The 144,179-nt window shown below is 38.5% G+C and overlaps 1 protein-coding gene across 2 annotated transcripts; it reads left to right on the forward strand.

The window, feature by feature from the left end:
• Positions 1 to 664: 664 nt before the first annotated feature.
• GPRIN3 (GPRIN family member 3) lies at positions 665 to 61,193 on the forward strand. Of its 2 annotated transcripts, none has more exons than XM_042984191.1 (2): positions 665 to 746; positions 55,674 to 61,193. In XM_042984191.1, the coding sequence occupies exon 2, from the start codon at positions 55,788 to 55,790 to the stop codon at positions 58,113 to 58,115; it is 2,328 nt and encodes a 775-aa protein (XP_042840125.1). In that variant the 5' UTR covers positions 665 to 746; positions 55,674 to 55,787; the 3' UTR covers positions 58,116 to 61,193. The 2 variants fall into 2 exon arrangements, with proteins under 2 accessions (XP_042840125.1, XP_042840126.1); XM_042984192.1 differs by lacking the exon at positions 665 to 746 and adding an exon at positions 50,080 to 50,238.
• The last annotated feature ends 82,986 nt before the right edge of the window (positions 61,194 to 144,179 follow it).

Below are 144,179 nucleotides of genomic sequence, written 5' to 3' on the forward strand. Positions count from 1 at the left end.
TGTTCTCAGATTTTCGCTGCACGTGGCTTTATTAGAAACCGTCTGCTAGAGTCTAGACACATACATGGAGTCTGGTGACCTGTGGGAAGGAGCAACGGCCAGAATTCCTGCCGAGTCGCTCTGGGCCCTAGTCCTCTACCTTAGTCTCCTTAACTTTCCACCTGCCGCTGGTCACCTTGCAGCAGAACGCTGACCCTCCAGCCGCTGCCCCGCTACCCCCCACCCCCCTGCCGCGCTGCAAGTAGCCGCTGCAAACCCTTCCCGGGGGACCTGGAAGGCTGGGCTGGGGTGCGGCGGGGGCGGAGCTCGGCGCCCTGCTGCCGCCGCCACCGCCGCCGCTGCCTGCGAAGCTGCAGCCCCTTCCCCGGATGCTCCGGCCCGGCGGCGCTGCCCTCCGTGGACAGGTGGGCGCATCCCGGGCCTGACGGAGGAGCAGTCGGGCACGTGAACTCCCACCTCCAATTTGGCTCCGTGCCGGGCGGCGGCGGCTGCAGCCCCGCGGTGGGGGCGGCCCCCGCGGTCTCCGCCCGGCTCCTGCGCGCCGCCTCTGCTCTTTGCATAGTAATTTCAGTTCCTGCGAGCACCCAGCTAGCTCCCGGAACGGGGCGAAAAAGGACCGCCGCTCCGGAGCCCGCCGGAGCTATCCGTGTGGCGCCGAGAGCCGCCGCTTGGGATATGCGACGGGAAACCCCCGCCACAGCGCAGGCAGCGGCCCCGCGGCGCCGGGGAGAGCCCAGCGAGAGCAGGTAGGCGACCGGCGGCCGCGGGAGGAGACGCCCCCCTGCGCCACCTCTGCCCGGCGTCCAGCCCGGGAGACCGGAGCTTTGTGGTGTGCTCGGTACCGCCGGGGGTATGGATTCGGTCCCACATTTTGCCCGCTGATCGTTTGCCTGTTGCTCTTGTCCCCATCCCGTCCTGCGCTCCAGGAGGGGCCGTCTTTCTCGCAGGTGATGAATTTCTCTGCAAGGTCATTGCTCCCTTAGGCTCTGGCTTTGAAGGTAAATGGGAGACGAAGCCTGTTTGTTCTTGTTCTTGGGCTGGGAGGCGTGGGGATTATAATCCATCAGGTCTGCACACTGTGAATATCCAAATAGGGGTGTGTGTGTGTGTGTGTGTGTGTGTGTGTGTGTGTGTGTGTGTTTGGCAATACTATACTTGTATTTTTCTCATTTTCCCATGTCTATTTTCTTTAGAGTCAAAACGCTGTAGTTTTCATATATTTCATATGTGTGTGTATATACATGTATGTGTGCGTTTATCCACATACACACTTGCATATATAGTTTATCTTGAGACAGGTGGAGAGAGAAGGAGGGGAAGCAGAGGTTGATAAAGGGAAATCATTGTAGAGACCTGTTCAGCATGTAGAGGTGAACTTTGGAACCACATTAAGTCAGGGTAGAGACTAGAGGCTATAAAGGGTTCTGTAGAGATGGATCTTAGGAAAAAATCTGAAGAACACTGCCAGCCGATATACACACAACAGATTTTCACGCTATCCAGGCAGATCTAAAAGATAGATGCAAAATTTCAGACACAACAGTGGACTATAAAAGAGGGGGTGCAGGGGAAGAGGGGTTCTTGGACACTGGGAAGTGAATTTTGGGTGGTGGGAAGGCAGCAAACAGCCGTCGGGTTTGAAGGGCCTCCTGGAGAAGCAGTGGGAGAAATCTCTGCTTGGAGTGTAGGCAGTTCAAGGTTAAGATGATGTGAATGTCCAGAAAGCAGCAGAGGCGGTGGGGAAAAGGCAAGGGTTGGAGGAGGAGGGGAGAAAGCAGCTCAGAGTCACCGAGAAGCAAGCACCTTTTATTAAGGGGATCTTCCTGTTAAAGCAAACCTGGATATGCTCCATGGCAATATTTTTCACAACACATTTGTGAAAGAACCATCAGTCCGTGTCTTCATTTTATTTTTGCGGGGAATCTGGGTCATGATAGGACTGAAAGAAACTGAAGTGTTTACAACCCCAGCAAGATTTGGGGAGAGAGTTGATTAAGGCTTAGTCTCATGAAATATTTACACATCTCTCGCGTGGGCTTTTGTTTGCTCTTGTTGGTGCTGCTGCATATTTTACTTTGATAATGCTTTGAGTGTACTTCTCTTGAATGTGCTTATTTTCCAGTTATAAACTATTCTTTCTTTTCCATTGTGTTCACCATTGGCCTGCCCTGAGCCTGGGAATAAAGACACATGAGTCACAGCATAAAGAAGAAAATCTGCTCTGTTGCTATCTGCGAATGACAGGAGTTTGTATTAGAGAATGTTCTTTAAATAGAATCACCAAGAGCACTTTTTAAGTTTTTATGTGTTGGGTGGGGGGCGAGGAAATGGGTTGTTGATTCATAAACAGGAAAAAAGAGTAGTAATCGCCATTGCAAGTCTAGATGTTATATCACTGGGATTTATTTTGGAAACAGAGCAGAGGAACTCACGCTGAGCCACGTACAGTGTGTTGTGGTGTGGTGAGGCTTCACCTAATCATTAACTAGACTTTTATGAAAATGATGAGAAAAAAAAAAAAAAAAAAAAAAGCATGGCTTCATATGGGAAGTGGAGGCCTGAAACATGACCTGAATCGGATCAGTCTCAACTGGAGGTCGGGGTGAGGTCCAACAAGCCATTTTGAAATTTGGGTATTTTTTAATTGCCTCAATACACTTGCCTTAATTATTTGTCCCTGCAACATTTTCTTGACTGTGCCTCAGATATACTTATGGGATATAGGTCTCCTTCACTGTATGAATTCCCAGTCAAAAAACCTACAACTTATGGGGGAGCATTAAAATGTCCGTCATGGAATCCAAAATCATAAAAGATTGGGAGTCAGGACACACAGTTCCAGCCCCAGCTCACGCGTGAGTTCTTTCAGTGCTAGCAATTTCTGCCCTCTGTGCACTCATTCATTGATTCATTCATGCAATCAACGGTTGTTTATCTAGAACTCACCATGGTCCTCGTCTGTGGAATAGAAGACTGAGCGAGACACAGCCTCTGCTGGCAGAACTGGGCAGGGAGTGAGTACCACCTGGTTCAGTGCTTGACAGGGCCTGTAGACCATGCTGCGGAAGTCAGGTTGTGGAGGTAGAGAGGACGAGGACTGTGTGCAGAGACCTGAAGAACAAGAGGAACTAGTTTGGTAAAGAGGAGAGAGAGGAGCAGTCCTGGTACAGGGGCCAAAACATGAAGAGGCCCAGGAATAACAGGTAGCTCTGGGTGGGTGAAAAACTGAGAGAAGATGGAGACGGAAAGATGAGTGTGAAAGGAAGCAGACCCGCCCTCACACTGAAGTCCGGCAGGGCCACTAACTCATCTGGTCATGACCGTAAACCGTTTGACCTGGGTAAGTTAGGTACATGCATATCCAGGGAGGCTCTATGTTGTTCACATCACCCAATGTTATACCCTTCAAATATCTAGAAACGCTATTCACTAATTTTTTTTAACGTTTATTTATTATTGAGAGACAGAGCGTGAGCGGGGGAGGAGCGGAGAGAGAGAGGGAGACACAGAATCTGAAGCAGGTTCCAGGCTCCAAGGTGTCAGCACAGAGCCCGACGCAGGGCTCGAACTCACAAACCTCGAGATCATGACCTGAGCCGAAGTGAGACGCTTAACCGACTGAACCCCCCTATTCGCTAATTTGTAAGAACCTGATTAAAAAGGAGACGTACCCTTGAAAAAGTCATAATCCTCTATGTCTCAATTTCTTCATCCATGAAATGTCTACCCCCTACTTTGCCTATTGTGAGAATAAAAGGGAATGAGAGAACGGAGATTGGAGTTTTATAGGAGGCAGGAGATCTTATTTTTATGACAACAGTGCTCAGGGCAAAAAGATGGAAAGTACTGTATATGCCAGGGATTAATTGTCCCCAATGACCCAAAAGGCAAAAGTATGATGGTTTGAAAAAGTGGATGAAAAAAAAAAAAATAATTCCGAAACATGTACTAAAGAGAGCCAAAAGGTCTCACACAATTTTTAAATTATGTCTTAAGTGAGGGAAATGTATATAGCAACCCCATGGTAATCAGTAAGTGCCCTTCTAGAACTGGTCACAACCCATTGTGAAGTCAGTTTACTGGGTCTGATGGCATTTTTATTTTCAAAAAATGAAGTAGAGTAAAACAGAATAGAAGGGTAAGTATAGTTCATGGAACTTTTTGATTAAATATATGTTTATATGTATATATACACATCCGACTATGATGTAGATTGTATATCTTATTATGCATCATGTTCCAAAAAGTCCAAAAGCCAGTGCTTTAAGTGACACAAAGAAGAGATGCTTCCCGTTTGTCAGACCCCAAGAGTCAACAGGAAATCTGATACACAAGCATTTACACAATATTCTGAAAGGCAGAACTGCCTTGAGAAAGGCAAGACATTATGACTTACCATTAATTCATGACACTAAAGTCAGATGAGAAAGAGATCCTTGGGGACTGCATTAATCTAGAAAGGCTTCAAGGAGAAGGTGGAATGTGAGCTAGTTTATGAAAGGTGAATGGATCTGGGTGGGCAGTGCAGAAGGAGTGGTGATATAGAAGGAAGAAGTAAAGAATGAGGCAGGGTAGTGTAAGCTTTATTTAAGAAACATTTAGAAAAGAAAATGAGTATCGAGGTGGGGGGAGAGAATCACAGCAGGATTTCTGTTTAGACTAAAATATTAGCCGAGAGTTGTTATTTTGAATATAAGATTTCTTTTCCTAATACTACTCCATTAAGAAAATCTAGTCAGCATGGCCATAACATCATAAATCTGTCATTTCCTGCCTTTAAAAAACTCTCATTTGCAATAATTTACTGGCTAGGCCTTGTTTCAGTTGAATTCAATGAAGTATTGAAATTACGCGATATACCACATTGTAGCATGAGCATTTCGTTTCCCAGAACACAAGTACCATCATTGGCACAGAGGGGCAAGGGTGATCAAGTGACTGTCACAAATCCAGCAAACCTTTCTATTCTCTCCTACAAGTCTCCTTTCCTGTGTGCCTCGTAGGTATAAACCCCCGTGTTAGAAACCAACAGCTTCTTGAAGATGAATCAGACCACTTGGTACTCATAACCCCAAAAGAAAGGGCAGAACCTGCCAGATTTTATTTTTCAGTTGCTCTATGACTTGTTCAGCATTTTAGTAAAATGTTTAAGTACGTTTGCATGCATTTTGAGAAATTAACATCAGTGTGTTTTGCTGCAACCCGAGCTATTAGGAGATAAAATCAGAGGAGAATGTCTTCATTTGTGTTTTTTAAAATGTTTGGTGGGCTTCTTTCAGCTCTTGCTACCTTTCCTATGGAATAGAACAACATTATGATATTAATACCCTTTTGAAAACAGTTATACCTTCAACCAGAAGAACAGTGCCAGTTAAAACAGAGACTCGGGTACCCAAATTAGTTGATTTGGAGTTCAGTCAAATATGGAGATTCACTTTTCTATAAAGATGTCCTGAACTCCTTTTTCATCTTCCTTCATCAGAATCTTTAGATTAGTGATAAGCTAGCTTTGTTGCATAAGAGTCAAGTCCGGAATAACAAAAACATTTAGAGGCTGCATTTGAATTGAAAAGACTTTATTGAATTTCATGGGGGAAAATGTATATGAGCTTACAATTTAGATTACTTACTGTCTTGAATGCCAGTGAGAAAAATTTTCACAGCTTTTTATTTGGGCTTATTGGAGTTGCCAGCACAATAACAGCTTTCTGATTTTTCATGTCTATAATTAGATCGTCGGTTTTATTTTAAAGCTGGCAGAATAATTGGGGGCCTGAATTATTATTACCAGGTAATAATAACGGACCCTTAGCTGGAAGGCTAAATGCTGTGACCTATTGAATCTGAATCCGAATCTAAATGTAGGGCTTGGAAATCTATATTTTATGATGGTCCTAAAATGATTCCAATAGCCAGGCTTGAACACCACTGTTCAGTCTTGCCCTTACTTACAGGGGAGAAAAAAGATAACAGGTGAGCCCCAGATGAGTGAATAATGTGTCCTCATGATTGTTAAAGCTGGGGCTAAAACCTGGACCTCTTCTTTCTAATTCTCTACCGATTTTCTGCTGAGGGGGGAAGGAATAGGGTCTGAAGAGAGGATATGAATGGCTCCAGAGTGGTGGGGGGAAGGGAATCTAATTATTCCTGCAGCCCTTCTTCCGAAATTGAGAGTCAATGCTGTGAGCCTTTCTAAGTGACAACGCAGTGATCTCTGTCCCAGAGGTCTGATGTGGCAGAAAAATTGTGGGCATCAGCTGTGCAATCTGAGGCAGGGAGCCTTCTTGGACTTACTTACACACCAGATTCCACTTAAACATGTTAATTCTTGGGTCTTAAACCCGGTGGATACCGAAGCCAACCCTACTGCTTTAGTCAGTAGTCACAGCTTGTGACACTTGCAGAACCAAGCAAACCTTGAAAAAACTCAAGGCTAGAGAGTAACAGTTCACAGTCACAGGCACCTCCAGGGACCTCAGCACTCTTGCTAATTCAGTAACAGACAGCTGGACAGAGAGCTCCAGTGCTCCTTAAAAGATCACATTTCCATCTACTAATTTTCTGGAGAAAAGGAGTTGCAGAGGATCCTTTTTTAAGCCTGAATTGCAAATTGTCCAGCAAAGTGGAAGATCTAGTTCAAGGGGAGTAATCAAGATGTTTTATGGGGATAGACTCTTGATTGTTTTTTCAGCATATTGATTTCTAAATAGTCTAAAATTAAAACAATCATATTGTGTCTATGGGAGACTCTTCTCTTTTTTATAATGTACAACTTTGGGTAAATTAAATGCTTGAGGGAGCTAAACATTTGTGTTCACTATATTTTCTGAGTAATCAGAGCATCTTTTTTTGTTTCAATTCTTGTTGACAATTTTTTTTCTAAAATGTTATAGTCTGTGCCTATGTGTCTGCCTTAATAAGTACACTATAGCAGATATCATCGGGATTCAGAATTTTGCATCAGCTCCAGATTTTTATCCCAAATCATGTCTGTGTAGGACAGGACTGCTGAATATAATATAGACATTTTTAATCATCTTTCTTCTTTTTTAGTCTGATATGAATTTGCTTTCTCCTGATACACTTCTCAAAAATTGTTGTTCAAGGGGCACCTGGGTGGCTCAGTCAATTAAGCGTCCAACTTCGGCTTAGGTCATGATCTCACAGTTCATGAGTTCAAGCCCCACAATCAGGTTCTCTGCTGTTAGCACAGAACCTGCTTCAGATCCTCTGTTCCCCTCTCTCTCCACCCCTACCCCGCTCTCTCTCTCAAAAATAAACATTATTTTTTTTTAATTGTTCAAAATGCAAGATATAATTGATTCATCATGGAGTCCACTTTGTTGGACTTTGGTCATTGCCTTTGCCATTACATCATTTTGGAATGCTCAATCCTTCATCCTAAATTAGCTTCTCAATCCCCTCAAAACATGGTTTAGAGATCAATTATTTCAGTAAACCCTCCGTGATTCTTATGCCCTGTCTCTAACTACTTTCTTATACAGAGCATGAATTTTTAATTTACACTTGGTAATATTTTTTTTCTAAGCACGGCTTTCTTTGAATACTACAAATTATTTCTCCTTGAAAAATACAGGTAAAAATGAAGCAACTAGAATTTTAATGCTAATGAGGATTTTAATCAGTGCGAAGGTTAATAAATGGATATGCATTTTCCCTTGCATCCTTGAATGAGTAGAAATTGCTTCTGACAAATGAGTGTGGAGGTTTGGTCTTGTTTTCATGTTGAACATGTTCCGAAAGCAGTCACCGAACAGAAATCTGTCAATGTCAGGGTTAGGGGCTGAGCTCTCATTAAGTGAAAATGCCTATGCAATCTCCTTTCACATGGGGATGATTTTGTGTCTACACGTATAGATACTCAGAGCAGAAGAATCCTTTGCCATGAGCATCTGAGAGACCCGATACATTTCACTTAACGTGGCCAGACCTCAGGTTTGAAGATGTATATACCAGGTCAGAAATTAAAAACTGGCACAGTTTGTGGGCCCAGCAGGAAGATCATGTTTTATTTGACTCGCAGGTATTTATTTTTCATTAAGGCAATATTTAAAACTTAAGAGATATATTATAAAAAATGAGACACTGATACATACTCTCTGGGTAGAAGCTAAGTAACAGTATGTGCTACATCTTTATTTCGTTATAGTCTCCACTACTCCCTACTGTCTCTCTGACACTGAGGCTTCATAGAAGCCACTTGTGCTCAACAACTTCAGTTAATAGGGATTGAGTTTGTGATGTTTTCTAAGTATCCCTGGGCCCTCCAGTGCTGTGACTGTACTCATGAAACTGATGTGACTCTACAAAGTAGAGAGATCATTGTGGTCAATGTCGTTGACTCCCGTAAACTATCACGAGAGTCTAAAAAGTTTCCATCATCAAAACATGCAGATGCTGCAAAAGGTTAATGAATACAAACTGGGTTGACGTGGTCTGTTAGTAAGAGAAGAGTGAATTTTTCAGTTTGCTTATTTTTTACCGTACCACTTTTGGCAGCAAGCAAACAAAATCAACCCCCCGTAGAACAGTTCATTTCTTCTTTAACCAATAACTACAATTTTACATCAGATTGCTTTATGTGTGTTTAAATACACCATATCTTTATGTTACATACGACTCTTTAGGTATATGCCAAACTTGCCTAGCCTCCTGAAAGCCCAAAGCATATCTCAGTCTTTCAGGTAATGGTGAGGCCTATTTCGTGGGCTTGGCAATTGAGAACCAACTGTCAGAAGTAGTATCAACTCTTATCCCAGTTTGTGTCTGTGTCTGTACAGCTGAGAAATGTGCATCTAACAATGGCAGTTGGCTGTGCTTTTAACTCATCCCTGAGATCACTACACAGTGTGGCCACTGGATTGTGTGGAACTCGTCTGTTACTAGGGCTGACAATGCGCTGACTGTGTCATAGTTGATCGTTCACATTAGAAGTAAAGGCATATGCCCTTCTGAGACAATAGGATGAAAACCTCAGGCAGATCTCGAAAATAGAGAAAGCTCTTAATTAATAGCTCTCTGAAATCACTTTCTTTCTCAACTACCGCTGCCACTTTCCTTCCTCGTGCACACTTTGCTGCGTACCACCCCCACACTGTGCCTCCCACCTCGCTTCTAAAAACATCCTCACATCAAATTATTAATCCCAAAGTGTCGGTGCTTCACCATCTTCACTCTAAGAAGACGGGGCTGAGAATAGTATCGGTGGAAGCCAACAGAGGACACGGGGCTACATTGACTCTGTGCTTTCTTTGGACAGAGTGCATTTCCATGTGGAATGATGTCCGTGTCTTCATAACACCTAAAATGTATTGATAACATGTAAGAGACCATAGGTGTTAAAATTCTTTAGGGGTCAAGGTAATTTTTTTCTTAGTGATTTGAAATAACATAAACTTAGTTACACTAAAACTTTCATGCTCTTATGAAGAACTGTTCTATTTCCCTGGTGGTTATTTGGATGTCCAAAATTGTAATGATGGGTTTTTAAAGATCATCCCTCACTACTTTTGAGTAGTGAGTCTAACTCTCAGAGAGGGATGATAAAAGTTAATAATGTGAGCTTGATGGATTGGGGATATGTCAGCTACTTCTGCTTTGCAAATGAAATAAAAGCATTCCTCAAACTGGAAATAGGATTTTATTTAGGAGATGAAGTATAGAATGTGAAAGGGGACCGGCTGAAGCTCTGATTTGAGGAAGATAGATGCTTGGATCATTTAATAAATTTGTATCGAGTACTTGATATATATGTTAGGCCCTGTGCTATGTGCTAGGGATTCAAAAATGAATAAAACATAATCTGAACTCTCAAATAATTCCCAGACTCCTGGCCTACATAAACATATTAATAAATATGCTCAGCAGCATTAGAGTGGGTTCTTTTCCTGGTGAGGTTCCTTGGGAATTCCCCTACAGCCTAACAACCAGGCTTCTTTCTCTGTCCCAAACAGACCTCTCTCTTCCTTCCTCTAGGCCCTAGCAATTCACTTAATTTCCGTTCCCCTTCAGAGCTTCGCCACCTGCTCACCACACCTGGGGTCCTTTCTTCCAGCCAGGCCAGCTCGAAAACTGGAGGAAGCCTTTCCCACACTACACTTCCTTAATGTCGTCAAAAATGAAATGGTAGACATGTGTATTTTCAACTTCATCTTGTTAAAAACAACTAAGAAACAGAGGGGAGCAAATGTGACCAAGATAGGGAAGGTGTAAGATTAAGAAATCTTCCAGGTTTCTGTGGACAGCTAGTCTATATACTGTAGGAAATTTCCTCCCCGTGAAAATACCAGAACCTCAATGTAACTTCATCGCCCCTCATTTTTTTCTATTCAAGAAAACATCTACAAATGCAAGTGAGATAAATGAGAGTAACATTATTATAAAAATTACTTTATCATCGAGATCAACATAACTGACATTACAGAAAACTGCTCTAAATTAGTCTTTTAATAAATCATTTGCTGTCATTGGTACTTTACCATTGCTTATAAATGGTTTGTAATATGCTAGTGTATTTTAAGACAAGTGAAAGGCTGCCATTTGGGATTATTAGACTCGCGAGGATCACCTTCACCCTTGGAAGATGATCTTGAATCAGAGCATTATTGGGTAATATACCCATTTCGGAGTACTGAAAACACTTGGGGTTTTCATAGTTCTTGGGTGAAATACCCCCTGCCTTCATGCTATCCTTTTTTCCTAACATGGTGCTTATCACTCTTTCCTGGTCTTCCTCTTCAGGGTTAAGACCCTAGAGTTTAAGTGATAAATCACATCTCTGGATTGCCTGGTGAGTGATTCCATTTTTGTGTATTCACTCCTGCTGAGAAGAGAACTTTCTTGCTTTGCTGCCCAGAAGGTAGCAGCACAGGGAAAATAAGAGAAGAGGCAGTACCTAGATTTCAGAACTAAGGATGGTAAGTGAGAAAGAATGAAAAACCAACCAAACACGTAGGGAAGAGGAATTTAGTTGAGGTAAATGAGGATCAAGAGCCTAAGGGAACCACTCAGGGCACTTTTGCTATCTTGGTTCTAGGGCATAAGAGAACCCTAGTACATTTCTCTTCATCCATTTGCTTTCCACTGTAAGGAAATGGGTGATGAGTAGACTACAAATCTGTCCAGTTAATGAACTCAGATTCTTTCAAAACTTCATTCTTTAGCCTTTTCTGCTAGTGACATCCTGCTAAACCCATTTCTCATTTAAACAAATCTATGAGATTTGTACTTTTACTTCCCCCATTTTAGAGATGAGGAAACAGATTAAAAACTTGCCAAAGGTCCCTCAGATAGTATCTGACTCAACTGTGTGTAGATTCAGAGTTGTCTAACTTCAAAGGTCACAAGCTTCACTTCACTACTATACCACACTGTAATGTATTAACATTATTATTATTACCACTGGGTCAAAAGCAGAGGAATAGGTTGGATTTTATAGCCTGATTTCTCCTATCTCAAATTTCATTTTGTGTTGCTGAAAAACCAAACTGAAAGCTTATAAATCAGAGATAAGACTTTTTTTTTAAGCAAACCGAGTGAGTTCAAGGACAAACAAACATTTTAGGTTAAAACTTTATAAATCATTGTATAGGCGGTTAAACTGAAAAATAAAAATGTTTATCAAAATATCCAGGTGACACATATGTTCAGCAAACAACATTTCTTTGTTTCTCAAGAGAAAAACAAATACCTATCAGATAGTCACGTGCATACACACGTGCGCACACACACACATATAAGGAGAAAAACAAAGCATGTGTCTGTGTTTAGCCCTACCTGTGGACTTTGGACTTAGACACTATTTATAGAACTAGTGTTTCCGTGATTGATGTTTTAATCATAGATACTCATTTACTTACGAAAGTTGAGCAATTCCTCATTTTAGCTGGCAGCTAAGTGTTCTAGTTCAAATTAAAGGCTGAAAAAAAGACAGTCTATGTACAGAAGGCTCATTTGAGACAAGCTCCTTCTTAAAACCATATTCCTAATAAATTAATGATAGTTGACAGGTAGATGAATATATATTATCTCTATCCATTTTAAAGATGAAAATCCACTAATTGTTTTTAAAGCCATGACTTCTGCCTTAATTTATTTTTTTGTTCCTTAATAAGCAATTGATTTTTTTCTAGTTAAAAAAAAATAGGCAGAAGTCACCTGCAGGCATTGATCTTATTACTGGACTCTTGTCATCAATCTGGAATGTGTTTACCACAAACAACACTTCATGTTGTTTCAGAATCCAAATGCTTTGTTCCAGGGGATGGCATGGCAAAGTGCACTAGTTTTCAAAATGCAGAAGATTTTGATCAGTGACCTGTAAGATGATCTTAGATGGTATACAGATTTACTTTTTATTTTAATAGTTATGAATTTGTTTTATTTCAGAAATGTATTGGGGCGCCTAGGTGGCTCAGTCAGTTAAGCGTCTGACTTTGGCTCAGGTCATGATCTTGCAGCTTGTGGGTTTGAGCCCCGCATCGGGCTCTGTGCTGACAGCATGGAGCCTGGAGCCTGCTTCAGATTCTGTGTTTCCCTCTCTCTCTGTACCCCTCCTCATTCACAGTCTGTCTCTCTCTCTCTCTCAAAAATAAATAGACATTAAAAAAAATTTGAAATATACTAAGAATAAATTTAAAGTATATTTTAAAAATATAGCCTATAATGTATTTAGCATATGGTATATTTTTAAATTTATTTTAAAATAAATTTATATTTAATATTTTTTAAATATACCATATACTAAATACACCATATGCTGCTATATGTAAAATACATTACTAGCACATCAAAACTGTTACTTTGCAGAGAGAGCATTTCTTAAGACTAGGTTAATATTTTCAGCTAGTGCACCAATTAAAGTCAATTGAATAAAAAGCATTAAGTAAAAAATAGTTTAGATAAGAAGCACCATAAGGCAAAAATCATGAAAGTGACACACACATGTCACAATCTGTGAAAATGGTACTTGAAGTCATGTCATTACCCAAGGCACCTCAGGTTCTTTCTAGAAATGAACAGTTTGGTCCAGAAATTCCTAAGAACAATTCTAGTTTTAATGTCCAGGTTTTTAAAATGGTCTTTCATTTTTTTCTTCTCTCTTGGGCCTCTTTTTTTTTCTGGATTTGGAGTCTCTTCAGCCTTTTCTGGAACTTGGAGATGCCCTTCTTATCTCCCTCCTCTCCATTGCCACCAATAATTTATGCATTCAGTTGTTCACACATGTATTCATGGAACAAACATACTGTGGAGAATTTCCATAGTAGGTTTTGTTGTAGACACACAAGAAAGCTACAGGTCTGTACTCTCTGACTTCTGTGTAAATGAATCTACATGTCTGTGGTTCCCATTAAAATGAAAGTCATTGAAAGCCCTGGACTTCTGCCATATTTTTTTCTTTGTATTTCCTAAATGATTAAGAGATCTTCGTTAGAAAGTCCCTTCATTGATAAAACACATTGTCAGGGCTCATATTACAAATTTAAAACATGTGTTATCCAAATCCTAAATAGGATTATACATGAGAGTGGACAAAAGGGGTTTGTACATTTCATAGTTAGAAAGGTCCAATTCTTGAGCTATTTTGAATACAAAGGGAAAAATTAGTATGGTCACAATTTTTTTAAAAGTTTATTTTTGAGAAAGAGAGAGAGAGACAGAGAGAGTGTGAACAGGGGAGAGGCAGAGATAGAGGGAGACACAGAATCCAATGCAGGCTACAGGCTCTGAGCTGTCAGCCCAGAGACCAACACAGGGCTTGAACTCCCAAACCTTGAGATCATGACCTGAGCTGATCATGACACTTAACTAACTAAGCCACCCAGGAGCCCCAGTACTGATTTTTGAGTACAGGCTAATGCATCTTTGGTCAGTTAGAAATTTTTGCAAATTTCAGTGAAATGCAAAATTTTAGCACTTATCAGGTTTTTTTTAAAATCAGTTACTTCAAGGGAGGAGTTGAGTTTCAGCGGCATTTATTGTTTTTCTATATAGTTTACCCCCTGGCAAGTGGTTAAGGTATAACTATTATTATGCCTGCTTTTCTCTGGAATTTGTCCTTGAGAAACATTGTGAAAATGTTGTAAAGCACCCGGATGTGGTGAGTATAAATTGTCACCACTATCTATGTAATGTCAATAGAGCTGTTTTATGCTTGCCAACAATTCATAAGATTTTTCTATACTGATGAAAAGGATATAGCTGTGGTTTCCTGCTGGAGTTTCTATATAATAGTGAGACAAGCATCAGAGGATGCAGTTGGTTGTGGTCGCTTGCTCACACACTGCTGCTCTTTTCTTTTTTGTAAAAAAACAGGAAGCTGAAATTTGCTCTTTACGTAGTTCAGCCAGTGTTTAATAAGGTCTTATCTATGTGCTAATATGTAAGGATGTAAAGATGAAAAGAGGCTTCTCCACCTTTAAAGACCATAAAATCTTACTATTAAGAAATATTAAAGAGTTTGAAACTCTTGGAACAGTATTTATCTGCTCTCAATACACATACAGTGTGATAAAAATGGATTACTTGAAATCGTTTCCAAATTTGTAGTTTATGTTTTACTATGAGTAGATCCAACTTTCCAAGTGTCACATTAAAACGTATTTTGAAGAAACAACTAGTTGGCTCAGGTGGGGTTTTTTTTGTTGGTGGTGGTGGTGTTGTTTTGAGAGACCATGCATGAGAACCGGGAGGAGGGGCGGAAGGGGAAAGAGAGAGAGAGAGAGAGAGAGAGAGAGAGAGAGAGAGTCTTAAACAGGCTCCAGGCTCAGTGCACAGCCAACGTGGGGCTCCATCCCACGAACCTGGGATCATGATCTGAGCTGAAATCAAGAGTCATACCCTCAACCAACTAAACCACCCAGGCGCCCCATCATAATTTTTTTTCTAATGTTTATTTATTTTTGAGACAATGCGAGAGACAGAGTGCAACCAGTGGAGGGGCAGACAGAGGGAGACACAGAATCTGAAGCGGGCTCCAGGCTCCGAGCTGTCAGCCCAGAGCCCGACGCGGGGCTCAAACTCACGAACCGTGAGATCATGAGATCATGACCCAAGCCGAAGTCAGACGCTTAACCGCTTAACCGACTGAGCCACTCAGATGCCTCTATCATAATTTTTTTTTTTAAGTCAGGCACAAAAAGACCATTTGTAACCAAGTGCATATTCTGAATAGAAACAATTTATGGAAGCGATATCAGTTAGGAAAGCAGTAACGGTACGGTGGATGTAGAATAATGGATTTATCATAAGTGTTAGACCTTACATAATCATGGGAGCTTATAAAAAGTTCTATGGGAAGCAGTTGTTCTGCATCTGATATTGGGCCTGCGGTGATGGTAGGCTAACAGAGCCAGCAGTGGGAAAGAAAAGCTGGATGTGAAGTGAAACAGGGACAATCTGGAACCCGCAAGACAAACTGGAACACAGAAAGACAAAACAGAATCCCCACTGGACTCCTGTCTCCTCCAACCACAGCCACCTGGGAAAACCGTGAAAGGGGCTCACCCTTCTCACTGCAGAGCTGTTGACAGACCTTGGGCAGAGGCTGAGAGAGAGGGTCTGGTGGGAGGTGCGGACCTGCGGCCTGGCTGCTGCCTGAGGTCACTGAGGTGAGCCAGGAGATCAGCACCCAGCCGCCCAGCCGCTGTTGCACCACAGGGCTCTTCCAAGCCGAATAATGCTAATGCCCCACTTCTGCCACCAAATATCACAGAGATTTCCCTTGTGGCCAACTATACTGAAGAAGTATTTAGCGAAGGGAATTCCGGGAATGGATTTCCATCTGAGCTAAGCTTCGTACAAAACCACCCCGGAAACTAGCCAATAGAAAGAGAAATGTCTAAGGTTAGAAAGCCCCTTGTTTTTGAGTTCTGCAAGAATGCTTTCCATTAAAGGGCTCAGAGTCCAGTCTACGCATAGATTATACTTAAGACATTTTCTTCTATAGACTTATACAAATTTTCTTCTCTATGTACAACTGTAAGTTGTTGGTTTACTTCCATTCAAAAACTAAAGTTGCAGAAAGAGTGATATATAAAAACAGGTTCCAAGATTCATGTCGTTTACGCCACTGAGTTCATCTCTTCAAAATATAAATCATCTTGCATTACAAAAGTTAATGAGATTAACTCTGCTCGTGGCTGGATGATGCAAGGTGAACATCTTTCTGCCACAATAGATTCCAAACTCCATGTTTAGATTTCTGTAGGTGCTACGGAAAGTTAATATGATACAAAGTTACAGAAAAACAGAAGCTGGTTAGAAAGAAGCTGCTTTCCCAATGTTTTGTATTTATTTTGTTTTGAGACTCTTGCACGCAAGGATGTATGCACTGGTGCCATATGAAGTGGTGAGCTTTCTAACGGTGCAACTATTCAACCAGATGTTATAGTCAGGATTCTGGCAATGACTGGGAGGTTGGCCTGTGGCACTTCAAAGACACATTCACTTTTGAAATTGAGTCTTTATCAGTGACTCTCAACCTCTTTTTTTTGCCCCAACTCACTTGATAAATGATGATTACAGTTTCCCCCTGTAATTCCAATTTTTCCTCTCACCTAAAAAGCACATTGAAGTGCAAGTAAGTGACAAAAACAAAAGCAAAACAAAAACCCATTTTTAAAAAAATGGGCAGAGGGTCTGAAAAGACATTTTTCCAAAGAAGAGATACAGATGACTGACAGGTGCTAGTCGTGACTAATCATTAGGGAAATACAAACCACAATGAGATGACCTCACACCTGTTAGAATGGCTATTATCAAAAAAGGCAAGCAATAACAAACATTGGTAAGGATGTAGAGAAAAGGAAACCCTTGTGCAGCATTGGTGAGAATGTAAACTGGTGCAGTCCCTGTGGAAAACACTATGGAGCTTCCTCAAAACTTTAAATTAAAAATAGAAATGCCATATGACCCAGCAGTTCCACTTCTGAGTATTTATCTGAAGGAAATGAAAACACTTGAAAAGATATTTGCACTGCCATGGTCACTACAGCGTTATTCACAATAGTCAAGGTAAGAAACTTAAGTGTCATTAATGGATGAATGGATAAAGCAAATGTGATTACACACACACACACACACACACACACATAAACTTGTAGTTATGAAATAAATTGGCTCCAGGGGTATAATGTACAGCATGGTGACTATAGTGAATAACACTGTGTTGAATATTTGAAAGTTGGTGAGAGAGTAAGTATCTTAAAAGTTCTCATCACAAGAAAGAAATTGTAACAGTATGGTGATGGACGTTAACTAGACACTGTTGTGATCATTTTCACATTATATACAAAATATTGAATCATTATGTTGTACATCTGAAATGATTATAATGATATATGTCAATTATAGCTCATTTTTTTTAAAAAAAAATGCAAGTGATATAATTTGTAAAATAAATAGGTCATAATCTCTTACTAAAGTACTAGTAAGAAAAATCTCGTTTTTCATGTTGGCACAAGAAATCTGTTACTCAAATATTTCACCACCCTAACCATATTTTCTAATTTGCCCTTTGATAAAGCAGGAAAACTGAAATCCATAATCTAGACAAATATCCCCCAAAACAAATGAAAGTTTTGGGGGATATACAGTATCTGTGAGAAGGGAGGAAAGTGCACAATTTTATTAAAATTCCTATGGCATAAAACAATTGATAAAATTGGGCAAACGATATTATGTTTTGGATACATTAGTTGTGTCATTATGTGTTGATCAAATCTGATCATATAGGAGCATTTATTTAAGTAGCATGTGTTATTTCCTGTTGTTGCAAATCCCCACACTTGAGGTGGGTTGGCAGCACATTATATATACGAAAATGGCTAAGACTTGTTCCTTACCCACAAAGGAATCCTTAATCTAGTGGGAGGGATAATACAAAGATCCAAGTGAAGGGGGAGGAGGACATATTGAGTGTGGCCTTAGTGTGGAAGTGGAAATATTATGGTTCTAAAAGATGAAATCTTAAAATCCTATCTCACGCTATATAGATCTGGAAGGGCAAAGAAAAAAAAAGAAAAAAACAAGTCTTGAGAAAACCAAGCGTTGGTAAGGATGTGAAGCAACTAGACCTCTGACTCATTCTGTGGAAAGCATTTTGGCAGTTTCTTATAAAATTGAACATTCACTTACCATGTGACCTGCCGATTTCACTCCCATTTACCTAAGCGATACGAAAACCTATGGTAACCCAAGAACATATTTTGTAGTTGCTTTATTCACAATCGCCAAAACCAGAACATAACCAAAATGTCCCTCAGGGAGTGAATAAATAAACAGTGGCACACTTTTGCAATGGAATACCACTCTTCCATAAAAAGGAACAAACTATTAATAACACACAACAACACAGATGAATTGCAAGTATGTGACGCTAATTAAAGAAACCAGACCGAAACAACTATGTACTTTTATATTTATAGGACATCCTGGAAAAGGCAAAACTACAGGAGTGGAGAACAGATGAGTGGTTAAGAGTGGAGGAGGGTTTGACTACAAAGGAATAGTCAAGGGGTATGTCTCTAGAGGGATGATGGGACTGTTCTATATCTTGATTGTGGCGGCGGTCATACAACCATGCATTTGTAAAATTCCTAGAACTGTACCCCAAAAGAGTAAATATAACTGTACATGATTATTTTTAATTTTCACGAAACAAATGCAGCCTAGAATCATGGTCCAGAGTTTAGCAGCCTTCTGGTTCTGGAGTCGGAAAAACAGACCATATGGGGAAGATGCTAATCCTATTTCCTGCTTATTGACACAGAAAAATGTGCAGACTGAACAGATCTGCGCTCTGATGACCAGAAATCTTGCGTTAGTTTTGGTCTCAAAACTCTCTTTAAATGGATAAAGGCAAGTATCATGGGGCCCTGGATATCAGCTGACAATTCTGTTGACCAAAATAATGTTATGTTAACCATCTGGTGGGGGGGTGTGAGAGGAGTGTGAGCTTACTGTCCTCTCCTGACTGTGTGTGAATGGAGTGTGCTGCTCTCCCTGCCCAATCTCGTAGTCACAGACTCTGAGAGACATTGTTTATTCCAATATCATTTATTGAGGTCTTCTATGTGGAGCTCTGTACTATGTGCTATGAGGGCTAAATATTGAGCTACTTAGAGTCTCCATCAAAAATAAAGCTTACAACCTAGGGTGAGAGATAAGACTCAATAACTATAATTCAATCAGATTATGATAAATCCTGCAATAGGTTTTCTCCCTGTGCTATGGCTGTTGGGAGGAGAAGTCATCACTTTCTGCCACGGGTATCAGGAAAGACATTTTGCAAAGAGTGTGGCATCTGTCCTGAAATTTAAGAACCCAGTAGATCCTAATGTCCCTGAGAAATGGATCCTTTCTATCTTATTCACCAGCTTCCTCCCATGTCTAGCACAGACCCTGATACACTGTTGTTGATACATCAATGTTTTGGAATTAATGAATGAAAGAAAGAAAAGACAGCATTTTCAAAGGCAGGGAGCCCATTCCAAGAGGCCATAGCCTGAGAGAGGAATGCAGGCAAATGCTTCAAGCATGTTTGAGACACTGAGAGTAGTTCCATTTGGCTGGAGAATAGAGGGGGTTGTGGGAAGCAGTATTCCAAAATTATGTGGAAATCAAACCGAAGGATGTCTATGGTGCCAGGTTAAGTAATGAGAACATTTTTCAGTAGAGGAAGGCACTGAAGGATTTTGAGCTGAGCATGAGGTGATCAGATCTGTGTTTTAAAATGAGGTCATTTGTCAGTGATTATGAGACAGTGACTATTAGTGCTTATATAAGCTGTGTTGGAACCAAGTAGAGAGACCGTGCCTGGGGCACCTGGACCAGCTCAAGCAGGGCCTGGAGACATAGTTGTTGCAATATTCCCCCCTTGGAAAAAACAGGAGTCAGAAACCCTGGGATCAAGTCCTAACTCCGCTTCGAAACTGTGGGACAAATCACATAAGTCTCTGTGTATTTTTAAAAGTTGTAGAAGGTGAGAGGTATGTTATTTGAGTCCCAGTTATTGGAAGGAAAGTTGCAAATATTTCTAGCCAGAGATGTGACAAGAATTGGGACTGCATAAACATAGGGGGTGAGGGAGTCGGAGCTGTCCAAATGACTCCAGGATTTTAAGCCAGACCTGACCGGGAGAACACTGGTGCCATTAAAAGAAATAGAGATGTCGGAAGGAGAAGTTCATTTTGACACAATGATGCCGAATCCCGGGTTGGGCGTTGTTTGGGATACCGGCCATGACATGCACATCAGATATCTGGCCTGCAGGTATTAAAGTGGAGGAGGATGGGAACACAGGGAGAGGCTGATGCCAGGACTTACAGCTACTAGATCAGCACCATTAGATATCCCAAGTGTGAAAGAGATTTCCAAGGACAGGAAAGAAGAGGACAGAGGAGGAAAATTCCTGATCAACTCAGATTTAGGGGTCAGAAAAGGAATAAGTTTGATCAAAGACTACAAAAACACTGTCCAAAAGTAGAAAGGAAAGTCTCAGAGTGTCAGGCAGAGGGGATCAGTGGTGAAAACAAAGCTGGAGTTCAAAGGGGATGAGGAATAAAATTGAGTTTCCTCATTTTAAAATTGAGAAAATGATACCTTCCTTGCTGGTGTGTTGTGGAGAGTAAATAAGAGATAATACTTAATCTAATATCTTAGGCTTAAAAACTGGAGCTATTATTAGCATTGTTATTGGAAATTAATTCTCATTTTCAATATCTTCTAGAATTTTTTAAAATGTAACCCAAACCTTGTGGGTTTTGTATGTGTGTGATGCTGCCTTTCTAAAAGATAAATCATAGGCTCAATTTGCTGCATAATAATATCTCCTGACCTTTAAAGGGTAAAACGTAGCTCCATCCCAGTTTTAGAAGAGCTCCACACTGTTCTGACAAGAGCACATTGTTTTTCAGTAACTCTCATTAGGGAGCCCTGCATGGAAACACAAAATTCTCCTCTCCAGGCCAATGTTGAATAATACCAGGTTACACAGAGTAAGAAGAACTTGCTCATCTGCTTCCTTCTGCCCTAATGTGGAATATATCATTTTTTATGAAATTAATGCTAACTTTCAGTCTTAAGGGTGGCACTGAAAACTTAATTGACGCAGAAAATCATTAAGGATGGGGGGAAAGAGCACTGCTCTGATATACACACTTTTACATCATTTTAGGAATAAGTAGTGCCCAAGACAACATTATACAATTATCAAACGTATTTGTATTGTGATTATTTTTTAATTTTTTATCTAAAAGGCTGAGAATTTATGCTTTGATTCATATAAGAACCAGTTTGCTTTTTTTTTTTAAGTTTATTTATTTATTTTGGCAGAGACAGAGAGAGCAGCAGGGAGGGACAGAGAGACAGGGAGAGAGAGAGTCCCAGGCAGGCTCTGCACTGTCAGCGCAGAGCCCAGTGCAGGGCTTGAACTCAGGAATTGTGAGATCATGACCTGAGCTGAAACCAAGAGTTGGATGCTTAACTGACTGAGCCACCCAGATGCCCCAGAACCAGTTGGTTTTTTAAAGGGGGGGAAAAAAACACCTCCCTTCCAGGATCATACCTTGTGTCTCACCTCAAATCAACCACCTTGAAAATGTATTCAGTTGGGGCGCCTGGGTGGGTCAGACGGTTAAGCATCTGACTTTGGCTCAGGTTGTGATCTCCTGGTCCATGGGTTCCAGCCCCGCGTCGGGCTCTGTGCTGACAGCTCAGAGCCTGGAGCCTGTTTCAGATTCTGTGTCTCCCTCTCTCTGACCCTAAGGGTTCATGCTCTGTCTCTCTCTGTCTCAAAAATAAATAAACGTTAAAAAAAAAAAAAGAAAAGAAAAAGAAAATGTATTCAGTTAAGGACACACAGTGAAAAAGCAGAAAAGGCTCTGGGACCACCGCAGTTACTCTGGGGAAACCCATCCAAGGCACGGAGCAGGGTTCTGTGACCATTAAAGACCCGTGTGGCTCTGAAATTCGATGGCCCTTTATTCTGCATGCTCAAATCATTAATCAAAAGTGTGGGATCTCCCAAGGAAATTGATAAAACTGTTTTCTTGTCATCAGTTGATATATTTGCTGGCCCAACACTGAAACCAGAGCAAACTTTCTTCCATGTTTGCAGCAATTACCAATATTATCATGAAATATGCCTACCACATCTTTCTTACCTTCAGGCTTCAATATGATTTTCCTACAATTCAAAAAAGTTCAAAACACAAACATTTCTTTTTTCTCTTTCATTTTACATTTTAGCTGATGGAATCATTCATTTTTCACTCATTTCAAGGCATAGAACTTGGAAATAATTTCTGAAATAAAATTCAATTTCTTAACCTGGCATTGAAGTCTATTCGTAATAGACTTGGGCCTAGAGCCATATCTCCCAGCAAGTATCTCAGTCCGAACCCCATCTACACCCCTTCCCAGCCCTCCTCCTTCATACATTCTTAAGCTCCAGGTACAATGGACCATGACGGACAATAGTAAGTCTATGAGTTGCTGTCTGTGAATCTTTGCCTGGGCTCTCCTCCTCTGCCCCAAACGCTCAGCTTTTAAAACCCAACTCAAATTTTACTCCAAACTGGGAAACAGTACGTGGTCCAATATGATCAATTAGGATGTAGTGACCACAGTAGCCTAACTTCTAATGATATAATAAACTCCAAACATCCATGGCTTAAGGAAATAAAAGTGTATGTGTATAGTTTTAAAAAATCTTTACCACCTCCAAAAATTATTTTAAGTTCACCCTAGTGGTAATTGAACGTTTGCTCTCCTGCATTCCCACAGCACTTTTCCTCTACATGATTCGTACAAGTTGTTTTTAGGGGGATATCTTCTCTAAAATGTTCAATTTTGAAGCACATCAGCCAGCTTTTATAAATTTTTACGTATCTTTGCATAGCCCCACAAAGCTTAGCGCAATGCCCAATACATGGCAATCCTCAGTACATGTTTATTGAATTCAGTTCAATTTTCCATTGAATTCAGTATTGAATTCTTTAAGAATTTGAGGCTGGAGTAGTAGATTTTAGAAATAATTTGCTTTGGGACCCCTGGGTGGCTCAGTCAGGTAAGCGTCCAGCCCTTGATTTCGGCTCAGGTTATGATCTCACAATTCTGTGGGTTTGAGCCCGGCATCAAACTCTCTGATGATAGCACAGAGCCTGCTTGGGACTCTCTCTCCCTCCTCTCTCTCTCTCTGTCTCTCTCTCTGTCTCTCTGTCTCTCTCCCTTCCCCTTCCCCACTCATTTGCATGTGCAGTCTCTCTCTCAAAATAAACTTAAAAAAAAATAATTTGCTCTGTAAGTATTCATGTGCTACTGCCTTCCAAATCCTTGTAAAGTTAAAAATTGTTTAAGTGTCTTTATTGTATTTAAGGTATTTATGTTATGTCATATCATGAGAGAAAGCACATAGTTTTCCCGTGAGTGCTTAGTGACTTTTCTTCTTTGAGATTTTTGTTTTCTAATCATCCTGAAAGTCAAGAAGCTTCTAAAAGTAATGACAAAAAAAAATACATGAAAAATAAGAAATTAATGTATAAGAAGCGATGTACATAGAGGGTGGAGATAAATTGAAATTGGAATCACATTTTTTAAAAGTTATTTATTTTGGGCGCCTGGTAGCTCATTGGTTAAGCGTCCGACTTTGGCTCAGGTCGTGATCTCACACTTCATGAGTTCAAGCTCAGAGCCTGAAGCCCGCTTGGGATTCTGTCTCCCTCTCTCTTTGCCCCTCCCCCACTTACGCTCTGTCTCTCTCTGTCTCTCAAAAACAAATAAATGTTAAAAAAAAATTTTTTTTAAGTTATTTATTTTATGAGAGAAAAAGCACCACTGGGGGAGGGGCAGAGAGAGAGGGAGAAAGAGAATCCCAAGCAGGCTCTGCGTTGTCAGCACATACCCTGACACAGGGCTCAATGCCACAAACCGTGAGATCATGACCTAAGGCAAAAGCAAAAGTCGGATGCTAACCCAATGGAGCCAGCCAGGCACTCCTGAATTGGAGTCACATTTTAAAAACACAAAGACGAAAGACGAGAAAACTATAACATTTTTAAAGTAAGCTTTCTGAATATGAATGTGGATTCTCAGATGAAAACAAGGTATATCCGATGTGATTAAAACAGAATATAATAAAGCAACACTGAAAGGTAAATTTGGCTGAAAGGGAAATATCACAGTTGTTCTGAAGCAGGCCCCGGACAGAGGATAAGAAATAAAGTTGAGTACAAGATTTGGGGGATTATTATTATTATTCAGTGGTTATACTGAGCATCACCCACCTGACATTATCATCTGTACAACTTTAACAATATCAGCAAAAACCATACTTTTGTTGAGGCAAGTTGGCTTCTGAAGTGAACACTTTTATATTTTGCAAATTAGTGCTTCACCTAACTTCTACTTCCTCCTAAAACATTCAGAGAATATGACAACTTCTCAAGCCTTGTGTTCCCTTAATATTTATGTCTATATGCATAAGGAAAACATTCCTTCTATCTAAGAAGAAATAAGTGTAGTCGACCAACCTCTAGAAAAAGGGAAATGTCTAAAAGTTAAGGGGAGAATTATGGTCTGAAAAAGAAAAAGGGAGAGAGGGAGAATATGAGCAACTGATGAAGTCAAGCAGAAAATGATGAATTTAACTGAAAAACTAGTGTATTCCTTCTTTTTCCATTGGAAATAAATTAAGCGGTTGGGACAGCAGAGTTACGGATTTAGGTAGAGTGGATATTCTAACAAGCTTCTTGTCCATAATGGTCCCCGCCCAAACACCCAGTCCTCTGTTGTTCTTCTTGGATGCACTGATTTCCTTCACCTGTCTCTTCCCCATCAGCATCAATTTTGGTTTGCATACAGGTGAATCTTGAGTAGCTTGTTTTAGGAATGTCTATAGAGAAAGGAGATAGTTACATTTAAGAAAAATAGAAAGAAGTGAATTGTATGACAGAGTAGAGAATTGAGATTTTCACAGTGCAGCCCGAGGTTTCCAACACATTTTTTCTTTCAGAATTAAAATTTCAAGTTATGGACCTTTGATTATTCCATAGCTATGACGTGGATGGGATGAGAAGAGGGGTATAGCAGGGGCAGTAGACTTGCAAGGTGGAGCTGGTGGTAAGTTTGTATTAGTAAGAAAAGCCAAGTTTTCTACTACCACTATCACCAATGCTACCGCTGCCTGCTAGCCAACACTGGGTGCCAAGCTTTCTTCTGAGTGCCTACAGCAACCCTATGAAGTAGATGCTGTTTTCATCTCTGTGTTGCAAGTGTTACATGCCGTAGGCACTGAGGAGTTAAGTAATTTCCCCAAGGCCACGCAGCTGGTAAGTGGCAAGCCAGGTGTGAATCCAAACCATCTGATCCTAGAAGCACACTTTAACCACCTGTCAATATATAGCCTGTCACACAGAGAAATGTTTCCAGAAGGTAAGGGACATAGGAATTCTGCACTGCTGATCATTCTCTGATGTATTGTTTTCAGTCTCCTCCCTCTGTTTGTGCTGTTTCCCTTGCCTTGGGTGGCCTCCTTTCCTCCACCCTTTCCTTCTCATGTATTACTCTACATCCTTCAGATCTCAGCTCAGGGGTCATTTTGCTCAGCAAAGCTTTCCAGAACTCTCCTCGAGGTGGTCTGGGTCCCTTCCCTCACTGACTTATGTTGGGTACTGTGTAAATACCTCTATTGTTACACTGATCACAGCATCCTGTTACCTTCCTGCCTCATCTTGAAGCCTTGGATATTCCCTCTGTCTCATCCTTTACATTCAGTCAGTCACAGTGCACAGGTGATTTGATCTCTTCAGTATTTCTAGATTCATCCCTTCCTGTCTATTGCTATGATCACTGCCCCGGTTCTCACAGTACCTCCTGCAGTAGCCTTCCCATAGGTCCTTCTTTCTCAGGCTTCCACACACCTGCCCCATCAAGCCCTCAGTGACTGCCCATGACCTGGGGAAAAGACATACTCGGCCCAGCACAGCCTCACTCGGTTGCTGCCCTTAGCCCCATCGCTTGACAGATGGCTGCTTTATGCTGTCAGCCTTGCATCTGGAGCTTTAGCGGTGCTCACTTATTGTTCCAACCCCACCCCACCCTCAACCACTCCTCCCAACAGGCTGTCTCTTGCTTCTGCACAGCTGCTCACACGTTGTTGTTCATGTGCACCTGAAATGCTCTGTCCTTCTCACTGGCAAACTCCTGCTGGATTTTCAAGGCCGCTTTGCTGTCGCTTACACTCAGAGGCCTTGGGTGGCTCCTCTGTCAGATGCACTAACACTGAGCTTTCATGACACCTGTACCTCCCTCTTTCAAGAGGCTCACTAACTTGTTTCCAATCAGTCCTTTAGGTTTCTGCCTCCCTGACTGGATAAGAACTTCCTGGGGCGGAGGGGCGGCGCGTCTGGTTGACTCAGTCGGTTAAGCGTCCAACTCTTGCTTTGGGCTCAGGTCATGATCTCCTGGTGTGTGAGTTTGAGCCCAGCATGAGGCTCTGTGCTGCCAATATAGAGCCTGCTTGGGATTCTCTCTCTCTCTCTCTCTCTCTCTCTCTCTCTCTCTCTCTCTCTCTCTCTGTTTCTCTCTCAAAATTAAACCTAAAAAAAGAACTTCCTGAAGGGGAAGACTGGTATATTGACCATTATAGCCTCAGTGCCTGGAACATACCAACTACTCAATGTTTAATGAGTGAATTAAGGAGTTAGTTATATAGATAATATTATCTCCACGTTTGGGGCCTGATGCCTTACTATTTCTCCTCCCTCCTCACTCTTCATTAAACTCGGAGCTGTTCCCAAAGCCCATCTTGTGTGTCCCACGATCTGTGTGATTATTTACCTTGTTTCTGATGAATTTTCCTTCTCAGCACTGCAGCAGATCACAGCTTCCCCAGGAAGCCTTCCCTGACTACACAAGATGGAATGAGTCAGCCTCCTCTTACGTTACTGTTGAAATTTCTGGCACTGAAATTGCCTTTGTCTTCAGCAGACACCAGCCTCTGAAGGCAGGGATTGAGTCTTGCTCATCTTTGTGGCTCTCTTGTACCTACCACAGGCCCAGCACCTGTCTGTGTTAAACAATTTGACATAGCCACAAAGTGTAACATGTTTGTTTCATGGTGCTTCAGGCCTTTTGCTTAGCGGCATAACAGTTGAGTGAATGAGAAAAATAATCATTGTAAAGGCCCTGTTTTAATCTCATCTCATAGCCTTCAATTAGGCAAGATCTTCTGCAGTCAAAATACTAAAGCCCTTGGCAACTTTTGTTAATTTTAATAACAGGTGGTCTTCTGAGGCCTGAGTGGATGTGGCTACTATTGTTACCACTTTTAGAAACAATGGCCTACGTTACCATCTGAGGGGAATATAATTGTATGTATGGCAAACAATTAATGAATTCTTAAAAGGAAACAAGTTCATTTTTTTTATAGCTTAATTAGGCAGATTTCCACATGTTGGTGAGATCTTTAACATAAACACTGAGACTGTTTTATAATTCCCATAATAATGAAGAGGGTACAGCCCACTAAGCCACTTCAGGCCATGAAGAGGTTATTTTTAGTGAATAAAGTGCCAACACTTCTGACAAGTGAGTTTCAGGCTAACATCCTACACACTTTGGATTGATCCTTCCCTAATGAGCTCCTACAAACCTGTGGAAGTTTACCCAATAAAGAATGAACGCCACCAGAGCAAGTGAGAGATCACAGCTGCCCAGTGGTCAGGCATAATGTAAACTTCCCTGACTTCCATTTATTTTATTGTTTGTGAAGGATATTTCTATTACTTAGATACTCATATGATACATTTTTCATTATGAGCTGGTAGTCAGAACTTCTAGTAAAAAAATGCAAAGCAAACAATTCATAATTTGGGACAGCGTGCACACAATTCTCATCAGCACTAGTGAATAAAATTAACCTCAGTAATCCAAACAGCTCTTCTTTTATTTTAAAGTAATTTCATTGTCAGCACATCGCACATTGTTGGCCTAATGTGAGATCTTATTTTTCCCATTTACTTATCTCCTCTCTACCTGATGGTTTGTGATATTCCGTTTGAAAGAAATAAAATCACACGTCTTTTGAGGCATGCTAACATTCACTGAATGTTAACTGCACATGCAGGATCCTGACACTGTCAGGTGGGCACCCTCTCAACAGTCTTAGAGCTTATCACCCGACAAAGAAAACACAAAGAACAGAAATCTACTGATGACAGCATAGCACTGCATTTTAATAAGAGATACATACAGATACAATAGGAAAACAGAAGAAGGGCATCCAAGGCTGGAGGGTGGGGAAGCACCAGGAAGGCTTGCCAGAGAGACGCTAAGCTGAATTCAGGTTAGCAAGGGAAAAGAGTAGGAAGGGTATATTAGTTTCCAAGAGCCACCATTATAAAATACCATAAACTGTGTGGCTTACAAAACAGGAAGTCTGAAACCAACATGTCAGCAGGGTTGGTTTTTTCCAGTGGCTCTGGGGAAGAAACTTCCACATCCTTCTCCTTGCTTCTGATGGTTTTCAGCAATCCTCAGTATTCCTTGTTTTTAGATGTGCCACTCTAATCTCTGCTTGTGTCTTCACAGGACCTTCTCCCCTGTGTGTGTATGTCTATGTCCAAATTTCCTTCTTATGACACCAGTATATTGGACTTAGGGCCCACCCTAACCCAGTATGACCTCACTTTCACATGATTATATCTACAATGACCCTATTTATAGGTTAGATCACATTCACAGGTTCCAGGTGGACCTAAATTTTAGGAGACAGTATTCACCCCAGTATAGAGGGCATTCAAGAAACACAAAGCACTATGGATGAAGGTGAAGAGACTTGACATGTTTGGGTAACCACAGATCCTTCTTAATGGCTGGATTGAAACACTCTGGGGATCCTACCAAGCTATGTGTCTGAAGAGGTAACAGGAGTCTCATCACAAGGAACCTGTGTGCTAAGCTCAGGAATTTGAATTTTCTCATGAAGCATGTGGCTGTCATTGAAGGATTTTAATTCTGGAAGCTACATGATCATATTTGCATTTTAGAAAAATCTCTGTGGCAGCAGTGTGGAAAACTGAAGAAGATACAGATTGGAAGCAGAGAGATTATATAGGAAGTCCTTGAAATAATTCTGGCAAGAAATGGTAAGTGCCTACATTATACCAGTGGTAGGGAAACTAGAGAAGAGGTGGTAGACAGAGAAGATATTAAAAAAGAATTGTCTATAAGACAAATCTCACTGGTTAGTGAGATGTGAGAAAGGAGAAGAGAGAAGCAAGAGTGGTTTTGAAGTATCTGGCTCAAGTGAGAAATGGAGGTAACACTGGCTGAGATAATTAAGAGGGAGGAATGTATTTAGAGGTAAGAGTGGATGAGTTTTGGTCCATATCTAATGAGAGGCATCAATAACACTTCTAAGAGGAGAGCTGCTCTTTTGGAGACTGGTACAGTTCTGGCTGGGGATGCATTTGAGATTGATGAATATATAAGTAATTGGTTCCCCAGGTTGAATGTATAAAGTGAGGAGAGCAGAACTTCTAGAAATGCCAACATTTAGGAAAGGAACTGAGGAAAAAAGAGCCAAAGAGTGATATTAAGAAGGACTTTTGTAGAGAAAAGAGGAAAACCAAGTGAGCATATCACAGATAAGAGAGCTTCTAGAAGGACAGAGTGCTCAGAATGCAAAATGCTGCATGCGGAGAAGTCAAGATAAGAAGGGAGGGCGGTTATTTGTTTTGGCAAAATCCAGTCATTGGTGACTTTAGCAAGGGCAGTGTTAGTAGAATGCAGGAATGACAGAGGAAAGTAGATGATAGTAGATTGGGGAGTAACTGTGCAGAAAGGGAGATGTAGGGACTGTAGACTGTCTTTTTAAGAAGTTAGACTATGAGGGAAGCACAGCTGTGTAAGAATTAGATAGGAATCAATAGCTATATGGGGTCAGGGAAGAGTGTTTCAATGATGATAGATATTTGAGCATGCTGTGATCCAACTCAAGTGGGAAAACATGGACTCTCCAGAGAGGGCTTGGAGTGGGGTTAGTAGCAGGAAAGGGGTACAGATATCTCTTCCAACTAAAGTTGTCTACTGAGTACATGTTCTTAAAGCAGTTGAGAGATCTCTCACACAAATGTCACTGTGAACATTTTGTTAATATGAATAAAAATATTTCCTTCATGCTCCATATAGTGGGCATTGTTTTGCTGCCCACTCCTTCCAAATTCCCTTCCTTTTATAACAACACTTCCATTTCCTCTTAGGGAATTGATTTTTTCCCTTTGCATGCAGCCTTAGTAGAACTTCAGTTAAGGTGCCCTGCCCTCTCCTATGTAAGGACTAATTGGGCCTGTCTCCCAGGACTTTGAATCTGGAGACTTTAACTGAGACAGGTGTTTGAGGGGTGATTAGAGTTCATTTATCCCTGATTAGGGATACCCTGGTTTCTAACCTCTTCTGAACCTGCCTCTGTAGCCTTCCCTTTCATTTTATGACTTCCCCATAATATTAGATATGCTGTAGTGTCTAAGACTCTGGAGCCACAGAGCTTGGATTCAAATCCAGGTTTAGCAACATCCTAACTGTGTGATCTGGGACAACTTACTTAATTTCTCTGTGCCTCAGTTTCTACGTCTGTAAAGTGCCTACATATAGGGTTTCCCAGGAATTAATTAGCCCAATGCTTAGCACAGTGCCTAATCAGAGTAAATGCTATAGGTGTTTGTTATTATTACTCCAACAGAGTCCTCTTCTCTATAAATTATCCTAGATCATTTGTTGCTATGTGCCACCCAGGAATCCTAATGGATACCTCCTTTATTCCAAATGAGTACCATTTTATTATACCGAACTTGAAAATGTAGATATAATGAATCATTTCATAGGGATTGGCCATTTACAATAATTTGAAGAGAGAAGGAGAATTTGAATATATTATAGTTGTGGCAAATGGACGAAAGTTCTCATTTAAGAATTAAATAAGGAACATTAACAAGAGACATTAAAGGCATATTTGTACAGAATTTTGGAGAACTAAAATATGGGAGAGTTTTTAAAAATTATTTTGAAACGTGATTGTTCTGCAATGGCTCCTGATAGAAATGAGGTGGCTATAATGGTTCCTGTCTTTCTAAGTTCTTAATACAGTGGAAAATGCAATAACCTGGGAATCAGGTTTAGAGGCTCATGTCACTTATGTCATCTAGAAGTTAATTTTTTTCATGGAGGCTCAATTTTCTCACTCTGAAATTACTCACTGCTACCTGACACTGAATTACATAGCAATATTGCAGCAATAGGTAACTGATAAGGTGGGCTATAAAGCTGTAGGATTAGTTATGATCACCCAGGGGGGAAGGAGGTACTGAAAAAGGCAGGGAATAAATCTGCTCAACTCTGGCATTCTGAGCTGAGGACAAAAAGCTACCCAAGATGGGCAAGGCAGAAAGACAGAAGAAAACAAATAGATTGTGGGTCATGGAAGCTAAGAAAGGCATGTATTTCAAAAAGGAAACCAGGCATGTGTTGAATATGGCTAAGAAGTCAACTAAGATAAAAGCAGAAAGAAAGTCTTTTGGATTCATCCACATCAAGGTTACCAATGATCGCAGCATGACACTGGGTGGAATCCAGTGATGAAGGCTGGGCCTTATGAGTCAAATAATGGGCATCAGGTGACAAGATAATATATCCTAGGGCCTCAGACACCCAAGGGCAGATGATGGAAGAAGGTATTTGGAATGACTCAGATGTCCATGTCAGGTGGCCCCAGAGTCGGTGGACAGGACAGACATGACAATCTCCTTCTTGCAGACAAGTAATCTGAAGGTCAGTATTGTTGACTAACTCCACAAGGTTTCATGATAAAGGGAGCAAAGCTAAGCTGTAGATCTGATGAGAGGAGTAAGAATGGGCAGGCAGCCATATGGAGTGACATCTGGCTCAGCACAAGCAAAGCACAGTGGTTCTGAAGCAAGAAAGAGCCAGTACCAATTCCTCCAGGGTCCCCCGAGGCCCCAATACTCCCATTAAATTTAATGGCTCTAGGAGAAATATTCTTTGTTTGAGCTGAGGGTCCATCCCAAGATGTGTGAGAAGCTCATGTATTAGAATGAATTGTTGAACAGAAAAAAAAAAGACATTAAAAATTGTTATAATGGAAAATTTTTATATTTAGGTCCATCCAAACAAGCTTATTGGACACATAGCCTTATGAGCTGTCATTTCATAAACATATTCTCCCTTCCATGGGAATATTAATTTTGAGTTCCATTTAGAGCTTCAGGAGCCCGTCTTCTGGATTTTCAGTAGACAGAGCGCTGCCCAGCCAACATGCCCAATTTACAAATGAGGGTAGGAGAAATGATACTTCTGCCTTTGAACTCCCATCATGGGAATAATAGAGAAGAAGCTGGGAACACTGCACGATGTCAATATGCCTGACAATAATAATCTGTAACTTTTTCCTCGTTTCTTTACACTTTGCAGTGCACTCACATTATCTTTTAATACATTTATATTTCTTTGCTTTTATTTTTAAAGGCTTTGGGGTGGGTGAAGGGAGGATATACTACATGTATAGCAGATTAGTGTGATTTCTGTAAAGGAACATAAGACAGATGTCTAGCCTTTTTTTTTTTTTTTAATTTAAATCCAAGTTAGTTAACATATAGTGTAGTAACGGTTTCAGGAATAGAATTTAGTGATTCATCACTACATATCACACCCAGTGCTCATCCCAGCAAGTGCCCTCCTTAATGCCCAGCACCCCACCCACCTCCCCTCCAGGAACCCTCAGTTTGTTCTTTGTATTTCAGAGTCTCTTATGGTTTACCTCCCTCTTTGTTTTTATCTTATTTTTCCTTCCCTTCCCCTATGTTCATCTGTTGTGTTTCTTAAATTCCACATATGAATAAAGCCCTATAATATTTGTCTTTCTCTGACTGACATCTCGCTTAGCATAATACACTCTAATTCCATCCATGTTGTTGAAAATGGCAAGATTTCATTCTTTTTGGTCTTCAAGTAATATTCTATTGTGTGTATGTATATATATATATATATATATATACACACACACACACACACACGTGTATATATATATGTGTGTGTATATATATATACACGTATATATATGTGTGTGTGTGTATATATATATATATCTATATATATATATATCTTCTTTATCCATTCATCAGTCTATGGACATTTGGGTTCTTTCTATAATTTGGCTATAGATGTCTATCTTTTTAAAAGAAATTAACTGCCATTTACATTAGCACCCCAAATAAGTGAAATAACTTAGTGAAATACTTAAGTGAAATCTAACAAAATATGTAGAAGATCTATATGTTGAAAACTAAAAAATTGATAAGCAAAATCCAAGAACTAAATAAAAGGAGAGATAGTCCGTATTCATGGATAGGAAGACTTAACATCGTCAAGATGTCAGTTCTCAATCTGATCTATAGATACAATGTAATCCCAATCAAAATCTCACCAAGTTATTGTGTGGATATTGACAAACTGATTCTAAAGTTTATATGGAGAGGTAAAAGACCTAGAATAACCAACACAGTATTGAGGGAGAACAAATTTGGAGGACTAACTCTACCCAAATTCAAGACTTACCACAGTAATCAAGATAGTCTGATATTGGTGACTGAATAGACAGATCAATGAAAAATTGTTATGTTGTCAGAGTCTAGAAATAAGCCCACATAATTATAGTCAGCTGATCTTTGACAAAAGAACAAAGGAAATACAGTAGAGCAAAGATAGTCTTTTCAACAAATGATGCTGGAACAGCTGGACATCCATGTGCAAAGGAAGGAAAAGGAGAAAAGAAAATAAATTATACACAGACCTTTCACCCTTTACAAAAATTAACTTAAAATAGGGCATAGACCTAAATGTTAAATGCAAAGCTACAAAATTCCTAGAAGAAAACCTAGGCGACGTTGGGTATAACAATGACATTTTAGATACAACACCAAAGGCATCATCTATGAAAAAATTGATAAGCTGAACCTCATTAAAATTAAAAACTTCTGCTATGCAAAACACAATGTCAAAGGAACTAGAAGACAAGCTACAGACTGGCAAAATATATTTAGAAAGATGCATTTGATAAAATACTGTTGTTCAAAATATACAAAGAATTCTTAAAAACTCAACAATAAGGAAACAAACAACCAGATTAAAAAAAAAAAAAAAAATTGGCCAAATAGCTGAACAGACACTTCACCAAAGATATACAGAGAGCAAAAAAGCTATGAGAAGATGCTCCCCATTGTATGTCATCAGGAAAATGCAAATTAAAACAAAAATGAGATACCACCATATACTAATTAGAATGGCTAAAATCTAAAACAATGACAACACTATATGCTGACAAGGATATGGAGCAATGAGACCTTATTCATTGTTGGTAACGCAAAATGGTACAGCCACTTTGAAAGACAATTTGGCATATTTTTACCATACAATCTAGCAGTTGCACTGCTTGGTATTTCCCCAAAGGAGTTGAAAATTTGTATCCACACGAAAACCTGCACATGGATGTTTATAGAAATTTTATTCATGATTACCAAAACTTGGAAGAAACCAAAACGCCTTTCAACAGGTAGATGGATAAATAAACCCTGGTATATCTAGACAATAGAGTGTTATTCAGTGCTAAGAAGAAATGAAATCGCATGAAAGTCAGATGAATTTTAAATGCATACTACTAAGTGAAAGAAGCCAATTTGAAGAGGACACCTACTGTGTGATTTTGACCATCTGACATTTTGGGAAAAACAAAATAATGGAAAAAGTAAAAAGATCAGTTGTTTTCTAGGAGTTGGTGGGGCAGAGGAGAGGTAAAGAGGGAGATGAAGAGATGGAGCACAGATCTTTAGGGCAGTGAAAATACCCTGTATTTTGATATTTGTATTATGATACCATAATGATGGATATATGTCTTTATACATTTGTCCAAACCCATAGAATGTACAACACCAAGAATGAACCCTTATGTAAACTATTGTCATTGAGTAATTTCGATGCGTCAACTTAGGTTCATCAGCTGTAACAAATGTACCACTCTGGTGGGTAATGTTAATAGTGGGGGAGGCTGTGGGGCACCTGGGTGGCTCAGTCAGTTAGGCATCCAACTTCAGCTCAGGTCATGATCTCCCTGTCTGTGAGTTCAGGCCCCACGTCAGGCTCTGTGCTGACAGATCAGAGCCTGGAGCCTGCTTGAGATTCTGTGTTTCCCTCTCTCTCTGCCCTTTCCTTGCTCACGCTCTGTCTCTCTCTGTCTTTGAAAAACAAATAAGCCTTAAAATTTTTTTTTTTTAAATAGTGGGGGAGGCTGTGCATGTGTGGGGCAGAGGTATATGGGAAATCTCCAAACCTTCCCCTCATTTTGCTGAGGGTTGAATTAGTCATATTTCTCAACTAAGTTTATGAGTACTGCTCTAAAAGGACCCTATATGTTTAGTTAATTAAATAATAATTAATTTCTCCTTATCCGTCTACTCACTTCTATCCCTCTTCTGATGGGCCACCATAGCTAGTGCAATACTAATTAATGAAGGGGATCTATAATTAAGAAAGATTGCATTAAAATATGAATTAGAATACAATTAGCAAAAGCTACAATAATAGAAATAAAATAAATACTCCAAAGGGTTCTAAAGATCAGAGTATAGACAATTCATAGAATAAATAAGAGTAAAAGTTGTATAAAATACAATTATACAGAACTTTCCCTTGAAATTGTCTGCCTGGCCTAGGTTAACTGTAGACATTATTCTGGAGAATAATGGACTCTACATAAAACTGGCCCACTGTTAAGATCAGTTAGGCAGATCGGGGTTTTGTTTTTCTTTCTTCTTTATGAAATGTATCGGCAAATATTAACCAGTCTGATTAGGATCCCATATTGCATTAGAGTGACGATGTTACAGTTCGTCATTACTGGTGACGTGGACAAGGAGGCAAACAAAGGTCTATTTCATTAAGGAAGGAATAAATAACAACCAAGGAAGGGTTTGCACATGTTTTCTGCAGCTCTTTGCAGAGCTGGTAGGAAATGAGTAGAGAGGAAGGAGGGCTACATTTTGCTCCTCCTCCAAAAGTGGAGGCAATTATTATCATGTTAGCTGGGGCAGAAAACTGCCAGAGCAAATCTGCTCCAACTGTCACAGAATCTGTTCTGAAGAAGGAAGAGGAAAGTTGTCCCTTAGTCTCTTATCTCTCTTTTGCTTCCTTTTTTCTACTGATTCCAAGATACTCAAGTACAACCAAAGGTCAAAGAATGTGTTAATTCCATCTAGCATTAAGTGGCTGCTGGCTGTAAGCAGGATGTTATTATTTTATTGATTATACTACCTTTAATAGTACAACGTAGACATCACTGGTAAAAATTTAAAATTAGATAGCCAGCTTCTGTTCTAATTTCAAATCAGAGGGCCAACCCTATCTTGTATTCAAGCTCTCTTCTTAGACAAAGGCACTGTTTCACTCTTAGATGAGTTGCCCCTATAGCCCCAAGTATGAGTGCTCACCACACAGTGCACATGCATGTACGGGCACCCATGCACACACATACGCACAGTTTGCCTGGTCTCTTACTGAAATGTGGCAGTCACCAGGACATGGTGCTTGCCAGAGAGCTACAGCTCCTATAGCCACATCTATAACTCCCATGCTGTCCATAACCTTCTGGAGATTTAAAGCTCAATGTGTAGTGATTGTTGGATTAATGTTAAAATTGAGATTATCCATTAACTTGAATTTAAGACTCGGGAACAAATTTACTAAATTTGTAGATGAAATAAACTGAGTAAAATTGCCATGTAATGGATTTACCAAATCTTTTTTAAACTGAGAAAAATAAATGACCTACCAAAAAGATGTGATTCCCTCCCTCTTTCTTGTTTTCAGCATTTCTAAAGCTCTACATGTTAGATTCTGTGCTAGGTACCAGAGGCCCAAGTTAACCACCTGGTTATCTTTTCTATGGATCTGAGTTAATCTCCCTGTTTTTCAGTCTGTTCCTCACTATGGGTACCAATTTGGTAGGTTTTAGTTAGCATTTTTAAATGTAATGGAATTGAACAGAAAATATCAAAAGATAAGTATTGTTTTTAGTAACATTTTATTTTAGTAGACTAAACAGTTGGATATGAATGGGTTGTGATATGAATGGATATGTCCTGAATTGTGATGTAATTTTTTATACACCGGAATGTGTCTGAAAAGCTTGAAATCCACTGGTATAGCTGATATATTTACAGGAAAAAAAAAAAAGTGATACACTAAATATTCCATTGAAGCAAAATTCCCACTAACCACACTTATTTTAAAATAATTACGAACATGCTATCAGAAAAGTACCAAACAAAATCAGACAAAATGGAAGTTTGAGTTGAATACCCCAAAAATAATTGCGAATGTGAAAAGAGAATTTCATTCTTATAAATCTTAAAATAGTAAGTGCTATCATTGTCATGACCACCATAACAGCTCATATCATGAACACCATATACATAAGATGTCTGTGGTATGGTACAGTATGACCCATCTCAGTACCCAACACCAGCAATTGCCATTTTGTGACTTTACTGCCTTCTCTTTTCCACCCACTTCCTGCAATCTTCCATTAAAAACAACTTTTGTAACCTTCGCACCAACATTCAGGCCCAGGCTCCAGGTCGTTTTTTTCTCCATCATCCTCCCTAACCGGTTACAGTCCCACTCCCTTACCCTTTTTTATGGTGAATAAATTGACCACCTCCCTTTCTTCACTTTTTTAATACTCTTTAATGTTACTATCTGTTCTGTTTTGGTAATTTTAATATGATAATCAGTCAACAAATCTTGCTAAATACTTTTCCCCAAGTGAGAAATAAATATACGCAAGATGACTAAGAGAATGAATAAATGCTCAAGATTCACATGCTATTGATTAAATTTATCTGACAATTCTAAAATAATATTTCAAGCAAAAGGGACCTTTATTCCTTTAGTGCCTCAAATATTTGTTTAAAGTTTACTGCAGTGGAGCCCTACTGCTACCGAAACAATATTCCTTTCTTTCCAGAAGCATTTTTGAGCACCAATTATGTTTTAAACCACATAGCAAGAGACTGGATTCTTTTTAGAGCCTAATAATTGCCATGAGAATAACATGGGAATCTCTGTTGCACAATCTATAGTTTCTTCCGAGTAGGCTTGAAGAGATGTATTTTGCTCTGTATAGGAGAATATATCTCTCAATAATGGGTATCTTAACCTTAATCCAACCAAAATGTCATTCAGGCATAATCACTTCTTGTATCCTGCCTGCTCTAGTTAACAATTTCTGTAATAAATTTCACAGTTGAGGGATTAAGCCTTAGAAATGATTCATTATAAAAAGAGTGAATACAAACTACAGTGGCATTTTGGAGAAGGGAGGAGAAGATCCGGCAAATGAGGTTGTATTGGGGTGGGGTTGACATTTGAACACAGACATAGTTCCAGAAAGGTGCCCTGAAAAAGTTTAGTGGCCTACAGTATTGAGGGGATTTGCTCTTTAATAACTGTTTCACACATTCAGCATGCTAGCCTGATGAAAAAAATTATTATCACTCAGTTGAATTGTTAACTAAATTTGTAGAGGAAATCCAGCAGGACCGTTGCACCAGGGAGCATGAAAGCAGGAACCACCCACAGTGGTCATTTTGAAAAACATAATTTGTGCCAGAGTACTTTAAGCAGTATTTCATACTGTTTGAAAAATCAGAAGTTTTTCCCTCAAGGAACCAACGACTAACTTAGAAATGTTTAGAGATCCCCCTGGGTGGAAAAAAATCTTGCCATCCCACCTGTCGTGAATCTTGATAGCCATGTGTAACAAGTGTACCTCAAAATCGTACGTGTTGCTCTTCCTTCTCCTTCCAACTGATATTGTTAAATGTTGCTTCATAATCATTCAAGAGCTTTTATAAAATTTCACTTCTTTAAAATTTTCATAGCCAGTTGCTCAAGAGAGGTATAAATATTCAACAACAGGTTCTCTGGAAGAAAAACATCCATATTTGCAGAGTTTGCCTATTTCTGTGGTGTAAATATTCCCACCACCATGGCCAATTTCAGGCTACCTACATGATGTTCCTGATCACAGAGTAGGGAAGAGATGAACACAACCAGCCATGTGAGCCAGCTCCCACACACTCTGGCTGTAAGCCTACAATTTCCATCGTTCACTACTCATACACCTTAGTATTGGTTCCAGAACTTTTATATAAAAGAGAGTTGCAGGACCAATGTAATTAGAAATGGAGGCTGGATATTAAGTGCACTATTTTTATTGGATTATATGTTTATTGGGAGTGAGTTGGACACAGAGAGAGATGGCAGTGGCAGGAGTAGCTACAGCTCCTCATCCATGCCATTGCCCCACCCTCAGCACAGACACCCACTTGGTATCTAGTCCAGCTTTGTTTCCCATTCTTGTTCTTGAGTCATCTTGACAGCCTCCCCGCAACAAATCACTCTGATTTGAAATCTTGGAATCGTCCTTGATTTTTTCCCCCAGCCTTGCTCCCTACATTGGAGCACATTAGACGCTCCAGTACCACCTCAGCCATAGTTTTCATGTCCCTTTTTTCTTTGTATTCTTTATACTGACAACATCGGTGGATTCCTCCTTACCTGCTATGTAGCAGTAGCCTCATAACTGATCTACCTACCTGTGAATTCTTCCCTGCTAGTCAGTACAGATTAAAACCTGCTTCCTTTATAAACTTCCTAATTGTTTCACTGGCTTGTTGGAAATCAGGTAGTAGCTTCCTACTGCCTACCAAAAAGCCCAAATTTGTTAACAACGCCATTAAGACTTTCCTTTCTCAGCCAGTCTACCATCTCAGCTTTTGGTTCCCAGTAGCCACTTTTATGTAACTACATACCAGAATCAGTTGTTTTACAAGTAGCATCCAAACTGATAAAGTCAAGCACATCCAGGTGTGTACTAGCTGATAAACATTTTCAGTGATACCCCTGCTTATGAGTACACTATGTTTAAACTTCCAGGACAACCCACCCTTCCCTGAGTGAATAGTATATTCTCCCTATATCTTCACCTTTCTCTGTGAGTTTCTCTGAATTCCTTCCCCCTGTACAGCTGAAATATTCCCAGTCCTTCAAGGTCAAAGCTTGTAGCACTTATAGACATTAAAAAAGCAGAAAGAGAAGATAATACTTCTTAAAGCCAGAAGTAGAAAAGAAATGACTGTGGCATTTAAATGGCTTAAACCAGATGCCAGAGACTGACTGGGGCCCAGATAGGAAAGAATGTCAAGGACCAATGAGAAGCAATGATAAGCAACTCCCAGAAAAGGCTTGTTAATGCTCTTGAATCAGAGCCATCATGTGCTTCTAGGTCAGGGTGATTGTTGACCTTCTAAAGCTGGTTAAGTACTCTAAAGCAGCACCATATAGGACTACCTCAGCTGGGCAAGCTTAACCCCAGATTTCTTCCCACATACCTGGTGGAGTCTAATCATGTACTTGGGACTCATGCGCAGAGCTGATTTAGGCAAAGAACTGGTGTAATATCTGAAAACTGAGACAGAGCATTGAGATAAAACAAGATCTAGAAGTGCAGCTTCATAGAGAAACACCCTTCCCACTTTTTGCACTATAAATATGCTTAGCATGGGGAAACGCAGAGATTTAACATGAATTATAAAATGGGAAACCTTGGAGCTTTGGGGTTCAATTTGGTAGGAATCTTGTTTCCCCATTCTTAATCTTCCTCACATTTTTTTTGCTACATTTTACATTGTTAAAATAAGCCTACGTTTACAAGGTTTTAAAAATAAAAAAGAATAGGAGGGCACCTTTTGGGAAGAGCACTGGGTGTTGTATGGAAACCAACTTGACAATAAACTTCATATATTGAAAAAAAACTAAAAACCACTCAAAAGAGAACTTAAAAAAATAATAAAAATAAAAAATAAAAAAGAATAAAGAATAAAATTTTTATAATCACCCATAATCCCACCATATATCGACCCTGTATATTTTAGTACATTTCCTTCTAATATTTTTTCTACATATATATTTCCTACATATTATATTAGATGTATATTTCTTGCAGCCTATAGCATCATAATTTGTTGAATCAATTGATAAAAAGTTAGAGAAAACAAGGAATTATAAAATGATACATATATTCTTAAGATTTTTCTTCCAACTGAAAACATTTGAATTTGCATGAGCCTTGTGATACAGGGCAGATGTTTTCTTTGAGAATGGAACCCCTGGTTGAAGTTTTGCATCCTCTTTCTTACATAAATTCATCACGGACCCTCAATATTTTCCTACTTCACTTTTGTTACACTGAAGCAAAGCATCCCTAATTAAGAATAAGAATGTTAAGTGTTTATAATTATTTTCCTCTTTGACAGCTGTCTCACACACTTCTTATTCAATAACTACATTTTTTTAGGGACCCACCTTCGTCAGGGCTTATCAAAGCATTCAACTTAGTTTCAAAGAAACAAAAACACGTTTGCACTCAAGTTTCATCTTTTTTTATGTAATATAGTTAAATTATGCAGTGACAAGAACAAAGACAACTGGCGTGAACAAGTTCAGAAGGAGCCACTGACTCTTGGTTTTCATACCACATAACAGGAGCAAACCAGGCAGGCTTACCAGCTGCCAAGGTTCCATGAGTCATGGGTTCCATCAGTAAATCTTACACTGGGAGTGGAAAGCTCATCAGCTAGGTGGAGGTTATGTAGAGAGCTTACAACCCTATGATGAAACCCACTGGTCATAAACCCTTACCAGTTATTTTGTTTGCTTTCTTAGGCTCAGTTCCCAGAAGTAGAATTATTGGTTCAAAAGGTATAGATATTTGTAGTTTTCTTCATCAATTTGTGCACCTATAACATGACCGAGAATGCCATTCTCACCCCACCCTTACAAGTGTTGACCATTATTTTTAATCTCTGCCACATAAATAAGCAAATATGGTGTTTTATTAATTTATCTGAAGATGGTTTTATATAATATGGTGGTTCTCAACTCTGTGGACTTGTCAGCTTCACCTAGGAAACTTCTGAAAACTTTTCATATCTTATAATTATAGCTGCAAAGTATATAAAATGATTACAATATAAGTAATGAAAAGCAGCGCATCAATTTATGTTCATGCTTTACAATTTATTATAAAGTATTGGCAAATAAATCATATTAGGCTTATACCAACTAAAAAAAGGTGGGAGGGGGAAGAAGAGGAGAGAAAAAGGGAAGGAAGGAAGGTTGGTTCAACGAAAGTATAGTAAATAAACATCAGCTGAAATGTTATTGGAAATCAAACAACATTTTAATGTTTAGACTAGTACCAAATCATAGTAATCTGGGATTTTAGTGTTAGTGTATGTTCCTAGCCACTATTACCTTGATGAATTCATCACAAAGTTTTAAAATGTTTTAAATGTTCCAAAAAAGATAGTAAGAGCAGAGAGAAGAATTTCCTAGGTTGGAAAGACATATCTGAAACAATTTTGTTTAATGCTTGGTATTTTTCTATAAATTTATTTACATATTACAAGTTCTCCTAAGTATTTTAAGCAAAAAGAGACATTGTAATAAGTTATTTACAAGCCGCTGGATAAGATGAACCCCTTCTAGGGATGGAATTAGAAGTTGCCCATCTCCATACATAGCAGATGTCTTTGGAGGAATAGAATTTGTTGTCTAAATTAGCCAATAGGAAAAAAGAACAAAAGACATATACATGTGTGTGTGTGTGTGTGCGCGCGCGTGTGTGTGTGTGTGTGTGTGTGTGTCCCTTTCTGTTAGGACCACATCTTAAATGAAAATTGAGGCATGTATGGAATATTTATGGTGGAAATATAACTCAGTATCTTTAAAATACACTCCTCCCCAAAACATCCAGAATATATGGTTTCCTTGGCTATATATGTATGTCCTCAAGGAAAAATCGATCTTCAAGTGCCAGTAAAAACTAAATGAAAATCATAGAAACTATGGCATATGATGAAAGTAGGCTAAAATGCAAAAGGCAACATTCATTCATTCAACACATGTTTGCTGTGAGCTTTTTATAGGCCATTCATTTCACTAGGCACTTGGGGTATACAAATGAGTAAAAGCAGATAAAAGCTGCCCTCTTAGAGCCTGCATTCCAGCAGGGGAAGATAATCAATATCTAATACTCATAATAAGTGGGTAAATGTTGCAGTATTTTAATCACTAAAAGGTGATCACCTTTTAATCACTAAAAGGTGATTAGTGCTATGGAAAAACAAGTAAGCATTATAGAACATTTGAAGTGACAGAGAGTAGAAGTCAGAAGACTTGCAATTTAACAGTAGCCTCGTCTAGAGGGACCTCACTCCTGCACAAAGACCTCAAGAAGCCCTGTGTGATCACCTTCTCTAACCTCCCCTCCTACTCAGCTCCAGCTGTGAAGCTGAACTCTTCACTCTTCCCCACAAGCTCCTGCCTTTGCCCGGGCTGTGCCCTCTGCCTGGAGAATCAAGAATGAGGCAAAATGTTCCAAGTGCCCTGAGGTCAGTAAAACAAAAAACAAGCTGCTGCAGGAGACGAGAGACTGCACAGTGGCTTTTGGTTAATGTTATCAGGGACGGTCTTAGGGAGGAATTACCTTTCAAAAATGCTTTTCAGATGTACTCACTAGCTGTCTGTTATCTGCATACATAATGAGTTCATCTGTACCTCCCATTCTCGTGCTCTGAGAGGCAGTAGAATTTGGGAATCAGACTCACTTGGTTTTGAATTCTAGCTCTTCCACTTATTGAACATGAACCTTGGGCATCCTGCATTTTTCTGAGCGTCAGTTTTCTCATCTGTAAAAATGAAGATAAACCTTCTTTGAGGCTTGTTGTAAGAAAAGTGACATACAGGTGTAGCAAATGATAATGAAGACAGGACACCAGTCTTGACAGGGAAACGAATGAGATAATGAAGCACATTTTTTAAACTGTGCTAAGGAGAGTGTATCTTATTTTACTGGTAATGGAGAACCATTAAATTGTTTGGCACAGAGAAGTGTCATACCTATATGTTTGTTTTAGGAAGATAACATTAGCGGCAAGCGGAGGGTAAGTTTTTGGAATCGATGAATCAAGAGCAGGTACGGTAGTGTGATAATGCACTGCTGTGAAATACGATTAATTCAGGAAAGCCTGAAGAGGTGGCTTTGATAATTGGCAATTAAAATATGTATTCTAAATTTCATATCTTTACATTTAGCTAATTCTCATCATATAGACAAAATTAATTAATCATTTTCATCGACGTTTGACCCAATTTCATAGATTTGGCTTTGGCCATCCTTGGATTTATTGTTGGAGGGATGTATATGATATGAGGACCAGCTGATAGAGCTACCAGGAATAGGAAAGGGGAGGGGGGAAGAAATCAGCTGATAAACAGGAGTCAGAGAGTCTGGGAAAAGAAACTTAAGTAAACTTTTTTTTTAGTGGCCCAACAGACATCACTTTAGAAAGCATTTTTCAGCTGCTGACTTTGAAAAATGATTACATTGCCTAGCTTGGAGCTTGTAGATAACCAACATGGATAAGGAAATTATGGTTTCCTTTATCTAATTTCATGGCCAGGCTAACCTCTTACATAGCAAAGAGCAGATGGAAAGAGTGTAGAAGGATAAATCAGCATAAAGCCATCATCACTGATAGAAAAGCTTCAGCACATGTGAATGTTCAGTTTTGCCTAGTTGAGGAGCACCAGCTTTTAATTTCTTGATTACTTGTGAATAGATAATACATTTACAGAGTTTAAAATTCAAAAAGTACGAAAAGGCTATAGAGTGAAAAGTCTTCCATCCATCCAATCCCCCAAACACCCAGTTCCCCTCCTCTGATAGTAATTTCTTATTTATTGTTGCAGAGATAGTGTATATATATATACAACCAAAAGGCTTTTCCCCTCTTAATACAAATGCATATTAAACATACTGCTTTGCATCTTAAGACTTTATACATTATTGCTGACTTTTTGTTGTTTAATTGTTGTTTTACTTAATATATTTTGGAGATTGTTACATATCAATACATAAAGATTTTCTCCTTATTAAATATGGGTGCTTAGTACACCATTATATGAAAGTACCATAAGTTTTATAACTGACCCTCTCCCTTCTAGTGGACATTTAGATTGTTTCTAATCTTTTATTTCATGCTGTGAATAACCTTGCACATATATCAATGAGTACATTTATTTATTTTACTCATAAGGTTAGTGCCTAACATGGAATTGCTGAGTCAAGGTGTATGTGACCTTATATTTTTGACAAGTATTGGCAAAGTGTTCTCTATAGACGTACCAATTTGCATTTTCACAGGCAGAATATGAAGAGCACTATCTCTAACAGGAGAACAGAAAACTATATCATTAATTCCTACCTAGCTGGAGTAAGTCCAAAGTCTCTTCCATCAATTTACAGGTATTCATTCTAAAGATGTTCCCTACTATCAAAGGTGAATATGCTCATCTCCTAGATCAGTGGTTCTCACCTGGCAACAGTTTTGCCTCCCAGGAGCCATTGGCAATGTCTGGAGACATGTTTGTCACAAATGGAGGGTGATGATGTTGCTGACATCTTGTGGGTAGAGGCCAGAGATGCTGTGAAACATCTTACAGTGCACAAAACAGTCCACCCCCCTTTCCCTCCCCCACAAAGTTACCTGCTCTAAAAAAGTCAGTGGTGCCAAGGTAAGAAACTGATCTACTTCTTGTCGATCACATTAAATACATCTTATAAACCTTAGGATTCTTCACTCTCTCTAACCTAAGGTCTATGACAAATAAAATGATGTGCTTCCATCATGCATTTGTTTTTTATTTTTGGTTTCTGTTACATCTATTGTATTGAAATTAATGATTTTCAGGAACCTTAAACTCCTCAAAACCATGACTATATTTTATTTATATTTGTATCCTGAATATCTGTCACAAAGAAGGCACTCAGCTTATTAAATGAGTGAATGAATTTAACAGTACTTCCTAATTATCTCAGTCTGACTTAAGAGATTATTATCTTTTCAATCAAAGACCATTCTTTTTTACTCTTACTTGCTTCACCTTTCTCTTAATTTCTAAATGTCCATTTTTTTTCTTTAGACTTAACAGGTGATATTTTCTAGCCTACAAAAAAAAAAAAAAACTACCAGGAAATGTCAATTGAATAAAAAATATTGGCCTTTCCCCTGATTTGAAGCACTGTATAGTTTATTATATATAGTTTAATTATTAAATATATTTAATTATATTAGTTTAGTTATTAAATATATTTAATATATATATTTATATATTATATATATATATTTAATATATATATTAAATATAGTTTATTACCACAGCATTAGTCACTTAATTATATAGTATCTTGCTCATTTTTAACTTCTGACTGAATTGTCCTTATCTCCTCAAATGTATTAAAATCTCCTTAGGCCAAAATTAAAATTTTTAAGTACCTCATGATACCTGAAACAGTGTTTTACAGACTGTAAAGCAGGAGAGTGACCCATTGTTTATTTCTTTTTTGTTTTTTATGTGTTTGTTTTTTTTTTTTATTTTTGAGAAAGTGTGTGCCTGCGCCTGTGCTTACCAGCAGGGGGCGGGGCAGAGAGAGAGGGAAACCCAGAATCCCAAGCAGGCTCCAGGTTCTGAGCTGTCAGCACAGAGGCCCATGCAGGGCTGAACCTAGGAAGCTAGAGATCATGACCTGAGCAGATGTCCGGGGGTCGTTTAAGCGACTGAGCCACCCAGGCGCCCCCAAAGAATGTGTATGATTCCTTCAGCAGAAAGGCAGCACTGTGCACAAGGTCCAGATGCCAGGCCCTGAGGAATCTATCTACTTCCTAATTTGCCTTCTCCGGGGTTTCCCTGCTCTCTAGGAGCAGAACAGCCCCAACTGACCGGCTCCACGTACGGCTTTTTTCCTGTTTCCTTCACCACAGGTACTGCCACCAGGCACGTTCCCATCGTTCAAAATGATTAAAGAAGCAAGTGTGCAAGGAGAGGTTCCTGGCCCGTGTCTGACGTGAGCTAAAAGCAGAAATCGCTAAAAGCTTTCCGCCTGCAGCTGGGCAGCCAGGGTCTCCGTTTAGGCCCCCACTCGCCTTTGCCGGAGGGAAAGCAGGTGGAGCGGAGGCCTGGTTTTAATGAGCTCGACTTGGCTTGTGAGGGGAAGTGCGGCAGCCAGGGGAAAAGGCGGCCGGCTATCAGCAAGGTCAGGGAGGAACCGAGCAAGGACAAGAATACTTGTTTGTAAGGCTGAGTGGCGCTAAATATATCCTGAGAAAATTGGGATGCGGGCAGCTTAGATCATATCTCACCCAGGATTTTAAAATGCAAATACAGAGCTCTTATTTTATGGCTAATAGGGTGTTGTTTAACCATTAGTTAGCCCAGAGATCCTGTTGCACTCTCTTTGCAATTAAAATACGCTCGCAATTGAAATCCTTCAGAGCCGAGTTGCGAAAGAAGAGGAAAACATTCAGATTCAAATATCCATCAGGCAGACAGAGTAAATGAGAAGAGCCAGCTTGATTAGACAAGGGAGGAAGTAACAAAACAATTATTTTATTCATGTTTCCCCAGAAGAGTTCAAATTAAAAAAAAAAACTTATTTTAAGCATTTTTAAATAGAAACGTTGATATTTAGCTATGAGTTATCTCCACAGGTAGGAAAATAGTGCTTTTGAGGGGTTAATTTTTCAAAGTCATTAAAACCTGAGTCTTGATTTTGCTGAGAAAGAACCCAAAAGTTCATGTGTCACCCATGACCTAAAAAGAATAGACCTCATTTTTGTGCTAATTTGTGAATTAGCTAAAAGTTTCCTCTTCAAATAATAGTCTTTAGATGGGTTGGGGAGAATATAAAAAGTAAACATTTCTGCTGGACCACTTAAAACAGAGTCATTATGAAATATATCGCATAATGCATGCCTCCTCGGGTAAATGACGCCAAAATAATAATTTTTTAAAATAGTAATAATTCATGATTATGTTATCTTCCCAAAACTATGCTAAGTATTTAGCTCATTTCCTTTAAATGCTATAACAACAATGTGAGGCAGGTAAATTTAATTTTGTGGTGGTGCTGCAAGGGTTGGTTTGTTTGTTGTTTTTATCTCAATATCGGGATTCGTTGTCTAGCACTTCAAAGAACGAAGAGGTGGACACAAAATAAAATGAGCAGCAGGCAAAAGTTTGTCAGAGTATAAGATCAAAATGTAAGAAGTAAGAATAGTGTGAAAGCTCTCTTTATAGAGAGGGGACATTAGAAAGTGAATGCCCACGACAATAGGCAAAGGACTTTGTTCTGTAAAATTCTGATCACCCCCACCTTCCTTTCCCCCTTGCTCCTTCTCAGGTCCTACCCTTATTGGCTGGATCACTCTGGGAGCTGGGTTGTCCATTCCTCATTGGCGCGATGCCATTGTATGAGGGGTGGTCTATGGCCATACTGAAGTTGTTTTTATTGTCTACTAATTTTTAGTTAGGTCTTTTGTCAAATTACTGAGGGGAACCTGAGGGGGAGTAGGTGGTGTCTGCTATGGTCTTAAGAGGAACCTTACCCAAGGGGGTTTGCTGTGGTCAGAACCTCCTGGCATTGTTCCCAAATACCTGTTTTGCCCCACCCCGGGACCTCAGGTCTTAACCTTTCCCTCTTTGCCTACTGAATCCTATCTTTTCCTATCATAAAATTTTTTTCTTAGATAAAAGGATATTAATGGATGGTCTGGGAATGGTTTCCAGGCAGGAACCCCCTAAAGTTACCTGCAAACACATGTGTGGGCAAGTTTGTGTTTCTAGAGAGAAGGTCCCTAGTTTTCATCAGCTTCCCAGAAAAGTCTGTGGCCCTTAAAATGTCCAAATGGGATTAATCATTATGAAGAACAGGAATTTTTGTGTAGTCTAGTTTACCTCTGTTCATCCGAATCAGTGAGAGGGGTTTAAGGCTATGTGGGTTTTTTTGTTTGTTTTTTGGTTTTTTTTTTTTTTTTTTGAGTTTTCCATTGTTTCCTATATTGTCTGATGAGGCTTCCTCCACAGGTCATTGAGCTTGCCTCCATGAAAAGTGCCCTATTTCAACCCTGTGTAAAACTGGTTGACAACATGGACTCTGTACTCAGAGGGTCTGGATTCAAATTGGGTCTTTAACCTTGATTGCTTGTGTGGTCTTGCCGCAGCTTCCAGATCTGCAAAGTGGAACTCATAGTAGGTTCATCCTTATGGAGTTATTCTGAGGATTAACTAAGTTCACCTGCAGAACTGTGTCTGGAATACAGAAAGTAAAAACGTAAGCGCTCGCTGAGCCGTGTGATTTCTATCTGTGGTGAATTTAGAAGCCGCCTGTTCACATTTTGTGTTTGACAAAAGATGGGGATCTGCTTGGGGTTTCATGCGTCTTAAAGCCCTTTTTTACTTCTTAAGAGATTTTTATCTGGCCCTACTTACAGTGGAATTCAATGAGATAATAAACCATGCATTTGTTTTTCTAGAATAGCGTGGAACAAATGACTTGAATGGGGAGAAGGATGCGGCTTGTTTCTCCTGTGCCTTTATTAAAGTAACCATTAGGGTTAAAAGTCTACCGGGCACTGTCAATGGCACTGAGCAAAACAGCCTTCTTGTCTCTTCAGCCATTCTGATTTGCTTTAGATGCAGTTCGAAGGGAAGAACCAATTTTTCAGCGAGTATCTTTGAAGTGCATTTGAGGCAGCTGTTACTGCGAAGGTATGAATTTTTAAAGAAAGAACGAACTGCTTTTCCTAGCTTGTGGGTGTTTCTTGGGATTGAATCACCTCTCCTTAAAACTGTGCACTGGCACAATCTGCTGGGCTCAGAATGCAAATATCTAGGCAAAGTTTCTTGATTAAAGGGAGCAAAATAAAATCAGGTTGAATAGGATGCCAGATGACATTTTTTTTCTTTATCCTTTTCTTAAGGATTAATAGTCTCTTACCTCTTGCCTCACTGTTCTTCAAGGGTCTTTGCATCATCCATCTGAAGGCTAAAAACTGCTGTCAGATATCTGCAGACAGAGGTATCACCGAGGTCCCTGTAACACTTACCTAGAATGTCACTAAAAGAGATGCGATGACATTCTGAAGTCCTTGTTCTAGCAATGCGGCAGTTCTGAAGTAGGCAAAGGTAATTGCTGTGCACAAGATTATCGCCATGACCTGCAATGTACTAGCATCCTGCCGGTCCAGGACTGCCAAGCCTCTCTCTGTTCTCTCTGTCTAATGCTCTTCCCACCAGAGCAGCTCTGGAGCAAATCACAAAGGGCTGAGGTTCCCTGCTGCTTGTCTTATTAAGCGTGGGTGTCTGTTATGAAAATAGGCAGCGTGGCATAGTAGTGGAACCCACTATTTTCAGGATGAATGGTGGCAGTGTCAGCCTTCGGCAAGGCAGGCTTTTCATAAAGTGACCAGTTATGAATGTCATGGTAGTCTGTGTTAATGCCATGCAGGCTGCCCCTGGGTTGCAGATCACTTGCAAAAAGAAGTCTCTCTCTCTCTCCTCTAGATAGATAGGTAGGTAGATAGATAGATAGATAGATAGATAGAGATAGAGATATATATTTCTCTTGCTTTGCATTTTCTTTCCAGAGTTACAGATAATAAGGAAGCTCACAGAAAGAGCCCAGGCATTTGCACCCATAAAAATTCAATTCAATAGGAATTATAGGTATTCAGCCGTGAGTAGGTTACTTAACCTCTGGACCTCAGTTTCCTTCCCTGTAAAAGGTGGATAATATTTACCTTGCAGGCTTGCTGCATTTCTGCAATAAGGCCTTAAATCCTTGCTCATGTTTTTAAGGGCAGAAGGACCAAAGACACCTGCTATTAAGAATCTAGTTCCTATCAAACTAAAAGACAAAATCAGAGATACCATTAGCTCCTTTGCAATTTATGGCCAATTCAGAAAGAATTCATATTGCTGCAGAGAGTATTATAAGAAAATCCATATTCACCAGTGCATATGACAAAGACTCTCTCTTTGACCAACCTTAGTCAGACTCCTCTGAGCCCTCTTATTGACTAGGCCTCAGTCTTGGGCTTCCATGCCTGTTCTTGTAGTCTCCAGTTTTAGCAAGAATCCTGCTAAGCCAGTTTAGAGAGAATCCTCCCACCCTTAATATCTGATATCCTCAATAACAGATTAAATTTCCCACTCTCCCACCATCCCCTAGTTGGTGTCTGATCACTTGGCCTGCATTCAACAAGAGTCCCTGTACCTTTGATTTCTCCTCTTAGTAATGTTTGATCCACTGACGCCCCCCCTTAACTGCTCTTTAGTTAAAAATCCCCACTTATTACTGCAATTGTATTTGGAGTTGAACTTGATCGTTCTCTCTTTATGCAGTAGTCTTGACACGTATCCCAATAGTCCTAAGTAAAGTCTTCCTTACCATTTTCACAAGTGTCAGAATAGTTTTTTTCTTTAACACAGATCAAAGCCTAAATATCAAGGTTTTCAAAAGAAGCTAGTACTCATAAGATGTTTAATATATGCCAAGATGTTGTTTGTTCTAAATGTTAAATCTATTCCTCACAACATCCCACTGAGGCAGTACCATGATTATTATCCTCAATTTATAGATGAAATGGGTTCCTTGAGCGGTTAAGTTAACTTGCCCAAGCACACAGAGTTAGAGTTAGCTAGTGGAACTGATACTATAATCCAGGAATTCTGCCCCAGGGTCCATGTTCTTAAAGACAATGCTGAACTGCTCTCAGAGGACTAAAAATTAGGTTGGGAAGTCTACTCTGTCAGTATTCTTAGACCAAAGTTCTCAAATTTGACTGCCCACACAAGCCCAGGTAAGTAATAACAAACCAGGAAAGCAAGGTAATGGGGAATGGGCCATGTGGAAAGTCCATGCTCAACAAGGTAGCCAGCCCTCATCATCACTACCTGGTGGTTGCTGCCTAGAAATGCATACCTTCTGAGTTTTTAAAAATTAACAAAAAGAGGGAAATCTGGCTTTTTATGAAAGATCTCTTCAATTCATAAAACAAAAAAAGAAAGGAAAAGGAAGGGGGAAGGAGGAAAGAGAGGAGGGGGAAGAAAGGGAGAGAAGAGAAGGGGAAACCGTGCAGTTCTCTCTCTCTCTCTCTCTCTCTCACATGCACACACACACACACACACACACACACACACACACACCTGCAGGGATTCATTCAGTCTGTGGATTACCTGTTAGCAATTTTATTTGTAGAGGTTATTAAATCTTATCATAATGGACTCAGCTTGATTTTAAAGATATACACTCCCCACTCTAAACCACCAAGTAATTACACTTTTAAAATACCCTATCTGTCTAACCTATTGGAGACTATAGATTTCTGCTTCTAGTTGGAGAGGGGAGGGGAAAATATTCCTGGACACATGGAGATGCTGTAACAATTACTTTAGCAGATATGATTGAGAAAAGTCTTGATTTCCTATCTATCCATGAATCAAGAGTTTCAGATCACAAGTATGAGCCAAGAATCTGTTTTTTCTTCTTGATTCTTTTTTTTTAAGTGTATTTATTTTGAGAGAGAGGGGAAAAAAACACAAATAAGAGGGAGAGAGTCCCAAGCAGACTCCACACTGTCAGCACAGAGTCCTACTCGGGGCTCAGTCTGAGGAACCTGGAGACCATGACCTGAGGCAAAATCAAGAATCAGACTCAACCTGCTGAGCCTCCCAGGGGCCCCTTTCTTCTTGATTCTTGAATTGATGGATTTTGCCTCTATTGACAAAGTAAACAAAAGGAAACACCTTTTAAAGTTAAACTAGTATAATCAACTAGGTATCTGTGGAAAATGGAAGTAAACACAGCGAATTCTGAGAGCTTTATGAAATGTCGTCTTTTTCTAAGTCTTTCAGCTTCAGTTACTGAACTTTGAGCTGCTTATATTTCACAGTCCTCTTTGCAAACCAGGTTTCTTGGCTCCAGCTATATAACACAGGAGATGTTCTATACTCCTGGCTTTATGAAACCTTCCCGCTTTTGTAGCAGGTGTCCAATGTACTTGTTTTTAATTGCCTAACACTGAATTACAGATAAAGTTTCATAAATAAGATACAACCTTTTTTTTTTTACTTTTAAAAATAGCACTCTTTTAAATTGTATGTTTTGATTAATATTCCATGTCATGGGTTAACATTTCCTATTATTTTGAAGTTTGGCAAGGCTTTAATAATAGCCATTTGGGAGGGAAGTTGGGATCAATTAACACCTTTTTATGCACAAGACTTTGCACTGTCTCCTGTGGAGTGAACAGAAAAGAATCAATAAGCTTGTCCCCTTCCCTCCTGGAACTTGAAGTACTTTTGGAGAAATAAGACATTTACACGAGTAACAAAGGTACAAAAACAGCACATTAGAAGGACCCAGATGACCACAGCTGTACAATTTTTAAAAGAGAGAAAGACTTTATGACTTGAAAGCTTTAGAGGCCTTCAGAAAGGAAATGAGATTTAAGTGGAGCCTTGAAGAATGGGTAGGCTTTTTGAGGATGAGGAGGGCAGAGAGTGGGAGGAAAGGCATAATATAGGCGGATGAGGAAGGGGCAGAGGGGAAGACAGGCTTGGTGCCAGTAAGTGACTGCGACAGAAAACTCCAATAAGGAAGAAATGGAATATACACCTGGACAAAGGGTTTTAGCAGAAAACAGTCAAGACCAAGGATGGGAAGGGGCGCCTGGGTGGCTCAGTCTGTTGAACATCCATCTCTTGATTTTGGCTCAGGTCATGATCCTAGGGGTCATGGGGTAGAGCCCTGTGTCGGACTCCACACTGAGCATGGAGCCTGCTTAAGATTCTCTTGCTCTCCCTTTGCCCCTCCCTCCCATGCTTGCTCGCTCTCTCTCTCTCTCAAATAAAAATATAAGTAAATAAAATTCAGATTTAAAAAATTAAGTTTTTTCCCACCTTTCAGTACCTCCATCTCTCTTTTACTGTCTTCTACTCCTCACATTCCCTCCATTTAAGACCTAATATGTCTCAGTCTAAATATTTTTAGAATTTACATAATCGTATACAAACATGTCTGTACACATACACAGTCTGTTTTAGGTCATTGTGTGTTTAGGTCACTGTGTGTTTTAAGTCACTGTGTCACAAAAAGGAAAATGTATATATTCTTTTCTCTACCTTGCTTTTCTCACTCAGCCATACCTTGGAGAAATCCCTCCCAATTGAAAAGTTACAGCCCAATTAACTGTTTATTTTGATGGTTGCATTATGCTCTACAGTAGAGATATGTCTTGATCTATTCTACTACTCCCCCTTTTCATGGAAATCAGTTTGCATCCAGTTTTTCTGCCCCTACAAATAGTACTTCAGTAAACATACTTGTATCCCTATCTATATATGCTGGTATTTTACATCTGTTGATAGAGTTAGGATCACAGAGTCGAGGACATGTGTATTTTTAGCTTTAAAAACTAAACTGCTTCCCTAAGAAAGCTGTAACAATACACAATATGCACCTACAATTAATAAAAATACTTCCTTTTGCTAGGTCTCCCCAGGCCATAATGTTGCAGCTCTTTTTAAAAAAAGTTTTTGCTGGTGGAAGTATTGTAAACTAAAATCTCGTTGTTACTTTATTTGCATTTTCTTTGACTACAGATGAATTTGATCATTTTTCCAAAAGCTTGTTGACTGTCATGTTTCCTATGTTGCAGGCTGCATTTTCATGTTCTGTGTCCATTTTTCCAAAGACCTATTTTCTTTCCCTGAAAAATTTTAAGAGCTTCTGCTATATGATAGATATTTTTGCCTGTCCTCTAGGATTTTAAACATTTGTTTTTCAAATCTATTGTATTTGTTTATGGTATCTTTTGCCATACAAAACTTTTGCGTTTTATTCAATCCCTTATGTTTTTCTTAGTTTGTGTGTTTTCTCCCTTGCCAAGAGAAGCCTACCCTCTCTGCCCCTAGATTATATTTATGGTTCCTAGATTTTCTTATAGGATTTTATTTATTTAATTACTTATTTTACATTTTTAACCTTTAATCTATCTAAATCCATCTAGGATTTATTTTTGGAGTTGGTATAAGATAAAGATCTAGCTTTATTTTCTTCCAGATGCATAAACAGTTTGCCAGCTCCTTATATTAAATAATCCATCATTTTGCCACTAAATTGAAATGCCTCTCTTGTCATATATTAAATCTTCATTTATATGTGGATTTATTTCTAGATATTCTATTTCACGTATCTGTTTAGGCCTATTTCAATACTTACTGATTTGATTACAGTAGCTTTATAGGATTTTCGGATATCTGGTAAATCAGACTACACAAATGACTTTTGGGTAGTTATCAAATGCTTAGGTAAATACATTAAAAACCTATTTGCAGACAGAAATGGGATGCAAGCAGAAACTAATGTACCAAATAATACTTGTATAATTAAAATATTTTTTTCAAAGTCTTTCTTCCCAAGATCTATGTTTTATAGCAACGAATACACAAGGAAAAGGTTTAGTGTGCTTATAAGATCTTGTACAAATTACAGTTTGCTGTATTTTCAACCCCTAAATGCTGTACCGTGTTAATCATACTATTTCCTTGATTCACAGATTGATCCTTCAGAGGAATCGTCCCTGACTCTGTCCCTACACTGAGCTAAAACTGCTTCCCAGGTGGAACACTGTTCCGGGGAGAGCTCTGAGGATTTCCTGAAGAAGAATTCCATGGGGACTGTACCTGACCCTTTGAGATCGGCTAAAACTTCCTTGATCACAGCTTCTGGAAAAGAAGAGGATCTAGGAGAAGTGCAGCCTGCCTCCCCTCGGTCTCCACCAGCCGTCTTGTGTGAGAACACCAATGGCCTTTCCAGCACTCCTGCAGAGCCAGACCTCAGCCCCAGTGCAGCTGCTGAGGTCCTGATGCAGGCCTTTGAGCATGAGACCACCCAGCCAGACATGTCTTCTCCTGGTGTCTTCAATGAGGTGGAAAAAGTGTCTCCTACATGCAGTTCTGACAAAACCCAGCTGCCAGGAAGCAGTGAGCCCACAGCACCAGCCCCATGTTCTGCAGCAGGAAAGGATCTCATAGATGAAGCATTTACAATGCCAGCCAACCAACACACCCACCAGGTGACCCCAGGTGACCAGCTCAATGCCAGCCCCTTATCAGGACCTGAAGATACTCTGCTGAAAACACAGAGAACCTCGGATGGGGAGATTCTTGAAAAACCTGAAAAGTCAAATTGCCCTGTGGGAAGCACCCAGAGCAACAGCAAAGACCAAGTGCCCTGTGATTTTTCTTCTCAAAAAACAATCCAGGGAATGCTGCAGACTGCAAATACAGCAGCCAAGGTGTTCAGTCACCCCTCGTCTCCTGTAGGCCAACCCAAAGGGGCAAGGCCGGGAGCCATATGCGACTCCCAGACAAGGTCCTGTGACTCTCCCGTGAGAAAAGAAGGATGTTCAGGGAACAAACAGCCCTCAGCCACCACCTCAGACAGCCAGTCCGTGACTTCTGTGACACCTCAACCACCCCACCTCACTAGCAAAGTCTCCACACGTCCTCAAGATCAGGTGTCAAGGTTCAAAGAAGCAAGTACAATGACCAACGAAGCTGCAAGTGAGGTCACAGAAGCTCCCGACAGGGCTCGGCAAGATGCTGGGGTGCAGGCAGTGGCAAGTGTGGAGAACAGATCGGTCTCCACCAGCCCCAGCATCCTCGCTGCATTCTTAAAGGAAACCCCAATTCCTGAGTGTTTGGAACAAGAGCAGCTGCGTGTCATTTGCAATGGCAGCGGCAGTGGGAGCCACACGCTGGAGCTATCTGACAACATCCACTCCCCACAAGGGTCAGGTCCGTGCCCCAGCATCATGCCAGAAGTGCACATCCAGGCAGCTGCCACTGTTTCCACAGCTCTCCAAGGGGAATGCAAATTGATGAGGTTACCGAGTGAGGTCCTTAAGATCTCATCCATCACCGTGGCATCCGGTAATACTCAGGATCTGTGTAAGGAAGATACAGGGTCTGCAGGAATGACCCCAGCAAGGGAAGAGCCCACCTCTAAACAGCTTTCAGGTGTGAATTCCAGGTCCCTGAAAGCCAGCCCCACTGACCAGATTTCTTTCAGTGCGGGAAGTCAAACCGAAACAAATCATGAATTGAGGAAAGTTGAAACCAAGCCATCTGAGTTTGCAGTGAAAACCACAGATGGTCACGAAACAAACCCAGACTGCCAACTCTCTGACTCTTGTGGTCCTGCCAACAAAGCCAACCGGCCCGGGAGCCTGGATCCCACTGACAAAGGAGATGCAAGAGAGAAGCAGCCAGCATCTCCTCAGATAGTAAAACAAGAATGTAGAGGCACCGATATCCTTGATGTCAGGGCCAGGGCAGAGGCCAAAACCCTGCTGCTCAATCCTAAATCTCAAGAAAGTGGAGGCACTGGGTCAGCTGCTAGTCCTACGCCCTCCCCAGTGAGGAAGAACCAGGAGGGTACCCTGGAGGAAAATAGACAGACCAAGACAGCCACCAGCCTGAGCCTCCCATCCGATTCCATGGGTGACTCCAGTCCAGGTTCTGGCAAGAGGACCCCTTCTCGCCTGGTCAAAGCCAGCCCACGGCGGGCCAGCCGAGTCAGCGAGTTCCTCAAGGAGCAAAAGTTAAATGTGACCGCGGCTGCCGCCCAGGTGGGACTCACCCCAGGAGAGAAGAAAAAGCAGCTGGCCGCCGACTCCAAGCTGCAGTTGAAACAGTCCAAGCGTGTCAGGGACGTCGTGTGGGATGAGCAGGGCATGACCTGGGAAGTGTATGGTGCCTCCCTGGACCCAGAGTCCCTGGGTATCGCAATCCAGAACCATCTACAAAGACAAATCAGGGAACATGAGAAATTAATCAAAGCTCAAAACAGCCAGACCCGGAGATCCATTTCCTCAGATACTTCTTCAAATAAAAAGCTCAAAGGAAGGCAGCACAGTGTTTTACAGTCCATGCTGCAGAACTTTCGACGCCCCAACTGCTGTGTTCGTCCTGCCCCTTCTTCTGTGCTAGACTGAAAGGGAATGTGTATGGGAACCCTTGTGTATATTTATGGTATTCCTAAGTGTCTCTATTTGTCAAAGCTTACTTAGTTTTTGTTTTTTGTTTTTTGTTTTTTTGGAGAGACCAGGAAGACAAGCAAGCAAGAATCAACTATTGGAAGTTGCTATTAAGAATTGTTGGGTCCTTTGATTGGGGCTCCATAAATAAAAATATCATTTCAATTTGAAAGAAAGAACAAAAGAAAAGAAGAAAGCTCCACTGAAGGTTAATGACCCTAATTAAGAGGAAATAACATTCACTGGATTTTTTAATATGATGTTACTTATAGAACTAGCACTATCATTAAATACGTGTCACTTTGTATTACTGCCTCAACATATCACACTGTGGTGTTTCCATTAAAATCCCTGCTTAATATTAAAACTAGCAAAAATACTGTTATACTTTCTAGTCATATTGCAATAAGAATGCTATTACCACACAGAATTTAAGTAGACGATAAGAACTATAATGTAAAACTGTGAAATAAATTCTACTTGCTCTTCAGCCAGATGACATTAAGGAAAAACATTTAAATGCATACAATACCAAATGAATTAATATTTGTCAACATCTGCAGATAACTGTTGTGGTAAACCTTGTTATATCGTCAACAAATGTAAGAAAGTTATGTTAGGAAAATTAGCTGAGCTTTTGAATATGAATACTGCCCACGTAAAACTTGAATTTATATCTACAGATTTTCCTGCACTGAAGGCAAGGGGCATCTCTATGATTCTGATGAGATGAAATTTCTATTTCTTTAGAGGAAGTACATGCAACTGAATTCTTGGAAAGAGTCATCAAATTATTAAGTATACTAAAGTTTGTGTAGTACAGGTGTTCTCCAAAAACATTCTGCTGAGAGTGTTAAGGTTTCTGTGTTGAAACCTTTTCTGTGTCAAAAAAAGGAAGTAACAAAAGCAATGGGTCTAATTTCAACTCCTATAAACGGGATGCAGTTTGTGTTTTCCTTTTGACTTGCTTATGCAGTAGCTTCTAATAGAAAATGTAGTGAACACCAAATAGAACACAAACTTCTCATGTTTTTGTAGGTAGACTAATATCATCTAATTGCTTAAATTTCTCATCTGTAGTAAAAAGGTAGCCTCTGTCAACTTACTGATTTTAACAGAAATACCATTGTGTCTCATCCTTCAAACCCAGTAAAAAAAAAAAAAAAAAGGCCCTTACTAAAACCTGGTTTGAGCTTCTAGTGGGCTATAGATTTTGAAACCATAGGCACCTGTTTGAGCTCAGCGCTCACCTGCCTCCAGAAGAGGAGCTTTTCATTTGTACCCATGAGTGTCTTACAGGGTACTGGGCTGGGATGACCAGTAGTGGCTTGAGAGTTGGAGGGGTGTGGAAAAGGGAGATGAGGCAGGGCTCTGGAAAAGTTTCCCCTCCTAGATTCATGTAGGGAGATTGCTCGTCTCCACCTTACATTTACAAAGCCAGATTGTTAAATGTGGAAGGGGTGCTCCCTGGTTGCCTTCTCTGAGCTCATTCCCCTCGATGAGCCAGAAAAGAGCGTCTATCCATGTATTCTCTCTCTCTGGTGACGCATAAATGGCGTTTGTGCAGTAAACTCAAAACCTCTGTTTTGGCTTCTATTTTTGTTAATTCTCTTTTGCAGATTCTGAGCATATAGGGAAAAATCTTTTGTGCCTGAGCTTTAACACCACATGCTAAACGGAGCACAACCCAAATTAGTAAATAGCCCCTGGTTTCTTTGAAAGCAATAGGACCGTAGATGACAACTGCATAAATGGACTGCAGCCCCAGTACTCTTAGAGCCTAAGAATAGTAAAATCACAGTGGTTACATTTGGAGCCACCCTTTGAATTTTTTAATTAGGCACATTTTCCCATTTCTTACCAACTGGCCCTTATTAAGAATACTACCTACAGTAGAAATTGCCATCAGATTATCAATCAAATTACTGTTAAGGATCAGAGATGTAGTCTAAAATTCTCTCTTTGGCCTCGAATACCCGTTTGTAGTAGTGTTCGTGTGGCTTCTGTTGGAGATGCTTTTGCCAGGGTGTCGTGTCCCTCCTACCCCTTCCTCACTGCCTGTCTCCCTCACACGTTGGCATACGTGCTGTGTACACACAGAGAACACCCTGTGTACACAGTAGCAGCTGTCAGCAGCGCCCGCTCCAGATGGGTGGGCCCCAGGTAATCCTCGGCTGTGTAGGGAGGGGCCAGAACAGGCTGTTCCTGCATTAAAATAGGGGGAAAGGAAGAATTTAGCATCTGGTAGTAATATTTATTCTTATGAGGTTAGAGTAACCACGTGAATTAGAAATACTGAAATTAGAAATGTATAATTATACATTTATAAATTATAAATGTAAGCTTATAAATTGTAAATAGCTCAAGTTAAAAATGAGGCAGAGGCCTAAGAGAGTTGTAGACCTTTGTCGCACATTAAATTAAAAGAAAATCACATTAAGTTACTTAAAACTAAATGTAACGTTGCAGTGTGCCTCTCATAGTAAAACCTAAGATCTGATTTAGTAACTTTGGTTTTCTTTGGTACTGGAACTAGCCTTTCCTTCTTAATCTTTATTTTTGTTTTTTTACTTTTCACCTTTACTTCTGCCACACTCTAGAGCTTGTCATAAAATAGTATAAAACTTTTCTCGTTTAGTTGTGTATTGAATCTTAAAGAAGGAACAGCTTTTCAAAACAGTAAGGAAAAGACCACCGAGTGGGTAAATAATGAAGCCTCCTGAAGACAAGCCATGCTTTTGCTTTATGACACTCCAAGTACTCATACCATAAAACCTTAACCTGAAAATTTTCCCTCACTTCGATCTGTGACACAACATTGACATGCAGCACATCATTCGTGACTCCTTAGGTTGGTTCAACAAAATGGAAGTGGAAAACAGCTTTCATAGCAGATTCTTTGAATTTGTTGGGCTATTTCTTAGCCTGGCTGCATGACATAGCAGGTTGAAAATTGTTTTTGGCCTTAATTTCTTTTAGATGTTCTGTTCCTTTTAAATGTTTTTTAATCAGGGGCGCCTGGGTGGCTCAGTCGGTTGAGCGTCCGACTTCAGCTCAGGTCACGATCTCACGGTCCATGAGTTCGAGCCCCGCGTCGGGCTCTGTGCTGACAGCTCAGAGCCTGAGCCTGTTTCAGATTCTGTGTCTCCCTCTCTCTGACCCTCCCCTGTTCATGCTCTGTCTCTCTCTGTCTCAAAAATAAATAACACGTTAAAGAGAAAATTAAAAACATGCTTTTTAATCATTGAGATATATGGAGGAAATATAAAATATTTCTTAAGCAAGTAGTATAAGAGAGATGAATTAGAACACAGTGTCTGGAAGATAATGAAATATTTACAGTGTTAAGAGGCTTTATGGCTTACCCAGTGAATACTAGAATTTTAATTTAAATGTCGATTTTTCTATTTTAATGACCACAAGAAAAATGGCACCACTTGAGCTGTCATATGTTTATCTCCAGTGCTTTTCTAATCATGTCCTTCTGGATTACTGGCTTTGGTGCCACAGACCAACTGCTCTATGTTTATGTTTTGGACCAATGGCATAAGTTGAACATTTTGTTAGGTCGGAGAATCCTTTTTGTTTGCGTCCAAAATGAAATATTTATAAAATATATTAGTGTGTTTTCCTACCTTGACAAGTTCAGCTATGTCGATATAATTTGATTTTTGATGACTTCTTAATCTTCAGAATTGTCTGATAATTGGTACTTTGGACACCAGTATTCTTCACATTATAGCTTACATCTCAAAATTTAAACAAACTGTAGTGAATATGCATGTGTAACATATACCCTAGAGGCTGAATTTGGGGACCAAATCTCTAATAGGAGCTTGTCATTTTCAACTAGAAAACAGAAAAAGGAAATGACTTTTGGTTGCATCCTGAGAGTATTGAGGTTTTATTGTTCCTAGCTTATTCTAATGTTATTTCTCTCATTTCTAGGAGTTCCCATCATTCTGAGAATACCTGTATATACCACATGAAGAATATAATATCCTGTGACTTTACACTTTGTTTACAGAGGATATATATGAGTATGCTGTTAATGTAAATTGTTTGGCCTTTGCTGTATCCACTGTTACTGTTTTGCTGCCAAAATGTGAGAAATTATCTTCTATTCCTCCTACATATTGTGCAAGTGTTAAAAAAGTGGTCCATTTCTAGTACCAGATAATTCACCACATCTCTTGTCTAGTTTTTAAGAATCAGTATAAAGAAAAACAATACATTAGGATAAGGTTTGCATATATGTATATGTGTTTTTACTGACACTTGGGCACTTGTAGCCTTGTGTGGGCCTCTTCCTGTCTGATTTACTAATCGGCTACGATGCTGCCATGGAGATGATACTGTTTACTCTCTCCTGCTTTGTCCTAAACGGTATTTGAGAAATGAAGCCTGTGAATTTCCCTTTGTGATGATAATACAGTGAACTCAGCAGTATCTTGGATAATTGAGCAGACCATCTTGTCCCCACCCCTGTTTTGTCTACACAGTGAATCAGAAGTCTTGTCCAGGTCTGCTTCAGTGTTTGCTATTTTATATTGATATTCGAGCATTTTGTCTTCTGTGAGCAACGTTCTTTGATGCTGTGTGTGGCCCTTTTGGTTGAATCTCTCCAAATGTGGGTCAGCTGCTGCCACCTGGCAGATAACAGGTGATACGCTAAATCTCCTGTCCATTCTTGTAACTATAGCCTTCTTAATGGAATTCTGCAACTGGATGAGTAATTATAAATGTCATCTTTGCAGACACACAGGCTTAAGGATGTCTACAAAATTTTAGACATTTTTGCAAAGGGGGAAAAAATAGTCTTGTAAATACTGAAACATTTCCATGAAATTTATCCTGCTCTTGGGAAAAAAAAATTCTCCTTGGCTGCAGAAATAAGATAAACTTTATTTGCGATGACCAAGGACATAAATGAAGATGGATTGAGGTGGAAAAATTCTGTCTCACAAGTAATCAGTGACATCTGCCAGAGGTCATTACAGCTACTCTTAACTGTGAACACTCACCAGCTAAACTACTCACTTGCCACAACCAAATAACCTCTCAAAGTAAATCCGATACATCTGTATATATGTGTAGATAGAAACAACACAAAATCCTGAAAAATTACTGTTGACTATTAGTTAAGTCAAGGTGAAGATAATTATAAAGAACATTTAAATAACCATGGGCCTTGGTGAAATGACTATGGAGGCCAGAATGGTGCAACAAGATGTTATTCACAAGTTTGTTATTTTTTTAAGACCCAGAAATCTCAGATACTCATCATGAGAATAAAGACTGTTGAAAATGAAATTAAAGCCAAGCAATAATGTGCCAAAAAGAGGCAGTTATACCAGCAAGTGCATCTATACGAGCACACCGTTATGTAATATGGTTTGCTCCGTGAAGACTGACTATAACCCACAAGATAAAACAAGCGAAGGCATAATTTCTGCTTTCTTGCTTGAAAAACGTGTTTAGGAGCTCTATAAAGAGATACAGCGCCGGTGGACATTAGTAGAGATAAGGTAACATCTCTGTCTTAATGCTAGCCAAGACGAAAAAGGAGTCAAAAAGTCTTGCTAGCTTAAAATTCAAGATAGATCCAACCAGAAACTTTGTTGAAACAGAGGGGTTAAATATATAGTAATTACTCTTCCTGGACACTTGCACGTAGCAAAGCAATTCAATTAATTCTGCCTAGAGGATTACCAGCCTTAGCTATGAAAAAAATGTGTTCCCAAATGTAAAATAACTAAAACATGAGTACTCATATCAAAAAGGGCCTCAAATAATGCCTTACAGAAAATGATATTCCAGATGGGCGTTTCTAAATACTAGCCCTTTTTTCAGTTCAAGCTCAAAATCAATTGGCTGCAAAAAAAATAAGTCACTATTTTACATTTCATAAAATGATACAAATCATCAACCAGCATGGTGAGAATTATGATGAGAAATAACCTAGTGATTTACATGTGTTAAGGAGAAATAAGTGGGAGAGAAATGCTAACTTCTTTCTTGATCTCTTATGATGCGGGGATGTCATCCACTGATTTGCAGGGTGAAAATTATGGCTTGCTTTTTAACATTACTACTAGCCATACTCTTTGTTACTTTAAAAAATTAGATTGCCTATTTTTTAGCAAAACTTCTAAGTGGATAAATGATTTTTTCTGTTTTATACCATTGCTTTAATATCACGTGAAGACTGTACAAAGCAAACTATGTTGAATGGGTGGGTAGAAGGAGCTTACTCATGTTTATCAGGATCTCTTAATGATTTTAGCTGAGATTCCTTAATGCTTCTTTTAGGCCACATCTTTGAGTAAATTATTTTTCATAATGTTTTCCATCACATCTTAAACTGATGTTGGTAAATCAGAAGATTGCAGTATTACAGTCATGCTCCTCAATCCCTAGAGGAGAGGAGAGACTAATTTTTATTTTAAGGACATCTGGACATAGCTTTCCTGAGGCTGAGAAAGGTCAACAGGGCCTGACCTGAAAACTCAAGAAAGAAATAGACTAATAATTCCTAAATTCCTCAATGTATTTATCTCTGCTGTACTAACATGTGAACAATATGTTGTGCATAATACTGTAGCCGGTTGTGGTATGTCAATACATTTTGTAAGTGTGTATAGTCTGTGAGTGGTTGGTTTTCTCTTTCTATGTGTAGGAAAAAAAAACATGCCGTGTCCCATTTCAAAACCAAGTTCTGTCATCGGGTAGGCACATGTATGAAAATGAATAAAGCCAACAGAAGTGTACATGTGTATTCAGTAACAGAATTTGTCCTTTCATTTCTGAAGGTCAGAAAGGGCTGTTGTGTGTGTGTGTGTGTGTGTGTGTTTTATCATTTCTGAGAGTAGGTAACATAATTATCACAAAGGCTGAATACATTGGCAATACACTGGCATGTTACTAAATCTGCCAGGTTAATTAACCATGCCATTAGTCACAGGTAAGGTCAGTTCTTTGACCACCGGCATGATTTACATTCCTCACACATCCTCTCCGTGGTAAGTGTGTGACTAGGATGTACATGCTATGGGTGTGATTGTGTACATACCTTGTATGAATTAACCTAAATCCTCAAAGAGTTGTACGAAAGCAGGAAAACGAAACAGTTGTTCAAAAGCCTCAAAAGGGCTAATCAATGAGTATTTTCATTTTCTACACATAAAAATGTATACATGGCATAACTGTAAATAGCTTACCCACATATATATACACACATAAATGCATTTCATTCATACTGTTAATATTTAAATAAATTACAAATTAAAACAATTGAAAACTGCATCTTTCCATGACTGTTCTGTTTTCTATACATTAACATGGGATCAAATGCTCCCCGTTAAATGGTGTTATACTCCCAGGTAGCAGATTTGGTGCTTAGGAAAGCCCTGCCTCACTATGAAAATCTAGTTATTGTCATAGACTGGTACCTGAGCACCTTCAAAGGTTTAATGCTGTTCTTTAAGCACCTAATTTTACATCTGGAAATGACAAACACTGGAGAAAATCAATTATGTTTTGTAGGCTCCATTTGTACATTTATTCGTGTGTTTAAAGCCCTACCTTTTTTTTAGAGATCTATCCATAGGTTTCAAAACAGTATATGATCCCTTGAAGAGGAAAATGATTGTACGCATTCTCTTGAGATAAGCAAAATGATGTTTAGCAACACCAAAGAGAAGTCAAAGAGTAAAAGTTTTTTTTTTTTTTTTTAAATTACAGATGATATTGGCAGGATAATAGAATATGAGCATTTGGGAGTTCCGTCAAGTGGACTCAAGTAAATTCCTATTATTGATAACAGGTAATACTGTGTGGACTAGATAACAAGATGAGAGACATTAGCCAGCAAATGTCAACACTGGACAACACTTGTCAACTTATCACAATTCTAATCAGTGAAATGATGTTTGAGTTTCTCTCATTTTTCCTAAAAGGAAATACTCTATTAGAGATCAAAAAGTCTGATCTGGTTCCTAAAATCTAATGTAATTTGACCCTGATTCCTTGACACTAAAAATTATGTTGCCTGGGTATTAGGTTGAAGATATAAATGGTATATGAGTTTCCATTAATAGAGAACTCCATGTGGCAAAGTGCAAATATAACCATTTCTCAGTAGAAAGTTAATAATATTTAATATGTATTTATGTTTTGGAGAATTAATGTGCCATCTTTGTATCTTAGATAAAAATAAAAGGCTAACCAATCATAAGAACACTGTAACTATAGCTGGCTGTGTTTTTAAACTACTAAAACCATACTTGTTTATAAGAGCAGAATATGTGAAATCTTGATGTTTGTCAATATTTACTGTTGCTTAAAAGATAAATTCGTGTAATTATTTTGGACGATGTATATTAATTTAAATGCCACCCAGAAAAATTATAGCTGTCAATGTGAAAATCATTTGTGTGTGTCAATACTCAGCTGAGAAAGACCAAAAGTGTAGTATAATGTTAAATCTCTGAAAAAAACAGTAGTACTCAAAGTGAAATTCCATTTATGAATGTATCAATATTAGAATCTAAATTTATATCTTTTCATGATGTCTATATATGAAAGTCATAAAATGGTTTATTCAAGAAAGTCCCCATCCTTCAGAAATTGACCTACCAATAAAATTTTATTTCCTAGAAAAAAATATGGAATATTAGGATTTAAATAAGGATAGATCAGGATTTTGGAATTTATACACTTCTGCTCTCATTTTGAATTTGATTTTTGAATGAAGGAAGGAAGGAAATTCGACGGATGACTTTGTTTTACCCTCAAAAAATTTTAAGTATGATTTTTTGCATTTCATTTTCCATAATAAACATAATAGAGATTCAAATTTACTTTGTTCTTTTTGTTGTTGTTGCTTTTGCACTGCTGTCAAAAGTGTTATTTTAGCCCTAGACGTTTAGAATCAATTGATTTTCAACGTGACACACTTCTGCTAGAAATCTACAGTGGAGCTGAAAGTATTTACAATGAAAGGGTTTTTTTTTCCTTTGATTAAAATAGAATTCCCATAGAATCAACAACACCTGCAGATGAGAAGCAGTGATTTTTTTTCCTGCTCTTGATGATATAGCGTGTGTGTGTGTGCGTGTGTGCATACTTTTGCTCTTGGCTTGGTGAAAGTGATAAGAGCTTGACATTCATGGAAATACAGGAGGGCATGGAGGTACAGGGTGCATCAGCTCTTGTGGTGGCACAGAGCACCTGTATTCAAGCTTATATTATGTCACATCTAGGCTTAGCGGCCTCCTGCCCAGGGCCATCCAGGTGTATGCTGTGTAGTTTCAGCCTCTCTGCCTACTCCTGGGTAAATAAGTTGGGATCCTGTGGTCTAAGTTCCTAGAAGAAGATGGAAAGTCCAGCCATGTCCTCCAATCTAGCTTAATCATTATAAAACTAACACTATCATTGGATTTCTTTGTGCCTCCTTGAATCTATCTTCATCAAGAAACTGTAGAGTGGGAGAGGTGTAAGATTTATGAACCCCAACTCTCAAAAATAACTTAATAAAATTTCTATATACTTTAAACAGTGATTCTTTCAAAACTTCCAACTACTCTGGGGTGCCTGGGTGGCTCAGTTGGTTAAGCATCTGACTCTTGATTTCGGCTCGGGGTGTGAACTCAACAGTTCATGAGTTCAAGCCCCATACCATGCTCTACCCTGACACTGCAGAACCTGCTTGGGACTCTCTCTCTCTCTCCCTCTCTCTCTGCCCCTCCCCTGCTCTCTCTCTCTCTCTCTCTCTCAAAAAATAAATAAACTAAAAATTTTTTAAATAAAAAAAACTTCCAACTACTGTGTATATAAGTACACACTATTTTGGCCTAAAATAGAGCTGCCATTAAAAGTTAAACTTCATGTGTTTCCAAAGATATAAATACTATTTGTGGAAAGTTAGATCACACAAAGGTCCTCAGGGGGCTGAGATAGTTTGTCTTATGCCTGTAGCTGTTTCTGTTCCACTAACCAGACGCTTGTCTCCTTAGATGACATTTCCAGCCACTGTTCTCACCCATCCACATCTATAATGCTGAGTAGTAAACACAAGAGCAACCTTCATAGCTTAATCTGGCTTCACTGGACTGATTGTGGACTCAAAATATTTCTTGTTTCCTGTGAAGTCTTTCTTTGTAAACCACATAGGATCACGTTCAGTCTACCACCCATACTTAATGAACTCATGAATACCAACATTGTTTAATTTTCCTCAACACCACCCTAGACTATCAGTCAGCTAATTTACAGAGTTCTAAACTCTTTAGACCCTTAGAACTATGTTAATGTTCTGCAGCCGGTTTTTCTAAATATAGCATAGAGGACTAAGATAGTTGAAATTCAAATTGTCAGGATAGAAGCTGAAAGTGCTTGAAAGATTTCTGGTGGGAGTACTGGCATCTCAAGGATGATTATTTCTCTACATCTTTTTTTTTTTTAATTCCCACTTGACACCTCTTAATCAAACAGCACAGGAACCTTGGCCTGCCATTAAAAAATAAAAAAAAAAACTAAGCAGGGGTGCCTGGGTGGATCTGTCGGTTGAGCTTCTGACTTCAGTTCAGGTCATGATCTCACGGTCTGTGAGTTCAAGCCCACATCGGGCTCTGTGCTGACAGCTCAGAGCCTGGAGCCTGCTTCAGATTTTGTGTCTCCCTCTCTCTCTGACCCTCCCCAGTTCACACTCTGTCTCTCTCTGTCTCAAAAATAAATACGCATTAAAAAATTTTTTTAAATAAAATTAAAAAAAAACTAAGCAGAATGTCATTGTCAAAGATATTACAGGTGTTTAGAAGCAAGGTAAGATTTCTTAAAGGCCTGGAAAGTATTTTCCTGTTACCTATGTTCTTTTTGCCCAAAGTCAATACAAAGGATAATAGCTATGTGCCAAACATTCCGCTGGGCACTTGCACGTATGTCTTCACTCTTGGGAGGTTTTGCATATAAATGCACACTGTTTTCAGCCAATTTTTTTCAATGGCAGATACTTGAGACATATAAATTGGATGTTCAAAGGGATATAGTAGTAAATACCCAGTCTTAGAACCAAGGAAAACTGGGTTCAAATTTCAGCTTTAAAGCCAAATTCCTTGTCCAAGTCATCTAGTCTTTTTGAGACTCAGCACATTCATCTGTGAGTTGAGGATAACAGTACCTACTTTGCAAAATTGTGTGGATCAAATAACATAGGCAAAACAAAATGTCATTTATCTCCCCTACTCCTTTGAGATTTGCTTTCTTCTTTGCTTGAACTTTATCACTCAATTACAAAAAGGCTGGCATTTTGCCATTTTCTTCTACTTCGCAAACTTTATATGTGTGTGTGTGTGTGTGTATATATATATATATTTCCCTACATCTTTTATGTGTATAGTTATGTATTTATGTATATATATATGTATTTATGTGTGTGTGTGTGTATATATATGTGTGTGTGTGTATATATATATATATATACACAAAGCCAGATAAATAGTGGGGAGCCTGGGTGGCTCTGTCAGTTGAGTATCTAGCTCTTGATTTCAGCTCAGGTCATGATTTCACAATTCGTGGGTTCAAGCCCTGTGTAGGGCTCTGTACTGACAGCATGGAGTCTGCTTGAGATTCTCTCTTTCTATCTCTCTCTCTGCCCCTCACCCCCCCAAATTAATAAACATTTTTTTTAAAAACTAGGTAAGTACTAAAAATAATTTTAAATATTACTATGAAATACCTATGTGACTTTAAACGTATTTCCCTTTTTGTTTAAAGTATGAGGATAATACGTTCAAACATTTAGAGTTGCCAGACCTTTAAGAATTAGGAAAATATTTTTGATTCAGTTTAACTTTGTCATATCAAATATGATTTTTATTTTTTTAATTTTTTTAATGTTTGTTTATTTCTGAGACAGAGAGAGACAGAGCATGAGTGGGGAGGGGCAGAGAGAGAGGGAGACACAGAATACGAAGCAGACTCCAGGCTCCGAGCTGTCAGCGGGGCTCAAACTCACAGACCGCGAGATCATGTGCTAAGCTGAAGTCGGCGCTCAACCGACTGAGCCACCCAGGCGCCCCAAATATGATTTTTAAAATATAAAGTTAAATGCTAATAAAAATATTACCAATTCAAAAAAGGAGGAAAAAGGAAAACAATCGGTAACTTTACACTAAAATTTAAAACTTAAGTAACTAAGATTTAAAGAGAAGTCATGTGGGGCACCTGGGTGGCTCAGTTGGTTGAGCGTCTGACTTTGGCTCAAGTCATGATCTGATTGGCTGTGGGTTTGAGCTCTGCATCAGGCTCTATGCTGACAATTCATACCCTGGAGCTGCTTCAGATTCTGTGACTGACTCTCTCTCTCTCTCTCTCTCTCTCTGCCCCTCCCCTGCTTGTGCTCTGTGTCTCTCTCTTAAAAATAAATATTAAAAATTTTTTTAATTAAAAAAAGTCATGTAACTGACAAAATATTAGAATTTGGAAAAATCGGAAGAACATCTACAAATCAGTTACAAAGGATGAGCAATACAACAGAGAAATTTGTCAAACTCTATCAGCAAGCATCATAAATGTATAAAATTATGCTCAACTTCACTAATCTCTTTCCACCACAGCTGAATGCTGTTGGAGGAAACCTTCAAAATTCACAGGGACTGAATTAGGAGCTTTATGCCCAAGAGCTGGAGGACAATGCTAAGAGATCTGTAGGTTGGAGATCCCTGGTGATGTGTGTAAGGGAGGGAGGAGGGGAGGGAGTATACACCTGAACACCTGCACACAAATCTGTGAGCAGCATCCATGCACATTTAAAGGAGGAGGGGAGACTGGAGGGGGAAGGTTCTGTAAAGAATCTAAACAGGACCACCTGGGTGGATCAGTGGGTTAAGCAACCAACTCCTGGTTTTAGCTCAGGTCATGATCTCACAGCTCCTGAGTTCAAGCCCAGCCCCTCGTTCCAGCCCCTCGTTGGGCTCAGCTCTGACAGCACAGAGACTGCTTGGGATTCTCTCTCTCTCACTCCCTCCCTCCCTCTCTGCCCTGCCCCCACTCATGCTCTCTGTCTCTCAAAATAAATAAATAAACTTGGGGGAAAAAAAGGAATCTCTAAGGAGTGGAAAGAAACAAGAATCCAAATCACAACCCCCTTCTTCATGTGAGTCTGTGGAGCTGATAAGAGAGGACTTTCAATTATAAACAAAATAAGGATTATTGCATGAGACTGGACATTTTAAATCTGAATTGGGATTGCATCTACAATTTTGAGTGGCCTGTTTCTGCTGAATCGAGGGGGTGTCCCCCAGACTGAAATAAACGATGTCGTTGATGATGACCGTGCCACCTGACATGAAGATTCGTGTGAATAGAAAATACTGGAAATTCATGTGACTGAGCCATGCTGTTTGGATCCTGAATGCATCCGCATTTGCAGCTCTTGCTAGTCTATAGACCCCAGATTACCATGCATTTTAGACCTTGCAGAGGTTGTGGGAAGAGAGTCCCAGGTGACTCCACTTTGGTTTATTCAGGCCCACTGTGGTAGACAATATTTGAGGATGGTCCTCAAGATTCTCTGCCTCTGATGTACACACACCTTCCTCCAGTCATTCAATCAATCACTTCCATGAAGTGATTTTGTAAATGTAATTCAGGTCCCAAATCAGGTGACCTTAAAATAGAGAGATTGGGGCACCTGGGTGGCTCAGTCGGCTAAGGGTCAGACTCTTTTGGCTCAGGTCATGATCTCACTGTTTGTGAGTTCGGGCCACTGACAGCACAGAGCAGAGCCTGCTTGGGATTCTCTCACTCCCTCTCTCTCTGCCCCTTCCCTGCTCACTCGTGCACCCTCTCTCTCCCTCAAAATGAATGAATAAACTTTAAAAAAAATTGTCTGCATGTACCAGACCAAATCCCGTGAGCCCATTAAAAGGAGAGTTTTCTACAGCTGGTCCCAGAAGTCAGAGAGATACACTCCAGCAGGCCTGTAAGAAAACAATCTATGTTGTCAACTGCAAATGGAGAAGGCACGTGGCAAGGAGGTGTGGACACTCTCTAGGAGCTGAGAGAAGTCTCCAGCTGACAGCCTGAAGAGAAACAGCAGCTTGGCTCTACAAACACAAGGAAATAAATGCTGCCAACTACCAGTGTGCTCGGATAGAGGAGCCCCAAACTCAGGTGAGAACCATAGCCCTTAACCAACACCTTGATTTCTGTCAGGCAAGACCCAACGCCTGGATTTTGGAGAATCCAGAAATGCTGCACCCATAATTCTGACCACAGAAATTGTGAGATAGCAAATATGTGCTGCTTAAATTTGCTGAGTTTCTGGTCATTAGTTACACAGCAAAAGAAAACTAATACAGCACTGAGTTGGGGGTTTGAAATTGCCAAAGATCAACTTTTCAGTCAGGAACTTATTTCTGTGCTCCTGCTCCCCAAACCAGGACCCGAAACTTTTCATCCTGAAGAATCACTTTTCCTGAAACATGAGATGGCAGTTTTAATGGGTAAGTACTTAAGTCGCTTTAATATTGAAGCAAATATCAAATATAAATGTATATAGATGTGCTGGAATCTTCCATGTGCTCTTGTCTATCCACCCTGTACCATTGCACATCTTGCTCTGTGCTCTTGCAGGCTGACTTGTACAGACAGGTCCCACAGGCCCCCTGGCCATGCCGCTACCCTCTGCTTTCAGCCCTAGCAGAGGGCTGGAGATGGGTGGCAGAGAGGGGGAAGGGTAAGACGTTTATTTCCCGGATACCCGCCTTAGGGTGCTTTGTGTTGTCTGTGTCATGTTCAACAAAGCCAGAGCCCCTACCAGGCAGACATTTCCATTAGGCTGGGTTCTGGTTGCTCCTCCTTTCCTGGACTCCTCAGGTCTAGGAGTGATACGCTTGACCCCAACCTGTCACTAGATCCCGTGGTACTGCACTCCTAATTTGTGGTCACCCTACCTGCACCTTTATACACAATCTCTTTATAAAATTCTTCTCAATTACCCAGGTTGAAGGTGCCAGCTGTTTCCTACCAAAATCCAACTGAAAGAAAAATCAAAAGACACATTCACCATTTTTAAATGATAAAACACGCGATTTCAGATAAATTTCTCTCTTTTGGCTGGCTTCTTCTAGCTATGCCCCTTTGGCTGCCAGTATTATTAGTTTATTGTTCTCACCTACCGTTAGGGACAGTGCTCTATAATTTGAAAAACATTTCCTGGAGTAAATAATGTAGATGATATGCATATAAGATTTTCTTTACTACATGATACAGGTGCCATCTTCGGTAAAGGAGAAGCCTTCTCGTATGAAATAGGTACTAGGTTGTTATGTCTCCAGGCATAAGCTCTTATCTCAAGGCTCTTAGGATAAACATTTAATGAAATTATATCTCAGTCTCCCCATTCATAAAATGGGATCATTAAAATTATTTGCCCCTTGTTCACAATCAAACTTATATATAAATGATTATACCTTAGTATTCGAGACTGTTACTATTAACAATAATAGCTAAGGTATATTGAATGTTTACTACATACCAGTCATTATTCTAAGTTTCTTACATACATTATCTATTGCTGTTTACAATAACCCTATGATGTAAGCATTATTGTTATTAACCTTCCCATTTTACAAATGAAAGTTGAAACGCAGAAGGCTAATTACATATAGCTTGTTGAGGTGGCACCATGGCCAAAGCCCACTCAAGCCTGTCATCGTCTACTTACCTAACTAGTTCACTCCGGCTGCTTTACTGCACATGAAATGCTAATGACAGGATGTCAGATACTGCTTCAATAAAACATAATGGTTTTCTCATTATGACCTGACTCATTCTTCCATTAGCCCTTACTAAGTTTTATTAACTCCAGCTACTAGAGTATTTTTTGCTGCATCACAAATAAAGTAACAAATCTTCCCAAATCGAGGGTGGGGTTAAAAAAAAAAAAGGAAACAATTACTTCTAGAAGAAAATGAAGTTTTCTCAAATATATTTCCTCTAAATACTATGTATAATGGGAGGAAGGAAGAAAAAAACAAGTTATGCTATCAAAATATTCATTTTCTATGCAAATCTCATGTTCATGATAACCACAATTAGTTGTATGCCAAGGATGCAAAAAAATAACACTACTTATGGAAACTATAAAATTACTTGCCCTTTTCAGGGGAAAAGAAAAAAAAAAGATCTGATGTATTAAGACATTGTTTTATGCGTCACCTGAAATACTGTTGCACAAATTGAGTAAAAGCTATTTCTTGTTTGGAGGGAGTTTGTTTGTTTGTTTGTTTATTTTGCTGGCCAATATTCTTTATTCTGCAAAATGCTTGGCAATGCTTCATCCTTCTCCAGTATTTTATTAATAATATACTTATTAACTTAATTTATTGTTTGTTACAAAGATACTACCTTGCAAATTAGCCATTAATCTGTCAATATCTGTAACCAGTTATTAAACCACTTCACAGAGGAAAAATATGAGATTCATATGGAGGAAATGTTTACACATAAACAGAATTATATGTCATAGGCAATGAATATTGCTTGCTTTGTTTTGAGCCTGTGATTTGCTTGAAGTTGATATTCTCAAGTTCAAAACTTCTGTACTCCTATCTGGAAGTGAGAATTACTACTTTATTTCAGAGTCCTATGTTTCCTTATTGATCTTTGCTCTAGTTTTTCTATTCATTATTGAAAGTGGGATATTGAAGTTTATAAATATTATTATGGAACTGTCTATCAATTGTATATTTTTTCTTCATATATTTTGGACTGCTTTATTACACACATATAAATTTATAATTGTGGGGTGCCTGGGTGGCTCAGTTGGTTAAGCGTTCACCTTCAGCTCAGGTCGTGATCTCACAGTTCGTGGGTTCAAGTCCCCAATTGGGCTCTGTGCTGACAGCTCAGAGCCTGGAGCCTGCTTCAGATTCTGTGTCTCCTTCTCTGCCCCCCGTCCCCGCCCCCTACTTGTGCTCTGCCTCACTCTCTCTTTATCTCTCAAAAATAAATGTTTTTTAAAAAAAAATCTTAATTAAAATTTACAATTGCTATATCTTTGTGAGTTTTTTTTTTTAATATTTTTTATTTATTTTTGAGAGAGAGACTGACAGAGTGAGAGCAGGGGAGGGGCAGAGAGAGGGAGACACAGAATCTGAAGCAGGCTCCAGGCTCTGAGCTGTCAGCACAGAACCCGACGCGGGGCTCAAACTCACAAACTGTGAGATCATGACCTGAGCCGAAGTTAGGCGCTCAACCAAATGAGCCACCCAGGCACCCCAAATTGCTATATCTTCTTGATGAATTTTCCAGTTTCTCAGAATACAATGTCCTTTTTTATCACTTTAATTTCTTTTTGAAGTATAGTTGACACACAACGACACACAATTTGTTTCAGGTGTACAACATAGTGAATGTTATGCTATGCTCACAAGTGTAGCTACCATCTCCTCATAACACTATTACAATACCATTGACCATATCCCCTATGCTGCACCTTTTATCCCATAACTTATATATTCCATAACTGGAAGCCTGTACCCCCCACTACTCTTTACCCATTTTGCCCATCCCCCACCCTCTGGCCTCTGGCAAATACCAGTTTCTTCTTTTTGTTTATGAGTCTGTTTCTACTTTTTTTGTTTGTTTTGTTTTTTTAGATTCCACATATAAGTGAAATCATACGGCATTTGCCTCCGTCTGACTTATTTCACTTAGCATAATACCCTGTAGGCTCAGTCACGTTGTCACAAGTGACAAGATTTCACTCTTTTTTATGGCTGAGTAATAGTCTATTGTATATGTACACCACATCTTCTTTATCCTTTTATCTCATTGGACCCTTAGTTGGCTTCCACATGTTGGCTACTGTAAATAATGCTTCAATGAACATAACGGTGCAAATATCTCTTTGAACTAGTGTTTTCATTTTCTTCAGATAAATACCCAGAAGTGGAATTGCTAGATCATGTGGTATTTCTATTTTTAATTTGAGGGGGAACCTCCATCGTGGTTGCACCAATTTACATTTCCACCAACAGTGTACAATGTTTCTTAACATTCTAGCAAACACCTGTTATTTTTTGTCTTTTGGGTAAAAGTCAATCTGATCAATGTGGGGTGATATCTCATTGTGGCTTTGATTTGTATTTTCAAGATGATTAGTGAAATTTAGCACCTTTTCATATACGTGTTGGCCATCTGTATGTGTCCTTTGGGAAAATGTCTATTCAAGCCTTTGTTTATTATTTTGTTTTTTTATTGTTTTTTTCTAAATTTTTATAGGGTTGTTTGGATTTTTTATATTAATTTGCATGTGTTCTTTATATATTTTGGATATTAACCCCTTACTGGACATATGATTTACAAATATATTCTCCCATTCAATAGATTGCCTTTTAATTTTATCGATGGTTTCTATCACTAGGCAAAAGCTTTTCACTTTTAAATTCCATTTGTTTATCTTTGTTTTTGCTGTCCTTGCCTGAGGAGATTGATCCAGAAAAATATTGTTGAAGCTATATTGTCAGAGTTTACTGCCTATTTTCCCAGAAGTTTTATGGTTTCATGTCTTACATTCAAGTCCTTAACCATTTTGAATTTATTTTTGTGTATGGTGTAAGTGTCCAGTTTTATTCTTCTGCATGTAGCATCCAGTTTTCCCATTACAATTTGTTGAAGAGACTGTCTTCTCCCGACTGTATATTGTTGCCTCCTTTGTCATAGATTAATTGACCATTATATGAATGGGTTTATTTCTAGGCTCTCTATTCTATTCCACATCCAAGTGTCTGCTTTGCTACCAGTACCATACTAGTTTGATTACTATAGCTTTGTAGTATAATTTGAAATCAAGGAACATGATACCTCTAGCTTTGTTTTTTTCTCAAGATTGCTTTGGCTATTCAGGGTCTTTTGTGGTCCCATAGAAATTTTAGGATTCTTTTCTCTAGAGTTGGTATTATGATGGGGATTTCATTGAACCTGTAGGTTGCTTTGGGTAGTATGGACATGTTAACAATATTAATTCTTCCAACCTATGGGCATGATATATCTTTCCATTTATTTGTGTCATTTCAGTTTTTTTCACCAATAACATAGTTTTCAGAGTACAAGTCTTTTACCTCCTTAGTTAAATTTTTTCCTAGGTATTTTATGCTTTTTGATGCAGTTGTAAATGGGATTTTTTTCTTGATTTCTCTTCTCTTAATGCTCCTTATTAGTGTATAGAAATGCAACAGATTTCTGTTTGTTAATTTTGTATCCTGTAACTTTACTGAATTCATTTATTAGTCTTAACACTTTTCTTTTCAGTTTGGATGCACTTTATTTTTCTTGCCTAATTTCTGTGGCCAGGACTTCCAATACTATGTTGCATAAAAGTGGCAAGAGTGGGATCCATGTCTTTATCCTTTGGTTAATGTGATGTACCACACTGATTGATTTGCAGGTGTTGAACTGGAATAAATCCTATTTGGTCATGGTGAATGATCCTTTTAATTTGTTTTTCAATAGAATTTGATAATGTTTTATTGAGAATTTCTGTATGTATGTTCATTAGGGATTTTGGCCTGTAATTTTCTTTTTTGGTGGTACCTTCATCTGGTTTTGGTATGAAGGTAGTGCTGGTGTCCTAAAATGACCTTGGAAGCATTCCTTTCTCATCATTTTTTTTTTGGGGGGGGGGAATAATTTGAGAAGGATATGCACTAACTCTTAATGTTTGATATAATTCAACTGTGAAACTGTCTGCTCTTAGACTTTTTGGGGGATGAGTTTTTAAATTACTGATTTAATTTCACTACTTATAATCTATATTCATATTTTCTACTTCTTCATGATTCAGTCTTAGAAGATTATATATTCCTAGGAATTTTTCCATTTCTCCTAGGTTTTCTGATTTGTCGACACATAATTGTTTGTAGTAGACTCTTATCATCCTTTGTATTTTTGTGATGTCAGTTATAACTTCTCTTTCATTCTAATCTTATTTATTTGGGCCCTCTCTCTCTTTTTCTTGATGTGTCTAGCTGAAGGTTTACCAATTTCTTATCTAATTCATCAATTATCTTTTCAAGGAGCTAGGTTTTAATTCAGTAATCTTTTGTTTTGAGGGTTATTTGTTTTTGTTTTTGTTTTTTGTTTTTAGGGTTTTTTTTAGTTCTTATTTCCTTTAGTCTCTATATCATTTCATTTTGACCCTGATCTTTATTATTTCCTTCCTTCTACTAACTTTGGGCTTTGTGCTTCTTCTTCTAGTTCCTTTAGGTGTAAAGTTGGATTATTTTTTTTAGATTTTTATTTTTGAGGTAGGTCTGTATCACTATTAACTTCCTTCTTAGAACTAATTTTCTTATATCCCAAAGATTTTGAAAAGTTGTGTTTTTGTTTTTGTCTCATGGTATTTTTTTTATTTCCTCTTTGATTTCTTTGACTTTTGAACTATTGGTTGTTTAGTGGCATGTTGTTTAGTCTCCACATTTGTGAGGGGTTTTTTTTCCAGTTTTCTTTTGGTAATTGATTTCTGGTTTCATATCATTATGGTCAGAAAAGATGCCTTATATAATCTCCATCTTCTTAAATTTATTGGTACTTGTTTTGCGGCCTAACGTGTGATCTGTCCTGGAGAATGTTTTATGTGCATTTGAAAAGAATTTGTATTCTGCAGTTTTGGATAGCATGTCCTGTATGTATCTCTTAAGTTCATCTGGTCTAATATGTCATTTAAGGCCAATATTTTCTTGTTGATTATCTGTCTGGATGACCAATCCATTGATATAAGTAGGGTTGTAAAGTCCCCTACTATTATTGTGTTACTGTCAATTTCTCATTTTATATCTGTTAACTTTTTAGTATATATTTAGGTGGTTTCATGTTGGGTGCATAAATATTTATAAATGTTATAGCTTTTTATTGTATTGACTCCTTTATCATTATGTAATGCCCATTCTCTTTTGTTACAGTCTCTGTTCTAAAGTCTGTTTTGTCAGATAAGAATATTGCTATTCCAGCTTTCTTTTCATTTCCATTTTCGTGGAATATCTTTTCCCATCCCTTCACTTTCAGTCTGTGTGTGTTTAGATCTGAAATGAGTCTCTTGGTCTTGTTTTGTGGTGTGCTTGGGTTGTTGCTTTTTGTTTTTGTTTTTGTTTTTTATCCATTTAGTCATCCTATGTCTTTTGATTGGAGCATTTAGTTCATTTACACTTAAAGTAGTTATTTATAGGTCATTTAGTTCATTTACACTTAAAGTAGTCATTTATAGGTATGTACTTATTGCCATTTTGTTCATTGTTTCCGGTTGCTTTTATAGTTCTCTGTTCATTTCTTCTCTGTCACTTCCCTTGTGGTTTGATGATTGTCTTTAGTGTTATGTTTGGATTCCTTTTGCTTTATTTTATGTGTGTCTGTTGTAGGTTTGGGGCTGTGGCTATCATGAGGGTCATATATGTATCCATATATATTGAAATTAAACATATATAATATATAATAATGTATAATAAAGTAAAATAATATATAACAATATAATATGTAATAAGGTATTATATGTTATAATAATATATGTAGTATTATATTTTAAATATGATAATATATGTAGCACTATATAAATATATATAATATATAAATATATAATATATTTAATATATTTACTTGTATATGATATAAATATGATATATGATATATATGATATAAATACATATAAAATATTTAATATATATAAATAAATATAATAATATATGTAACACTATATTTATCATTACTTAAGGTCAAATGAATTCCAAAAGCAGTACCTTTTTACTCCCCCACCAATGTTTTATGTTATGGACATCATATTTTACATCTTTTTTACTTTGTGTATCCCTTAAGTACTTATGTTAATTATAGCTGATTTTATTATTGTTTGACTTTTAACCTACATACTAGCTTCTTAAGTGGCCGACCCATTGCCTTTACTATGTATTTGCCTTTACCAGTGAGATTTTTTTCTTCCATATATTTTCTTATTTCTAGTTAAGGCCTTTTCTTTTTCTGCTTAAAGAAGTCCCTTTAATATTTCCTATAGAGCTGATTTAGTGGTGATAAACTCCTTTAGCTTTTGCTTGTCTGGGAAATCCTTTACCTCTCCAATTCTGAATGATAATTTTGTTGGGTACAGTATTCTTTGTTGTAAGTTTCTCCCTTTCATTACTTTAAATATATCATGTCCCTCTCTTCTGGCCTGCAAAGTTTCTGTTGAAAAAAATAGCTGATAGTTTTATAGAGTTTCCCTTATATATGATTATTTATTTTTCCCTTGCTGCCTTTAAGATTCTCTCTTTCACTTTGTTATTTTAATTGTGACATGTCTCCATGTAGATCTCTTTAGATTCATCTTGTTTGGGACTCTCAGTGCTTCCTGGACCTGGATGTCTGTTTCCTTCTCCAACTTAGGGAAGTTTTCAGCCTATTACTTGTTCAAATAAGTTTTTTTCTTCTTTCTCTCTCTAGTCTCCTTTGGGGACCTCTAAATGAGAATTTTAGTGCACTTAATGTTGTTCTAGAGGTCCTTTAAACTATCTTCACTTTATTAATTATTTTTCTCATTGCTGTTCTAATTGGGTGATTTTTACTGTTCTGTCTCCAGATCATGGATTTATTCTTTTATTCCTCTAATGTGCTGTTGATTCCCTCTAGTGTATTTTTCTTTTCATTTATTGTATTCTTCAGCTCTGAGTGGTTCTTTTTAATATTTTATATCCCTTTGTTGAAGTTCTCACTATATTCCTCCCCTATTCTCCCAAGTTCAGTGAGCATCCTTATGACTATTACTCTGATAAGTAAATCACTTATCTCCATTTCATTATGGTGTTTTTTCTGGGATTTTATCTTATTCTTTCACATGGCACATATTCTTTGTCTCCTCATTGTGTTGACTTCCTGTGTTTGTTTCCATGAATTAGGCAGAACAGCTACTTCTCCCAGTCTTGAAGGAGCAGCCTTGTGTAGCCTGCATGTGTCTGGCAGCTTTGGCAAGCCAACTGGAGCTGGAATGGGCACAGGTCAGGGGGCCCCCAGGTATGCTGTACTGGGGCTGCCCTGACAAAGAGGCTGGAGTCAAAGAAGATGTGGTCTGGGGGGGTCCTAGAACCTATCACCACTGCCTTAGTAAGACAACTGGGTCCAGAGCAGGTGTGGACTGGAAGTGTCCCAAGGCAAGTCCAGGGGTGACCTGGCAAGAGGACTGGAGCTGAAGGGGACTTGGGCAGGGTAGACCAGGACATGTGTGCTATCATGGTGGAGGGAGAATATAAAAATGATACTGAACAAAACCCAGAGAGAATTCCAACACTTCTCCATCCATTTGGCAGACACTGTAGGGTTAATAAATGGATTTCCTTCACTTATAATCTAGTTGCCCTTTAGGCTGCTGTGTTTTCAGTGTTCCTTAGGGAAAACAAGTATGTGTGTAGACCCCCAGTGATATTCCTCCCTGCCACAGGTCATAGCATTAGGGTTGGGGTTCCAGCCATTACTCCATTTCGCCTCCTTTCTATGTGGGCCCTCTGTTGTTTGTTGTGCAGAAGTTGTTGAATCAGCCTTCGGTTCTTTTTTAGGAAAATTTGCTCTATATGCAGGTGTAGATTCAGTGTCTGTGGGAGGAGGTGAGTTCCGTCTTTCTATACCACCATATTGGACCCCCCTTCCTAAAAGTTATTTGTAGAAATGAGATTGTTTTCTACCCTCAAAAGTATTTTAATAAATAATTATTACATTTTTTGAACTTTCTAAATGTAACTATGAAATATATGAATAAGCCTTGAGCATGTTTTAAGATAATTAATAAAATTATTAGAAGGTATACATTTTTAATTATAGCTTCCTTTATGAAAGAACCAAAGCTTGGTATAACATTTTTCCCCCTTAAGGTGAAATGCTCATTTAAAGACACTAATCCTCATACTAATGGCCAAATGTATGGACTGAGATATTTAAAGTAATTATGAATTTACTCATGATATAATCATTTAATTTCAATAAGGTTTTAGATTTATCTTCCAAGGAGTTACATTGTAATAAAACAGGAACTGTCAACATGTTTGTGGATAAATAAGGAAAGGAAGCCACCAACAATGTATTAATACTTCCTCTCTGAGAAAAATAATAGAAATACTGAAGAAATAAGCATAAACACAGTTGACCTGGCAGATAAATTCTCAATTTTGTAAAAGTAGAAACAGTGTATATCTATTTCTGAGAACTTTACAGGGCATACCAACTCTGCCTGTAATTGGGAGAAGTTTTCTACACTAGGTTAAATCTCAACCAGAATCTTAATCCAAGAACCCAAAATAGATTTAAACATAATGACATCTAAAGAACCATGCTTTCATTTGGTAGACCTAAATTAAGCATCTGTACCAAGCACATATGTGACATGTAGGTGTTAGAAACATGAATGATCCATAGACCTTACCTTTCAGAGGTTCCCAGATATGTAAACCATAAAACACAGCAGTATCAAAACACACACACACACACACACACACACACACACACACACACAAAAGCAATTATCAGTTACTATAGGAGCTCAGAAGATGAACTGCTGACCCTTGCTTATAGAGTTCAGTCAAGAAGATAAAAAATGGAATTAGGAAACCACAGTGTATAGAATGTGAGAGTGTATATTTGCACTACTGTGTACTTAGAGTATCTTGTTTTAACATGTCACAAATTATTTGTCACTAGATATACAATATCACCATATTAGTAAATTTTAATGTACATTAATTGGTGAGCCATAATAGTTTCAAGCGATAGTACCACAAAAAATCATTTTGTGAACGCTGAGAAGAAAAATAGTATAATATATATACTGTGTAAAATATGTGGGGCCTATTGTTTTCTTTCACTCGTACCTATTATGTTTGTAATCACTGGAACATAAGCATAACAAAGAATGCCAGATGTCAGTGCAGGATTACAAAACTACAAAATTACCAGTGTTCAGTGTTATTAATACAAAAACAATGAATCACATGATGTTCTTGAGCAGAGAAGCCATGTGGGTCAGCACAAAATTAGTGGGAAACAGAAATGTTTACTTGTCATTGTGCTCAGCTTTAGGGTTCTCTAATATAATATACGCCAAGGTGCTCAGTATTCCCCCTAGGAATTACAATATATTGTGGACCTCCTCAGTATACCTCCTATCCACATATAGCCATCAGGAATTTGGTACGTGACGACTTAAGGCATAAGCAATTTAATGACTGTACTCATGTAATAAAAGACACCAGTGCATGTTAGCAGCCTGTTCAGATGACAGGACTCCTCATTTTCTGTGTCTTGCCTGTCGATAACCCTCAAAATGAATTTCCAAGAAGCAACAGGAATAAATAAAAAAGTATGCCGTTAATCAAAACCTCTCTAGCATGTCCTTTCAAATTCTTAGGAGACATCACAGTTGTTTTCTGACCTTGAACTAAATGGTCAATGGTTGGGCAATTCTCTCTCATGAAGCTTATCTCCTGTGTATCAAATGTTTTAGTCCCTGAGAAAGATAAGGTTATTGTGGCCTGGGTTTTCTTTCTCAGTCTCTACTTCCACTCTTGGGATATTGGAAAGTCTTCTAAGTGAAAACTCTCTCAGTTTAACTTAAAAGGGACAGGGAGAAGCAAACCTCCTCCTTTCACTATTTGACTAACCTGTAGATTTCAGAGAGTTTTTGCCCTCATAATATGAATAGGATTAATATCAAATTTCTTTGAGCCCATATGATACCTACAGTATAAATTGGTACCTCAAAGTGTTGTAATTTTTAGCTATCAATACCACTCCTCTCTCAACCACCTATACCTGAGCATACAACTCCTATATTCCTCCAGGAGAGAGAGAGAAAGAAACTACATCCTTTTTATAACTTAGCATTAGAAATCGCATAGCATCCCTTCTGAGATATTCCATTAGTCAAGGTAATCATAGCCCTGCCTGGATTCAAGGGGAGGGAGCATAAACCCCATTGAGATGAGTGTTAATCACCTTGTAAGAAAAGCCTCAGATTGAATATAATCTGTAATCTGCCACACCCTACCTCCAAGGTAAGGAGGACCCAGTCCCTAGAAGTATAATGGCCTTTCTCCCCTACTCAAGGGTAGGAAATTTAATCATATTCATCCTCTTACAAGAATGAACAAAATGTTTCCTCTAAAAAAAAAATAAAAATAGAAACTGTATATTTATATCCAGCTGGATGTATATGAACTTGTTTCTGACAAATAAATCCATCAATGGGAATCTTTAAACCAAAGTGAATGTTAGGAATTGCCAGAGTTAGGACATAGATTGTGGACTCAAATTTCTAATTGGGTTATTGTGGTATTATGATTTATAATAAGGAATATATACAGTTGAGCCTTAAACAACATGGGTTTGAGCTGCTTGGATCCACTTATACATGGATTTTTTTTTCAATAAATACAGTACTGTAAATGTATTTTCTTTTATGAATTTTAATAACATTTTCTTTTCTCCAGCCTACTTTATTGTAAGAATACAGTATATGATACATATAACATGCAAAATATATGTCAATTGACTGTTTATATTATCAGTAAACCTTCTAGCCAATAGTAGGTCATTGGTAGTTAATTTTCTGGGCAGTCAAAAGTTGTATGCAGATTTTTAACTGTGCAGGGGATGGACACCCCTAACCCCCAGTGTTATACAAGGGTCAACTGTATTTTTCCCTCATCCTATTTCTGACACAGAACTCCTAAAACCTTCAAATATTTCCTAAGTGATGAGAGCTGTAGGGTGTCTTTTATTATGTTAATGAGGACTTTTGGACTCAACAGTTTAGGGTAGGGACTGGTTACCAGGGGAACCGATCATGTAATTAGGGGGTTGAAATTTTCAGACCAACTCCCTGACCACTCAAGAAGGAAGGGGGTCTGGAATTTGGATCAATCAATGGCCAATGATTTAATCAATCATCCCTAAGTAATGAAGCCTTCATAAAAACCCAAAAGGACCCTTCAGAGAGCTTTCTGGTTGGTGAACACATGAAGTTCTAAGGAGAGATGTACACTTGGAAAAGGAATGAAATCTCTCCACCCTTTCCCCTTTCTTTTCCCCATGTATCTCTAACATCTGGTTGTTCCTGAATTGTATCTTTTTATAATAAACTGGCATAGTAAGTAAAATGTTTCTGTGAGCCACTCTACTAAATTAATCAAACCCAAGGAGAGGGTATTTGGAACCTCTGATGTCATTTGGTCAGAAGCACAGGTGGCAACCTGGACTTGCAATTGGTGCCTGAAAGGTGGGGGAGCAGTCTTGTAGGGCTAGAGCCCCTAAACCTGTGGGATCTGATGCTATCTGCAGGTGGATAGTGTCAGAATTGTGTTGAGTTACAGAACATCCAGCTGGAATCCCTGTTGCTTGGTGGTTTGTAGAACACACATTGTAACTGGATGTAGAACCCTTGAGATATATTACAACTTGGAACCAAAGAGTTATTCTACTCTGTTGCAAAATCAGTAACTAGTAACTTTATATACATCATGTAAGTATGGCAAGAATAAGATGCAATAGTTAAGACTTTATGATAAACTGATTGGCAGTTTATTGGGAGATGAGTCTCTTGAATTAATTTCCCTTTAGAATCAGAAAAAGGAGATTGAATAATTTGGCTAAAATACACACTGAATCCTAAATTCAAATTTTAAAAAAAAGGAAGTAATTGAAACATTTTATGCTTCATAATGACCTAAAACCCAGTAGCGCTAAGAATAGTGTAACATTTCATTTTCTTATGTTTAAATACAAAGTTAATTAACAAAGTTGTAGAGTGTAGACTTAAATTATTGTAGGGAAGGAAACATAATATTCCCTCTATGTTTCTGAATTCTTAGCTGAGACTCCTTTAGCAGTAGATCAACAAGAAAAAACAGAAAGTTATTAACACATCTACCTCATGTGTACATGAGAGAAACCCAGGAAAAAATGAGTAACTCTCTGAAGTGACCTAAAATTCAGGCTTATATCATCTTAATAAGAAAAGAAAAAGGGAGAAGTAGACTTTGTAGGGGAGACTATATAAATAACTTACAGGAAATATGAATGATCCCTTAGAAGAACAGATGGGAGATCTGATAGTTTGTGAGAAAGTTGGTTTGGGAATGGTATGGACTTCTAGCCTCCTCTCATGTGATGAGACTCCTGGGGAGGTGATGTATGATAATTGAGTTCCTTTTAGAGGATCTGTCTTCAGGCAAATAAGGGGAGTGCAGAGACTGCCTTTCCCTGCATTTGTTATTTTTCAAGTGTCTACAGCTCAAAATAACCAATATACTAAAAGTGACATGTTTTGAAATAGCATTTTCTGCTACCCTTCATTATCAAGAATAATAAGCAAAATGGTTATTTAAATAAATGCCTTCTGGGTGTTTTTGTAAATAGGTAGGTTCCCCCCCCACCCCATACATTTCTTAAATCTGTTAAATACCTTAAAATTTCCACCTTCAAACATCTCTGTATTTTTCTCCATTGCAAGAAACTTTTAGTTAAGCAATCATACCTTTGGTCAGGCCTTTGTCTAAAACATACTGTATTCTGAATGGACATATTCCCAATAGAGAGCTGATCAAACTCGAAGCAGACAAGCAAAAAGAAAATCTATATGGATTGACTCTCAGTTCTATGCCCTGCACAAGACAGTGTAGCTGCATTTCCACCCAGGTCCTCTCTGAAATTTGAGACCTCAATAAAAATCTTTTTTCCCTCTCTATAGACAAGGGAAGCTATCCTCCATCATGAGCTAGGACCCCAGAGTTCGCTCAGAGTTGGCAGTAAAAGCCAAGGAATGAAACCAGGAACTGCTTGAAAAAAACCAAGCTGTGACTGCCCTCTGCTGGAATGGCCTGGATGACCAGCCTCTGAGACTGGTAGACCCAGATGCCAGTTCCCCTCCACTCTCCCTCAACCAACTGAACCTGTAAACATTCTCTCTAGCCTAGTTACTATAGGTTCTACTCTCTCTGCTCCAACACCGTGCTGGTTCTTTGTTCTCCCAAGATCTGTACTTGGCTTCTTAAGTAGTACTAAGTAAGTAAATCTTGGATTTTTGCTTTACCCAATTACTAATCTTGGTGACATTCTGCCATAAGCCGACACATCTCTCCCTCCCCTAGATCCATCCACAGCAACAAAATACTCATCTGAGATGAGTGAAATGGGCTACCTGCATATCTGACTGTTGTACAATTCACTAATTGCTCTATACATTTGCTGAGTTACTTACTTGAAACATATGGCTATGGGTTATGGGTATTAAAATATTAGAAGAGGAGGTACCTGGGTGGCTCAGTCAGTTGAGTGTTGGACTCTTTGTTTTGGCTCAGGTCATGGTCTCACAATTTATGAGATAGAGGCCTAAGTCAGGATCTGTGCTGACAGTGCAGAGCTTGCTTGGGATTCCTCTCTCTCCCTGTCTCTCTCTCTCTCTCTCTCTCTCTCTCTCTCTCATTGCCCCTCCCTCATGTATGCTCTCTTTTTTTCCCAAAATAAATAAACTTCTAAAAAAAGGATTAGAAAAAACAAAGTGCAAGACTAAAAAAAAAAAAAAAAAAAAAAAAAACACTAACTTAGAAAAAGAAACCTTAGTTCTAATATGAGCTTTATCACTTCCTCATTTATCCATCTGAATAGAAAGAGATGACCTATGTCACCATTCCCAATTTAAAGTCCTTAGACCCCTAGAGATTCTAGAATGTGATTAAAAGATCTATGAAATACAGGGGCCTATGCCTGAATGACAATGCATATGCTAACTAATACATTATAATTCTAAAGACTTTAATTATAATTATATAATTTTTAGTAAAAAATATATAATTAAAATAATTTTGTCCTAGATTAATACATTTGGTTATTTTTGTTTTAATTTGTGAATTATTATTTAAATGACTCAAAAATCTTGGAACTTCATCTCCCTGGGGATTTAAATGATTTTACATTATCATTTAAGCCAAAAATTATCTGATTCATCACCCTCATCTGTATAGCTATCAGCTACCTCCTTAACCATCTCTCCCATAGTTACTTCTGAGAATACCCGGGGAGTTACCCTAATGCCCACAAGCGAGTGAAATTCTTGTCTTCCTGTCAACTGTATGGTGTCTGTGGTCTGCAAATCCATCTGCAATTGCAAAAACCACCACCCTGGTTGCAGACACCTTCTAGGGATGCCTGCCAAGCCCATGAGGTTATCTCCTTGACATTCCAGTGCTACAGATCCTTGAATTGCTGACAAGCTCATATGCCCTGTAGATTTTACTGTACCTAGGCTAAGCCAGATTCAGTACAAAAGGAGGAAGAATGGCTTCTCTGAATAAATCTCAGGTGGAGCCATGGACCCTAGCCAAGATGAGACCTAGAGAAGAGTCCACATGCTTTCCATAGTCTCTGAGTAGTCTCTGAGTCCCCACCCCACCCCTTCTTCATTCTCTGGAGAGGAGAAAGGGGGAAAAAATCTTTCTTCTCTCTAGACTCTGTTCACCCACACAAATTAGTTAATTCACTAGCACATCAGATCTCTTGGTGAACAGATTTACTCAGTGGAGTCTGGGGGCGAGGGGCAGAAAGTAATAAAAGATAATCTTGGTAAGGTGATAAAATTTGATATTTCTGAGCTAGATAATGCTTAAGCCCCCTTCCAGGACCTTCTTGATGGTACGGTCCTTCTGATCAACTTGTCCTCACCAGGAAGTGGGAGTTTTCCTGATCTGGTTTTCCTGAAATACTTCTTCCCTATCACCATTCCTACCACCACCACCTCCCACCATCTAATAGTTGTTCTCAATTCTTCCCTCTCTTGTCCTAACAAGCATTACATATCTTATCTATGAAGTACAGTCTTTCTTGTCTACACTGTATTTATTTTTCCTACTCTCCAATGTCACCAAAGAACAATTTGAGGGCTTGATATTGTTGATAAGCTTCTTTAATATTATAAAATGATACTATCCACAAATTTACTGATGCTTATACTAGGTGTTGAGAAATATCTTTTTATGTCATACAGTGATACCCTCTTATTTTGTGTCATGCTATGATAAACACATTCCTATCCCCATTTAGAGGATAAAGAAAATAGAGTTATTTGTTCATGGCCAATAAAATGGCAGTGCAATAATTCAAAACCAAATTCAACTTCAAACCTATACTCTGAAATCTGTCAGAAAAAAAGCTAAGAACAAAGAAGGAAACAAAAAGAGACCTCAGCAATGAAAATATTTCACATAATCCATGCACTAAAGCTTCTTAACTCATCTTCAAAGGAATCCCCCAGGCTCTTAATCAGAGCCTAAATATTGAATCTAAATCTAGGTTATCTGTTTTTTAAATCTGTTAGATAAGAAACAGCATGTTGAAAGCAGTGAGAGAAATGAAAGATAATGATCAGATTCCGAGAAAAAAAAAGAGACAAGAAAACTAGAAAAAATTAGTCTCACAAGCTCAAAAGTTCCCAGGAGGAGAGGACAATTTGGAAGCAACTAGCTCTACATTCCAATAACAATTAGAATTAGTGCAATAGTTGATGTTCATAAATTCTGGGGGCATCTTTTTGTCACTTTTATACCTCACTTATAATAACTCAGTTAAATCTTCTGGAAACAAGAATCAGCTGCTGCATGTTCTCATTCACACTACTTTTTCACTTAATAATTTTCTGTGTTAACTATTCTAGTACCACTGTTGGGAAAACAATTGGTTTTACCCAACATGAAAATCGAATTATGAGAATATTCAAGTTTCTATTCATGAAGACTATACACAATATAAATCCATTTTTTAAGACTTAAGAAGAAGCCAAACAATGTTTTGTTTAGGATTACCTAATAAAACAATTTTTTAAGTGCAATACATTATGAAAACAATTTTTTAGATGCAAAGAAATAATGGCCCTAAAATTTGAAATAGGGCTTTCCTCCAGAAGGAGACAGGAAGGTGGAATAAGCAAATAACCCAACTGTAAAATAAAAAAAGGGTTTGAACAGACACAGAGCCAAAGAAGCTATACCTGATAAGCCAATAGGAACATGAGAAGATGCTCAGCATGATTACTCATTAGGGAAGTGAATATCAAAACTATAATGAGATACCATTTCTCACCCAATAGGATGAGTATACAAAAAACCCAAACAGGGGCACCTGGGTAGCTCAGCTGGTTGAACGTCTGACTTCAGCTCAGGTCATGATCTCACAGTCCATGAGTTCGAGCCCTGCGTCGGGCTCTGTGCTGACAGCTCAGAGCCTGGAGCCTGCTTTGGATTCTGTGTCACCCTCTCTCTCTGCTCCTTCCCTGCTCATGCTCTGTCTCTCTCTGTCTCAAAAATAAATAAAAACATTAAAAAATTAAAAACAAAAACAAAAAACAAAAAACCCAAACAACAAGAAGTGTTGCCAGAGATGTACAGAAACTAAAATCCTCACACATTGCTACTAAGAATGTAAAACGAGGTAGCCACTTTGGAAAACAGCTTGATAGGTTCCTCAAAAAGTTAGACTTGCCATTTAACTAACCTAGCAAATCCACTCTTAGATGCCTACCCAAAAGAAATAAAAACATGTCCACACAAAAAAACGTGTACATAAATATTCATAACAGCATGATGTACAATAGAGAAAAAGTGGAAAGAGCTCAGATATCCATCAAATTGGTGAATAAACAAAATCCTGTAAATCATAGAATGGAAAACTATTCAGAAATAAAAAGAAACAAAGTTTTGATGCGTGCTACAACAGGCATGAAACTCAAAAAACACTCAGCAATAGAAGCCAGACACACAAGAATATCAATATGTATGATTCTATATATATAAAATGTCCTAGAAAGGCAAATATATAGAGAAAGTAAACTGGTAGTTTGCTAAGGGCTGAAGGTGGCAAAATGGAGTCACTAAATGAGCACAAAGTGTTTTTTTAGAGTGATGGAAATGTTCCAAATTTAGGTTCTGGAATATGATTGTATAATACCATAAACATACTAATATTCATTGGATTATGTACTTAAAAAGGGTGAATTCTATGATATGTAAATTATATCTCAATAAAACTCTTTTTGAGAGCATAACAGATTTCAACTCTTTCCTCTTTAACATTCTAATGGACTACCCACATTATTCAGTCTTCATGAAATTTTTAATTGAAGCAATACATGACTATGCTGTTCATGTCCTTGTAGTTTGCATAACTGACAGGTGGAAAAGAGAGGCTTAATTACCCACAAATTACTCTCATTATCATTCCTTCCAATTTAAACAACCATAGTGTGGTTATGAGTAATGTCACTAAAAATGTCCCAGTTTGCAATTTCACCGAGAACGGAAAGTAGGGATGTCTGGTGACCTTGAATCATTATCCATGATAACGTGGACACATCTAGCTTACAGCCCTGCCTCTGCATTGGATCATGTCAGGTATATCACACATTTTAAAGTCAAAGAAGGGAAGTTGACAGTACCCTTTTATTTAAAAAATAAAATTTTATTGATTCATTATATAAATCAATGATCCATCTACAGGGCGAGATGGAAAAATAGGTAAACATGGCTGAAATACATCAAATCCATTAAGAAAAAAGGAAGTCAATGTGGAGACATATTTGCTATTTCTCTGAAAAAGTACTCTTTTGGTTCTTCACCTAGAACTTGGCAAAGTTAAAATGTCCTATCATGCATATATTCCCAGAAACTTAGGTGACTGTTTCTGTCATAGTTGTTTTCAACGTTTTTTTTTTGTTTTGTTTTGTTTTTTTAATTCATTTTTGGGACAGAGAGAGACAGAGCATGAACGGGGGAGGGGCAGAGAGAGAGGGAGACACAGAATCGGAAACAGGCTCCAGGCTCCGAGCCATCAGCCCAGAGCCTGACGCGGGGCTCGAACTCACGGACCGCGAGATCGTGACCTGGCTGAAGTCGGACGCTTAACCGACTGCGCCACCCAGGCGCCCCTGTCATAGTTGTTTTCAATGGAGACATACTCTTTAAATTTATGTCCAGGATATTACTGTTCTTTGGAGCTTGTAGTTGTTGTTTTTTTAATATGCCTGTTTTTGAAAGCCTTTTAGAAGACCTACGATGAACTTAATAGCTTTGTTTATCCTTTTTTGTAGAGTAGGTTCTTTCTACTCTGCAAAATGAAAAAGTTATTTGGGGAAACACAGCATAGACTGGCATATTTTTCTCAGATCTGTGGTATGTTGTGATGAAGCCAGAACTGTCAGACCGAGACAGAAAAGCCATTGAGAGTGCATTAGCACTGAAATGTGCACAGCCTAATTTTCTATTACTGGTGATGCAAAAGGAAAATACAACAGAGCAGCAAGGGAATAACACAAATTATTTTCCTCTTTATTTATCACTTTAGGTTCAGCCAGGCAGAGCTGATGGACAGGAAGAAAAACAGCAATGGGGAATTCTCCACTTCCTAGTATAGTCATTTAGATTTAATAAATGTTACTGATCATCTTAGAAGAAGTACCCTTAGTTTCCATTATTCCTGGGACTTCTCTTTTCCTGGAATATTTTCCTCTTCCATCTTCTCCGGATACAATTATATTCCTTAGAGCCTGGAACAGAAAGAGGACATTAGTGGGAAAAATCTGAATAAAGAATGTAGTTTAGTAATTAGTATTGTATCAGTGTTAACTGTGGGGAATAAGCTTAGGAATTCCCTGAGCTTGCACCCATGGGTTAACAAGGCATAAAGAATTAGAAAGCCACAGGATGAACACACACAAGTTTGGGTAAACAAGATTAGGTAAACAGCAAAGACCCCCTGTATAGGACAAATGTACAGAAATAGAAAAGCTTCAGGATAAAAACATCAAGATGAGGTAAACAAGATTAGATATTCAGGGCGGAAACACCCCAGCTTAGTACAATAGCAGAAAGTTGCTTTCACAAGAAGGAAGGACAAAAACAGGAAAACAGGACTTTAGACAGCAGCAGGGCAAAGTTGCCCAGAGTGGAGCTAATTAGTAAAAGAAAGGTGCCTTGTTGACCCTGAGGAAGCATGCTCTGTCTTTCTTGTCCCCAGGGCCAGTTTAGGTAAACAGATGTGGAGCCTCATGCCTGTTGTAAACAACCTTCCTTCCAGTCAGGATTTTGTTTTGTATTAACCCAAACCTCTAACACAGCATATCTTCAAAACTCCTTTTCCCCACACCCATGAGTTAATGTTCATGGTTTCATTGTCTCTTTGTGCATGCCCATCACGTTTGTAAGACTTCTGATTTTAATAAAACCAGAACAGGGACACTTATTTGTGGCTCTTGTCTCTTCCTGGACATTAGCCTCTCTCCTATTTTAATCCTATGTCCTGCTCTCTTGCTGGACAAGAGAGAACTCCAGACCCAGAGTCTATGACAATTAACTTACTACTTTTGATCATTGTTTCAAGGATTTGTAAGATGTTAACATGGCAGAAAATTGAGTAAAGTGTACCAGGGAACTTTCTGTACTATCTTTGTAACTCTTTTGTAAATTCAAATATATTTCATAATAAAACCACAAAAGAAAAAAAAACTTGAGTACAGTTACTAAACAACAACAAAATTCTACTCCTCATGTAGGAGGTGAAGCAGATATCTTCCCCTCGTGTCTACTTTTATCCCCTCCTTGGCCCCCAACCCCTGCCCCACAGTGAGAGGTAAAACTTGACACTATATATTCTTGTACCCTTTGTTTCCTTAAAGCACATATCACTTTCTAATTTTTATCACTGATGTACATTTTAATATACCCTATTAGGAAGGCAGAATGGGTTAGAACAACAATAATAACAAAAATAGAAATTTAGTTCTACCAAACTTGGGCAAATGACTTAATCTCCCTGAGCCTTAGTTTCTTCATCTAAAAGAGTGAAAATAATTAGTTAACCATAGATTAGATGCCATATATGAATAAAGATCTTTGGACAAAACCTATCACATAGTAGATGCTCAAAATAGCTATATATGCTATTGTTCCCATTACCATTATTATGAGGCTAAGTTTCTTGGTATCAGGGACTTTCTTGTTCAAGTTCACAGAAACTTGAAATGCAGATGCTCAGATATGGGTTAGTGAATTGTAATGGCCTCAGAATGTGTTTTTTCAGATTGATATATTTGTCATTCTGGTTTTAATTAATTTTATTTTCTAAATTGTTATTGTCTTCTTTACATTGTTTTCAATTCTCAAAAGTACACGTTTATGGTCTATTATATCTAGCTAACTCACTGAAGTTTCTCATCAAACTACAGTAAGTAGGAGAAAAGGGATTTTTTTCTTACAAAGTTCTTGAGTAAACCTTAAACGTTTCCCTTTTCTATTTCTGTCTTTGAAGAAACTTTACCTCACTGCGACCTAACTAGCTTGTGTATTCTTGGGCTTGTCAGCGACCTCTTTGAAGGGACCCAAAATCTGCTGTGTTTGCATTGGTTTCTGAATACCTTCATTCCAAATTATAAAGCAAATTTTATGAACTCTAACCCTAGTCATGCCTATGTGCTTTGAGATTTAACAGAAAAAAAAAAAATGGAGAGTACTGGAATAAAATAGGATGAGATTTTCCCTTTAATGTGAATATTATTCTGAAAAATGTTTGTTAACATTAGTTGCTTTCTCATTCATTCGTTCATAAAGAGTGATTGATTGTTTAGTACTTACCAGCCATTAAGCTAAATACTGAAAATATAAATCTGAAAAAAAATACAGTCCCTACCCTAAAGGAGCTCATATTCTTTACGGAGACAAACTTGTAAACAGCTCATTATAATGCATTGTGAAATGTGCAATAATAGAGATGTTACAGAACATTATGAGATCGTAAAAGAGCATTTCAATCTGGGGAAAACAGAAGCATCCTGACTCTAAAGCATTTTTCTCAGCCTTAGCTGCCACAGAAATTACCTGGGGAACTTTTAAAAATATACATTCCTGGGAGCCATCACATAAATTCTATTGTAATTGGTCTGGGGTATTGCCTAGGCATTAGGACTTTTTCAGGTGCTACTGTTCTAAAGAATAAGGAGAAATTAACCAGGATGAAAACAAAGATGGTGGAGAAAGCCATGGAGACAAGGTATGTGGAGCAGAGAACAGCACAAGCAAAGGCACTGAGGCAAGAAAGAGTTTGGTATGTGATGTGTAAGTAAGATACATGTTGCTGTTTTGTGAGAGGGCAGTGTCGAAAGAATGATTTTAGTGTTCTGAGTGCAGTGGTGGGGAATGAAGCAACAGCGGAGAGTAAGGAGGCCATGCTGCTATCAGGATAACAGATTTGACAAAGAAATGACACGGTCAGATTTACATCATGGATAGCTTTCTCTGCTAGCTGAGTAGAGGGAGTGTTTGAAATAGACAATAGTGGAGGCAGGGAGATAAATCAGATCTAAATGAGACATGATTAAGACCACAACCTTAAAACATTATGAAGAGATTCCTAAAAACTTAAGAAAGTTATATTAGCCATTCTCAGATACTGTTTGGATGTCACAAGAGTGGTAGAAGGAGAAATCTGGTGAACAGGTGGATGGAGATTAATATCTACTGAGACAGAGAAGATAGTAATGGCAGTAGGTTTAGGAGGAAATGTGATATGCTCAGTTTGGAATACAATGTGTTTGAGATGCCTGTGGTGTGTTCAGGTGGAGATATTACACTAGGCCACCTGGTCAAAGTTTAAGGATGAATGAGAATATTGACTTGGACACATTCAAGACTGCTTTTGCTTTGGCTTGCTCTTGAAGGAGCCAATAAGCAATGCAAAAGTAAAGATTGAAATGGCTGATACAATTCCTCAATGTCTCCTTTTTAACTCAAGGAGATGCAATGTAAATGCAGTGTCTTAGTCTATATGGACACTTTGTGCATAAGAACAGAAGAATTCTAGATCTCTGGGCTTACTGACGTTACTCCCAGCCATGTCAGCACCCCATAACTCAAGGTAACATTTGAAGCTATAATTCTGCTATTCCACAAATTATATTGCACAGGCCTAATTAGGTTCTGAGACTTGAAATTCTTGCTCTGTTAGCACTGATGAAAATGCCTTATCTCCCCAAGTCTATTTGGTCACATGTAACACTTAGGTTCTTTTTGTTATATCTCAATAGCCAACAATATTTGGAGGTAGGTGGATAAGGGTTAAGTTTCCCCACTACTTCAACACAAGTTTATAAAGGAAACAAGTCTCAGACCAAATTCTGATGTAAACATAGACGTTAATCTTAGTCTCTCAATTCTCATAATTTCTCTAAAACTTAGTGGGCTGAAAAACAATTTTACTATTAATCTCTCACTGTTCTGAGGTATGAATGATCTCAATTGGGTGTTTTTTTTTTCTTCCACTCTCTGAGGAGTCATGTCTTCTGGGTTTCTGGAGACAGATAGATTGAACATCCAAGATGGCTCTTCACAGGGCTGGTTTTAATGCTGGCTTTGGGTAGGAGCTCAGCCAGGACCAGAACATCTGTGCATATCCTCTTTATGTGGTGTGGGCTTCCCACACCATGGAGTCTAAATGAAGAGCAACTAAGGGCTGTACTCATAACTGACAGTCATTTCTGCCATAGTCTGCCACCAGTGCTGCCACTGGACCTATCCATATTGAAGGGGGTGAAGAAACAAACTCCTATAACCAGACGGGAGAGTGACAAGGTCACATTAGAGATCATTTAGTCTTCCATGGAAAACACAATCTACCACTAATGAGCAAACCAGCACAACACAGTCATGCAACCTGTTCTTTAAGAATAATGAAGTGTCAGCTCTATGTCTTTTTTGTTGCTCCAAAAATACTTTTCATAAATAGCTTCCCCTGAGGCAAGAGAAGTACCATTCCAGAGATAGGTTTTGGCTAATTATTATTTTTTTTAATATGTGGTGTCAAAGAATCTGGACTATCTGAGATACTTTAGAGATTAAACTTAGAACACCATCCCAAAGTTTACAGTTTATAGGGCTCATTAAACTCATATGCTCTGTTTATGAAAGTCTGACGATCTCTAAAATATTCGGTATGTTTAGGCTTTCAGAGTATCTATGACATAGTATTTTAAAGTAATATACAAATATCATCATAAGGCACTAGGATTGTGCCACATAGAGGTTTAGATATTTTAATTTAAAAGACCTTAGATATAAATTTTAAACCATCTTTTACCTATTTCAAAAAATATACATGAGGATGGATGAAATCACCCAGGAAGAGTGAGTACAATGAGAAAAGCCGTGATTCTTGGCCAATTCCTGGGACTCACCACCATGTTAGGGTCCCCAGAGGAAGACAAGCTGGCAAAGGGGTCAAAGAAAGATTATGGGTATAAGTAGAAACAGTACAGGCAATTTCCAGAAAAAGTGCTAATCCACAATTTCCATTGCAGTGAAGTAGTATAATCAAATAGGGATTAAAATATTTTCACTGGCATTGGAAACTGGAAGTCACAAGTGACCTTAGCAACTGCACCATCAGTGAATTGTGGTCAGAAGACACCTGGTATTAAGGAGTGAATGCAAATGCAAGGAAGTGAAGACCGACTCTTTGAGGATGTTTTGATATGAGAAGTGGACAATGCTCAAAAGGGACATGCAGCTGAAGGGCAATTTTTAGATAGGCTGAGATTTAGGCATGTTTCTAGGATGAGCAAAGAAGAATCATTCCTGATAAAGCTTTTCTGAGAGAGAAAAAGAAACAAGATAAAAGTCAGGGTTAATAAATTACCTAAACCCTGAAGAAAGGAAAGCAGGATGGACGTAGATGCAATTAAGAGTGGCAAAACAAACAACTAAGTTATAAATTTGTGCCTTGTTCTTACTAGATTTTTCTTCTTTCCAAAGAGGTGGCCTCATTTTTATATATTTTTCCTTTTTAAATATAATATATTCTCTTCCTGAAATAAAAGAATCATAATGGAATACAAATATATAGCCTCAAAATGAATTTGCAACAAAGAGTAGAGAACAATGTATTTTTCTAATACTTATAAGTAAAACTTTTACAATAATTTGAAAAATAATTCATACAAATGAATGGCATGAATTAGAGTATGGGCTAAATTGTGATAATAAAGAAGCCCTAATGTGAAGCAGCTCAAACCAGACAGCACGTTAATTCTCTCTGGGTTTTGTTTTTTTTTTTTAAGATAAAACTAACCTATAACATTACAGTAGTTTCAGATACACAACAAAATGATTCAATATTTGTATTTGCCCTTGTTAAGTGATCACCACAATAAGTCTGGTTTATATCCATCACCACACAGAGTTACAAATTTTTTCTCGTGAAGGAACTTTTAAGATCTACTCTTGTAGCAACTTTCAAATACAGTCAACAGTATTATTAACTACACCATGTTGTATGTTACATCCCCGTGATTTTATAACTAAAAATTTGTACCTTTTAGTTCTCTTGGCCATTCTGCCTTACACTACTCCTGTCTCCAGCAACACCAGTCTGTTCTATCTATGAGTTCTATGTATGTATGTATGTATGTATGGGAGTGGGTGGCAGTTTGATTCCACATACAAGTGAGAACATACGGTATTTTTTTTCTCTGATTTATTTCACTTAACTTAATGCCCCCAAGGTCTATCCATATTGTGCAAATGGAAAGATTCTTTCTTTTTTATGGCTTTATATTATATATATGTAGCACTTTCTCTTTACCCATTTATTCACCAGTGGATATTTTGGTTGCTTCTATATCTGGGCTACTGTAAATAATGTGGCAGTGAACATGGGAGTTCCTGTATCTTTTTGAAGTGGTGATTTTTTTTTTCTTCAAATAAATATCCAGAAGTGGAATTGCTGATCATATGGTGGCTCTATTTTTAATTTTTTGTGGAACTCTATATTGTTTTCAATAGTGGCTTCACCAATTAACACTTCCCCAATGGTGCACAATGGTTCCCTATGCAACATCCCTGTCAAGACCTACTATTTCTTATAACAATAGCCATTCTAACAGGTGTGGAGTTATGTCATTGTGGTTTTGATTTACATTGTCCTGATGATTAGTATCATTGAGCACATTTTCATGTGCCTATTAGCCATCTGTATATCTTCTTTGGAAAAATGTTTATTCGTATACTCTGCCCATTTGTTACTTGGATTATTTGATTCCTTTGCTATTGAATTGTATGAGTTTTGGGGTTTTTTTGTTTTTTGTTTTTTGTTTTGAGAGAGAGAGAGAGAGTGCACAAGAGGGGAGAGGGACAAAGGAAAGAGGGAAAGAGAGAAATAATCTTGAGCAGGTTCCATAGTCAATGTGAAGCCTGATGCAGGGCTCAACCCCATGACCCTGGCATCATCATGATCTGAGCCAAAGTCAGGAGTTGTATGCTCCATTGACTGAGCTACCCAGGTGCCCCCAGTTGTATGAATTCTTTACATATTTTGCATATTAACCCCTTCTCAGATACATGATTTACAAATATTTTCTTTCATTCAGTAGGTTGCCTTTTTTTTTTTCAATTTCTATATTTATTACTTGAGCTGACGATTGAATTCTAAGCAAGGCAGGAGGGAAAAAACTCAAATGCCAAGTCATTCTTTTTTATTATTTTTAAATTCCAGTATATTTAATATACAGTATTATCTTAGTTTCATGTGTATAATATTACAATGCAACAATTCTTTACATTACTCAGTGCTCATCAAAATTAGTGTACTTTTAATTCCCTTCACCTATTTCACCCATCCTCTACCCACCTCCTCTAGTAACAATCAGACATTTGGACAGCTTCTATGTTATGGGTATTATAAATAATTCTATAAAAAAAACAGGAGTACCTGTATCTTTTTGAAGTAGTTAGTGGTTTTGTTTTCTTCAGATACATACCCAGAAGTGGAACTGCTGGATCATATTGTTTTATTTTCAAATTTTTTAGGGACTTTCATACTATTTTCCAAAGTTGCTGTACCAGTATGCATTCATATCAACAGTACACAATCTCCACATCCTCGCCAATACCTGTTGTTTCTTGTGTTATTGATATTAGCCATTCTGACAGGTGTGAGGTGATATCTCATTGTGGCTTTGATTTGAATTTCCCTGATGATGAGTGATATTGAACATCTTTTCATGTGTCTGTTGACCATTTGGATGTCTTCTTTGGAGAAATGTCTATTCATGTCTTCTGCCCATTTTTTAATTGGATTATTTGTTTTTTGTGTGTTCAGTTGTATAAGTTCTTTATATATTTTGGATACTAATCCTTTATCATATATGTCATTTATAAATATCTTCTCCCACTCAGTAGGTTGTCTATTAGAATAATTTTTTGTTTCCTTTGCTGTACAGAAGCTTTGTGTTTTGATGTAGTCCCAATAGTTTATTTTTGCTTTTGTTTACCTTGCCTTGAGAGACATATCTAGAAAAATGTTGCTATGACCAATATCAGAAAAATTATTGTCTGTGCTCTCTTTTAGGATTTTATGGTTTCAGGCCTCACATTTAGGTCTTTAATCCATTTGAGTTTATTTTTGTGTATGGTGTAAGAAAGTGATTCAGTTTCACTATTTGGTATGTTGCTGTCCAGTTTTCCCAACACCAGGGAAACAGCCTCCATTTGTTTGTTGAAGAGATTGTCTTTTTCCCTTTGCATGTTCTTTTCTCTTTGTCATGAATTAATTGATCATATAAATGTGGGTTTATTTCTGGGCTCTCTATTCTGTTGATCTAAGTGTCTTTTTTGTGCCAGTACCATACTGTTTTGATTACTACAGCTTTATAGCATATCTTGAAATCTGAAATTATGATACCTCCAGTTTTGTTCTTTTTCAAGATTGCTTTGGCTATTCAGGGTTTTTTATGGTTACATACAAATTTTAGTACTATTCTAGTTCTGTAAAAAAATGCTGTTGGTATTTCTATTTCATTGTTGCAGTTATGTTTGGGTTATCTGTCCATTGATTTAAGTGGGTATCAAAGTCCCCTAATATTATTGTATTATTATCAATTATTTCCTTTATGTGTGTTAAATAGATGCTTTTTGTGTTTGGGTACTTCCATTTTGGGTACATAAATGTTTACAATTGTTATATCTTATTTCTGGATTGTTCCCCTCTGGTTATGTAGTGTTCTTGTCTCTTGTGTCAGTCTTTGTTTTAATGTCCATTTTGTCAGATGTAAGTATTGCTACTTCAGCTTTCTTTTCACTTCCGTTTGCATGATACTTTTTTTTTAATTTTCTTTTTTCTTTTTTAAAATTTACATCCAAATTAATTAGCATATAGTGAAACAATGATTTTAGGAGTAGATTCATTAATGCCCTTTACCCATTTAGCCCATCCCCCCCTCCCACAACCCCTCCAGTAACCCTCAGTTTGTTCTCCATATTTAGGAGTCTCCTCTGTTTTGTCCTCCTCCCTGTTTTTATATTATTTTTGTTTCCCTTCCCTTATGTTCATCTGTTTTGTCTCTTCATATGAGTGAAGTCATATGATTTTTGTCTTTCTCTCACTGACTAATTTCACTTAGCATAATACCCTCTAGTTCCATCCATGTAGTTGCAAATGGCAGGATTTCATTCTTTTTGATTGCTGAGTAATACTCCATTGTGTATGTGTGCGTGTGTGTGTGTGTGTGTGTGTGTGTATATATACACACACATATATATATATATATGTGTATATATATATATATATACCACATCTTCTTTATCCATTCATCCATCGATGGACATTTGGGCTCTTGCCATACTTTGGCTATTGTTGATAGTGCTGCTATAAACATGGGGATGCATGTGTCCCTTCGAAACAGCATACCTGTATCCTGTGGATAAATGCCTAGTAGTGCAATTGCTGGGTTGTAGGGTAGGTCTATTTTTAGCTTTTTGAGGAACCTCCATACTGTTTTCCAGAGTGGCTGCACCAGATTGCATTGCCACCAACAACGCAAAAGAGATCCTCTTTCTCCACATCCTTGCCAACATCTGTTGTTGCCTGGGTTATTAATGTTAGCCATTCTGACAGGTATAAGGTGGTATCTCATTGTGATTTTGATTTGTATTTCCCTGATGAGGAGTGATGTTGAGCATTTTTTCATATGTCGGTTGGCCATCTGGATGTCTTCCTTGGAGAAGTGTCTATTCATGTCTTTTCCCCATTTCTTCCCTGGATTGTTTGCTTTTTGGGTGTTGAGTTTGATAAGTTCTTTATTGATTTTGGATACTAACCCTTTATCTGATATGTCATTTGCAAATATCTTCTCCCATTCTGTCGGTTGCCTTTTAGTTTTGCTGATTGTTCCTTTGCTGTGCAGAAGTTTTTTATTTTGTTAAGTTCCCAGTAGTTCATTTTTGGTTTTCTTTCCCTCACCTCTGGAGATGTGTTGAGTATGAAGTTGCTGCAAGCAAGATCAAAGAGGTTTTTGCCTGCTTTTTCCTTGAGGATTTTAATGGCTTCCTGTCTTACATTTAGGTCTTTCATCCATTTTGAGTTTATTTTTGTGTATGGTGTAAGAAAGTGGTCCAGGTTCATTCTTCTGCATGTTGCTGTCCAGTTTTCCCAGCACCACTTGCTGAAGAGACTGTCTTTATGTCATTGGATATTCTTTCTTGCTTTGTCAAGACTAGTTGTCCATACGTTTGTAGGTTCATTTGTGGGTTCTCTATTCTGTTCCATGGATCTGAGTGTCTGTTCTTGTGCCAGTACCATACTGTCTTGATGATTACAGCTTTATAGTATAGCTTGAAGTCTGGGATTGTGATGCCTCCTACTTCGGTTTTCTTTTTCAAGATTGCTTTGGCTATTCGGGGTCATTTCTGATGCCATACAAATTTTAGGATTATTTGTTCTAGCTCTGTGAAGAATGCTGGTGTTACTTTGATAGGGATTGCATTGAGTATGTAGATTGCTTTGGGTAGTATCAACATTTTAACAATATTTGTTCTTCCTATCCAGAAGCATGGAATCTTTCTCCATTTCTTTGTGTCTTCTTCAATTTCTTTCATAAGGTTTCTATAGTTTTCAGTGTATAGATTTTTCACCTCTTTGGTTAGATTTATTCCTAGGTATTTTATGGTTTTTGGTGCAACTGTAAATGGGATCGATTCCTTGATTTCTCTTTCTGTCGCTTCATTGTTGGTATATAGGAATGCAACCGATTGCTGTGCATTGATTTTATATCCTGCAACTTTGCTGAATTCATGAATCAGTTCTAGCAGTTTTTTTATGGAATCTTTTTGGTTTTCCATATAGAGTATCATGTCATCTGCGAAGAGTAAAAGTTTGACCTATTCCTGGCATTTTTGGATGCCTTTTATTTCTTTGTGTTGTCTGATTGCAGAGGCTAAGACTTCCAATACTGTGTTGAATAACAGTGGCGAGAGTGGACATCCCTGTCTTGTTCCTGACCTTAGGGGGAAAGCTCTCAGTTGTTCCCCATTGAGGATGATATTAGCGTCGGGTAGTTCATATATGCCTTTTATGATCTCGAGTTATGCTCCTTCTATCCCTACTTTCTTGATGTTTTTATCAAGAAACGTTGCTGTATTTTGTCAAATGCTTTCTCTCCATCTATTGAGAGGATCATATGGTTCTTATCCTTTCTTTTATTGATGTGATGAATCACTTTAAATGTTTTGCAGATATTGAACCAGCCCTGCATCCCAGGTATAAATCCCACTTGGTCGTGGTGAATAATTTTTTTAACGTATTGTTAGATCCGGTTGGCTAATATCTTGTTGAAGATTTTTGCATCCATGTTCATCAGGGAAATTGGTCTATAGTTCTCCTTTTTACTGGGGTCTCTGTCTGGTTTTGGAGTCAAGGTAATTTTGGCTTCATAGAAAAAATTTGGAAGTTTTCCTTCCATTTCTATTTTTTGGTACAGTTTCAAGAGAATAGGTGTTAACTCTTCCTTAAATGTTTGGTAGAATTCCCCTGGAAAGCCATGTGACCCTGGACTCTTGTTTTTTGGCAGATTTTTGATTACCAATTCTATTTCCTTACTGGTTATGGGTCTGTTCAAATTTTCTAAACTTCCTGTTTTGGTTTTGGTAGTGTATATGTTTCTAGAAATTTGTCCATTTCTTCCAGATTGCCCATTTTATTGGCATATAATTGCTCATAATATTCTCTTATTATTGTTTTTATTTCTGTTGTGTTGGTTGTGATCTCTCCTCTTTTATTCTTGATTTTATTTATTTGTGTCCTTTCCTTTTTCTTCTTGATCAAACTGGCTAGTGGTTTATCAATTTTGTTCATTCTTTCAAAGAATTGGCTTCTGGTTTCATTGATCTGTTCTAGTGTTTTTTGTTTTTTGTTGTTTTTTTTTTTTTTTTTTTTTGGTTTCGATAGCATTAATTTCTGTTCTAATCTTTATTATTTCCTGTCTTCTGCTGGTTTTGGGTTTTATTTGCTGTTCTTTTTCCAGCTCCTTAAGGTGTAAGGTTAGGTCATGTATCTAAGATCTTTTTTCCTTCTTTAGGAAGGCCTGGATTGCTGTATACTTTCCTCTTATGGCCGCCTTTGCTGCATCCCAGAGGTTTTGGGTTGTGGTCCTATCATTTTGATTGACTTCCATATACTTTTTGATTTCGTCTTTAACTACTTGGTTAGCCCATTCATTCCTTAGTAGGATGTTATTGAGTCCCCAAGTATTTGTTACATTTCCAAATTTTTTTCTTGTGGTTGATGTAGAGTTTCACAGTGTTTTGGTCTCAAAATATGCATGGTATGATCTCGATCTTTTTGTACTTACCTAGGGCTGATTTGTGTCCCAGTATATGGTCTATTCTGGAGAACATTCCATGTGCACTGGAGAAGAATGTATATTCTGCTTTAGGATGAGATGTTCGAATGTATCTGTTAAGTCCATCTGGTCCAATGTGTCATTCAAAGCCATTGTTTCCTTGTTGATTTTTTGATTAGATGATCTGTCCATTGTTGTGAGTGGGGTGTTGAGGTCTCCTACTATTAAGGTATTACTATCAATGAGTTTCTTTATGTTTGTGATTAATTGATTTATATATTTGGGTGCTCCACATTTGGCACATAAATGTTTACAATTGTTAGGTCTTCTTGGTCCATAGACCCCTTGATTATGGTATAATGCCTTTCTGCATCCCTTGATACAGTCTTTATTTTAAAGTCTAGATTGTCTGATATAAGTATGGATACTCTGGCTTTCTTTTGTTGACCATTAGCATGATAGATGGTTCTCCATCCCCTTACTTTCAATCTGAAGGTGTCTTTGGGTCTAAAGTGGGTCTCTTGTAAGCAGTATATAGATGGACTTGTTATTTTATCCATTCTGTTACCCTATGTCTTTTGATTGGAGCATTGAGTCCATTGACGTTTAGAGTGAGTACTGAAAGATATGAATTTTTGCCATTATGATGCTTGTAGAGTTGGAGTTTCTGGTGATGTTCTCTGGTCGTTTCTAATCTTTTGTTGCTTTTGGTATATATATATTATATATATATATTATATACATATATATATATAATATATATATATATATATAAAATCATTTCTGCCCTCAGAAAGTTCCCCTTAATATTTCTTGCAGGACTGGTGTAGTGGTCACAAACTCCTTTAATTTTTGTTTCTCTGGGAAACTTTTTATCTGTCCTTCTATTTTGAATGACAGCCTTGCTGGATAAAGAATTCTTGGTTGCATATTTTTCTGATTCAGCACACTGAATATTTCCTGCCACTCCCTTCTGGCCTGCCAAGTATCTGTGGATAGGTCTGCTGCAAACCTGATCTGTCTTCCCTTGTAAGTTAGGGACTTTTTTTCCCTTGCTACTTTCATGATTCTCTCCTTGCCTGATTATTTTGTGAATTTGACTATGATATGCCTTGTTGATGGTAGGTTTTTGTTGAATCTAATGGGGGTCCTCTGTGCTTCCTGGATTTTGATGTCTGTGTCTTTCCCCAGGTTAGGAAAATTTTCTGCTATGATTTGCTCACATAACCCTTCTACCTGTTTTTCTCTCTCTTCCTCTTCTGGGACCCCTCTGATTCTGATGTTGTTCCTTTTTAATGAGTCACTGATTTCTCTAATTCTTAAATCGTGCTCTTTTGCTTTGTTATTCTCTATAAGTTTGTCCTTATAGAGGATTCACTGATTCTCTGTTCTGCCTCGTCCATCCTTGTTGCCGCTGCATCCATCCATGATTGCAGCTCAGTTATAGCATTTTTAATTTCATTCTGGTTATTTTTTACTTCTTTTATTTCTGCAGAAAGGGATTCTAATCTGTTTTCGACTCCAGCTAGTATTCCTATTATCGTGATTCTAAATTCTGGTTCAGACATCTTGCTTGTATCTGTGCTGGTTAAGTCTCTGGCTGTCGTTTCTTCATGCTCTTCCTTTTGGGGTGAATTCCTTTGTTTTGTCATTTTGAAGGGAGAAAAGGAATTAATGAGGTAGAAAAATTGAAATTTAAAAAAAATTAAAATTAAGAAACATATTATTATTAAAAATTAAACACACACACACATAAAAAATCAAATAGATGATGCTAGATCCTAGGTGTGTTTTGGTCTGGGTGTTGAAAGTGGTTTGACAGATTCGAGAAAAAAAAGGCAGGGGGAGAGAAAAAAAAAGGAAATAATTTGAAAAAACGAATACACTGAAGTAGGCTAAAATAAGATGACGGGGTAAAATAGAATTTGAAAAAATATACATAAAAGTAAAGAATATAGTAGAAAAAATTAAAGAAAAATATTTTAATAGAAATTAAAAATAAATGAATTTTTTCATTTTCTGTATTTAAGAATAAAGGGAAAAAACTAAAACGAGAAAAAAGAAAAAAGAAAAAAATCATTTGAAAATTTGAAAAAGTGAATACACTGTAGTAGACTAAAATAAAATGATGGAAGTAGAACAGAATTTGAAAAAAATTACATAACAGCAAAAAATATAGTAATAAAAATTAAATAAAAATATTTTTAATAGAAATTGAAAGTAGAAATGACATTTTTCTCCTTCTGCATTCAAGAAAAAGAAAAGAAACGAAAAAGAGGAAAAAAGAAAAATAAAGGAAAAGAAATTGTTTGAAAATTTGAAAAGGTGAGTACACTGAAGTAGACTAAAATAAAATGATGGAAGTAAAGTAGAATTTGAAAAAATTTACAGAAAAGTAAAAAATATAGTAATAAAAATTAAAGAAAGGTATTTTTAGAAAAATTGAAAATAAAAATGAGTTCTTTCTGTATTCAAGAAGAAGAAAATAATTGTAAAAGAGAAAAAGGAAAAAGAAAAAAAAAGAAAGAAAATTGAACAGATGAACCTACCAACAGATTGAAGTAGGACTGAAATTGCTTCGTTTTCCCTTAGAAGTCAGTCTATGTAGCTCTCTATAGTCTATAAACCAAGCCAGCAGTGAGACTTGTGTTCCTGAAGAGCAATGTTGGCCCAGTTGGGGCCAGTGTAACAGCTCTGCTCTCCACTAGATGACGCTGCTAGCCTACTGGGGTGGATTGTTGCAGGGTTTATAGGTGCCTATGCACATGCGCGGGAGCGGTGAAAATGGCACCACCCAGCCACCCAGTCTGTTCTCGCGGATCAGCAATCATGCACCTATTCTCCGTCTTCAGCTCTCATCCACTCCCACTTCTTCATTCTCCGTGACCAGGCCCCAGGCAGTACCTCTCTCCCAAGTTTTGTCTCAGATGCGGCTGTTTTCCCTATCCCCTTACTTCAAAGGTCTGTGGCTTTGACCTGATCTGCCCCTCTGCGGGAGGGTCTCACTGAGCAATGGCTGAATGAGCAATGGCCAAATTTCGGCTGTATCCAGGTATCCCACTGGACCCTATTGTTGCCGGTACCCCGAGACTGCAGCCAGGTGCCAGCCTGTCCCAAAAAAGTTCGTGAGACAGTGTAGCAGCAGTGTCTCGGGGATTATGGAAAATCACAACACACATCTGGCACCAGGCTTCACCCTTAACGACCTTGCCCCAGCACCAGAGAATGTGGCTGCCTTCTGGGGTCCGCTGGGACCAGGTGGCTTCAACAATCTCTACCAAATGTCCTTCCAGCAGTGGAACCACTTTTCCCCTTGTGGCCCGAGAACCTCCCAGACCCCACTCTGTTCCTGGGGATTCGCCCTTCCCACCAGAGCACCACCAGGTATCAAGCTGCGGAGTTGCAGCCTTTGCACTCCCCTTGTTTGCAGTCTTAATGGAATTTAAACCCTCTCCTTTCTCCTTTCTCCCCTTTTAGTTTAGTCCCTGCAGCTGTTTCCAATTTTCCACTTTCTCTCCAGCTGCTTTTGGGGAGGGGTGATTTCCCCATATTCTCCCCACCTCCCCAGTCTCTGTCCTCTCTCCTCCCTCAAAAGCGGTTCCCTACCTTTCGTGGCTTCTTGCTCCCCAAGTTCAGCTCTCCGTGCCGCATACCTGTTGAATTCTGTGGTTCAGATTGTGCAGATTGTTGTGTTAATCCTCCAATCAGTTTTCTAGGTGTGTAGGATGGTTTAGTGTTGGTCTGGCTGTATTTCATGGACATGAGACACACAAAAAGCTTCCATGCTGTTCTGCCATCTTGGTTCCTCCTCTGATAAATGCTTTTCTAATCCCTTCACTCTCAATCTGCATGTGTCTTTAGGTCTGATATGGTGTCTTGTAGGCAACATATAGATGAGTCTTGCTTTTTTATCCATTCTGTCACCCTAGGTCTTCTAATTGAGGCATTTAGTCCACTACATTCAAAGTAATTATTGATAGGTATTATACTTATTGGTTTGATTTGTGGTTACCATTCAGTTTATATATAACATTTTATGTATACATCAGTCTATATTAAGTTGATGGTCACTTAAGTTTGAACCCATTCTTTACTTTTCTCTCCTCCATGTTTTAGATATATGATGTCATACTTTACATCCTTTTGTTTTGTGATCCCTTGACTGATTTTTTTAAAGTGTATTTATTTGAGGGAGAGAAAGAGGAAGAATAAGTGGGGGAGGGACAGAGAAGGAGGGAGAGAGAATCTCAAGCAGGCTCCACGTTGTCACGCAGAGCACAACATGGGGCTTGATCCCAAAACCATGAGATCATGATCTGTGCTGAAATCAAGAGTTGGACGCTTAACTGACCAAGCCACCCAGGCACCCCTCCTTGACTGAGTTTCATAGATATACTTAGTTTTGCTGCTTTTGTGCTTCCTACTTTCCTTACTCCTACTTATGGTCTTTCTTTTCCACTCAGAGTCCCCTTTAACATTTCCTGTAGGACTGGTTTAGTGGTGATGAATTCTTTTAATCTGTGTTTCTCTAATAAACTGTATCTCTCCTTATGCTCTGAATAATAGCCTTGCTGGATAGAATAGTCTTGGTTGCAATTTTTTTTCTTTCAGCATGCTGCCTATGTCATGCCATTCCTTTCTGGCCTGCAAAGTCTGCTGAAAAATCAGTTGATAGCCAGATAGGGTTTTCCTTGTATGTGACTGTTTTCTTTCTCTTTCTGCTTTTAAAATTCTCTCTTTATGATTACTTTTTGCCATTTTAATTATTATGTGTCTTGGTGTGGACCTCTTTGGGTTGATTCTGTTGGGGACACTGTTCTTCCTGGATCTGGATTTCTATTTCCTTCCCCAGGTTCAAGAAGTTTTCAGCTATTATTTTTTCAAATAAACTTTCTTTTCCATTTTTTCTCTCTTCTCCTTCTGGGGTCTCTATAATGTGACTGTTATTATACTTGATGGTGTCGCTGAGTTCTCAAAGTCTATTTTTATTTTGTATTGGTTTTTCCTCTCTCTCTTTTCAACTTGATTACTTTCCGTTATTCTATCTTCCAGATGACTGATTCATTCTTCTGCTTCCTCTAGTCTACTATTTTTTCAACCTAATGTATTTTTAATTTCATTTATTGTGTCCATGTCTGATTACTTCTTTTTTATGTTTTGTATCTCTTTATTGAGGGTCTCACTGATGTCCTCCACTCTTTTCTCAATTCCAATGAATATCTTTATAACCATTGCTTTCAATTTTCTATTAGGCATATTTCTTATCTCTATTTTGTTTAGCTCTCTTGCTATGATTTTTGTCATGTCCTTTCATTCAAGACATATTCCTATGTCTCCTCATTTTAACTCTCTGTGTCTGTTTCTATGTGTTAGGAAAGTCAGCTACATCTCCTGCTCTTAAAAGTCGTGGCCTTATGAAGAAGAGTTCCTGTAGTGTCCTACAGTGCAATGTCCCCTTTGATTACAGCCTAGTGCTTTAATGGTGTCTCCTGTGTGTGTTGCATACACCCTACTGTTGTGGCTAGGCTGCTTTCTCCTTCAGTCACCTGCAAAAGCTTTCTTTGCTTTATGTGGGTAAGATTAGGTCCCTGTGTTATTAGTGGGCTGGTCGGTGGCCATCTTGGGCTTGAGATGAGTCAAACTAAACATTTGTCAGAGATGCAGAAGCATGGAACTCCAGGGCACTCTCCCTATGTCGTCCCCTGAGAGACTTTCATTGGTGGGTGGGGACTGCAGTCAGACCAGATTCTTCCCTCAGCCTATTGCTGAGACTTCATTCAGACTGAGGTGTATGATATCTTCTCTCTCTCCAGGGAAGGAGTTACTTTAGAGTCCCACTGGCCTGTTAGGGTTGCTTGCACACTCCTAGGCTTTTGGCAGCTCTTTGTATGGGGTCTGGTTGAGGGCATATTGGAAATGGAAGAAGCAAGTCTACAGGAGAACACAGGGCTGGGAATGTGGTGTTAGCAAGGTGTGCATAGGTCTGCTGTGTGAGGGTAACTGGACCCACTTTATAAGACATCCACCACAGGGCTGGAGGGGGTGAGTCAACAAGAGAGTGTGGGGATGGGGCCTGCAGTGCCATAATGAGAAAGGAACTGCAGTTATGTGGGAAAACTTCTCCCCAGGCCACCGGGTCGGAGGGGGCAGATCTGCAGAAGCATGTGGGAGTGGGACAGGCTGTGAGCAAGCTAGGTGGAGAGTGTTGGTGCTGTGCTAAGATTGTTCCCACAGGTGTCCCTGTATCTAGGCTGGTGGTTAGGGAGAGAAACAGTGCCTGCCAGCTCTTTTATTCTTAGGGAATTCTCCCAAAGATTCCTGCCCATCCAGCACATGCTCTGATATTAGTAAATAAATCCCCTTCCTCATATACCCCAGGCATTTTTCAAACTGCTGCTTTTATGTTGTATCTCTGCACAGCTGCCTGTTGTGCTATCTCTTTAAGCATAGGGACTCAGTTTCCTCTCACCCTCTGTATATCCCAGAGTCAAGCCCATTAATTTTTAAAGCTTCAGGTGTTAAGCCCTGATGATTGTAAGAACTCATGAAATTCATCTCCTCTGGCTTTCAAAGGCAAATGTTATAAGGATTTGTCTTCCCAGTGCTGGTCCACCTGCCTGGGGTGCCTGGGGTGAATGCCTATTTCTCTTTTCTCTCCATGCCTACAGCATCCCTCCCTCCTTCAGACAGTCTCAAGGGTGTGTTTACCTCCTGAGCATGTCTCTGTCCTTTCAAACTTCCTTGGTGTGGGCTCTTCTCTATATTTAGCTGTGGAGAATCTATGCTGCCAATCTTTGGGCACTTTTCTGTTTTATTTACACTAATGTCTGTGTTATTTAATTGTATCCATGGGACAAGGTGAGCTTAGGATCCTGCTGCTCTGCCATATTCCCTGGATGTCCATTACCTTTCCTTTTTGTTGATGGTTCTTTTTGCTGTGCAGAGGATTTTTGTTTAATGTAGTCCCACTTGTTTATTGTTACTTCTGTTGCCTTTCTTTCAGAGTCAAGTTCAAAATGTCATCATCAATACCAATATCAAGGAGATTACCACCTATGTTTTCTTCTAGGAGTTTTATGGCTTCAGGCCTTACATTTCAGTGTTTAGTCTATTTTGAGTTTATTTCTGTGTATGGTGTGATAAAGTAGTCCAGTTTCATTCTTTTGCATGTGGCTGTCCAGTTTTTCCCACCACCATATTAAGCAGACTCTTTTCCCCAGTGTATATTCTTGTCTCTTTTATCATATGTCAATTGACCATATAAATTTGAATTTATTTCTGTGTTCTCTATTCTGTTCTATTTATCTATGTGTCTGTCTTTGTGCCAATACCATGCTGTTTTGATTACTAGAGCTTTGTAATATAGTTTGAAATTAAGGAGCATGATAGCAATGCTTTGTCCTTTCTCAAGGTAGCTTTCGCTATCTGGAATATTTTGTGGTTCCATAGAAATTTTAGGGCTCTTTGCTCTTGTTCTGTGAAAAATACTACTGGTATTTTGGTAGGAGTTGCATTGAGTCCATAGATTGCTTTGAGCAGTATGGACATTTTAACAATGTTAATTATGCCAATCCATGAGTATGGTACACCTTTTCCTTTATTTGTGTCATCTCAGTTCTTTTCATCAGTGTCATAGTTTTCAGGGTATAGGTGTTTCACCTTCCTTGATTTAAGTTATCCCTTGGTATTTTATTATTTTTGATGCAGTCCTAAATGGGATTGTTTTCTTATTTTTTCTTTCTGATAGTTCATTATTAGTGTATAAAAACACAACAGATTTTTGTATATTGATTTTGTATCCTGCATACTTACTGAATTCATTTATTCTAACACTTTTTTGGTGGAGTTGTTAGGATTTTCTATATGTAATGTCATCTGCAAATAATGAAAGTTTTATTTCTTCCTTTATGATTTAGATATCTTTTATTTCTTTTTTTTTTTCCCTAATTGTTCAGGCTAAGACTTCCAATACTTTGTTAAACAAAAGTGGCAAGAGTAGACATCCTTGTTTTGTTCTTGATATTAAAGAAAAAGCTTTCAGCTCTTCATCATTAAGTATACAGTTAGCTGTGGGTCATATATAATCTTTATTATGTTGAGGTACATTCCCCTCTATACCTGTTTTGTTGAGAATTTTTATCACAGGTGTTTGTTGAATTTTGTCAAGTGCTTGTTCTGCATCTATTGAGATGATCATGTGATTTTTGTTCTTCATTTTGTTAATGTGGTGTATTACAGAGTTTAATTTGTAATGTTGAACAATTCTTGCATCCCTGGAATAAATCCCACTTGATTATGGTGTATGGTCCTTTTAATCCATTGTTGAATTAGCTTTGCTAAAATTGTGGAGGATCTTACATGTATGTTCATCAGGGATATTGGCCTATAATTTTTTTTTCTTGTGGTGTCCATGTCTGGTTTTCATATCAGGATAAAATGCTGGCTTCATAAAATAAATTTGGAAGTGTTCTTCCTTCTTCTATTTTTTAGAAAAGTTTGAGAAAGATTAGTATTAATTTTTCTTTAAATGTGTGATAACATTCACCAGTGAAGGCATCTGGTCCTAAACTTTTGTTTGTTAAGAGGTGTTTGATTACTGATTGAATCTTCTCACCAGTAATTAATCTGTTCACATTTTCTCTTTCTTCATCATTCAGTCTTGGCAGAATGTATGTTTCTAAAAATTTATCCATTTCTTCTAGGTTGTCAAGCACAAATTTCTTGAAGACAGAATGCCCCCAGGTTTTTTTGTTTGAAAACTGAAAGACATTGAAGTGATTATGCTAGATCATCCTATTGGGGAATGGAGTGAGAGCTGAGTAACTTTAAGAAGAGATATTGAAGTAGTCAGAGAATCAAAGACATAGAATTCTCTTCAATTAAAAATGAATGAAGGTCTTGATATGTTTTGAGAGACACTGTGACAAGGGTCCCCAGTCTCTGAAAGCATCTCAGGGGATGGCCAAAACTCAGAGGGAAATTAGATATGGTCATATACAAATGCTGGACACCAGGCACAGAAATGCCTCACCTCTGAGAGAACAAGTGGAAAATAGGCACTCATTCTTTAGGTGGGCCCACAGGTTTGGACTCTGAAATAATATCACCATGATTCCCATAAGAGATGGGGCCCAGAGGCCTTTTCCCCATGTACCAGACCCCACACAAGCCCTCAGGATCCTTGTAGACTTCAGGATAAGCTGGAAATTGAATGTCTCACAACCTGCTAAGTGGGGACTCAAAGGCAGGCTTAATTTGCAATTTAGCTTAGAAAAACAAAGGGGAAAAATGGGGGGGGGGGGAAATCATCCCTTCTATCTCATGTCTCTCTTGAGTACTATCCAAAATTTTATAGTTAAAGGAAGTTAAAGGGAGATCTGTCTAGAGATTTATTTCATTTAAAGAAATAAGGTGTCTGCTATTTGACATAAGGACTGAGTAGAGGGTATATGGAAACTGGTGAATTTGGGAAAGGTTTTTGAAGCGACCAAGTAGAGTTGGATCCAGGACTTCTAGGAGATGCTAAAGGCCTAGTTGAGAATGGAAATTATGACTCTTTGGTGGTATTACTCAGACAAACGGTGTGTTGTCCAGCAGTGCCTAGCCATTCTGCTATGAGAGTAGAAAAAATGGATTGCTGAATTTCTCCAAAGTTGAGGTTTTGCTGAGAAGGCACAGCAGAAGAGTACACAAAGCAAATAAAGGTGTAGAAAAGAGCGTGTTTCTAATGACTCAGCTGTAAGTTGCAAACTGGCTTGGGAATGAAAATGGCTAAGAGGGGCTCATAGCCTGGTGGGGATAAAAGCAGAAATTAAAAGCCTGGACTTTTGTTGATGTTTTTTGTTTGTTTTGTTTTGTTTAAGTGGAAGAGCAGTGTTTCAGTCACTGTTATCACAGTCCAGTGTGATAGAAACAACAGTCCTTTAAAAGCTTCTTCCAAAAGTGACTTAGGGGCTGGAAATGCTTCTATCTTGTATCTTTGCCATCCTGTGGATCTTTATATCCAACCAACAGAAGAAAAGAGAGAGAGTGTGTGTGCAGAACCCACCCGACCTTTAACTGTCTCAGATGGAGGTGGCATATTATGTCCATTCATATTTCCGTTGACAAGGACTCAATTTCAACCTAAATACAAGGGAAAGGTAACTTTGTCCCAAGAAAGAGAAAATTGTGTTACAAACATATATTAACTCAGCCACAGCAGTGAGAGTGAGGACAGAAAGATTTCTAAAATGAAGCAAGTCCGCTCAGTAAAAAAGTACCCCAGAATGTTTTGAAGCTATTAAAAGAATAATGTTTGAGGAACTAAGGGCTAAATGGTTGGATAGGTAGTTGTAAGAGATGCTATAGTGTGCCACCTAGATTCCCCTAGCTGCTGATAGATAGCTCTCAGCTGTAGACTGTCTTTGGAATTTCCTTGGCTGGAGAGAGTCAGCCTCCCAAGGCTGTGCTGCCCTCTTGGGGAATCTCACATCTGGTGACAGTTAACAGTTAAATAGAAGCCTGGCTCCCTTGCCTCAAGTTAGGACGACCCTAAAAGCCACTCTAGTATCAGAGTTGCCTGTGGGGTTGAAGAGGTCTTCATCGAGACTGCATCAGAACCAAGCTTCTTCCCCTGCCCAGTGGTGACACCAACAGCAATCCCCATAAACCTCTCTGCTAATCTGCATCTCCGAATCTGCTTCCTGGGAAACCTAGGTTGTAACAGAAGTCAGTCCTGCCTATAAAGTTTGCAAGGTCCAGGACAAAATGAAACTTGTTCAAAACTTAAGAGCTTTAAGGTAGCAGTAGCAGATCATTTAACCAAGTGTTGGGCCCTTCTAAGTGTGGAGCTCTATATAACAACACAGGCTGAACATCCATGAAGCTGGTCGTACAATGGTCTAAATACTGTTTGAGTATTAGGGATCCCAAGGTCCCTAGGTAGGTCCCAAGATGTTGAATAAATAAGAGGAAGAGGTAAGGAGGTCAGATCATTGACAGAAAGGGGACTATGAAGGCTTTTTAGATGCCTAAGCTTCACAAATGTAGAATTGCCAAAGACTGGAAGCAGTGGACAGCCAGAAGAGTGTCAGCCTTACTCATGACCCTTTGGAACATGAGATCTGGAAAAATAAATTGTTGCATAGAAAGCAGTTTCCTCCATCAAGAATCAAATTCTAGTTAAGGCAATGAATAGTTGAGTGAGTTAGGTGCCTTTTTAAAAAAATGTATAGACCTTACCTCAGAAGATAACTGGCTAAAACATGGTTAATTTTGTTCAACTACATGGTGTCTGTTTTCTACAGATTCCTCTGTAATAATTGCAATGTACCTCCTCAACCCCCCGACAAAGCTTTGACACTTGGGACTATGAGATTCTCTCCTCTGATAGACCTTGGCCCATTCATCTTATAAACTACTCTTGTACTAAAGACCCATTAATTTTTCTTAATAAAAAAAAGGGGGCTTCATCTTAATTACAGGATTATATTTAAGATGGTAAATTTTTAATTGTAGGAGAGATTTTGGAGATAAGTGTTTTATTTTCTCTTGAGGATATGCTTGCTCCAGTCTCATCTGTTGCTTACTTTTTTAGTAAATGTACAATATATTGAAATTGCAGTTTCCAAGGAATACTAATTATGGAAACAGTCTGTATAATACTAGAGTGTTGCTTCTCTGTATGTCTTTCATTTCAATTACAAAATTGGTACCCCCTTTAATACCTTTTCTTGGCCCAGACCCCCAGAACCTTTGTGAGAGGGATTAGGTAAGCAGCAAGCATGATTTTCCCTCCTTTTGAAAATCAGAAAGGTGACCAATAACTAAATAAGTTGTCCAAGAACAATAATGACAGGAACTGTTGCAGTGCTCAGAATCTCAGATTTATAATTCTCTTAGCTAACATTTGCAGTGTCTGCCTGGTAAATTTTTCCATTTTCTGCCACCAGAGGAGACAGGAAACAATTGACCTTACTTCTTCCAAAAGAAAAGATCTACTTGTTAATATGCTACCTAAAATGCATGCAAGTTTTTTTAAGAACTGACATCATCAGTGAGATTAATGCACAGCAGTATATGAATCCCTATTAACTGCACTCTTGCTAAGCCTGGAGTTAGTTGCTATTTACTTTGGGACAGACTGACATTATGTACCCTTCATAGCATGCACTCAGGATGCAATACCAAATAGATAATATTTCTGCAAAAAGCATTGCAATTGACTGAATGTGACCCCTAGAATTCATATGTTGAAATCCTAAACACAATGTGATGATCCTTGGAGGTAGGGCCTTTGGGACATGAGTAGGTCATGAGGACAGAGCCCTGATAAATGAGATTAGGCCCCTTCTAAAAGAGGCCCCAGAGAGCTACTTTGTTCCTTCTGCCATGTGAGGACACAATGAGAGGACAGCTCTATATGAACCAGGAAGTAGGTCCTCACTAGATTTGAATCTGCCAGCACCTTAATCTTGGACTTAGAGCCTCCAGATCTATGAGAAACTAGAAGAAAAATGTTGCCGTTCATAAGCTACCCAGTCTATGGCACTTTTGTTATAGTAGCCTGAACAGACTAAGACAATGATCAACCTGAATATAACAATAAAGAAGCATTCAGACAAATCCTAATAGAGAGACATCATACAAAGCAACTCACCTGGACTTTCAAAAATGTCAGTGTCATGAAAGAGATAAAAAAGGGGTGGGAGACTGCTTTAGATAAAAGGAGACTGGAGAGGCATGACAAGTATAAGCAATCCATAATCCTTGATTACATCTTCAGTTAAGAGAGATACTGATAAAGGGCGTGGTTGGGATGAGGGTGCCTGGGTGGCTCAGTCAGTTAAACATCCAGCTCTTGACTTTGTCTCAGGTCATGATCTCACGGTTCATGGGTTTGAGCCCGACATTGAGCTCTGCATTGATGGTGTAGTGCCTGCTTGGGATTCTCTCTCTCTCTCCCTTCCTCTCTCTGCCCCTCCCATGCTGGCTCTCTCTCTCTCTCTCTCTCTCTCAAAATAAGTAAATAAACAAAAAAAAAAAGAACATAGTTGGTACAACTAGTGAAGTTTGAATATGGGCCATATGTTACATAACAGCATCATATTAATGATAAATTATCTGAGTGTGGGTTTGAATAAGGATTATATAGAATTTCCTTCTTATAAGATATGGACCAAAGTGTTTAAGGGTAAAGTATCATGATGTCTGCAACAAAGTCAAGTGGTATGGTAAAATTGTTTGTTTGTTTGTTTGTTTGTTTGTGTTTATTTACAACACACACATAGAAAGAGAAAGAAAAAAGGCAAATTTGTCATACTTCTAACACAGGCAAATCCAGCTGAAAGGTATGAGTGCTCACTGTACTGTTCTTGAAACTTTTAAGTTTGAAGTTTAAAATACATGCTTGAAAAAGTGCTAATTTGATAGATCAACATGATGCTGTTGAAATTTGTATTTTGATTACTAGTGAGGATGACTACTTTTTGATATTTTTCTTGGCAATTGGTATTTATTCCTCAAGCATCTTTCCATTTAAAGACCTTCATTAATTAATTTAAAAAATATTTGTTGAGAACCTACCACAAGCCAAGAGCTGTTCTAAGCACTGGGGTCACACTGTGGTGAAAAAAAAAAAAAAAAAAACAGTGATCCTCTTCTTAGAGAGCTTGCATTCTAGTAGAGGCAGGCAGCACATAAATTAAAATAATAATATTAATTTGATTTTCAACAGGTATGTGTTCAGTGCCTATCTGTGCCGGGTACTGGGGATATAATGGTTAATAAAAGAGTATTCCTACCTTGTTGGGGCTCACATTCTATTAGGAGAAACATAATAGATATTTTAAAAGTCCAATCCCAGTTCTGGGTACATATCTAAAAGAATTCAAAGACGGATCCTAAAGAGATATTTACACATTCATGTACATTGGGGCATTATTCACATCAGCCAAGAAGTAGAAATAATCCAAATGCCAATTGACAGATGAATGAATAAAACGTGTGTGTGTGTGTGTGTGTGTGTGTGTGTGTGTACATAGAACAGGAGATTATGTAGCCTTAAAAGAAAAAGAAGGAAGTCCTATCATATGTATCAATACACATGCACCTCAAAGATATTATGCCAAGCATAATAATCCAATAACAAAGGACAATGCTGTATAATTTCATTCATACAAAGTATCTAAAGTAGTCAAAATCATAAAAAAAAAAAAAAAAAGGCAAGTAGAAATGTGGTTGCCAAGGGCTGGGGGGGAGGGGAAGTTAATGTTTAATGAGGATATTTTTAGTTTTGCAAGATGAAAGAGTTCTAAAGAAACTTTCTGTTTATCTGTGTCTGTTGTGCAACAATGTGAATATATTTAGCACTACTGAACTGTATGCTTGAAAATGGTTAAGATGGTAAAAAAAAAATACAAACGTAAGAATATCAGATGGGAATAAGTGTTACAGAGGAAAATAAAACAAGTAGAGAGAGCTAGGAAGCACCCACTGGCACGGTGGATGGAAGTAAGGGCTCCAGAGGATAGGGTGCTGAGGAAAGGATTTGCTAGATTTCAGGTGGTCAGGGAAGCCTCACCAATAAAGTGACTTTTGAGTGACATTTAATCCACATGGAGAATGACAGAAGAGTGTTCTAAATAGAGGGAACAGCAAATACAAGGCCCTGAGGTATATAGGTCATGTCTGGTATATTCTAGAAAGATCAAGGAAGTCAGCATGGCTGGAACAAAGTGAGTGCCAGGGCAAGGGATCGGTGATGAGGTAGAAAAGGCTTAGGGGGAGAGAAGGGCACAGACGAGGTAAAACCTGGAAGCCATTGTTAAAAATGCATTGTTAATGCATTGGCTTTATCTAAGTGACATGGAAAAAACCATGAGCAAGGTAGAAACAGGCAGAACAGTCTGGAAGCTATTGAGATAATCCAGGAAAGAAATAGTGGTAGGGATAGTTGAGAAAGGGTTGGATTTAGGATATATTTTAAAAGAAGGACCACAAAATATCCTGACAGACTAGATGGGAAGGGACAAAGAAAGAGTCAAGAGTGATGCTGAGTTGGATGGAGTGGCCTTTACCAGTATGGGGGATGGGGAACCAAATTTCATGTTTGAACATGTCAGTGTTGAGATGACTCTTAGGCATCCATGAGTAGGTGCTGAGGAGGCAGCTGGATATGTAAGTCACGGCTTCACTGTGTGGAGGATACTATTATCTTCCCACACACAGTCAGTCCTTTCTGGTCTCAGGTGACCTATGCTGCACTCAGTATCAAACTTCGGTGTGATTTGCTTAGATCTGTCCTTAAAACTTCACTATATCTCAAATCTTGTCACCTCACTTGAAAAGTAAAAGCCCACCCATATAAATATAACTTAAATCCCAACTCTTAGTCAAAACTATAATCCAAGATTAAATACTGGTAAAATCTAAGAAGTCAGATCAGTGAGAATGTATTTGGCTGAGCTACCAGGGCTACAAGGAGCTGGCTCAGACCCTTGCATGTTGCAGGAAATCATTTGCACAGAACACATCAAGGAAACTGGAAGTTTATACTAATATCAAACGTTGATGTGTGTACAGCAGAATTCAAAAATCAAGTTTCCTCCAAAATAGTTCAGATTGGCTCCTTTGTCCAGTCCTCTTCCAGAGGTACTCTCTAGAAACCGAACGAAGAAGGAGAGGTCACAAGTGAAAGATTGAATCCCCTCTAGTGCCGGAAAATTTAGCCAAAAGAAATGCAACAGCTTCGTACAGGTTCTCTTTTCTTATAAATACAATTTCCTGTGTATTCTAAAGAATGTATACTAACATTTACATGCATCATGTTATACTCTTGCTTGTTTTTGCTGCTTACTTCTATATAAATAGAAAATATATATTTGAAAAAAAAAGTCTAGTTTCCTCTCCAGCTTTTATATCACTTCCTCATAAAGCATGTCCAATTCCCACATTGTCTCTCCTCTAGAGAGACCATGCCAAGAGGAAAACAGATTGAGTCATTACAAAATCCTTTATTTCAATGTCTAGCTAATAGTAAAATAATTCCAAGTTAGCTGATAGCTGTCCTGACACATTTGTTGTTTTGGTTTTTTTTTAAGTTTATTTATTTATTTTGAAAGATACAGGGAGCAAGAACAAGCAAGGAAGGGGCAGAGAGTGAGAGAATCCCAGGCAGGCTCCACACTGTCAGCACAGAGCCAGAAACGGGGCTCCATCTCACAGATCATGACCTGTGCCAAAATCCAGATCAGATGCTTAACTGACTGAGCCACCCAGCCGCCCCATGTCCTGGCACGTTTGAAGAGCTTCCTTCAATGATATAAATTAGACATTTAAGAAACTATATCTTACTGTAAGAAATTGATTGGGTAAGTCAAAATAGGCTAATTTCTGCGACAGCCCCCAGTATCTCAGCAGCTTAACACAATAAAGATGCACTTCCTCATACACACCCAGTACCAGTGCAGGTGTCCCCAGGTATCTTGCTTTCCTGGGTGGTTCTACTCCAAGCGGTGACTGAACGATCCAGATTTATTTCATGTGTTTGTTCCACCGTCTCACAGTCCTTAATTTTCAGACGTATGAACAGGGAGAAATAGGGTAGAAGATGGGCGGGTCTAGAAGTGGCAGAAATCATCTGCACCTACTTTGTTTTAACCAGAACTCAGACACGTGCCCACAAGTAATTAGCAGGAAGGGAGTAAATATAGTCTCCTATGTACACAAAAGGAAAAGAAAATGATTTGGTGAAAAAATAGTGTTGACTATGCAATAAACTCCTATGAGGTCTTTAATATATTTTCATTTAACATCTCACTTAAGCCCAAAGCAGATACTTGATAAGTCTGCCCTTTTTCTTCAGAATCATGAAGACATGCAAGCCACCATAAAATGCCTAACTTTCTCTTTTGAATTTCACAGAAAACAAGAAAACATTTTGTCTCCTACTGGGAACTTCCTTCCATTTGTAGCGCCTTCAACTTTAGCCTTAGAACCCAGCTCATTACAAAATGCCTGGAACCCAAAATTCTAGTGCCTTAAAGGAATTCCAGTGAGAGCATTTTGTGAGAGTATATCCTGCCTGACATCTAGAATATCAGGTTTCTCACATGACCCTGATACAAGGCCAAAAGAAACAAGTGGTTAACACAGAGCCAGATGGAGACCCATGGGCACTGTGGGAACCCCTTCAGATCAATTTATTTTTTCAAATCCATTTACACTGAAATGTTTCACAACCCCCAAATTTTAGAGAATAACATAATGAACTTCTGTGTATCCTAATATTGCCAGCTTTAACTTTGGTCATATAATGAATACAAAACAACATCTCTGTGGTTTTAGTTAACATTTATTTAATGACCAGTGAAGTTGAGCATCTTTTCATGTGTTTACTTTGCTGTTTGGGTTCCCTGTGTTTGGATGTAACAATTCAATATCCTTTCTCCATACTTCGATCAGGCCTACATATTTTTTCATATTCATTGATCGTCATACTGAAGTGACGCTAAAAGCTTCATGGAGAGCAGGTGGCCTTTCTCTTATTATCTCTAACAATTTCACTCTGGCCCCAAACTAATACCTCAGTCAGCAAAATAAAATCCTGCATCCAACCAGGGCCACCCTTCGGAAAGGCAGCCTGGCAATTCCAAGTGTGCATTTCTACCGGAGAATGCAGCATCAACATATTTTTTCCAACCGCATACAGAACCCTCCCTAGGAAGAATTCTGATGATATCATTTTCTCCATCTCATTATATCTTACAGGAAATTTTAATGCACCAGTAGTATTTCGATATTTATTATAAGCTGGCCGGCCTTATAATAAATTAGTCAAAACTAATCCCAGCTTGGGTTACTGTAATCCAAGTTTGTGTCAGGAAGCACAAAAAATAGTGCAAGAAACCAGACAATATGTGGACAAAGAAGTGGTGCCACAGGCTGCCAGTTACTGTTGTGCTGCCTGGTAAGTTTGTTTAAAAGGGGGCTACTGTTGGGGCACCTGGGTGGCTCAGTCAGTTGAGCGTCACTCTTGGTTTCAGCTCAGGTCATGATCTCCCTGTTTGCGGGTTCGAGCCCCACATGGGGCTCCGTGCTGACAGCACAGATTGGGATTCTCTCTCTCTCTCTCTCTCTCTCTGTCCCTCCCCTGCTTGCTCTCTCTGTCTCTCTGTCTCAAAATAAGTAAATAAACTTTAAAAGTAAAAAAAATAAAAGGGACTACTGTTTGCGAAAGTGTTAGTAAAACCTAAATAGAAGGATCCCTTTCTCCAACGTGCTTTAAGAAAATATGCATAAACACTTACATTTTATTCTAAGCAAACATGCATCGACAACTTATATTTTATTAACACTATCAGAAGCCCTGGAAACCCAGATTTCTGCACCTAAAAATGCAGAAAAGGTAGGTAGCGCAGAATGCTTAATAAAGTAGTTGCCTTGTCAAAGCCTCCTTTTATTCTTTTTTCATATGCACAGACACCCATTTTATATTTGCTTTTCAACATGAGCACATAATACTGTAACATATTTGCCTTCAGGCCCACTAACCTGCCTAATGAGACAGACGTCTACTTGGCAGATCATTGAAGGTCACACCAGCTTAGCCATATTCCAAGAATCCTGTTTTTACAAGGACAAGCTTCACTCTTGACAGGAAAAGATTTAAGAAGATGCATAGCAGGGTCAGAAGAAAAACTTTTTTTCTACAGATACCACTCCAATTTAGTTCCTTAAATCAGTACAACAAAACACACCCTCTTACCCCAATCCAGTTACCTTCAATGGTGTCTTTGGAAAGAGCGGAGGAACACGGAGGAAGTCAGTGCTCTTATTGCTCATTTGTGTGCAGCACTGTTTCTTGATAAGGAGAGATGAGAAAGCAGTTTCTCTTAGAGGAGGTTTAAGATCAAAAAGCTCTACTTAGATGTGAAGGATATCAAGGTGTAGAAGAGAGGAGAAGTTTTCCTCAATGCTTTTAGGGTCTCCGGCTGGGTCTAAAAATTAAACTGTCAAGGACAGATTACCAGGACAAAAGCATACACACTTATTTAATATAAGTTTCACATGATGCAGAAGGCTTCATGAGGAAATGAAGACACAAAGAAACAGACCTGTTTTATGTTAGGTTTGATGAAATAGGAAGAATATGATAGGTTAAGGAGTATGAGCTAAGAGTAGTAAGAGGGGGAAACTTAGCAGTGCCTGTTCATTCAGATTCTTCTTGGCATCCCTTCATCTTCAGAGGTGAAAAGCTCCTTTCCTCTGGGTGTAGGGAGGGCACTTCTCACATGAGGGTTTTATGATCTGATTCAGGTCAGAGTGACCTTCCTGTTTCTGCCATTTTCTCAAATTCCTTCAGCTTAAAATGTTTCATATTCCAAGGTGCCATATTTTGATGTAGTGTGTCCCAAGCTCCATCAGATGAAACCATGTAATTTGAACTAACATGCAAGCCACCAAGCTGCTGATGCACCTCTGAGACTTCTCAAGATCTTCCTAAGATTGGGTTTCTTTCTTCAAAGTACTATGTCCACAGCATCATCCTCTGTCCACTGAGCAATGACTATTTGGACTCAATCAGGGGGAGCCCTGGAAATTCTGACCTAGGGCCGCAGTCATCCTGGGCTTGTGAGGAGTCTATCATAATGGTGTAATTGTCCCCTGCTTGCCCATGACATTCAGTGCTTGACCAACTCAGACTTGTCAACAACGACCAACCAAAAGTGAACTTTCATTGGAAGAAAAAAGTAGAATTTGATTGAAATCAGAATAGAGACAAGGCTGCTTATTTATGGTGGACTTGGAAATGCTAATCAATAAAATTATTTTTTGAAAAAGCCCACAAACCTATATAAGCAGCAAAGCAACATTATTGCAGGTAATATAGTTATTACCTGAAAACACAAGAAACACAAGAAAAGCTACTGAAAGATTATTGGGAATAAAAAAAGAGGGTTCAGTAATACAGATAAAATATAAATATACAAAAAATAAAAATCTTGACTTTGGACAAACAACGATGAATTAGAAAATGCAAAGAAACTATTCACAACAACTACACAAGATAAAATCTATGAATAAATTGAGTGAGAAGTTGTAACACATGGTTTAAAACTATCAAAAGAGTTGAGTGGATGGAGACACCCACAAAACTGAATAATTGGAAAATTTCAGTTTCACCAAGTTAATTTACAAAATGGGTACAATCTCTATAAAAATTCCAGCGGAATTTTGGGAGTTGGAAGAGATTGTTAATAAAGCTATTCTTGAATTCCCTTGAAATAATAAACTTGCAGAAAAGGCAGCTATTTCTGAAAAAGGATAATAAAGTCAGGACTTTTCATACTGGATATTACAGTGTATAAAAATAAAATATAAAATAGCACAGTATTGGTACAGGTTTAGTTGGAGAGACAGTATTAAAACAGACCCAATTATATATGAAGATTAAATCTACAATACGAGTTGTAGCTTAAATCAGTGTTAAAAGATTTATTAACAATACTTATTTTTGGATAACTGCATAGCCATTTGGGGGAAAAAAATCAGTTGGAGTTTTGCTTTTTATCAGAATGAATTCCAGAGAGATTAGAGAATTAAAGTAGAAAGCAAGAAAGAAGTGTACAAAAGGAAAAAGCAAATAATAGTTTTTAAATCCTAAGAATAATTAAAATGCTTTCTAAATGTGTCAAAAGGCTGATGTTGACTTTAAAAAATTTTTAAATTGCAGAGTATTTTTAAAACTCTCAAAACACAAACACTTTCATAAAAGATAAAGAACAATCTGGAGTAAATGTTTGCAACAAGTATTTGGCAAAAGTTTAACATAGCAAGAACTTCACATATATCTGGGGATATGAGGATGTGAGAACAATAAGCAAAGGACACAAGCAACTCAGGGAAGTGAAATACGAGTCACAAACAGATGTATAGCACAGTGATTGTGCGCAGGGCTCTGAAGACATACTGTCCCAACGTGCTTTGCCAATGTTTAACCACGTGACCTTGGGCAAGTTACTTGCCTCTTTGTGCCTCCATTTTCTCACATCTTTGTTCAGGTCAGATTTGCCCATGCTGGACTTTCTTAAATTAAGGTTCAGTTCTACAGAAGAAATAAAAGATTTTTGGTTAACATAATGCTTTTCAAACGTTCATTTCAGAGCATTTACTAACTTTGAAATACTTGACACAATCACATTTCTTACTTTAATCAGGTCCAATAGAGATGAAAGTGTTCAAAGGTAATCATTTGAGCAGTAACGGAAATAGAGTTCTTAAATTTCTTTTTGAGAATTTTGACGTGTGAACTGTTGGTGATTCTATGTTAGTAGTGCCAGAGCCATTTGATTTCACTTCTGCGTTTCTCTGTTCCTTGGGTACCAGTCAGAGTGTCATTCCCTGGTTGAGGGTGAGGGATGAATGCTAACAATACACTCCTCAGGAAGGAAGTAGCTTGTCAGAAGCCAATGAGAAGATCTTCAAGTTAAGCGAGCTTTCCTGCTGCTGGCTCAGACTTGGAGTTGGTAAGAACCCTTGGGGATTTATTCCATTCTCCCCAGATAATAGCGTCTGTTCCAGCATGGGCTTCAAAGTTCAAGAATATGGCCAGGAAGACCAGAAAAGATCTCTTCATTACCTTCCCTGCAACCTTCAGAAGAACTCTGACTCATTAACATCAACACATGAATTGGACTCTTAGCTGACAGTGGAGTGAGTGATAACTTCAGATATTTGACAATTCCCATCCCATACCTTCATGTACGTAAAATACCCTATTTAAACTCAACATGATACTTTTTGCATTCGTGCTATTCTATGACCCGGATGTTATGTCCATTCCGCAATATGTTGAAGCACGTGAAGAGAGATTTTTCCACACAAATTAAAGATGCCATAATAGTAGATGTCATTGATTAAGTGCTTTACCATTTGCCAGGCACTGTGTTGAATGTTCTATATACATGAGCCTGGTATTTAAAGAAAAGTTATATGTCTATAGTCTTCATATCAAATTACATGCCAAACCCAATCCTGCCAAACTGATAAGGAAATTCAATTTCAGTCATTAGTGAGGTACACTTCTTCTTCCCTGTGTGTGTGTGGCGGGGGGGGGGGGGTCACCCAACAATGAGTACAGTTTATGTGACTTCCAGAAAATGGGGAACAGCTTCTCTGTTCTTTGGCCCATTTTTATTGCTGCTATTACAAACTCTAATAAAATTGCTCAAACCCTTTGGTCTTTTGTAAACAGGCAGCCCTCACATGTCTGTGCCAAGCCCGCTTGTGGGGACGGTTCACAGCTAGGAGTCTGAGTGTATGGGTCCAGCCTATGAGGAGGAGTGCCCTGGAAGGGCCTACCAAGTTCATGCCGCCTCCAGCCACAGCCACCACCGTGGACCTGGGCTCAGTTTCCTGCTCCTCTTGGGTCCCAAAGATCTAGAGGCCCTTCCCACCATGGGGAAAAAAATCTCTCTCCTTGCTACTTCTGCTTTCCCTTCCTAGTGTATTTCCCACAATGAGTTCAAGTTTACACACATAAAAAAGGCCAACAAAGTTTTCCTCAAATCTGTTAGGTTCCCTGCCTGGGCCTAAAAATAAACTGCTAAAGACAGATTAACCAGAGAAAAGCATATGCATACACTAAGTTTTACCTGACAGGGAACTTTTGTGGGGAAGTGACGTCCCAAAGAAACAGACCTGATTGTTTTATGCTAGGTTTGATGAAGAATGCATGGTTCTGAAGAAATATAAGAGATAAAGTGTAGTAACTGGTGGGAAACTTAGCAAGTCCTGTTTGTTCAGATTTTTCATGGCATCCCTTTGTCCTTGGAGATAAGGATCTCCTTCTTTCTGGGAATAGGGAGGGTACTTCCCACAAGGGGGTTTTATGACCTGTTTAAGGGGGACAGGGTCAAGAGAGAACAGAGTGACCTTCTACCATTATTCCCAACTCCTTCAGCCTAAAATATTCAGTATGCAAAGGTGCCATATTTGGGGGTGGCATGTCCTGAGCCCCATCACCATAAAAAGAAATTGTCTTCATACCTATCCCACCCTCTCCACAGAAATAGAGGAATTTGATTGAAGCCACCTAGGAGAGGAAGAAGGATGGAGGGGGGAGGAGGAAGAAGGGAAGTAAATAAAACTGTAACAGTCCCATTCTTGCTGATTTCTATACAATAAGGAAAATGAAATATAAAATTAGTGTCACATATATTATCTCATTTAAATCTCATAATAACCCTGTGAGGTGGTACAATTTTTATTTTCACTTTACAAATGAGCAAACTGAGGTTTAAACAATTTAAGTATCCTGCTCAAGGACAGATAGCTAGTAAATGATGAACCCTAAATTAAAACAGATCCACTTGATTCTAGACCCCATATTATTAACTACCACAAATACAGCCTCTTTAACAGATATATTATATAATTCTTGGAATAAAACTTTGCTCCTAAAAACATGCTTGGCTCATAAAAGATGCTCAAAAAACACCAATCCGGCAATAAGTAAACAATGCCTTCTTAACACAATTTTATTTTTCCTAAAATGTCCTCAAAGATTCCCAAAAAGAGTGTACCCAAAAAATATTTTGTCAGAGAACAACCTGACAATATAAAGTTTATATAACACAACATTTCATGGAATTTGAGCACCTTTGCAATCATCAACCAAGTGTGAAAAGATTGTCTGTAAATTCATTTTAGCTGCTAAGAGGAGTACAAAAAGGAATCATTTTCCAAAGGTCACTGCAAAGACCAGTCAGAATGGAAACAGAACTGAGTGCAAAGCTATATTTACCTGCACACTATACAATAAAGTGAGGATTTTGTTTATTCACAGAGAGAAAAAAGACATGAAGTGACTCCCTGCTAGTGGTAGCTCTTTCTTTTATTCCCCTTTTTGATTATTAAGGACTCATCTCTTGACAAGACTAAAACAAAACTTGATAATTTTATATATTAAAAAAAGGTAAAGGGGCCTCTGTCTGGGTCAATCAGTAGAGCATGCAACTCTTGGTCTTGGGGTTGTGAGTTTGAGCCACACATTAGAGGTAGAGTTTACATTAAAAAAAAAAAATAAGTAATTATTTTTTAAAGTTAGAGACTAAAAAGAAAAGCAGACACTTGCTCTTTTAATTTTCTACTCATTTGTACTCTCTTGAGAGAAGGCCTGTAAATTATACAAGTTAATGCTGTTCATTAACTTTTCATAAATTGGGTTCCAGTCTGGGTGGGAAAATCCTTCTTCCTTGGCTCCGTGGAGACCTCTAGAGTTCCAGGTAGCACTGACAGCGTTCTCCATTTCAGTGCTTGCATCTGATTGGTCAGCAAAGACTGAAATTGTTAATGTAGATAATTTGCAAGGCATTTCCTACAAAGTTCTCAAAAAGATTCTCTGTACATATTCCAAGATTTGCTGTGTCAAACACATCAAATGTGTCAAACACATCCAGAAGATCAAATTGGTTCCTGCTGGTACCATGCAGCACTTATACCAAAGTGCCTGGAAACTTCTGTAGCACCTTTTTTATTTTAAACTTGCTTTCAGCATTCTCACAGATAGAGACCAAGTACAAAATGTTAGTCAACGTTCACTAGCTTTCAAGACTTCTCATGGGCCGTCTAAATTTATGTTAAGAAAGGAATTAGTAATAATCTACTCTTTGAGAAAGGATTTTTGGAGTTTTGTGCTGTTGCTGTTTGTTGTGTTGAAAACCGAGATTAGGAGAATTCACTCTAAATCTTTTCTTTTTTTATTCTGCCTTACTTTTTCTTTTATCCACTTGTTATCTTCTAACGTACTGTGTAATTTAGTTCTTTATTATACTTACTGTATATTGTCTCCCCTGCTAGAATGCAAGCTGCAATAGGGCAGTGATTTTTTTTTTCTTTCACCAATGCATCACTGGAGTCTGGGACTCTGCTTGCGGATTGTAGGTGGTCAATAAAGAGTCATTGAATGATTGGATAAGTGAATGCTTTGTGATTTGAATTAGATGATATATATAATGTATGTATGATACATTAACTGCCCAACATGTATCATAAGCCTTATATGATTCCATATCATAAAACCAGCTTATAGCGTGTTGAGATCATCTCAGAAATTAGAAGACTGGGGAAAGCAGTATCAGAAGTATAAAAATGAAATGTATATATTTGAAGACAAAGTCCCCATTGTTCACATATTAAGTGGAATCTTAATATCGAATTTAAGTAACAGCAAATTTGACTTAGGTAGCTAAATTAATTTTAATGTGAATAAAACTAGGCATCCGTTGCTTTTGATAGTAAAAATCATCCTATGAAATAATTAATCAGTTGGTACTTTAAAGAAGATTTTAAGTTGTTCATTAAAATATTGTACTGGGACGCCTGGTTGGCTCCGTCAGTTGAGTGTCCGACTTCAGCTCAGGTCATGATTTCATAGTTCGTGAGCTTGAGCTCCCCATCAGGCTCCACACTGACAGCTCAGAGCCTAGGGCCTGCTTCCAGTTCTGTGCCTCTCTCTCTCTCTCTCTCTGTCTCTGCCCCTCTCCTGCTTGTGCTCTTTCTCTGTCTCTTTCTCTCTCAAAAATAAATAAATAAACATTAAATAAATAAATAAATAAATAAATAAATAAATAAATAAATAAATAAAATCTTGTACCTTGGAGTTTCTCTTTTAACGACATTTTTGGATTATCAAATTTTAGAGTTACTACTTAGCCTGAGATGTTTGTAACTTGACCAAATTTCTCAGAAGTCATACATCTAAATCATATATCACATATTACTCTTTAAAGATACTACCAACCTGAATAGGCTTAATCAGCTTTGAATTAAGATTCTATATATAAGGTAGTAGATTGGTTTTGTGCAGTTTTTGTTTTGTTGTTCCTTTTGGTCATTTTTGTTATCTATCATCTATCTAGCTATCTATCTACCTGTTTATCTTATCATTTTGATCCCTTTAGTCCTTTTCTTCCACAGACACCTACCCCTCCCCCCCCATCCCACCGCTGTGACCATCAGTCTCTTCCCTGTATCTATGAGCTGGCTTTATGGTTTGAGTTGGTTTTTTGTTTTTGTTTTCGTTTTAATTTCACACTATAAGAGAGATCACATGGTGTTTGTCCTACTCTGTCTCGTTTTTTTTTCACTTATCAACCGGCTCTTGAAGTTCTATCCATGGTGTCATAAATGGCAAGATTTCATTCTTTTTGAAGACTGAACTTGGTTCATCATCCATTCGTGTACCAACAAACACTAGGTTGTTTCCCCATCTTGGCTATTGTAAATCATGCTGCAGTGAAGTGGAGGCAGCGTGCAGATATCTTTTTGAGTTAGTGTTTTCATTTTCTTTGTATAAATACCCAGAAGCAGAATTGCTAAATCGTATGATAGTTCCATTTTTTTTTTTTTTTTTTTTTTGAGGGACCTCCACATTTTCCTTAGTTCCCTTTTCTCCACATCCTTGCTATTTCTGGTCTTTTTTGATTGTTTTGATTTTTTTCCCTTTTGTAAGGAAAATTATTTTAAAAATAACTCTTGGTAGAAGAAGTAGTGTGACCAAATAGAATCATTTTGGGAATTGTCAACTTTCATGTGCTGAAGAATCCATGGCAGAGATTATTTCAAATGCAGCTTGCCAGGCACCATTCCCATGTCATAACCCTGGGTCTGAGTTTTTTCTTGTCTAGCAAGAAAGTGGGACACAGGATTAAAATGCAAGAGATGGCTAATGTCCGGTAGGAGACAAGAGCCCCGATTAAGGGTCCTTGCTCCATATTTATTAGGATCAGAAGGCTTACAAACATGGTGATAGATGTGCACAAAGAGACCATAAAGCTGTGAATATCAACTCATGGGCATGAGGGAAAGGGGGTTTTGAAGATATATGGTGTTAGGGGTTTGGCGTCAATATAAAACAAAATCCTGGCACAGGGCAGATGGTTGTTAACAGCAGACATCAGGTGCCAAGTCTGTTTATTTTAGGTAGCCTAGGGGATAGGACAGATAAAGCATGCTACCTCAGGGTCAACAAGGCACCTTTCTTTTGATAATTAGCTCCACTCTGGGCAACTTCACCCTGCACAGGCCTATAGCCCTATTTACCTGCTTACCTAATTTGGTCCTTCCTTCCTGTGAAAGCAGCTTTCTACTATAGTACTAAATTGGGGGTGGGGGGGGGGTGGCGTATCCATCCTGAATACCTAATCTTATTTACCTCATATACCCTTGTATTGGGACCTTTGCCCCACCCTCTCTATACTGGGACTTTTGCCCCGCCCTCTCTATATCTATTTAGTTAATCTTGTTTACCCAAATTTGGGTGTGAGCATCCTATGGCTTTGTAATTCTTTATGCCTTGTTAACCCATCAGTGCAGGCTCAGAGAATTCCTAAGCTTATTCCCCATACTCCCAGAGAATCTTATTCAGTGAGCCCCTGAAATCTAAATTTATAACAAGCCTTCCAGATGATTCAGAGAACATATTGAGAAATACTGGCTTAGCAAAAAACACGAATCTGAGACCAAATATAAATTTACATCAGTTTTGTCTAGAGTTTAGATTAAGTGAATTATAATTTTTTAGGTGATAAACCCCAAATTCTCAGTATGTATGTATGTATGTATGTATGTATGTATATACATATGTATATGTATGTATATATATATAATGTTGATTGGCACATTTCATTTGTTTAGTGGTTACCTAATTATGTTTATATCATGATCTAGTGGAAATGGTATGGGGATCGGGCAGTGCTTGGTTCAAACCTCAGTTTTCTTGCTTAATTAGTTTTCTTGCTTAATTAAGTAATTTTGGGAAAATTATTTAATCTCTCTGAGCCTTACTATTTCTGTTTTATATGAATAATAGTGCCTAAATCCTTGCTGAAGATTAAAGGATTTAGCAGATGCAAAGTAATTAATTCAATATGTAATGCAGTAAAATCCTGAAAAATACTCAATTGGGCTATGAGAATTGTATTTTTTGAAGTATTCTGTTGAATACTCCTACTTTGGCTTAATAAGCACTTTTTGTTTTCATTTATAACAACTATTTTGGGTTTTTTTTTCAGCCTCATGGAGGTATAACTGAGTAAAATTATAAGATATTTAAAGTGCACATTGTGGTAATTTGATATGCATACATATTGTGAAAGGATCCCCTCCAGCTAGTTAATTAGCACATCCATCACCTCACATATTTATCTTTTTTTTGCAGGGCAGAAAGGGTGAAAACATTTAAGTTCTACTTTCTTAGCAAATTTCAATTATATAATACAGTGTCATCAACTGTAGTCATCATGTATTACATTAGCTCCTCAGACCTTAATCATCTCAGAGCTGAAAGTTGGTACCCTTTTACGAACCTGTTCCTATTTCCTTCCTGTTACTCCAGCAGTCTCACTTCCTGGTAGACATTCAGAGGAAATGCTAACTGGGTATTGAAGAGATACCTGCACCTCCATGTTCATTGCAGAATTATCCACAATAGCCAAGATATGATAACAACCTAAGTGTCATCAATGGATAACAAAGTACACACACACACACACACACACGCACACACACACACAGAATGGGATATTATTCCACAACAAAAAAGAAGAAAATTCTGCCATTTGTGATTTGTGACACAGGTGGACCTTGAGGGCATTCTGCTAAGTAAAATAGGGCAGACAAACAAAGACAACACTGTGTGGTACCAGTTACATGTGAAATCTTTAAAGAAAAAAAATCAGGGGTGCCTGGGGGGCTCAGTCAGTTAAGCGTCCGACTTCAGCTCAGGTCATGATCTCACAGTTCATCAGTTCGAGCCCCACATCGGACTCTGTGCTGACGACAGCTCAGAGCCTGGAGCCTGCTTTGGATTCTCTGTCTCCCTCTTTCTCTTCCCCTCCCCTGCTCATGCTCTCTCTCTCCTTCAAAAGAAATAAACATTAAAAAATAAATAAATAAATAAATAAATAAATAAATAAATAAAATAAATCAAACTCATGGAAACAGACTATTTTGTACTTTATGTGTTTCAGTTGGGGAACTGGTTTGTTATATGACTATGCCGGTCATCCACTTATTTGTTCTCAGATAATTACCTTTTCCCCCTGGCTCTGCTTCATATCACAGAGAACTAATCCATACAAACTGTTTCCCAGACTCCCATGCCAACTGGCTTCTGGGTATTTCCAGACTCTGAGAGGCGCAGAGAGACGATTAAAAGGTGACAGGAGGAGAAAAGGGAGGTTGCCATTCCAGTAAGATCTTCTCTGGGTCCCAGTTGCTGAGGCTGCTGCCCTGGGCTCTGGTAAATTTTTAAAAAATAATAATAATAAAAATAAATAAATAAATATCTTTTCCCAGTGTCTTCCAGTCCTCCTACATTTGTAATTCTCAAGGTTATCTCACTTTCCCCCATGAGCTTTTTCCATTTTAATGGAATATAGTGTTTTTAATACAAATAGTTTTGGTTTTGAGATTCAGAAGTACTTTTTAAAAATTATATAATATTTTTAATAATAATTAAGGTTTAACCTTCTAATATTTTGTCCTGTGAAGGGGCTTTCAAACCCAAATTACTCTCTTAAGGCAGAGACAGTCCATATAAAGTGAGAATTTAGGAAATATTAGTTTCTTCCCTTTCTCCAAAAGAAAAGAACAGTGGCATAAAATTTTATCACCTCCTAAAATCAAACTTTATTTTTCCATCACATGACATGCTGTATTTTTTGTTTTAATGTAGAGATGGGAAACTAAAGATTTTTCTAACTTTGTATTATATAATATTTTATGAATATGTAGGGTGTAAAGAAGACATGAAATTGAGTAGATACCATCATCATGTTAACTTAGTTAGATGATGTGGATTTTTCCAAATTTCACTATCTGTGCAAACTTATAAAAATTTTAAAGTCATTTGCTGACTGCTGGACTTAGCATATGAACTGTGTTTTGAACCACGGCCAAGGCTGTTATCTTCTGGGGCACTTTACATTGTGGCATCCAACCATTCACAGTTTCAACCTCACAGTAGCCCAGCTTAACTGAAATTGCTACTATATAAGTTTGAGGGTAGAACATTTTGAAAAGTAACCCAACACATTCAGGACGTACTGAATTTCCCTTGGAATTCTCTTGCAAAAAAGCAATATACATTCCATATCAAGATTTCTGATAAATTTTTCCATAATTTTTAACTAATAATAATAAAAATATCAAAGTTGATGGCCGCTTAAGTTTGAACACATTCTTCGCTCCTCTTCCCACCATGTTTTAAGTATACGGTGTCATACTTTATATCCTTTATTTCATGAGTCCATTCACTGATTTATGTATTTATTACATGTACATAAATATACATATGTATATACACACACATACAATACATATGTATACATACATACATATACTTAATTTTACTACTTTTGTGCTTCCTACCTTTGTTACTACTACTTATGGTCTCTCCTTTCCACTCAGAGTCCCCTTTAACATTTCTTATAGGGCTGGTTTACTGGTGATAAATGCCTTAAATCTGTGTTTGTCTGGGAAACTCTTTATCTCTCCTTCTGTTCTGAATGATAGACTTGCTAGGTAGAGTATTCTTGGTTACAGATTTTTTTTTTTTCCTCAACATTTTGACTATATCATGCCACTTCCTTCTGGCCTGCAATATTTCTGCTGATAAATCAGCTGATAGCCATTCGGGGTTTTCCTTGTATGTAACTGTTTTGTTTTGTTTTTTTCTCTTGCTACTTTTAAAATTCTCACTTTATGACTAATTTTTGCCATTTTAATTACTGTGTGTCTTGGTGTAGACCTCCTTGGGTTGATTCAGCTGGAGGCACTCTGCTTCCAGGATCTGGATGCTGTTTCTTTACCCAGATTTAGGAAGTTTTCAGCTATTGTTTCTTCAAATAAACTTTCTGTCCCATTTTCTCTCTCTTCTTCTGGAATCTGTATAATGTGAATGTTACTCTTTTTGATGGTGTCGCTGAGTTCCCAAAGTCTATTTTCATTTTGTATTTTTTTTCTCTCACCTGTTCAGCATGATTGTTTTCCATTACTCTGTCCTCGAGGTGGCCAATTTGTTTTTCTGCTTCTGCTAGTCTACTATTTATTCCATCCAGTGTATTTTTTAAATGTTTTATTTATTTTGAGAGAGACAGAGAGAGAGAGAGTGCAGGGGAGGGGCAGAAAAAGAGGGAAAGAGAGAATCTCAAGTAGGCTACCCACTGTCAGCTCAGAGCCCAACACAGGGCTTGATCTCATGAACTGTGAGATCATGACCTGAGCTGAAATCAAGAGTCAGATGCTTAACTGATTGAGCCACCCAGGCTCCCCCATCTAGTGTTTTTTAATTTCATTATTGAGTTCTTCTCTGATTCATCCTTTTTTATGTTTTCTGTCTCTTTGTTGAGAATCTCACTGATGTCCTCCACTCTTTTCTCAAGTCCAGGGAGTATCTTTATGACCATTACTTTAAATTCTCTATCAGCCATATTACTTATCTCCATTTTGTTTAGGTCTCTTGTGATTTTTGTCCTTTTCTTTCATTTAGGACATATTCATCTGTCTCCTCACTTTATCCAACTCTCTGTATCTGTTTCTATGTCTCAGGAAAGGCAGGTATGTCTTCTGCTCTTGAAAGTAGTGGCCTTATGAAGAAGAGCTCCTGTAGTGCCCTGTGGTGAATTGTTCCCTGTTCACCAGACCCTGGCACTTCAGCGGTGTCTCCGATGTGTGTTGTTTGCACCCTGCTGTTGAGACTGAGCCACTGTTGCCTTTAGTTCAGTAATCTGCAATGGCTCTCTTTGCCTTATGTGGGCCTTATGTGGGCTCTCTTTGCCTCTTATGTGGGCAGGGTTTGTTCCCCTGTGTTGTTTGTGGGCCAGTCTGGGGCCATCTTGGACTTGAGTTGAGTCAGACCAGGCATTTGCCAGAGAGGCAGTAGCACTGAACTGCTGGTAGTAGCTTTCCCTGTTTTGTACCCTGAACTTTCACTGGTGGGTGGAGCCTGCAGTCAGACCAGCTGTCTGAGCCCAGCCCACTGCTGGGGCTGCGGTCTAACTGGTATGTGGTTATCTTTCCCTCTCCTTGGAGTAGGTGTCACTTTGGAGTGGTGCTGGCTCCTATGGGGGCTACTTGCACACTGCCAGGCTTCTGGTACTTCTTTGATGGGCTCCATCCAAGAGTATATTGAAGAGGGTGAGTCTGCAGAAGCATGTGGGAGCAGACCTGCAGTGTTAGCAAGGTTCGTGCTGGTCCATGTCTCTTTCCAACCACATGCTATGAAACTAGAAATCAGCCATTAAAAATCTGGAAAGAGCACAAACACATGAAGGTTAAATAACATGCTCCTAAACAATGAATGAGTCAACCAAGAAATCGAACAGGAAACTTAAAAAATACATAGAGACAAATGAAAATTAAAACACAATGGTCTAAGATCTTTGGAACGCAGCAAAACTGTTCTTTCTCCTTAATGATTTTCCAAGTGAGTCTGGGAACTCATCGGCTGCCTCCTGGTGGGCAGAAGCTCCTTCTCTTGTTATTATCTGTAAGCCAAACTTCTTTCTAAAACTATCAAACCATCTTTGCTGGCATTAAATTCTCCAGCTTTAGATCCTTCACCTTCCTTTTCTTTTACATTGTCATATAATGATTTTGCTTTTTCTTGAATCATATTTGAGTCTGTAAGTATGCCTTTCTTATGTACCCACACTAGGCTGAAGTTTTGGTGGAAGGAGACTCCACCAAAATGATGTTCACCGTGGATCTAGTTTTCTTGGCCAGCAGAAGCTGGTATTCAAGTGACTCTGCTGGGTAACATAATTTTTTTTTTCCTTTCAGAGAAAGACAGAGCATGAGCAGGGGAGGGGCAGTTAGAGGGGGAGATACTGAATCTGAAGCAGGCTCTGGGCTCTGAGCTGTCAGCACAGAGATCGATGTAGGGCTTGAATTCGAAATCATGAACCCCGAGATCATGACCTGAGCTGAAGTCGGATGCTTAACCAACAACTCTATACAAGTCACCCAGGCACCCCATTGAGTAATATAAATTGAAACTTCAATCCCCTCTTCATTTATCAATTTGATACATAGACTTATACAAGTGTCTCCTAGAGAAAAAGACTTTAACCTCCCAAACAGTTCAAGCACCTAAACAATATATGTTTAGAACAACAGTGAGACACCACTATATACCTATGAGAGTGTTGACAATCCAAAACTCTGGCAACACCAAATGCTGGTAAAGATGGGGAGCAACAAGAATTCTCCTCCATTGCTAGTAGAAATGCAAAATGGGACAGACACTTTGGAAGACATTTTGGCAGATTCTTACAAAACTAAGCATTCTCTTACCATATGATCCATCAATCACTCTTATTGGTATTTACTCAAATGAGTTGAAAACGTTTAACTCTAAAAAGCTTGCATTTGGACGTCTTTAGCAGCTTTATTCATATTTGCCACAAATTGGAAGCAACCAAGATGGCCTTTGGTAGGTGAATGGGTAAATAAACTACTGTATATTCATACAATGGAATATTTTTCAGGGCTAAAGAGAAATGAAAACCCATGAAAATAAATGGAAGAAACGTAAATGCATCTTAATAAGTGAAAAAAAGTCAATCTGAAAAGACGGCATACTGTGTGATCATAGTTGTATGGCATCCTGAAGAGGCAAAACTATGGAGACAGGAAAAGGATCAATGGTTGCCAGGGAGTAGGGAGGGGGTAGGATAGATAGGTGGAGCACAGAGGATTTTTAGGGCAGTGAAACTGCATGACACTGTATGCTACTATAGTGGTGGGTACATATGAAAACCCACAGGATGTACAACACCAAGAGTTAACCCTGATATAAACTTTGGACTTTGGGTGATAGTGATGTGTCAGTATAGACTGATCAATTGTAACAAATGTACCACTCTGATGGGGGATGTTAATAATCGAGGAGGCTATGCACGTGTGGGAATAGGGAGTATAATGGGAATGCCCTGTACTTTCCACTCAATTTTGCTATCAACCTAAAACTGCTCTAAAAAATAAAGTCTACTGAAAAAAAAATATGTAAATATTTGATTACCAGCGAGGTCAAATCAAAGGGAAGGAAAGATTTGAAGCTCTTCCTTTGTTTTTGAAATAGAAACATGTAGACCGAATTTACATTGCACAGGAAGAGAAGGAAATAGTAACATTCATTAAAAACCTACTTATATAACAACACTTCGTACTACTTTTGCAGCTTTTCTAGAAGTATAAATTATTTCAAAATAAAAAGTTTAAAAAATCTATATATCTTAGGAAATACACTCAATGGTATTACAATAACATTGTATGATGACAGATGGTAGCCACACTTGTAATGAGCACAGCATAGTATAGACTTCTCAAATCACTGTGCTCTGCACTTGGCAGTAATGTAACATTGTGTGTAAACTATACTTCAATAAAAAAAAAATACATGCTAGGCAATGTGTGTGCCAAATGGTATAAATATTATTTCCATTTCACAAAAACAGAAATGCAGGCCCGAGATGGTTAGGTAACATGTCTGAGGTCTGCTAGAAAATGGCTTGGCCAGAATTCCAGGTATTTTGTCAGCTGCCAAAGCTCCTATTCTTTCCCCTAGGCCACACTGTCCTCAGAGCAGCATTAGAGACACAGCACTGGTGCAAGAGCCTAGGAAAGCAACACTGGGATTTCTATTTTCATGTTTACCTTTTTCATTCAGATAGCTAATCAATAGAAATGAAAAGGTTCTTGACGTATTCCTAGAATGTTATCCTCCGTTGAGCAGATATCATTCAAATATGGCCAATGCACCTTGAATCCCAGAAAGCACAATATCATGGACAAAAAAAAAAAAAAAATTAAGATGTTCTCTAAAGATAAAACATATTTATGTTTCTTGCCAAAAACATTGAATCTGGGGCGCCTGAGCAGCTCAGTCGGTTGAACCACTGACTCTTGATTTCGACCCAGGTCATGATCTCAAGGTCATGAAGCCCCACATTGAGCTCTGCACTGATAGTGTGGAGCCTGCTTGGGATTCTCTCTCTCTCTTTGCCCCTCCCCCACTAGTGCTCATTCTCTCTGTGTCTCTCTCCCTCTCTCCCTCCCTCCATCCCTCTCAAAATAAATGGATAAACTTTAAAAAATTGAATCCAAAGATTTATATGTGAAAGATAGAAAATTAATATGAAAATCTCCCATTTACTTTATCTGTAAAGCAAAAGCAGATACTTTCACTTTTGACACTTTCTATCTACTTATGCCAAATTAGGTTATACATTAATTATAGCCTTTTCATTAAAATGCACTCAGTTTGAAGAGTTTCTTTCCTGGCAACGATTAACTATGAATGCTCCTCCTTTAGTATCTCAAATGGTACTTGTGACTTATTCCAGTAATGTTTTCTTTTATTACATTTAATATATTCTCTAGATCTACAAAACTTTAATTTACCCATTAATTATTCAAATCCTATTGACTGAGCATTTACTGAGTACCAAGCACAAGGCTTTTCATATTTCTGAAAATAACCATCAAGCTACTTCCTGTATATGGTAGTTTGCATGATGTCAAGACCCTCTTAAGTTTTAGATGGTTTATAATAAAGTGGATACAAGATATAGCAAAAGAGACTTTTCCAAGACTTGTGAATGTTAAAAGGATTGGCAGTGAGTGTTTCAATAAATTTTTATTTCAGTAGCAACTTCATAATGAAAAGTCATTTGTCTTTGAAGATACATGGTTACTTGGGGAACACTGCAGTGATTGGAGAGAACATGCATTCTTGTGTGGAGGAAGATCTCTGGGGAGATTCTGGAGCCTGTTTCAACATTTGGAATAAAAGCCAACATTGGATAAAGTGCTCACATAGTGTGGGTGTTCAATAAGTCAGAGTCAAAATCTTACAGATGAAAGGGACCTTTGAGATCAAAGTAACTGATGATGATTGACATTATTCCCTTCTGAAAACACATGGAGAGCATACATTAGCAAAGAGAATTTTCATACATTTATTACCATCAGAGGAAAATCTGCCTTCTGGGGCACAAAGCAGGAGTTTTTAGGATACTTCTATAATTTGCGAAATAATGCCTCATCATTTCACTATCCATTAACTGGAAACTATTTTGCACAATCCTGACATCACCTTCTACAACTTTAGATAAGTGCATTCAATAAGTTTATCACAAAAGACTTTTGACTTTTTAATCCATATTATGAATCTCCATCTCCTGAAATCACAGCTGTTGAAATTATTTCACTAATCAGTGGTACTTGAATTTAATGTTCTTCCCCAAAAGCCTTACCGTATACCAGATACAGCTGACCTACTGTTCTATCTCAACCATAAAACAGGATCAGATAATGAGGTTTAGAGCTCTGCTGGCTAGTGTGAGTCATGTGTGTTTTCAGGTAAAGGGAAAATCAAGAGCATCTCCAAAGAGACGCAAGAGGGAAAAGACAGAGTTTCATTTGAAAAAAGCCCTGACCCGAAGACTGTATGTGAAATGACACAAAATTTATTTGGTTTATTTAATTTATTATTTTAGTAACACAAAGGCAGCTAATTTCATCTCATAGTTTCTACTGTCATGCTGGAAAAATGCATACTTAGGAGATAAAATTTGCCAGCCAGGGGTTAGAGCCAGTTACCTCGGACTCGATTAGAGGAAGAACTTTCTACAGATACACCTTGTTCCCACCTACAACCCTGATGGTATTCAATTGCCCTCTGAAAGACAATACTTATTTGAAAGGTTTTAAGCAGGAAGTGGCCAAAGTGAATACAAGTAATTACACTTTAAGCTGCTAATTAAAAAAAAAAAAAAAAAAAAAAAAAAAAAATGTTTGCTTAAATATGTTCTGGGCATCAGCCTTTAATTAAAAGGTGATCTGAGTATTTTAATTAATAGTGTCTCCCCTGAGCTAGACACTATTCTAAGAGTTTTCATACTGATTCATTTACACCTCACAACAACCCAACTTGGTAAATACTGTCACGATCCCTAATGTACAAATGAGGAAATGGAGAATTTAAGTAATCTGCCCAAGCCCACGTGGCTAAGAAATGACAGAAGAGAATTCAAACCTAAGAAATCCGGCTCCAGAGCCCAGAGCACATGTACTTACTGGTTATGTTATGCTGACTCTATCATACACTTTGCATATTATAGATGCACCATACAGTTTATAATACATCACTTGTCGTGTGGTCACTGGGTGGCAGGTGCTGTGCTGAACTCTTTATGTGACTTATGTCATTTTATTTCTAACAAACCTATAAGTACTACATTCACCTGAGGAGGAAACAGGTCCAGAGAGGCACAGTCCTTTGTTCATTGTCACATTGCCAATAAGACCCATCCCAGGTCTGGCGGTGCCCAAAGGCCACAGTGTAACAGCTTCACTAAAGAGTTTTGCAACTAATTGTTAAGAAAGGGGTCAGTGAACCCCATAGTGAAATATGAAGGGACAGGGGGAAAAATGCCCAGACGACAGGCTGATTGTGTTTCTTAGGACATTCTCTCTATAAATCTTGATAGTGAAGTTAATTCCAAAGCAGGAAGGACCTTGATGCAACCTAAGTCCCAGCCCTCTCTCCTTTTATTGATGAGGATCTGAGACCCAGAGTAGCTCCAGAACTCTCTCAAAGTCATGGAAATACAAAGTCAGAACCATCCAAGCTCAAGCTTTGTTCCAAAATCCCAGGGCACTTTTTGGGCATGGTGCATCTCAATTCATACAGCAATTTGTATTTTAAGTGGATACAATTGTATCTATTTCTAAGATACTTTTGTTATCTGTGTGGAACTCAGTCTCCCTCCTTTGCTGAATGATCTATTTTGGCTGTATTATGGTAGCTTAAAGGTCACTTTATTCATGCTTGCTGAAACATTTTCAATGACTAGATAAAAATACTTATGTTTACACTGTTTCCTGCTTTTTAATGTCTCATCCTGGATTTAAAAAAGAAAATTCATTTGCAGTCCTATTCATCTCTCAAGATACTGTTTTATTGAAGGAAAAAAAGATATGCACCTTAGACAAAGCCTATAAATCCTCTAAGCTTTTAGTTGTGATTTTTAATTCAACAAAAGGAAGAAAAGAGATTTAACTTAAAACAATCACCCTTTTCTTCCGTTCATTGTGTGACCCAAGTTCACTTCTATGCCAGTTCTCTGCATACCTCTCAACTCCAACTCCTCCCTTTAGCCTTTGTGATTCTGAGGTTGTTGCTTCCCTGTTTCCAATCATTTCTGGGCCAACTGCCATGTTCTTCTGTACCTTGACCCAGTGTTCTTGTCTGGGTGGAGAGACTAGATGCGGGAAGCAGCCTGTTCCTTTGCTGGGCCTGGAGATTTCTCTAATCCTTGTCAGTAAACAAAGATGCGAAACAACAATGGCAGATACGTGGCGGCTGTGACAAGGAAAGACTGATTTCTCCCAGGGCAACTGCCTGATTGATCACTTACCTGATTTTCTTTCTTAAGATTTAAGAATATAGACTGGTGCTCCTTTCGTGGCATTTTGGTTTATTATAACTGGAACAATGGAGCTTATAGCTTGGGAGAATCATCGTTTGAACTTAGGTGGCATTTCACCATTTGAATCCCCAGAGTTTAGACTGACAGAGAGACAAATTATTTATGGTTCAGGGTCTAGATGGAAGGAGAGAGGCTGGGAGAATGGGTGAGTGGATAACCAGGAAGAATTTCTTAGGCAAGGGACTCAGTTATTAAGGCCTCCAGAAGTTTTGTGGGTAGACAGTGAGAGATGGAAAAGAAAGTGAAGGAGTGGTTGATCAAGGAGTTAGGGTAGAGACAGAGGACATCTTGTGTCTACTTGAGGCTGATGAAGATCCTATATGCTTCTGTGTCTGGGTTGAACCTGGGATGTTTGCTGGTCCCCTTAGTCTTTCATCACGGGGCTAGTCTCCATGAGTCTCCAGCCTCTGAGAGCACCAGGGTGGGAGGGAATCTGGAGGGCATGAGAGGTTCTGTTCCCTTTGGTATTTTATAAATGAACTTGGATTTAGATGACTCTCTGTCTTCAGTATGTGTCTGACTGCCTTAAGTGGGATGGGTGGGGCCATCAATCAGATGGCATTTGTCAGAGGCACAAATTATCAGCACAGTGCCTCACAAGTGGGGCCTCGTGTTCCCTCCACACAGGTGTCCCCGTTTAGGAAATGTGAACTGAAGTAACCTTGCAAGAGAAAGTTCTCACATCTAATAGATATTTGATCCTTTTGTTTTCTTTTTATAACTTCAGGGATTTTTTTTTTTCCT

The sequence above is a fragment of the Panthera tigris genome, chromosome B1 (assembly GCF_018350195.1).
Source record: "Panthera tigris isolate Pti1 chromosome B1, P.tigris_Pti1_mat1.1, whole genome shotgun sequence".
NCBI lineage: Eukaryota > Metazoa > Chordata > Mammalia > Carnivora > Felidae > Panthera > Panthera tigris.

Bases quoted from the DNA above. Each gene is read 5' to 3' on its own strand.
- GPRIN3 (XM_042984191.1), top strand. From the start codon at position 55,788: ATGGGGACTGTACCTGACCCTTTGAGATCGGCTAAAACTTCCTTGATC.